The sequence below is a fragment of the Pseudophryne corroboree genome, chromosome 1 (genome assembly GCF_028390025.1).
Source record: "Pseudophryne corroboree isolate aPseCor3 chromosome 1, aPseCor3.hap2, whole genome shotgun sequence".
NCBI lineage: Eukaryota > Metazoa > Chordata > Amphibia > Anura > Myobatrachidae > Pseudophryne > Pseudophryne corroboree.
The window spans coordinates 634533121-634677299 of record NC_086444.1 but is presented as its reverse complement, the minus strand read 5'-3'; the positions used below and the strand labels follow the sequence as shown (position 1 = coordinate 634677299).

At 47.1% G+C, this 144179-nt stretch overlaps 1 protein-coding gene across 1 annotated transcript; it reads right to left on the bottom strand.

The window, feature by feature from the left end:
* Window positions 1-49930: 49930 nt before the first annotated feature.
* Window positions 49931-109586, bottom strand: NDUFA13 (NADH:ubiquinone oxidoreductase subunit A13). The gene is made up of 5 exons (XM_063925109.1): window positions 109452-109586; window positions 108330-108408; window positions 94673-94744; window positions 68074-68143; window positions 49931-50117 (listed from the first exon to the last, which is right to left on the bottom strand). The coding sequence occupies exons 1-5, from the start codon at window positions 109543-109545 to the stop codon at window positions 49998-50000; spliced, it is 435 nt and encodes a 144-aa protein (XP_063781179.1). The 5' UTR covers window positions 109546-109586; the 3' UTR covers window positions 49931-49997.
* Window positions 109587-144179: the final 34593 nt, after the last annotated feature.

Sequence of the window (144179 nt, the reverse complement as noted above, 5' to 3'; positions counted from 1 at the left end):
TTGTGGGATAAGGCCCCCAACTCAGACACCCGCCTAGCAGATGCCAAGGCCAACAGGATGACCACTTTTCAAGTGAGAAACAGCAACTTCACCTTCTGTAAAGGTTCAAACCCACGTGATTGAAGGAACTGCAACACCACATTAAGAAGCCAAGGTGCCATTGGAGGCACAAATGGAAGGTAGATGCGCAACACACCTTTCACGAAAGACTGAACTTCCGGAAAGGAAGCCAATAGTTTTTCGAAAGAAAATTGCCAATGCAGAAAACTGGACCTTAATGGAGTCCAATTACATGCTGCATTCCCTCCAGCCCGTAGGAAATGGAGAAAACACCCTAACTGAAAACTCTACCGTTGAAGCTTTCTTGAATTTACGCCAAGACACATATTTTCACCAAAGACGGTGGTAACGTCTAGACGTTACTCCTTTCCTGGCTTGAATAAGAGTGGGGATGACTCCCTTGGGAATACCCTTTCGGCTAGAATCCGGCGCTCAACAGTCATGCCGTCAAACGTAGCCGCAGTAAATCCAGGTACACGCACGGCACCTACTGTAGTAGGTCCTCGCGAAGAGGAAGAGGTCCAGGATCCTTTTCTTTTTTTTTTAAATAATCAGGGCACCAAGCCCTCCTTGGCCAGTCTAGGCCATGAAATTTTGCCCGAAACCTCGTTCTTCCTATGATCCCGAGAACTTTTGGGAAAAGTGGAAGTGGAGGGAATAGATACACTGACTGGAATAGCCACTGGGTCACCAGTGCATCTAACGCTATTGTCCGAGGGTCTTTTGACCAGGAACAATATTTCTGAAGCTTCTCGTTGAGACGAGATGACAACATGTCTATTTGAGAAACTCCGCAAAGACTTGTCACCTCTGCGAAGCCTTCTTGGTGGAAGTTCCACTCACCCGGCTGGAGATCGACTCCTGGAATGAAAATTACCGACAGAGCCCTAACATGTTTTCCTGCCCAGAGGAGAACCTTCGTCACCTCTGCTATTTCCGCTCTGCTTTCCATTCCGCCCTGCTGTTACATTATCCAACTGGATCTGCACGGGATGTACCGTTTGTTGAAGACCTTTGTAAACGGCTCTCAATACCAGCATGTTCATCTGAAGGCAGGCTTCCTGACTTTAGCATTTTCCATGGAAGTTTTTCCTTGAGTGACAGCTCCTCAGCCTAGGAGACTTGTATCCGTGGTTACCAGGACCCAGTCCTGAATTCCAAACTTGCGTCCCTCTAATAGGTGCGAGCTATGTAGCCACCACAGTAGTGAATTCCTGGCTTTCGACAACAGGACTATCTTCTGGTGCATGTGTAGGTGGGATCCACTTTACCAACAGGTCCCCCTGGAATACCTTGGCATGGAACCTGCCAACCTGTATGGCCTCATAGGTCGTCACCATATTTGCACTGATGGATCGACACTGTTGATGGTTTCAAAACTAGTATTACCATTTTCTGGATTTACAGAGCCTTTTCCACCGGAAGAAAAACTCTCTGAACTACCCTGTCCATAATCGTCCCGAAATACAAAATAATCTTTCCTGGAACATTTATAATCCAACCGTGTTGTTGGAGTATGGACAGGGAGAACGCAATGTTTTGTACCACGCGCTCACTGGATCTCGCCTTTATCAGGAGATCTTCTAGATACGGAATTATATTGACCCTTTCTTGAGGCGGGATAACCATCATCTCCACCAACACCTTGGTGAAAACCCTCGGCGCCGTGGAGAAACCGAAAGGTAACGTCTGGATTGGTAATGGCAATCCTGAACCGCGAAACTCAGCTAAGCCTGATAAGATAAATGGGAACATGCAGGTAAGCATCCTTTGCGTCAACTGACCCCCTGTAATCCCCCTCCTCTAGACTGGAAAACACTGCCCCCCGTGATTCCATCTTGAACTTGAAACGTTTCAAGTAGAGATTCAGAGTTTAGGTTCAGGATCGGTCAGACCGAGCCGTCCGGTTTCGGAACTACAAAGAGGCTTGAATAAACCCCTCCCTTTGTTGTGACCCAGGCACCAAGACTATGTCCTGGTAGTGACATAAAATGTGAATTACCGTTATAAATGCTTCTCTCTCTGAAAGAGACGTTGGCAAGGTCAATTTTAAAAATCGGCATGGGGAAACGTCTTGAAACCCCAGTTTGTATTCCTGGGACACTATTTGTAACACCCAGGGATCCAGGCCAGATTTACTCCAATCCTGACTGAGCAATTTTTAGACGTGCCCCCACCCAAGCTACCTCCTGCGAGGGATCCCCAGCATCATGCTGTAGACTTGGCAGAAGCAGGGGTAGACTTCTGTTCTTGGATTCAGAAGCCGTTGTAGACATCTTTTCGTCTCTTCCCCGTCCTGCGAATAAGGGGAAACGTCTCTCTGTACTTACTGGGCCGAAAAAGGACTGCATGTGAGGGTAATCTTTTTTGCCGGTGCAGGTGCAGAGGGCAAAAATGTCAACTTACCTTCGGTAGCCGCCGAGACTAATGCATCCAGTCCATCGCCAAATAAGGCGTCCCCTTATATGGGAGAGCCTCCATATTTCTCTTTGGAATCTGCATCCGCTTTCCACTGGCGAATCCCCAACGCCCGCCGAGCCGATACCGCTATGGTAGCGGCTTGTGAACTCAAGAGTCCAATATCTTTCATTGCTTCTAGCATTCTAGCATATAGGCGGCAGCGTCTTTGATATTCCCTAACTTAAGGAGCATCTCATCTTCATCAATCGTGTCAAATTCTGAGGACACACATTCTGACCATTTTTCAATAGCGCGACTCACCCACGCGCAGGCAATAGTGGGTCTGAGCAGTGTACCATTAGCAACATAAATGGATTTTAATGTAGTTTTCAATCTTACGGTCTGCCGGCTCGGGTGGTCTTCAGTATGCCGGCTGTCGGGATCCCGGCGCACATTATAGCGACACTTATTCTCCCTCGTGGGGGTCCACGACCCCCCTGGAGGAAGAATAAAATAGCGTGGCACCGTGCCCGCATAGCGCGCCACCGTGCCCGCAGCGTGGCGAGCGCAGCGAGCTTGCAAGGGGCTCATTTGCGCTTGCCACACTGTCGGAATGCAAGCGGTCGGGCACCCGGCGCCAGTATGCTGGTCGCCGGGAGCCCGACCGCCGGCATACCATACTACACCCGCCGGCTCTTTTAGTGAAGCCGTGCCAGGTGCAGGGAGAATTACCTTCTTTGTCAACCTGGACCGTGCACTGTCTAACACAGGGGATGACTGCCGGGAAAGAATATATTACGCACGTGGGAGGGAGTTGATCTATTTCCCTAGAGTCCCCATCGTCGACAGAGTCCTTGTCGGTAGCAGTAGCCATAACATTTAAATGGACTTCATGAGACCCAGAGAGGGTCGCCTGCAGATGGAAGAACAGAATGCTGACCAACATATCTTCTACATATTCAGCATAGGCTCTTGTTGTGCCGGTAGCGTCACCACCTTACAACTCTGTGTCCCCAAACGGTTTCCTCCGTGAAGGAAGGAACTCCCTGCCTCAGATATGTCACCCACGTGTATCACACACACCTACAGACACACTGGGACTGATAGGGGACAGACCTCTGTCAGAGGGACACAAAAAGGATTAGCCAGCTCACACCCCAGTGTAAACACACAAATCTGCGAAATATAATAAACAGACCTGCAGCGCTTTATAATATAACATATACCTCGCCCCCTCCCCCTTTTTATGTGTACCCTGATACAAATCAGTAGTGAAGGGAGGACCAGCGTTTCTCTTGAGGAAAAAATGGCGCTGAGAAGTGTGCTGGCTTAGTGAGGAAGAAGCCCTGCCCCCATAATGGCGCGCTTCTCCTGCTCTTAATTAAATAATTAATTTCACTGGCGGGGGTAGGACAGAGTGTGTTTATGCCCCTTTTGCCAAAAACGAGTGTATTAACTGCCCAGGGCGCCCCCCCTGCGCCCTGCCTATTTCTAGCAGTGTATTGTGTGGCTGTGAGGAGGAAGCTCCAGCCCCTCAATGGCGCACTTCATCCCGCTATTTTCCAACGAATATTTATACTGGCGGGGGTTAGGACAGTGCCTTGGCACTTATGTCCCCTCTTGCCAGTGCCTTTTTGAGGATTTATATGCTGCCCAGGGTGTCTCCTGCGGATCCCGTCTATACCCCATGGTTCTTGAAGTGTCCCCAGCATCCTCTAGGACGTATGAGAAATTTATATAGCACCATAGGCTCTAGAATGGGGGAAGCAAGGGGCGGCTTGCCCATTCCAAACATTTTGAGAATGGCCCCAGTCAATAAAAGGGGTTGCAAGGTACAGTGTGGCCGCCATAGGGGCAGTTTCAGGATGGACATAATCCCCTTGCGGCTGTTGCACCTCCTCCCACCCTACAGCCCTTCTTCGTCTTCCTCCAGGCGCTCTTGTCCCCTGCACCTAGCTCTGACAGGTGGGTGACAAGTTACTATGGGCTGGCCCCTCCTCACCTCCCACTTTTCTCCCCTCTTCTCCCTAGCCCTCTGTCCTACTCTCTGCGCCTTAGACATAAATTTCTTCCCTCACCACACCCCTCTTGGCCCCACCGAAGAGCCCATTGTGCTGTTGGCTGGGCACTGGGAGACTCAGAATGGCTTGCATTCTACAGTACCTACTAAAGCCAGCTCTCTGATCTCTACCGGTCACAGCATGCCTTTAACCCAGGGTGGGCTCAAGGGCCATTCCAGTGGAGCATCCACAAGTGAGCATACATAGGGGTGCTAGTACCACCCATTGCGAAGGGAGCTCAGGTAAAGCTTCAGTGCAGGGTTGGGGCAATAATTAATGTGTTTTATTTTTCTTCCTGTTGGGGCAATGTGTGTGTTTATTATTATTATTATGATAATAATAATGAAAATAATAATAATAATAATAACAACAACAAATATTTCTCTAACGTCCTAGTGGATGCTGGGGACTCCGAAAGGACCATGGGGAATAGCGGCTCCGCAGGAGACTGGGCACAAAAGTAAAAGCTTTAGGACTACCTGGTGTGCACTGGCTCCTCCCCCTATGACCCTCCTCCAAGCCTCAGTTAAGATTTTGTGCCCGAATGAGAAGGGTGCAATCTAGGTGGCTCTCCTGAGCTGCTTAGAGTAAAAGTTTAAATAGGTTTTTTTTTTTTTTTTCAGTGAGACCTGCTGGCAACAGGCTCACTGCATCGAGGGACTAAGGGGAGAAGAAGCGAACTCACCTGCGTGCAGAGTGGATTGGGCTTCTTAGGCTACTGGACATTAGCTCCAGAGGGACGATCACAGGCCCAGCCATGGATGGGTCCCGGAGCCGCGCCGCCGTCCCCCTTACAGAGCCAGAAGACTGAAGAGGTCCGGAAAATCGGCGGCAGAAGACGTCCTGTCTTCACTAAGGTAGCGCACAGCACCGCACCGCAGCTGTGCGCCATTGCTCTCAGCACACTTCACACTCCGGTCACTGAGGGTGCAGGGCGCTGGGGGGGGGCGCCCTGAGACGCAATAAAAACACCTTTTTTGGCAAAAAATACATCACATATAGCTCCTGGGCTATATGGATGTATTTAACCCCTGCCTATTTTTACATAAAAAAGCGGGAGAAAGGCCGCCGAAAAAGGGGCGGAGCCTATCTCCTCAGCACACTGGCGCCATTTTTTCCTCACAGCTCCGTTGGAGGAAGGCTCCCTGACTCTCCCCTGCAGTCCTGCACTACAGAAACAGGGTAAAACAAGAGAGGGGGGGCACTAAATTGGCATATTAATATATACTGCAGCTATATTAGGGAAAAACACTTATATAAGGTTATCCCTGTATATATATATAGCGCTCTGGTGTGTGCTGGCAAACTCTCCCTCTGTCTCCCCAAAGGGCTAGTGGGGTCCTGTCCTCTATCAGAGCATTCCCTGTGTGTGTGCTGTGTGTCGGTACGCTGTGTCGACATGTATGAGGAGGAAAATGGTGTGGAGGCGGAGCAATTGCCTGTGTTAGTGATGTCACCCCCTAGGGAGTCGACACCTGACTGGATGGTCTTATGGAAAGAATTACGTGATAGTGTCGGCACTTTACAAAAGACTGTTGACGACATGAGACAGCCGGCAAATCAGTTAATACCTGTACAGGCGTCTCAAACACCGTCAGGGGCTATAAAACGCCCATTACCTCAGGTCGATACAGACACTGACACGGACACTGACTCCAGTGTCGACGGTGAGGAAACAAACGTATTTTCCAGTAGGGCCACACGTTACATGATCACGGCAATGAAGGAGGTTTTGAACATTTCTGATACTACAAGTACCACAAAAAAGGGTATTATGTGGGGTGTGAAAAAACTACCCGTAGTTTTTCCTGAATCAGATGAATAAAATGAGGTGTGTGATGAAGCGTGGGTTTCCCCCGATAAAAAACTGCTAATTTCTAAAAAATTATTGGCATTATACCCTTTCCCGCCAGAGGTTAGGGCGCGTTGGGAAACACCCCCTAGAGTGGATAAGGCGCTCACACGCTTATCAAAACAAGTGGCGTTACCGTCTCCTGATACGGCCGCCCTCAAGGAACCAGCTGATAGGAAGCTGGAAAATATCCTAAAAAGTATATACACACATACTGGTATTATACTGCGACCAGCAATCGCCTCAGCCTGGATGTGCAGTGCTGGGGTGGCTTGGTCGGATTCCCTGACTGAAAATATTGATACCCTGGACAGGGACAATATATTATTGACTATAGAGCATTTAAAGGATGCATTTCTATATATGCGTGATGCACAGAGGGATATTTGCACTCTGGCATCAAGAGTAAGTGCGATGTCCATTTCTGCCAGAAGAGGGTTATGGACGCGACAGTGGTCAGGTGATGCGGATTCCAAACGGCATATGGAAGTATTGCCGTATAAAGGGGAGGAGTTATTTGGGGTCAGTCTATCGGACCTGGTGGCCACGGCAACGGCTGGGAAATCCACCTTTTTACCCCAAGTCACCTCACAGCAGAAAAAGATACCGTCTTTTCAGGCTCAGTCCTTTCGTCCCCATAAGGGCAAGCGGGCAAAAGGCCACTCATATCTGCCCCGGGGCAGAGGAAGGGGAAAAAGACTGCAGCAGACAGCCTCTTCCCACGAACAGAAGCCCTCCCCCGCTTCTGCCAAGTCCTCAGCATGACGCTGGGGCCTTACAAGCGGACTCAGGCAAGACGGTGGGGGCCCGTCTCAAGAATTTCAGCGCGCAGTGGGCTCACTCGCAAGTGGACCCCTGGATCCTGCAGGTAGTATCTCAGGGGTACAAATTGGAATTCGAGACGTCTCCCCCTCGCCGGTTCCTGAAGTCTGCTTTACCAACGTCTCCCCCCGACAGGGAGGCGGTATTGGAAGCCATTCACAAGCTGTATTCCCAGCAAGTGATAATCAAGGTACCCCTCCTACAACAGGGAAAGGGGTATTATTCCACGCTGTTTGTGGTACCGAAGCCGGACGGCTCGGTGAGACCCATTTTAAATCTGAAATCCTTGAACACTTACATAAAAAGGTTCAAGTTCAAGATGGAGTCACTCCGAGCAGTGATAGCGAACCTGGAAGAAAGGGACTATATGGTGTCTCTGGACATCAAGGACCTCCATGTCCCAATTTGCCCTTCTCACCAAGGGTACCTCAGGTTTGTGGTACAGAACTGTCACTATCAGTTTCAGACGCTGCCGTTTGGATTGTCCACGGCACCCCGGGTCTTTACCAAGGTAATGGCCGAAATGATGATTCTTCTTCGAAGAAAAGGCGTCTTAATTATCCCTTACTTGGACGATCTCCTGATAAGGGCAAGGTCCAGAGAACAGTTAGAGGTCGGAGTAGCACTATCTCAAGTAGTACTACGACAGCACGGATGGATTCTAAATATTCCAAAATCGCAGCTGATTCCGACGACACGTCTGCTGTTCCTAGGAATGATTCTGGACACAGTACAGAAAAAGGCGTTTCTCCCGGAAGAGAAAGCCAGGGAGTTATCCGACCTAGTCAGGAACCTCCTAAGACCAGGCCAAGTGTCAGTACATCAATGCACAAGGGTCCTGGGAAAGATGGTGGCTTCTTACGAAGCGATTCCATTCGGCAGATTCCACGCAAGAACTTTTCAGTGGGATCTGCTGGACAAATGGTCCGGATCGCATCTTCAAATGCATCAGCGGATAACCCTGTCTCCAAGAAACAAGGGTGTCTCTCCTGTGGTGGTTACAGAGTGCTCATCTCCTAGAGGGCCGCAGATTCGGCATTCAGGATTGGGTCCTAGTGACCACGGATGCCAGCCTGAGGGGCTGGGGAGCAGTCACACAGGGAAGAAATTTCCAGGGCTTGTGGTCAAGCATGGAAACGTCACTTCACATAAATATCCTGGAACTCAGGGCCATTTACAATGCCCTAAGTCAGGCAAGACCTCTGCTTCAGGGTCAGCCGGTGTTGATCCAGTCGGACAACATCACGGCAGTCGCCCACGTAAACAGACAGGGCGGCACAAGAAGCAGGAGGGCAATGACGGAAGTGGCAAGGATTCTTCGCTGGGCGGAAAATCATGTGATAGCACTGTCAGCAGTGTTCATTCCGGGAGTGGACAACTGGGAAGCAGACTTCCTCAGCAGACACGATCTTCACCCGGGGGAGTGGGGACTTCACCCAGAAGTCTTCCACATGATTGTGAACCGTTGGGAAAAACCAAAGGTGGACATGATGGCGTCCCGCCTCAACAAAAAACTGGACAGATATTGCGCCAGGTCAAGGGACCCTCAGGCAATAGCTGTGGACGCTCTGGTAACACTGTGGGTGTACCAGTCAGTGTATGTGTTCCCTCCTCTTCCTCTCATACCAAAAGTACTGAGAATCATAAGAAGGAGAGGAGTAAAGACTATACTCGTGGCTCCGGATTGGCCAAGAAGGACTTGGTACCCGGAAATTCAAGAGATGCTCACGGAAGACCCGTGGCCTCTACCTCTAAGAAAGGACCTGCTCCAGCAGGGACCATGTCTGTTTCAAGACTTACCGTGGCTGCGTTTGACGGCATGGCGGTTGAACGGCGGATCCTGAAGGAAAAAGGCATTCCGGATGAAGTCATCCCTACCCTGATCAAAGCCAGGAAGGATGTGACCGTACAACATTATCACCGTATTTGGCGAAAATATGTTGCGTGGTGCGAGGCCAGGAAGGCCCCTACAGAGGAATTTCAACTGGGTCGATTCCTGCATTTCCTGCAAACAGGACTGTCTATGGGCCTCAAATTAGGGTCCATTAAGGTTCAAATTTCGGCCCTGTCAATATTCTTCCAAAAAGAACTAGCTTCTGTTCCTGAAGTTCAGACGTTTGTCAAGGGAGTACTGCATATACAGCCTCCTTTTGTGCCTCCAGTGGCACCTTGGGATCTCAATGTAATTTTGGGGTTCCTAAAATCACATTGGTTTGAACCACTCACCACTGTGGACTTAAAATATCTCACATGGAAAGTGGTAATGCTGTTAGCCCTGGCTTCAGCCAGGCGTGTTTCAGAATTGGCGGCTTTATCCTATAAAAGCCTTTACCTAATTTTTCATACGGACAGGGCAGAATTGAGGACTCGTCCTCAATTTCTCCCTAAGGTGGTTTCAGCATTTCACTTAAACCAGCCTATTGTGGTGCCTGCGGCTACTAGGGACTTGGAGGATTCCAAGTTACTGGACGTAGTCAGGGCCCTGAAAATATATGTTTCCAGGACGGCTGGAGTCAGAAAATCTGACTCGCTGTTTATCCTGTATGCACCCAACAAGCTGGGTGCTCCTGCTTCTAAGCAGACTATTGCTCGTTGGATTTGTAGTACAATTCAGCTTGCACATTCGCCAAAATCTGTAAAAGCCCATTCCACAAGGAAAGTGGGCTCATCTTGGGCGGCTGCCCGAGGGGTCTCGGCTTTACAACTTTGCCGAGCAGCTACTTGGTCAGGGGCAAACACGTTTGCTAAATTCTACAAATTTGATACCCTGGCTGAGGAGGACCTGGAGTTCTCTCATTCGGTGCTGCAGAGTCATCCGCACTCTCCCGCCCGTTTGGGAGCTTTGGTATAATCCCCATGGTCCTTTCGGAGTCCCCAGCATCCACTAGGACGTTAGAGAAAATAAGAATTTACTTACCGATAATTCTATTTCTCATAGTCCGTAGTGGATGCTGGGCGCCCATCCCAAGTGCGGATTGTCTGCATTACTTGTACATAGTTATTGTTACAAAAATCGGGTTATTGTTGTTGTGAGCCATCTTTTCAGAGGCTCCTTCTGTTATCATGCTGTTAACTGGGTTCAGATCACAAGTTGTACGGTGTGATTGGTGTGGCTGGTAAGAGTCTTACCCGGGATTCAAAATCCTTCCTTATTGTGTACGCTCGTCCGGGCACAGTATCCTAACTGAGGCTTGGAGGAGGGTCATAGGGGGAGGAGCCAGTGCACACCAGGTAGTCCTAAAGCTTTTACTTTTGTGCCCAGTCTCCTGCGGAGCCGCTATTCCCCATGGTCCTTTCGGAGTCCCCAGCATCCACTACGGACTATGAGAAATAGAATTATCGGTAAGTAAATTCTTATTATTGTGGCACCCCTATATATAGTGCACACATTCTGTGGTGTGTTACAATAGTGCCCATTCACATCAGGCCCTGTTAGAGATGTTTGAGTTCCTTGCCAGGAATGTTCCATACACTGTCAGCCAGGAGATTTCCATTTGATGAGGTATCTGATGGAACTAAAGAGATAGGGGTCTATTTACTAAGCCTTGGAAAGTGATAAACTGGAGTGATAAAGTACCAGTCAACCAGCTCCTGTCAATTTTCAAACACAGCCTGTAACATGGTAGGAGCTGATTAGGCTTAGTAAATAGACCCCGTGGTATATATAGATGTAGCTGCGAGCAGGAGTGTCAGCACTCGATCTGAGAAGAGACAATGTAGGTAAAATAAGGGGAGAACAGATCCTTGTCTATCCACCAATTGGATACAGTTACAGTAGATTGAAAGTACCCAAGAATCTTATTAGATTTTTGTTGCTACAAATGAAGTGGAAGTTAGTGATACAAGGTGGCTCAGTCACACAAGAGGGTAGATATGCATGGAGAGTTTAAGCCCAAAGCACGTCACAGGTGATGGTGCAGGCCTGTAACCTGGCAGGCTAAATTTTAGTGCTAGGATTAAAGTTAAGCTCATTCACCCCAGTAAGTGATGGAAGGCATCTACAACATTTGCCAATTAGGCACAAAAAGTGACCAATTTTAATATCTAATTTTATTAATATTCTATTTATGAGTACATTTTGTTCATTCATTTCTCATAATTGTTCATTACAAGAATCTACCCATAATTATTTACTTGTTCAGTACTCTGTCTTTAAACCATATATTTTGTTCTCTCTCACTACATGCACCCTTTTCCTAGTCACCAACTTTATTATACAGTACATGCCACACAGTGGCAACTTCCAAACAAAGTATAGAAAATGACATTTCACTATTACTTTTCATTTCCTAATAATTACAATATCACACATTATTCTGACATTTTTAATCTTCAACTCTAGTATATTTCAACACTCTTGACTGCACCCTCTTCTCTCAATCCTACCCATATTATAAACTAGGCCAGGCATGTCTAAACTGTGGCCCTCCAGCTGTTGAGAAACTACATATCCCAGCATGCCCTGACACAGTTTTGCTGTCAGAGAATGCTAAAGCTGGCTCAGGGCATGCTGGGATGTGTAGTTTCTCAACAGCTGGAGGGCCGCAGTTTGGACATGCCTGAACTAGGCTGACCATATTATCCCTTTAACCTGGGTCACTCATGAATTACACAGGTTCTGTGGCTGCTTAAAACCAGGTGAAATGCAGGCTTGTAGTCAGCCAGCCAGCCACAGAACCTGTGTAATTCATGTGTCCCAGGTTAAAGGGATAATCTGGTCAGCCTACATAAATCATCTTCTCCCACCTTATTGTGTATTTCCAATCCTTATATACCATTTACCTTGTACCTATTTTTTAAACTCAAAAACTGTTTGAGCTGAGCCAGTCCATAACCATCCAGGACATCCAAGTCAATTTAATCACCCAGAGGCTCCCAACAAATCCCAATATAGTTTGCTTGATCCCCATTTATATATCACGTTCCACTATATTTAAACTATATACACTGCTCAAAAAATAATAATTTTTAAACCTACCGGTAAATCTTTTTCTCCTAGTCCGTAGAGGATGCTGGAGACTCCGTAAGGACCATGGGGCATCGACGGCTCCGCAGGAGACATGGGCACCATAAAGCTCTAGAATGGGTGTGCACTGGCTCCTCCCTCTATGCCCCCCCCCCCAGACCCCAGCCAGGACTGTGCCCAGAGGAGACTGACAGTACGAGGAAAAGGATTTTGTTATCTAAGGGCGAGATACACACCAGCCCACACCATACACACCGTACAACGTGGTATACAATAACCAGTTAACAGTATGAATAAAAACAGCATCAGCCATAGGCCGATCTCAACTGTAACTTAACCCTTAAGTATGCAATAACTATATACAAGTCTTGCAGAATGTTTCCGCACTGGGACGGGCGCCCAGCATCCTCTACGGACTAGGAGAAAAAGATTTACCAGTAGGTTTAAAATCTTATTTTCTCTTACGTCCTAGAGGATGCTGGGGACTCCGTAAGGACCATGGGGTTTATACCAAAGCTCCAGAACGGGCGGGAGAGTGCGGATGACTCTGCAGCACCGACTGAGCAAACACGAGGTCCTCATCAGCCAGGGTATCAAACTTATAGAATTTTTCAAAAGTGTTTGAACCCGACCAAGTAGCTGCTCGGCAAAATTGTAATGCCGAGACGCCTCGGGCATCCGCCCAAGAAGAGCCCACCTTCCTAGTGGAATGGGCCTTTACTGAATTTGGTACCGGCAAATCAGCCGTAAAATTAACCTGCTGAATCGTGTTACCGATCTAGCTAGCAATAGTCTGCTTAGAAGCAGGAGCGCCAACCTTGTTGGCTGCCTACTGGACAAACAGTGCATCTGTTTTCCTAACCATAGCCGTTCTGGCTAAATAAAACTGTAAGGCCCTGACTACAACCAGGTGCCTGGAATTCTCCTAGTCACCCGTAGCCACAGGCACTACAATAGGTTGGTTTACATGCAATAACGCAACCAATTTAGGCCGACTTTGAGGACGAATCCTCAACTCTGCTCGAGACAAGGCCGCCAATTCGTACACCCGCCTCGCAGATGCCAAGGCCAATAACATGATCACTTTCCAAGTGAGAAAATTCAATTTAACTGTTTGAAGCAGTTCAAACCATTGTGACTTAAAGAAACTTAACACCACGTTAAGGATCACATGGTGCCACTGGGGGCACAAAAAGAGGTTGGATGTGTAACGCTCTTTTTACCAAAGTCTGGACTTCTGTGAGAGAAGCCAATTCCTTCTGAAAGAATATGGATAAGGCAGAAATCTGCACCATAATTGAGCCTAACTTTAGGCCCATATCCACTCCTGTCTGTAGAAAATGGAGAATACTTCCTAGTTGGAAATCCTCAGTAGGAACATCCTTGGCTTCACACCAAGACACACATTTTCTCCAGATACGGTGATGGTGCTTCGCCGTAACATCTTTTCTAGCTTTAATAAGAGTAGGAACGACCTTCTCTGGAATACCCTTTTCAGCTAGGATTTGGTGTTCAACCGCCATGCCGTCAAACGTAACCGCGGTAAGTCTTGGAACACGTACAGCCCCTGTAGTAGCAGGTTCTCCCTGTGAGGAAGGGGCCACGGATCTTCTGAGATCAGTCCCTGAAGATCTGCATACCAGGCCCTTCAAGGCCAATCTGGAACAATGAGTATTGTCTGCACTCTTGTTTGTAATATGATTCTCAATATTTTTGAGATGAGAATACGTGGATGGAGCACATAGACCAACTGAAACACCCACTGTGTCACCAGGGCATCCACCGCCGCTGCCTGAGGGTCCCTCGACCTGGAACAATACGTCCGAATCTTCCTGTTGAGGCGTGATGCCCTCATGTCTATATGAGGAAGTCCTCAACGACTTGTCACCACGGTAAAGACTTCCTGATGAAGTCCCCACTCTCCTGGATGGATATTGTGTCCTCTGTAATGAAGACCTCTGACGGAGCGCTTACACGCTTTTTCGCCCCGCGCCCTGCTCTGCTTTTTGTCCCGCCCTGGCGGTTCACCTGCGTCACTGCCGCGACGTTGTCTGACTGGATCAGAACAGGCAGGATTGTGAAGAAAATTCTCCGCTTGTTTGAGGCTGTTGCAAATGGCCTTCAATTTCAGCACATTGATGTGTAGGTAAGCCTCTTGGCCTGACCATATTTTCTGAACATTGTTTCCCTGTGTGACTGCTCCCCATCCTCGGAGGCTCGCGTCCGTAGTCACAAGAACCCAATCTTGAATGCCGAACCTGCGACCCTCTAGAAGGTGAGCACTCTGGAACCACCACAGGGGGGGGAGAGAGAGAGAGAGAGAGAGAGAGAGAGAGAGAGAGACCCTGGCCCGGGGGGACCAGGCTCCGATGTATGTGACGGTGGGACTCTGACCACTTGTCCAGAAGATCCCACGAAAGGTCCGTGTGGAATGGCCTCGTAGGCCCCACCATCCTTCCTAATAAATGAGTGCATTTAGTCTCTGACCATGTTCTGGAGTACTTGGGCTTTTTCCTCTGGGAGAAAGACCTTTTGTTTTTCTGTGTCCAGAATCATGTCCAAAAACGGCAGTCGAGTTGTTGGAAACAACTGTGACGTTGGTAGGTTTAGGATCCCGCCGTGTTGTTGTAGTATTCTCAGGGAGAGAGATACGCTTTGTAATAATTTCCCCCCTTGAACTCGCCTTTACCAGGAGATCGTCCAAGTATGGGATAAATGTGACGCCTTGCTCACGCAGGAGCACCATCATGTCCGCCATGAACGTGTCGGACGTGGGAATAACAATCCTGTACAGCGAATCTTAGGTACGCCTGATAAGGAGGATAAATGGGGACATGAAGGTATGCATCCTTTATGTCAAGTGACACCATAAAAACCTCCCCTTCCAGGTTGGAGATCACTGCCCGGAGAGATTCCATCTCAAATTTGAACCTTTTCAGATATAGGTTCAGGGATTTTAGATTCAGAATGGGCCTGACCGAGCCATCCGGTTTCGGGACCACAAAAAAGGCTTGAATAAAAACCCCTTCCCCTGTAGAAGGGGATCCTTGATAATCACATAATGATGATACAGTTTCTGTATGGTAGTTGCCACTGTTTCCCTCTCTGAGGAGGAAACTGGCAAGACCGATTTGAAAAATCGGTGAGGAGTCACATCTTCGAATTCTAATTTGCATGCCTGGGATACAATTTTTACCGCCCAAGGATCCAAGTCCGACTGAACCTAGACGTGTCGGAACAGTCGAAGATGTGCCCCCACCGGCGCGGACTCCCTCAGCGGAGCTCCCGCGTCATGTAGTGGATTTTGTAGAGGACGGGGTGGACTTTTGTCCCTGGGAAATAGCCGTAGCTGGTGTTCTTTTCCCTCTACCTCCAACTCTGGCGAGGAAGGAAGCGCCCTGACCCTTTCTGAACTTATGCGACCGAAGGGGCTGCATTTGATATTGCCGTGTTTTCTTTTCCTGTGGGGGAACATAAGGCAAAAGAGTAGATTTACTCGCGGTCGCTGTGGTTACCAGATCCGCGAGGCCCTCCCCAAATAAAACTTCCCCTTTGAAAGGCAAAGTCCTTTTTTTTTTTTTTTTAAACAACATACCTGTCCCTTGGCAGGTCCACAGGGACCGTCTAACAGAGATCTCCATGGCATTGGCTCTTGAACCCAACAGCCCAATATCACTCGCAGCTTCTCTCATATATTATGCTGCATGTTTAATGTGACCCAAGGTCACCAAAATGGCATCTTTTTCTAGGGTGTCAATGTCAGATGACAAGTTATCTGCCCACGCTGTAAGCCACCCACACCGACGCTACTGCCGGCCTTAGTAGGGCACCCGTATGTATAAATTGATTTTAAGGTAGTTTTCTGTCTGCAATCAGCAGGACTCTTAAAGGCTGCCACATCAGGGGAAGGTAGCGCCCCTCTTTTTCGACAAGCGCGTAAATGCCTTGTCCACCGTGGGTGAGTATTCCCACCGTAACCTGTCCTGGGAGTGAAAAGGTTACGCCATAATATTTTCTTGGGAATCTGCAGTTTCTTATCTGGAGTTTCCCAAGCTTTAGCAAACAGGGCGATCAGCACGCGAGATGGGGGAAAAGTTACCTCAGGATTCTTTCCCTTAAACATGCCGACCTTTATGTCAGAGACAGAAAGGTCCTCAGTGATATGTAAAACATCTTTAATTGCTACAATCATATATTGAATACACTTGTCCACCCTTGGGTGCAACTTAGCATCATCACCGTCGACACTGGAGTCAGAATCCCTGTCGGTATTGGTGTCTACTACCTGTGAAAAGGGACGGTTCTGCGACCCCTAAGACACAGTAAAAGCTGTGGATTGACTCCCTGCTTTAATCCTTGGACTCAGCTTTGTCCAAACTTTGTAATAAAGTCACATTAGTCATTCAATCAGGTGTCGGCGGCGCCGACGGAGACACCACAATCATCTGCTCTGCCTCCTCCCTATATGAGCCTTCCACCTCAGACATGTCGACACAGACGTACTGACATCCACACACACACACACAGGGATACCTAATATAATGGGGACTGACCCACCATAAGACCCTTAGGAGAGACAGAGAGAGAGTATGCCAGCACACACCCAGCGCCATTGTATACTGAGACAAAAAAAACCAGTCTGTCAGCGCTTTTTATTACAAGTGTAAAACACCACATATTTTGCGCCAATAAACGTGCCCCCACCCCCCTCGTTTTGACCCTCTGTATTAACTAACAGCAGGGGAGAGTCCGGGGCCGCTTCTCTGTATGCTGAGGAGAAAAAATGGCGCTGGTTAGTGCTGGAGGAAACAAGCTCCTCCCCCCGAAGGCGGGCTTCGTTCCCGCTCTAAGTCTTTATACTGGCGGGGGATTCTGAAAATAAGAATTTACTCACCGGTAATTCTATTTCTCGTAGTCCGTAGTGGATGCTGGGAACTCCGTAAGGACCATGGGGAATAGACGGGCTCCGCAGGAGACTGGGCACTCTAAAAGAAAGATTAGGTACTATCTGGTGTGCACTGACTCCTCCCTCTATGCCCCTCCTCCAGACCTCAGTTAGGGAAACTGTGCCCGGAAGAGCTGACATTACAAGGAAAGGAAATTTTGAATCCAGGGTAAGACCCATACCAGCCACACCAATCACACCGTACAACTTGTGATAACCTTACCCAGTTAACAGTATGAACAACAACTGAGCCTCACCCAACGGATGGCTCATAACAATAACCCATATTTAAGCAATAACTATATACACGTATTGCAGAGAGTCCGCACTTGGGACGGGCGCCCAGCATCCACTACGGACTGCGAGAAATAGAATTACCGGTGAGTAAATTCTTATTTTCTCTGACGTCCTAGTGGATGCTGGGAACTCCGTAAGGATCATGGGGATTATACCAAAGCTCCCAAACGGGCGGGAGAGTGCGGATGACTCTGCAGCACCGAATGAGCAAACACAAGGTCCTCCTCAGCCAGTGTATCAAACCTGTAGAACTTTGCAAATGTGTTTGAACCCGACCAAGTAGCAGCTCGGCAAAGCTGTAATGCCGAGACCCCTCGGGCAGCCGCCCAAGAAGAGCCCACCTTCCTTGTGGAATGGGCTTTTACCGATTTTGGATGCGGCAATCCAGCCGCAGAATGAGCCTGCTGAATCGTGCTACAGATCCAGCGAGCAATAGTTTGCTTTGAAGCAGGAGCACCCAGCTTGTTGGGTGCATGCAAGATAAACAGCGAGTCAGTCTTCCTGACTCCAGCCGTTCTGGAAACATATATTTTCAAAGCCCTGACTACGTCCAGCAACTTGGAGTCCTCCAAGTCCCGAGTAGCCGCAGGCACCACAATAGGTTGGTTCAAATGAAACGATGACACCACCTTTGGGAGAAATTGGGGACGAGTCCTCAATTCTGCCCTGTCCATATGGAAGATCAGATAAGGGCTTTTACATGACAAAGCCGCCAATTCCGACACACGTCTAGCCGATGCTAAGGCCAACAGCATGACCACTTTCCACGTGAGATACTTTAGTTCCACGGTCTTAAGTGGCTCAAACCAGTGGGATTTCAGGAAATCCAACACAACGTTAAGATCCCAGGGTGCCACTGGTGGCACAAAAGGGGGCTGAATATGCAGCACTCCCTTAACAAAGGTCTGAACCTCAGGCAGTGAAGCCAGTTCTTTTTGAAAGAAAATGGATAGGGCCGAAATCTGGACCTTTATGGACCCCAATTTTAGGCCCATAGTCACCCCTGACTGTAGAAAGTGCAGGAATCGACCCAGCTGGAATTCCTCTGTAGGGGCCTTCCTGGCCTCACACCAAGCAACATACTTCCGCCATATACGGTGATAATGTTTTGCTGTCACGTCTTTCCTAGCTTTTATCAGCGTAGGAATAACTTCATCCGGAATGCCTTTTTCCGCTAGGATCCGGCGTTCAACCGCCATGCCGTCAAACGCAGCCGCGGTAAGTCTTGGAACAGACAGGGCCCTTGTTGCAGCAAGTCCTGTCTGAGAGGCAGAGGCCATGGGTCCTCTGTGTGCATTTCTTGCAGTTCCGGGTACCAAGTCCTTCTTGGCCAGTCCGGAACAATGACTATTGTTCTTATTCCTCTCTTTCTTACTATTCTCAGTACTTTTGGTATGAGAGGAAGAGGAGGAAACACATATACCGACTGGTACACCCAAGGTGTCACTAGGGCGTCCACAGCTATCGCCTGAGGGTCCCTTGACCTGGCGCAATATCTTTTTAGCTATTTGTTGAGGCGGGACGCCATCATGTCCACCTGTGGCAGTTCCCATCGGTTTGCAATCAGTTGGAAGACTTCCTGATGAAGTCCCCACTCTCCCGGGTGGAGGTCGTGTCTGCTGAGGAAGTCTGCTTCCCAGTTGTCCACTCCCGGAATGAACACTGCCGACAGTGCTTGCACGTGATTCTCCGCCTATCGAAGAATCTTTGTGGCTTCCGCCATTGCCATCCTGCTTCTTGTGCCGCCCTGGCGGTTTACATGGGCGACCGCCGTGATGTTATCTGACTGAATCAGCACTGGCCGGTTTCGAAGCAGGGGCTCTGCTTGACTCAGGGCGTTGTAAATGGCCCTTAATTCCAGTATATTTATGTGTAGAGAAGTCTCCAGACTTGACCACAGCCCTTGGAAGTTTCTTCCCTGAGTGACTGCCCCCCAACCTCGGAGGCTTGCATCCATGGTCACCAGGACCCAGTCCTGTATGCCGAACCTGCGGCCCTCGAGAAGGTGAGCACTCTGCAGCCACCACAGAAGAGACACCCTGGCCCTGGGGGACAGGGTGATCAGCCGATGCATCTGAAGATGCGATCCGGACCACTTGTCCAACAGATCCCACTGAAAGATCCTTGCATGGAACCTGCCGAAGGGAATGGCTTCGTATGAAGCCACCATCTTTCCCAGGACTCGCGTGCAGTGATGCACCGATACCTGTTTTGGTTTCAGGAGGTCCCTGACCAGAGATGCTAATTCCTGGGCTTTCTCCACTGGGAGAAACACCTTCTTCTGTTCTGTGTCCAGAATCATGCCCAGGAAAAGCAGACGCGTCGTAGGAATCAGCTGCGACTTTGGAACATTCAGAATCCAGCCGTGCTGTAGTAACACTTCCTGAGAGAGTGTTATGCTGATCAACAACTGCTCCCTGGACCTCGCCTTTATGAGGAGATCGTCCAAGTACGGGATAATTATAACTCCCTTCTGCCGAAGGAGTATCATCATTTCGGCCATTACCTTGGTAAATATTCTCAGTGCCGTGGACAGGCCAAACGGCAATGTCTGGAACTGGTAATGACAGTCCTGTACCACAAATCTGAGGTACTCCTGGTGAGGTGGGTAAATGGGGACATGCAAGTAAGCATCTTTGATGTCCAGCGACACCATAAAATCCCCCTCTTCCAGGCTTGCAATAACCGCTCTGAGCGATTCCATTTTGAACTTGAATTTCTTTATATAAGTGTTCAAGGACTTTAGATTCAGAATGGGTCTCACCGAACCGTCCGGTTTTGGTACCAGAAACATTGTGGAATAGTAACCCCTTCCCTGTTGAAGGAGGGGGACCCTGACAATCACTTGCTGGAGGTACAGCTTGTGAATTGCCGCCAGCACTACCTCCCTTTCCATGGGGGAAGCTGGCAAGGCTGATTTGAGGTAACGGCGGGGGGGGGGGGGGAGTCGCTTCGAATTCCAGCTTGTATCCCTGAGATACAATTTGTATAGCCCAGAGATCCACCTGTGAACTGATAAAGCTAAATATTTATCTTACTTAAAACCCTTTAAGAGGTCAAAGAACACAGTACGCTATTGGCGTATGGAATACTGTAAGGGTACGCACGTTGCGTAACAATCGCTTAGCCGTAGTCGAGACGCTCAAGCGTCACGTTCGCTCACGGCCAAGAGATCACAGGCAGGCACGCTATTGGCTGCCGACTAACGTAATGATACACTATTAGCGTAGCGGACGCTCGGGACCACGAGGAGATCACAAGCGGCGCTGACGCTCACAGTATAAAACCTTTATAACTATACCATAAAACAATGTATTATGCAGTAAACCTTGGTGTAGTGATAGGGTGTAAATGTAACACAGTGTAACCTTATTAACTTAAAGCTGTACGAGCGTCTCCGACGCTCAGAGAATACTTAGAAATATAAGAAATACACAAATACCGATCTTAGGTTCTAACACCTTATATGAACGTTCTATTTGCAAAAGAATAATACAATACAAGTCATACACTACCAATATAACATAGACTAACTAACCAGATAACTACACTTAAAATACAATAACAGTACAATAACAATTTAAGAGGAAAAGATAGAGAAAAGGGGAGAAGAGAGAGAGAGAGAGAGAGATATGGCTCACAATAACAATAAAGACAATATGATTGCGGAGAAACTTACGCACAATGGTCCCTACAATCTCATTGTTCATTGGACACAGGAATTCGTCTTCGCATTATAACAAAAGGTCATAGGTTGATTCATACAGGTGGGCTGTGACTATTTCCAACTGCTCAGGTGGGTGGGAAACTAGGTTTCCCGCCGCATGGATAATAAAGTGCAAATAATAGCAAATGTCTGTAAACTTCTTATGTCCATAACTATTCGCACGAGCGATTAATCTGCTTCAAACCAACACCGGAATATTGCTAATTAAATACTCTTCCGATGGATACTAAACTCCACTGTATAATCCTTGTCTGACCCTTCGTATCAAACAAAGAGGGATCTCTTTGTTCATGAACATGCTACATTAACTAAACTTTCAGATTCTATCAAAGGGACCATAATCTACAAAATACCTTATATGGTTAAAATATGTAACGATCGAGTCGCCCGCTAGACGCACACAAACTCTACCGTAAATGCGCATACCGTGCACCTGCGGGTGCACGCACCAGCGGGTATGCGTACGCACGGGAGAGCGTGGGCACGCGCTGCGGGGACACGCATGAGGTGCAAATATGGTGGTGTGCCTCATGATATTTTTCTGACTTTGACAGTCCACCCTTTGGCAGTCACCAATAACTGCCACTTCCTAAAACATTTCAAAAAGAGAAAAAATATATGTCATGTGTCAATATTTCTATGGTTGGGTAGGGGAGGAGAGGAGAAGGTGAGAAAAGGGTATGACCTAGTGAGATAGCAGAAGCATGTGTGTATGAATCCATGTTTGGGGGGTCATGTATCATCGTGCCGTACATGTCTTAAATCAAGCTTCGAGGTATTGCGAAGTATACATTTGAATTCCTTCTTATCCCGTGGTACGGGTCTGTGGATGGGCTGTCAAACTTTACCGAGCTCTTTTCAGCTTTTGGTTGCAACAAAATGGGGGAGCACATTTTAGTTGATGATACATGAATGGGGGAATATGTGAATGCTGATATCTGTGCCTGTATTCCCTATCGACTATGTGTGTTGTTACCTGAAGGTTGTAGAAATGAAGATAAAGAACACTTATGGTAAATGCAGTGGTATTCTATGTGAGGTTAATATACATTTGCCGATTGAAGTCTTGTCTGAAGTCTCCTTTGGGCTTTTGCTATTAACGGTATGCAAAAAGCCTTGTCAATGTCCATAGACTTACAAAAAAAGTTGGGCTAGCGTAAATTTAAAATTTCTAGGGAAACTGGGGGTCTATGGCATAGTCCATCTGTTGTTTGTGTACAAGGTTGTCAAACTTCTTCTTTAATCCATCTGTTGTCTGTATATAAGGTCATCAAATTCCTCTTCCAAGCGGGTCTTTTTATCTTGGAGAAAAAGGAGAAACAGGTGAAAGAAACGGACCGTAGAATCACATTTTCATCACATCATTGTCTCTATCGTTGGGTCATAGATCAAATCCATTGGGATTACAATTTCCTCACTCCTTAGACTCATTACCCTGGTACTCCGTTTGCACTTCGTTAAAGCCTGACCGCATCTAAATATCAAGCCAATCGATATGACAACACCTAAGATACATAGAAGAAATTTCCCTACATCCATTATGACTCCTTGAGCCCATTCTCCTAAACCAGAGAACCAATTTCGCGGGTTCAACCATGACACCCAACCAGTCAGCTCATTACCCACAGCAGCAAGGGTGAGATTGTGTCTCCTGCGAAATTCCCACTTTAATTGGAGAATATCGTCCATCTTTTGGTCTATGACCTCGACCGGGTCCTCTGTGCTATTCGTAATATAAGTGCAGCATTTCACGCCGTACTGCGTTGCCAGTGTGACACAATATCCACCTGTCACTGCCGTGAGATAATTAAGAACCATCCTATGCTGAACCAGTTCTGTTTTATAAGCTTGGAGCTCTCTTCCGGTATATCTAAAAGTGTCGTCATACATTTCTGTGATATTGTCTAATAAATTTGCAAGCGCAGATATATATCTATAGTTCAGCACTCCTCTAGCGGTGCGAGTGAAATCTAACGCAAGTAGAACCTGAATCCCGGTGGATTCATGGATCAGATCAGAGGCCGGGTGCTCTGTCCTTTCTGTCAGTTGCCTTTTAACGACGTGCTCGTAATGAGTGTGAGTATAAGGAGCTTGGGCACCACGGTGTATATCTTTCATTTTGGTATGTGATACAGTCATTACCTCAGGCAGTACTTTTCCAATATAACACAATCCTTCAGAGTTTGGGGCAAGCCACTTATACGCCTTCCTCCTGCATATGAAATATGCATCATCGGGGAGAACATATGGGACGGAGTAGGACATAACCATATTACACATCTTCCATGTGAAATCTCCTAACCCTAATTCTCCCATCTGTCTAGTACACGTATCTGTTTGTATGATATGTGCACAGTATCCTGGTGATACCTCTCCAACTCTCATGATCCTATTTCCTAGGGTATACCTATATCGGAAAGATTTTTCCCTACCGGCTATGTGGCGTATAAGCTCTGTATCTGTAGGCATTCTATCTGCTCTATATGAAAAGGTCATGGTTTGGTTACTCCATGACACTTCCCAATTTCCCGGCTTTTGGGGATTGGAAATGTTAAAACATACTAGGGATCTATCCACATGATATTGGTGGAGCTTCAAACTAGGAGGGTTGGAGATATTAAACCTCCTGTCCACCGGTCTCCCACCCTTTAGCTCAAGTACCTCCCCTATCGTTAAAGGAAATGGTACTAGCCCTGATTTGCTATGGCCTTGAGGTACTTGAGAGCATATCCAACAATCTGTCTGATTTAACACATTACCCACTAAGGAGTGATAGTCACTCAATGGATGCCGGTCCATGTGGATATTAAAACTGGACTGACATTTCTTGATGCACCCATCCTCAACTACATTGTCACAGAGCCTACAGATACAGTTTTCTTCAGCTAACAATCCTTCACAATTCCTTCTATTGTCAATGCTATCGGATCGTTTTCTGATACTCGCCTTTACTTGTTGGTTAAGTTACTCTTGGAAAACTACGCCTCCGTCTTTGTCATCAGAACCCATTCCAGAACCTCTCTCGACCTCCATGGTACTCTCGCCGGAACAGACTGCTCTGGTCAACATCATGGTCAACAGGAAAATCCGGATCACAGTCTCTTGGGGCAAGTCCATCTTATAGGAGGAAACGGAAAAGAGTAAGAAGGGGGAAAAAATAATTGAGGGAGATGGGATGGGAAGTGGAGAAAACAATAAAAGGGAACAGGGGATCGACAACTGCTTCCGATCTTATGATTTTCAAAGCTCAGGTGCCGCCTCAGTCCTCCTGAAACAGACACTCCAGTGATACAACTTCCTCTACCGTCTGTTCTTTATCACGGGACCTCTCTGGATCAGCAACCTTCTTACAATGGGACGAATGAACCCAAGTCTCTCTCTCGGCAACCTTCAATGCTGTAGTGCTAGTCAATAAGACTTGGTATGGTCCTTCCCATCTGTCAATAAGGCAACCTGAACGTAGAAAATTCCGTATCATTACATAATCCCCAGGTTCAATGTCATGACAATTACTATCTGGCAAATCAGGAATCACTAACTTCAAATTATCATTTTGATTCCTTAGCTGTTTACTCATGTTAACCAGGTATTTTACAGTCACTTCATTGTTACACTTCAAATCATCCTGAGGGTTAATCATAACATGCGGTTGTCGACCAAACAAGATTTCAAAGGAAGACAGATTAAGAGGAGACCTGGGAGTGGTTCTGATACTGTATAGTACAATGGGTAAAGCTTCTGGCCATGTCAATCCTGTTTCTGCCATAACTTTACTCAGTTTATTTTTAATAGTGCTGTTCACTCTTTCCACCTTCGCACTCGCCTGGGGGCGGTATGGAGTGTGCAGCTTACTATCAATTCCCATCAACTTACACATTCCTTGAAAGACATCACCTGTAAAATGGGTACCCCTATCACTTTCAATTATTCTAGGGATACCGTATCTACATACAAATTCCTGCACAATTTTCTTAGCAGTAAACATAGCGGTATTTGTGGCCGCAGGAAATGCTTCGACCCAATTTGAGAATACATCTATACAAACAAGTACATATTTCAAATTTCGACAAGGGGGTAATTGTATAAAGTCAATCTGTATTACCTGAAAAGGGCCGCCTGTAGGTGGGATATGAGATGGTTCTGTTGGTATTGCCTTTCCGATATTCTTCCTCAAACAGGTAAGGCATGACATTGCTCTCTTACCTGCATGGGATGAAAATCCTGGGGCGCACCAATATGCTCTTACCAACTTGCACATTCCCTCCTTGCCCAGATGAGTCAGCCCGTGTGCTGCTTCAGCTAAACATGGAAGATATGCTCTGGGGGCCACTGGTTTACCTTGTCCATCCGTCCAGAGTCCTGAGGACTCCTGGCCATATCCTTTTGCCTTCCAGACTGCCTTTTCCTGTGTGGAACACAAATTTTGCATTTCACACAACTTCTGTGTGTTGATGGTATTAAATACCATCAGTTGTGTGGTGTCTGTCTGTCTGGGGGTACCGGCTGCTAACTTAGCAGCTTCGTCTGCTCGGCTGTTACCAAGTGATACTGGGTCCTGGCTATATGTGTGTGCTTTACACTTGATAACAGCCACTCTGTCGGGTTCCTGTATCGCTGTTAGAAGCCTTTTGATGTGAGCTGCATGCGCTACCGGTGTACCAGCTGCCGTCATGAAATTTCTGAGGCGCCATAGGGCTCCGAAATCATGGACTACCCCGAAGGCGTATCTAGAATCGGTGTAGATATTGGCTGACTTGCCCTTAGCCAATTCACATGCTCTGGTTAGGGCAACCAGTTCAGCAACCTGGGCTGAGTGAGGTGGGCCTAGCAGTTCTGCTTCTATGGTGCCTTGGTCATCTACGACTGCGTATCCAGTACACAAGTCTCCCGAGTCCGACTGTCTGTGACAACTACCGTCAGTGTAGAAAGTAAGATCTACATCTTCCAGTGGGTTGTCACTGATGTCAGGTCTTGCCGTGAAATTTTGGGTCAAATATTCCATACAATCATGTGTGCCATCCCTTGTATTAAATCCTCCTTCCCCATCACTCTCGTCCTCCACCCTTTGTGCCTGTCCAGGCACACCTGGGAGATATGTTGCAGGATTTAATGCACTGCATCTCCTTATGGTGATGTTTACGGGGGCCATTAGTGCCAATTCCCATCTTGTAAACCGCGCTGATGAGACGTGCCTGGTTTGGGCAGAATTTAGCAAGGCTGACACTGCATGTGGTGTATGAATTGTGAGGTTGTGTCCTAGCACTACATCTTCGCTTTTTGTGACTAGCAATGCTATCGCAGCAACGCTTCGCAAGCATGTGGGGAGGGATCGCGCTACCGTATCTAGCTGAGCGCTGTAGTATGCTACCGGCCTGCTGGCATCACCGTGCTTTTGGGTTAGGACGCCTGCCGCGCAACCAGCACTTTCTGTTCCGTACAGCTCAAAGGGTCTGGCATACCTAATGCTGGTGCCTGCGTTAGGCACTGTTTGAGTTTCTCAAATGCCATCTCGGATTCGTCTGTATGCGAAATCCGATCAGGTTTGTTTGATGAAACCATCTCCTGCAAAGGTAATGCTAGAATGGAAAACCCTGGGATCCAGTTACGGCAATACCCACACATTCCTAAAAATGTTCTGATTTGTTGCTGGGTTTGTGGCAGAGTCATGTCTCTAATTGCTTGAATTCTATCAGCGGTCAGGTGTCTCAGTCCTTGTGTTAGACAGTGTCCCAGATATTTTACTTTAGTTTGGCATAATTGCAACTTGTCTTTGGAAACCTTGTGTCCTGTGTCTGAAAGATGAAACAGGAGCTGTTTCGTATCCTTCAGGGACGCTTCCAATGAATCTGAACACAGTAGTAAATCATCCACATACTGTATCAATATTGATCCACTCTCTGGTTGGAAAGACTGTAAACAATCATGCAAAGCCTGGGAAAATATGCTTGGACTGTCTATGAAACCTTGTGGTAATCGAGTCCATGTGTATTGGACTCCTCTGTATGTAAATGCAAACAAATATTGGCTGTCAGGGTGCAGAGGTACCGAGAAGAAAGCGGAGCAGAGGTCAATAACAGTGAAAAATTTCGCAGTGGGAGGGATCTGCATAAGGATGACAGCTGGATTTGGCACTACGGGGAACTGACTCTCAACTATTTTGTTAATCCCCCTTAGATCCTGCACTAGCCTGTAACCCCTCCCCCCACTCTTTTTCACAGGGAAGATGGGACTATTGGCAGTGCTGGATGTTCTTACCAGAATGCCCTGTTGTAGCAAGTGCTCTATTACGGGATATACTCCTAACTCCACCTCTGGCTTCAGAGGGTATTGTGGGATTTTTGGAGCTATCCTACCATCTTTTACTTGCACAACTACTGGAGCTACGTTTGCCATTAATCCAGTGTCTTGTCCATCTTTAGTCCAAAGTGACTCTGGTATTTGGGATGTCATTTCTTCTACTTGGGATGGAGTCCTATTTGTCATAACGGTATGTGTCATTAATTTTGATGGGGAGTCTAACATGTCTCGTACTTCCTGAGCGTTATTCTCAGGTATGTCTAAGAATACACCCTCAGGAGTACAATAAATGACGCACCCCATTTTACACAATAAATCTCTTCCCAGGAGATTAGTCGGTGCCGATGCAGCCAGCAAAAAGGAATGCTTGGTATGTAAAGGCCCTATTGTAATCTCGGCTGGTTTGCTAACAGGGTAGTGCTGGACTACTCCCGTTACTCCCATGGCTGGAATTGTCTTACCAGTGGTTCTCATGCCCACTGTCGAATTTATCACTGATTTGGCCGCCCCCGTATCTACAAGAAAGTTTAATGATTTACCAGCTACATTAATTGCAATTTCGGGTTCACTTCCAAGACTTGCAATCAATTTTACTGGCTGCAGATTACAGGTGTGGCCACACCCCTATTGGGTATGGTGACCTCCCTGAATCCCGCTGGCAGCAACTACTTGAGAAGGGGTTAAATGGGAACTGCCAGAAGCTTGCCAGTCTCCTTTTGGGGGATATCTTTTTGTTTCCCCTGTATGTGGCTCATAACTCCGTCTCTGCGGACCCTGATCCCAATTTCGTGTGTCATGTCGTAGTCTAGGGGGTTGGTATGATTTTTGTGAATTTTTCGCTCTACAGTCTCGTGCCATGTGTCCCTGTCTATGACAAAAATAACAAGTTACCACATTTGACTTACCCACAGGGGTCGGAGGTTTATACGAAGGTTGCCTTGTGGTCAAAGCCTGTATACTTACGGCCATTAACTTATCACCTTGTGACTCCCTGTGTCTGGTGATATTTCGATCGTGATCAATAGCAGCCTCTCTCAAAGTAGCCACCGACAGACCTCGCCAACATGGTTGCGTGGTCTGTACCCTTGCTTTCAATACCTCTTTTAAACCATCCATTAACACAGATACTGCTACTTCTCTATGATTTGCATTGGTCTTAATGTCTTCTATGCCTGTGTATTTTGCCATTTCTAGTAGTGCCCGATGAAAATAATCAGCAGCTGTTTCTGTCTCTTTTTGTTTAATGGTGAAAATTCTATTCCATTTGACTACAGCTGGAAAATACTCCTTCAACTGTAAATTTATCCTCTTTACATTGTCTGAGTTGTACACATCCGTAAGGGGTACCTCTCCATCTAATTTACAGTCAGCTAAAAACCTTTCTGGGTCGACATTGGAGGGTAAACATGCCCTCAGCAATATCTGCCAGTCTTTGTTATTGGGCTCTACAGTGTTCCCTAGGTCTCTGATGTATTTCTGGCTAGCAACTAGATCTTTCCTAGGATCAGGGAATTCAGACACTATTGCTCTTAATTCCATTCGGGTAAACGGGCAGTGCATGGCAATGTTTCTGACAGGAGTGACTCCTGTAGTGTCCGTTTTCCCATTTGGCACTGCTATTACCCTAACGGGATTAAGTTTAATAATATCATTCTGAGTAGATTCTACAGCCTGTGGTGAAATGGTTTCAGCATAGTGTATGGTGCCGTACTTACCCGTTGATACGACCTCACCTGTCCCTCCGCTAGGGGCCTTTGATACTAATCTTACGGGTTGGGCCGTGCCTACTGTTGTTTCTGATATGGTGGCTGCTAGAGAGAGCGCCGATATTGTTGTCGATTCGTCCTCTTGATCACACTCCTGGGGAAAGTTTAAAACAGGGTACAACTTGCATGGGTTAATACTTGTATTAGTTAACTTATTAACATTATCCTTAACATTTATGCAGTTGCTAAGTGCCTGTTTATTGCACCCTAGTGCGTCATTCTCCGCAACCAATTTCTCTCCCGTTATGTAAGGTGGCGGTGGTGCCGTAGCTATCAGTTTCCTGATAGGGTTAGATCCCGCCGCCTGAGCCAATCCTCTCTGTATTTCACCCTCCTGTTGCCATAACTGTAAATAATCATAATGTTTGATCCGTCTCTTTGTTGATTTAATGAGACATATCCTCCTCCTTAGATTTAGTAACACATCTGGGCTAAAGCTGCCTACTCTTGGGAACTTCTCCCCGTCATGTACAGTCATTCTTTCCCATTCATCACATAAAACCTCTGTGTGTGAACCGTATTTTTCACACATTACATACCTTGCCGACCCGATTGGTCGGTTTACTAAATCAACCCGAACCGAGGTTGATCGCCCCCTACCTGAACAACTGGCCCCCATAGCTTGCAGGTGTTGCTTGCACTACCTCTGACCTTTATATCAGGGTCTTCAGCGAACCCTTACAAAAACCAAGATGTTCAAGATAGGCTGACGGTGGCGGTTTACCGAGTACCCCACTCACTCGCCCACGCCGACCAATACGCCTACACACTGTTTTAGCGCTGGCGTACTCGACCCAGGGCCCCTATGAACCTTTGTTTACTGGAACATGCGAGTGTGATCCGAAGAGCATTAACCCTTTCCAGTAACTGTTGGTTGTTGGATAATTCCTGAGTGACCAGCGAAACTTCCCTTAAAAAATAAAAAATTACACAAATCACGTTAGAATATACAAATAGCGTTTATGACCAATTCCGTACGCAAATGGTACTGGGTCAAATTACTAACTAATGCACACAATTACGTGCGGTACAATCGTTCAGCACATAAGCAACTAATCTTATGTGCGGAGCGACCAGTGGAATCGAAATTTAGCAGCTGCGAATTCCTTCAGCCTGAGCTTTATGGCCTATATGGGTTCCGCACCAACCCTTCCTGGTGTTGTGCTACTTGTCTCTATAGCGGACTTCTTTGTCTGTTGTACCTAGACCTCCTGGTCTGGTCCGGACCTCCTGGTCTGCTACAGTATGACCTCCTGGTCTACTACACTCTAATGCTCTTTATATGTTTAACAAGGGATGCCTCCCTAGCCACCATGTATGTCACTTACACGTATGTACTTCACGAGAACTCGATGATTTCCTGTGGTTCAATCCCAAAAATTGTAGAAACTTATATATGCAAACACTCACTACATGTACACTTTTACTTTTGTTTCTATTTCTTTCTATTTCTGCGCAGAAATTTCTTCCCTTTAGACCAGATGAGTCGTAAATTGGAGAAGGATCTATTAGCTTAAATTTCGGACACTAAAATCGATTTGCGCTATTTATCGCGTTGCCACCTTTTCGCCTGTTTAAAATAACACTATCGTGTGATTTGTTACGTGGGCGTACCCAGACGCTCCGTTGCGTAATATACGCTGCGTGCGTCGGCCTTTGGGTTTCGCACGCGGGTCTCAGCCTTTTGTTAGAGACACGTGTACGCAAGGCAGATATCCACCGTAACACAATTAACACGTTTATCAATGTAGGTGATCCTCGATCATCTACCGAGCACCACACCGGTCTCTCCTTGTATCCTTAGGCAGAGCTGTGTGCGTGCTTTACAATTTACCCCTTAATGTATTACTTTTACTTTTTAACTATTAAATAGCGACAAATCTCTCTTAGCACGTTTATCAATTATAAAATGGCATACAGGAGAGTGATATGAAAATACACGAATAAAAAGAAATGCAGATATATGCGTGCGTGCGTACGCAAGACAGAAATAAACAGTTTTAAAAGACACTATTGTGTTGTTCTTACCTCCGGTTCCGGATTCCTTCAGCACCCTTTACTAAGCGAAGCAGACGCTTATCCAGTCAGCACTGCGAGGAATATGATCTCCCGCCCTTTGCTGATGGATAATGTCTGCTGAAATTACCTAGCACAGATATGTGAAGGACGGACGAGCCGCCAATTGATAAAGCTAAATATTTATCTTACTTAAAACCCTTTAAGAGGTCAAAGAACACAGTACGCTATTGGCGTATGGAATACCGTAAGGGTACGCACGTTGCGTAAATCGCTTAGCCGTAGTCGAGACGCTCAAGCGTCACGTTCGCTCACGGCCAAGAGATCACAGGCAGGCACGCTATTGGCTGCCGACTAACGTAATGATACGCTATTAGCGTAGCGGACGCTCGGGACCACGAGGAGATCACAAGCGGCGCTGACGCTCACAGTATAAAACCTTTATAACTATACCATAAAACAATGTATTATGCAGTAAACCTTGGTGTAGTGATAGGGTGTAAATGTAACACAGTGTAACCTTATTAACTTAAAGCTGTACGAGCGTCTCCGACGCTCAGAGAATACTTAGAAATATAAGAAATACACAAATACCGATCTTAGGTTCTAACACCTTATATGAACGTTCTATTTGCAAAAGAATAATACAAGTCATACACTACCAATATAACATAGACTAACTAACCAGATAACTACACTTAAAATACAATAACAGTACAATAACAATTTAAGAGGAAAAGAGAGAGAAAAGGGGAGAAGAGAGAGAGAGATATGGCTCACAATAACAATAAAGACAATATGATTGCGGAGAAACTTACGCACAAGGGGAACAATCGCATGCGCCTTTCTGAATATCCAGCTCCCGATTATCAGTGATGAGAACCGTTGAAGAGAGTAGAGTGGAGCTGGATCAGATCGGCTCGTCTATATATACACCACACACAATACAATACAATGGTCCCTACAATCTCATTGTTCATTGGACACAGGAATTCGTCTTCGCATTATAACAAAAGGTCATAGGTTGATTCATACAGGTGGGCTGTGACTATTTCCAACTGCTCAGGTGGGTGGGAAACTAGGTTTCCCGCCGCATGGATAATAAAGTGCAAATAATAGCAAATGTCCATAAACTTCTTATGTCCATAACTATTCGCACGAGCGATTAATCTGCTTCAAACCAACACCGGAATATTGCTAATTAAATACTCTTCCGATGGATACTAAACTCCACTGTATAATCCTTGTCTGACCCTTCGTATCAAACAAAGAGGGATCTCTTTGTTCATGAACATGCTACATTAACTAAACTTTCAGATTCTATCAAAGGGACCATAATCTACAAAATACCTTATATGGTTAAAATATGTAACGATCGAGTCGCCCGCTAGACGCACACAAACTCTACCGTAAATGCGCATACCGTGCGCCTGCGGGTGCACGCACCAGCGGGTATGCGTACGCACGGGAGAGCGTGGGCACGCGCTGCGGGGACACGCATGAGGTGCAAATATGGTAGTGTGCATCATGATATTTTTCTGACTTTGACAGAACGAATCCACTGGCTGCTGAAGTTTCGGAGACGCGCCCCCACCGCACCTGGCTCCGCCTGTGGAGCCCCAACGTCATGCGGTGGACTTAGTGGAAGCAGGGGAGGACTTTTGTTCCTGGGAACTTGCTGCATGGTGCAGCTTCTTACCTCTACCCCTGCCTCTGGCAAGAAAGGATGCACCCCTGACCCTCTTGCCTTTTTGGGAATGAAAGAACTGCATTTGATAATACGGTGCTTTCTTAGGCTGTGAGGAAACCTGAGGCAAGAAAGTGGACTTTCCAGCTGTCGCTGTAGACACGAGGTCCGACAGACCGTCCCCAAACAACTCCTCACCCTTATAAGGCAAAACTTCCATGTGTTTTTTAGAATCAGCATCTCCTGTCCATTGCCGAGTCCATAAGACCCTCCTGGCAGAAATGGACATAGCATTAATTCTAGAGCCCAGCAGGCAAATGTCCCTCTGAGCATCTCGCATATATAAGACGACGTCTTTGATATGGCCCAGGGTTAGCAAAACAGTATCTCTGTCGAGGGAATCTATGTCGTCTAACAGAGTATCTGTCCACGCTGCTACAGCACTACACATCCAGGCTGAAGCAATAGCAGGTCTCAGTAGAGTACCAGAGTGTGTATACACTGACTTCAGGATAGCTTCCTGCTTTCTATCCGCAGGCTCCTTTAAGGCGGCCGTATCCTGAGACGGCAGGGCCACCTTTTTAGATAAGCGTGTCAGCGCCTTGTCCACCCTAGGGGATGTTTCCCAACGTAACCTGTCCGTTGGCAGGAAAGGGTACGCCATCAGTAACCTCTTAGAAATCACTAATTTCTTATCAGGGGAACTCCACGCTTCTTCACACAATTCATTTAATTCATCAGATGGGGGAAAAGTCACTGGCTGCTTTTTCTCCCCAAACATATAAACCCTCTTGGTATTAACCGGGTTACTCTCAGAAATGTGTAATACATCTTTCATTGCAATAATCATGTATCGGATGGCCTTGGTCATTTTAGACTGTAAATGTGCCTCATCATCGTCGACACTGGAGTCGGACTCCGTGTCGGCATCTGTCAACCATCTGAGATAGAGGGCGTTTATGAGCCCCTGACGGCTTCTGAGACGCCTGGGCAGGCGCGGGCTGAGACCCCGGCTGTCCCAAGGCTGCAGCGTCATCAAACCTTTTATGTAAGGAGTTTACATTGTCATTTAAGACCTTCCACATATCCATCCAATCAGGTGTCGGCCCCGACGGGGGCGATACCACACTTATCTGCCCTTGCTCCGCCTCCAAGTAACCTTCCTCATCAAACATGTCGACACAGCCGTACCGACACACACAGGGAATGCTCAGACTGAGGACAGGACCCCACAAAGTCCTTTGGGGAGACAGAGAGAGAGTATGCCAGTACACACCACAGCGCTATATAACACAGGGATTTTCACTGCTAATAAGTGATTTTCCCAATAGCTGCTTTTTTGTATTGATTTGCGCCTAAATTTATGTGCCCCCCCTCTTTTTAACCCGTCTTGTACCTGGATACTGCAGGGGAGAGCCTGGGGAGCTGCTTCCAGCGGAGCTGTGAAGGGAAAATGGCGCTGGTGTGCTGAGGAAGAAGGCCCCGCCCCCTCAGTGACGGGCTTCTGTCCCGCATTTCATGTAAAAAATGGCGGGGTTTTTTACATATATACAGTGCTAGACTGTATATATGTATGTTTTTGTGCCAAAGGTACCTCAACTGCAGCCCAGGGCGCCCCCCCCCCAGCGCCCTGCACCCTACAGTGACCGGAGTGTGTAAGCGTGCTGGGAGCAATGGCGCACAGCTGCGGTGCTGTGCGCTACCTTAATGAAGACAGGAGTCTTCAGCCGCCGATTTCGTCGTCTTCCAGCTTCTGTTCTTTTGGCTCTGCAAGGGGGACGGCGGCGCGGCTCCGGGAATGGACGATCGAGGACAGGTGCCTGTGTTCGAACCCTCTGGAGCTAATGGTGTCCAGTAGCTTAAGAAGCACAAGCTAGCTGCAAGCAGGTAGGTTTGATTCTCTCCCCTTAGTCCCACGTAGCAGTGAGTCTGTTGCCAGCAGAAGCTCACTGAAAATAAAAAACCTAATAAATACTTTCTTTTCTAGTAAGCTCAGGAGAGCCCACTAGGAGCACCCAGCTCTGGCCGGGCACAGATTCTAACTGAGGTCTGGAGGAGGGGCATAGAGGGAGGAGCCAGTGCACACCACATAGTACCTAATCTTTTTTTAGAGTGCCCAGTCTCCTGCGGAGCCCGTCTATTCCCCATGGTCCTTACGGAGTTCCCAGCATCCACTAGGACGTCAGAGAAATATATATCCTTTTTAGAGTATATAAGTACTTTGCCAGTGTTATGCGAGGTATATTAATGCTGCCCAGGGCGCCACCCCTGCGCCCTGCACCCTTACTGTGGTGCCTGTGTGTGTGAGCTGGGAGCAATGGCGCGAAGCGTTACCACTGCGCGTTACCTCATGAAGATCTGAAGTCTTCTGCTGCCTTTGAAGTCTTCTTTCTTCATATACTCACCCGGCTTCTATCTTCCGGCTCTGTGAGGAGGACGGCGGCGCGGCTCTGGGACTAACTACAGGGTGAGACCTGTGTTCCGACTCCCTCTGGAGCTAATGGTGTCCAGAAGCCTAAGAAGCAGAGTCTATCATTTAAGTAGGTCTGCTTCTCTCCCCTCAATCCCACGAAGCAGGGAGCCTGTTGCCAGCAGGTCTCCCTGAAAATAAAAAACCTAACAAAAGCTTTTTCAGAGAAACTCAGGAGAGCTCCTCTGCAGTGCATCCAGTCTCCACTGGGCACAGGAAATAACTGTCTGGGGTCGGGTGGGGGGGGGGGGGGGGGGCATAGAGGGAGGAGCCAGTGCACACCCATTCTAGAGCTTTGCGGTGCCCATGTCTCCTGCGGAGCCGTCGATGCTCCATGGTCCTTACGGAGTCCCCAGCATCCTCTAGGACGTAAGAGAAAATAAGAATTTACTCACCGGTAATTCTATTTCTCGTAGTCCGTAGTGGATGCTGGGAACTCCGTAAGGACCATGGGGAATAGACGGGCTCCGCAGGAGACTGGGCACTCTAAAAGAAAGATTAGGTACTATCTGGTGTGCACTGGCTCCTCCCTCTATGCCCCTCCTCCAGACCTCAGTTAGGGAAACTGTGCCCGGAAGAGCTGACACAACAAGGAAAGGATTTGGAATCCAGGGTAAGACTCATACCAGCCACACCAATCACACTGTACAACTTGTGATAACCATACCCAGTTAACAGTATGAACAACAACTGAGCCTCCTTTTACGGATGGCTCATAACAATAACCCTTTAGTGAAGCAATAACTATATACATGTATTGCAGAGAGTCCGCACTTGGGACGGGCGCCCAGCATCCACTACGGACTACGAGAAATAGAATTACCGGTGAGTAAATTCTTATTTTCTCTGACGTCCTAGTGGATGCTGGGAACTCCGTAAGGACCATGGGGATTATACCAAAGCTCCCAAACGGGCGGGAGAGTGCGGATGACTCTGCAGCACCGAATGAGCAAACACAAGGTCCTCCTCAGCCAGGGTATCAAACCTGTAGAACTTTGCAAATGTGTTTGAACCCGACCAAGTAGCAGCTCGGCAAAGCTGTAATGCAGAGACCCCTCGGGCAGCCGCCCAAGAAGAGCCCACCTTCCTTGTGGAATGGGCTTTTACTGATTTAGGATGCGGCAGTCCAGCCGCAGAATGTGCCAGCTGAATCGTGCAACAGATCCAGCGAGCAATAGTTTGCTTTGAAGCAGGAGCACCCAGCTTGTTGGGTACATGCAGGATAAATAGCGAGTCAGTTTTTCTGACTCCAGCCGTCCTGGAAACATAAATTTTCAAAGCCCGGACTACATCCAGCAACTTGGAATCCTCCAAGTCCCGAGTAGCCGCAGGCACCACAATAGGTTGGTTCAGATGAAACGCTGATACCACCTTTGGGAGAAATTGGGGACGAGTCCTCAATTCCGCCCTGTCCATATGGAAGATCAGATATGGGCTTTTACATGACAAAGCCGCCAATTCTGACACACGCCTAGCCGAAGCTAAGGCCAACAGCATGACCACCTTCCACGTGAGATACTTTAGTTCCACGGTCTTAAGTGGCTCAAACCAGTGTGATTTCAGGAAATCCAACACAACATTAAGATCCCAAGGTGCCACTGGAGGCACAAAAGGGGGCTGAATATGCAGCACTCCCTTAACAAACGTCTGAACTTCAGGCAGTGAAGCCAGTTCTTTTTGAAAGAAATAGATAATGCTTTACTGTCACATCCTTCCTAGCTTTTATCAGCGTAGGAATCACTTCATCTGGAATGCCCTTTTCCGTTAGGATCCGGCGTTCAACCGCCATGCCGTCAAACGCAGCTGCGGTAAGTCTTGGAACAGACAGGGCCCCTGTTGTAACAGGTCCTGTCTGAGAGGCAGAGGCCATGGGTCCTCTGAGATCATTTCTTGTAGTTCTGGGTACCAAGTTCTTCTTGGCCAATCCGGAACGATGAGTATAGTTCTTACTCCTCTCTTTCTTACTATCCTCAGTACCTTGGGTATGAGAGGAAGAGGAGGGAACACATAAACCGACTGGTACACCCAAGGTGTCACTAGTGCGTCCACAGCTATCGCCTGAGGGTGCCTTGACCTGGCGCAATATTTTTTTAGCTTTTTGTTGAGGCGGGACGCCATCATGTCCACCCGTGGCAGTTCCCAGCGATTTACAATCTGTGTGAAGACTTCTTGATGAAGTCCCCACTCTCCCGGGTGGAGGTCGTGCCTGCTGAGGAAGTCTGCTTCCCAGTTGTCCACTCCCGGAATGAACACTGCTGACAGTGCTAGCACGTGATTCTCCGCCCATCGAATAATCCTTGTGGCTTCTGCCATTGCCATCCTGCTTTTCGTGCCGCCCTGGCGGTTTACATGGGCGACCGCCGTGATGTTGTCTGACTGAATCAGAGCTGGGTGGTTTTGAAGCAGGGACTCTGCTTGACTCAGGGCGTTGTAAATGGCCCTTAGTTCCAGTATATTTATGTGTAGTGAAGTCTCCAGACTTGACCACTGTCCTTGGTAGTTTCTTCCCTGAGTGACTGCCCCCCATCCTCGGAGGCTTGCATCCGTGGTCACCAGGACCCAGTCCTGTATGCCGAACCTGCGGCCCTCGAGGAGATGAGCACTCTGCAGCCACCACAACAGAGACACCCTGGCCCTTAGGGACAGGGTGATCAACCGATGCATCTGAAGATGCGATCCGGACCATTTGTCCAACAGATCCCACTGAAAGATCCTTGCATGGAACCTGCCGAAGGGAATTGCTTTGTAAGAAGCCACCATCTTTCCCAGGACTCGCGTGCAGTGATGCACCGACACCTGTTTTGGTTTCAGGAGGTCCCTGACCAGAGATGACAATTCCTGGGCCTTCTCCACCGGGAGAAACACCTTCTTCTGTTCTGTGTCCAGAATCATGCCCAGGAAAAGCAGACGCGTCGCAGGAATCAGCTGCGACTTTGGTATATTCAGAATCCAGCCGTGCTGTTGCAACACTTCCCGAGAGAGTGCTACGCTGACCAACAACTGCTCTCTGTACCTCGCCTTTATGAGGAGATCGTCCAAGTACGGGATAATTATAACTCCCTTCTTTCGAAGGAGTATCATCATTTTGGCCATTACCTTGGTAAATATTCTCGGTGCCGTGGAGAGACCAAACGGCAACGTCTGGAATTGGTAATGACAGTCTTGTACCACAAACCTGAGGTATTCCTGGTGAGGTGGGTAAATGGGAACATGCAAGTAAGCATCCTTGATATCCAGCGACACCATAAAATCCCCCTCTTCCAGGCTTGCAATAACCGCCCTGAGCGATTCCATTTTGAACTTGAACTTCTTTATATAAGTGTTCAAGGATTTTAAATTCAGGATGGGTCTCACCGAACCGTCCGGTTTCGGTACCACAAACATTGTGGAATAGTAACCCCTGCCCTGTTGGAGGGGGACCTTGGTTATCACCTGCTGGAGGTACAGCTTGTGAATTGCCGCCAGTACTACCTCCCTTTCCCTGGGAGCAGCTGGCAAGGCTGATTTGAGGTAACGGCGAGGGGGAGTCACCTCGAACTCCAGCTTGTATCCCTGAGATACAATTTGTACAGCCCAGAGATCCACCTGTGAGCGAACCCACTGGTTGCTGAAGTTTCGGAGACGCGCCCCCACCGCACCTGGCTCCGCCTGTGGAGCCCCAACGTCATGCGGTGGACTTAGTGGAAGCAGGGGAGGATTTTTGTTCCTGAGAACTGGCTGCCTGGTGCAGCTTCTTTCCTCTACCCTTGCCTCTGGCCAGAAAAGATGCTCCTCTGACCCGCTTGCCTTTCTGAGGCCGAAAGGACTGCATTTGATAATACGGTGCTTTCTTAGGCTGTGAGGGAACCTGAGGTAAAAAAGTCGACTTCCCAGCAGTTGCTGTGGATACGAGGTCCGAGAGACCGTCCCCAAATAATTCCTCCCCCTTATAAGGCAAAACCTCCATGTGTTTTTTTAGAATCAGCATCACCTGTCCACTGCCGAGTCCATAATACCCTCCTGGCAGAAATGGACATTGCATTAATTCTAGATGCCAGCAGGCAAATGTCCCTCTGTGCATCCCGCATATATAAGACGACGTCTTTTATATGTTCGGTGGTTAGCAAAATAGTATCCCTGTCGAGGGAATCAATGTTGTCTGACAGGGTATCAGTCCATGCTGCTGCAGCACTACACATCCAGGCTGAAGCAATAGCAGGTCTCAGTAGAGTACCAGAGTGTGTATACACAGACTTCAGGATAGCTTCCTGCTTTCTATCCGCAGGATCCTTTAGGGCGGCCGTATCCTGAGACGGCAGTGCCACCCTTTTAGATAAGCGTGTTAGCGCCTTGTCCACCCTAGGGGATGTTTCCCAACGTAACCTATCCGTTGGCGGGAAAGGGTACGCCAACAATAACCTCTTAGAAATCACTAGTTTCTTATCAGGGGAACTCCACGCTTCTTCACACAAATCATTTAATTCATCAGATGGGGGAAAAGTCACTGGCTGCTTTTTCTCCCCAAACATAATACCCCTTTTGGTGGTAACCGGGTTAATATCAGAAATGTGCAATACATCTTTCATTGCAGTAATCATGCATCGGATGGCTTTTGTAGACTGTACATTTGTCTCATCCTCATCTACACTGGAGTCAGACTCCGTGTCGACATCTGTGTCTACCATCAGAGCTAGCGGGCGTTTATGAGCCCCTGACGGCTTCTGAGACGCCTGGGCAGGCGCGAGCTGAGACCCCGGCTGTCCCAAGGCTGCTGCGTCATCGAACCTTTTATGTAAGGAGTTGACACTGTCGGTTAAGACCTTCCACATATCCATCCAATCAGGTGTCGGCCCCGTCGGGGGCGACACCACATGCATCTGCCCCTGCTCCGCCTCCACGTAACCGTCATCAAACATGTCGACACAGCCGTACCGACACACCGCACACACACAGGGAATGCTCAGACTGAGGACAGGACCCCACAAAGTCCTTTGGGGAGATAGAGAGAGAGTATGCCAGCACACACCACAGCGCTATATAACACAGGGATTTACACTGCTAATAATAAGAATTTACTCACCGGTAATTCTATTTCTCATAGTCCGTAGTGGATGCTGGGGACTCCGTAAGGACCATGGGGATTAGCGGCTCTGCAGGAGACTGGGCACAACTATAAAGAAAGCTTTTAGACTACTGGTGTGCACTGGCTCCTCCCACTAAGACCCTCCTCCAGACCTCAGTTAGGATACTGTGCCCGGAAGAGCTGACACAAATAGGAAGGATTTTGAATCCCGGGTAAGACCCATACCAGCCACACCAATCACACCGTATAACTCGTGATACAATACCCAGTTAACAGCATGATAACAACTGAGCCTCTCAACAGATAGCTCAACAATAACCCTTTAGTTAAGCAATAACTATATACAAGTATTGCAGACAATCCGCACTTGGGATGGGCGCCCAGCATCCACTACGGACTATGAGAAATAGAATTACCGGTGAGTAAATTCTTATTTTCTCTAACGTCCTAAGTGGATGCTGGGAACTCCGTAAGGACCATGGGGATTATACCAAAGCTCCCAAACGGGCGGGAGAGTGCGGATGACCCTGCAGCACCGAATGAGAGAACTCAAGGTCCTCCTCAGCCAGGGTATCAAATTTGTAGAATTTAGCAAACGTGTTTGCCCCTGACCAAGTAGCAGCTTGGCAAAGTTGAAGAGCCGAGACCCCTCGGGCAGCCGCCCAAGAAGAGCCCACTTTCCTCGTGGAATGGGCTTTCACTGATTTAGGATGCGGCAGTCCAGCCGCAGAATGTGCAAGCTGAATCGTACTACAGATCCAGCGAGCAATAGTCTGCTTAGAAGCAGGTGCACCCAACTTGTTGGGCGCATACAGGATAAAGAGCGAGTCAGTCTTCCTGACTCCAGCTGTCCTGGAAACATAAATCTTTAGGGCCCTGACTAGGGCCCTGACTACATCCAACAACTTGGAAGCCTCCAAGTCATTTGTAGCCGCAGGCACCACGATAGGTTGCTGATACCATTTGGCGAGAAACTGGGGACGAGTCCTCAATTCTGCCCTACCCATATGGAAAATCAGATAAGGGCTTTTACATGACAAAGCCGCCAATTCTGAAACACGCCTGGCCGAAGCCAAGGCCAACAACATGACCACTTTCTACGTGAGATATTTCAAATCCACGGTTTTCAGTGGCTCAAACCAATGTGACTTTAGGAAATTCAACACCACGTTGAGATCCCAAGGTGCCACTGGAGGCACAAAAGGGGGCTGAATATGCAGCACTCCCTTAACAAAAGTCTGAACTTCAGGTAGTGAAGCCAATTCTTTCTGGAAGAAAATCGATAGAGCCGAAATCTGGATCTTAATGGAACCCAATTTAAGGCCCATAGTCACCCCTGACTGTAGGAAGTGCAGGAACCGGCCCAGCTGAAATTCTTCCGTTGGGGCCTTCCTGGCCTCACACCACGCAACATATTTTCGCCATATGCGGTGATAATGGTTCGCGGTTACTTCTTTCCTAGCTTTTATCAGCGTAGGAATGACTTCCTCCGGAATGCCCTTTTCCTTCAGGATCCGGTGTTCAACCGCCATGCCGTCAAACGCAGCCGCGGTAAGTCTTGGAACAGACAGGGCCCCTGCTGCAGCAGGTCCTGTCTGAGCGGTAGAGGCCATGGGTCCTCTGACATCATTTCTTGAAGTTCCGGATACCACGCTCTTCTTGGCCAATCCAGAACAATGAGTATAGTTCTTACTCCTCTTCTCCTTATTATCCTCAGTACCTTTGGTATGAGAGGAAGAGGAGGGAACACATAAACCGATCGGTACATCCACTCCCGGAATGAACACTGCTGACAGTGCTAACACGTGATTTTCCGCCCATCGGAGAATCCTTGTGGCTTCTGCCATCGCCGTCCTGCTTCTCGTGCCGCCCTGTCGATTTACATGGGCGACCGCTGTGATGTTGTCTGACTGGATCAGTACCGGCTGGTTTTGAAGCAGGGGTTTTGCCTGACTTAGGGCCTTGTAAATGGCCCTTAGTTCCAGAATATTTATGTGCAGGGAAGTCTCCTGACTTGACCATAGTCCTTGGAAGTTTCTTCCCTGTGTGACTGCTCCCCAGCCTCGAAGGCTGGCATCCGTGGTCACCAGGACCCAGTCCTGTATGCCGAATCTGCGGCCCTCTTGAAGATGAGCACTCTGCAGCCACCACAGCAGAGACACCCTTGTCCTTGGAGACAGGGTTATCAGACGATGCATCTGAAGATGCGATCCGGACCACTTGTCCAACAGGTCCCACTGAAAGGTTCTTGCATGAAACCTGCCGAATAGAATCGCTTCGTAGGAAGCTACCATTTTTCCCAGGATCCGCGTGCAGTGATGCACCGACACCTGTTTTGGTTTTAGGAGGCCTCTGACTAGAGATGACAGCTCCTTGGCCTTCTCCTCCGGGAGAAACACTTTTCTCTGTTCTGTGTCCAGAACCATCCCTAGGAACAGCAGGCGTGTCGTAGGGACCAGCTGTGACTTTGGAATGTTTAGAATCCAGCCGTGCTGTTGTAGCACTTCCCGAGATAGTGCTACCCCTACCAACAACTGCTCTCTTGACCTCGCCTTTATCAGGAGATCGTCCAAAGTTCGGGATAATTAAAACTCCCTTCCTTCGAAGGAGTATCATCATTTCCGCCATTACCTTGGTAAAGACCCTCGGAGCCGTGGAGAGACCGAACGGCAACGTCTGGAATTGGTAACGACAATCTTGTACCACAAACCTGAGGTACTCCTGGTGAGGATGGTAAATGGGGACATGTAGGTAAGCATCCTTGATGTCCAGCGATACCATGTAATCTCCCTCGTCCAGGCTTGCAATAACCGCCCTGAGCGATTCCATCTTGAACTTGAATTTTTTGATATATGTGTTCAAGGATTTCAAATTTAAAATGGGTCTCACCGAACCGTCCGGTTTCGGTACCACAAACATTGTGGAATAGTAACCCCTTCCTTGTTGAAGTAGGGGCACCTTTATTATCACTTGTTGTGAATACAGCTTTTGAATTGCCTGTAACACTGCCTCCCTGCCTGAGGGAGTGGTTGGCAAGGCAGATTTGAGGAAACGGCGGGGGGGAGACGTCTCGAATTCCAGTTTGTACCCCTGAGATACTATTTGAAGGATCCAGGGATCCACCCGTGAGCGAGCCCACTGATTGCTGAAATGCTTGAGACGGGCCCCCACCGTACCTGGCTCTGCCTGTGGAGCCCCAGCGTCATGCTGTGGACTTAGAGGAAGCGGGGGAGGACTTTTGCTCCTGGGAACTGGCTGTATGCTGCAGCTTTTTCCCTCTACCTCTGGGCAGAAAGGACGCGCCTTTAACCCGCTTGCCCCTATTGGGCCGAAAGGACTGTACCTGATAATACGGTGCTTTCTTTGGTTGTGAGGGAACATGGGGCAAAAATGTAGACTTCCCAGCTGTTGCTGTGGAAACGAGGTCCGAGAGACCATCCCCGAACAATTCCTCACCCTTATAAGGCAGAACTTCCATGTGTCGTTTGGAATCTGCATCACCTGTCCACTGCCGAGTCCATAACCCTCTCCTGGCAGAAATGGACATTGCACTAATTTTGGATGCCAGCCGGCAAATATCCCTCTGTGCATCCCTCATGTATAAAAGTGCATCTTTTATATGCTCTACGTTTAGCAAAATAGTGTCCCTGTCTAGGGTATCTATATTTTCTGACAGGGAATCTGACCACGCAGCAGCAGCGCTGCACATCCAGGCTGAAGCTATAGCCGGTCTCAGTATCACACCTGTGTGTGTATATATAGATTTCAGGATAGCCTCCTGCTTTCTATCAGCAGATTCCTTCAGGGCGGCCGTATCCGGAGACGGTAGTGCCACCTTCTTTGACAAGCGTGTGAGCGCTTTATCCACCCTAGGGGATGTTTCCCAGCGTGACCTATCCTCTGGCGGGAAAGGGTACGCCATTAGTAACCTCTTAGCCATCTTTTTATCAGGGGAAGCCCACGCTTCTTCACACACTTCATTTAACTCTTCAGATGGAGGAAAAGCTACTGGTAGTTTTTTCTCTCCAAACATTATACCCTTTTTTGTGGTACCGGGGGTAACATCAGAAATGTGCAACACATTTTTCATTGCCTCAATCATGTAACGTGTGGCCCTACTGGAAGTTACATTAGTCTCTTCGTCGTCGACACTGGAGTCAGTATCCGTGTCGACATCTGTGTCAACCATCTGAGTTTTAGAGCCCCTGATGGTTTTTGAGACGCCTGGGCAGGCACAGGCTGAGAAGCCGGCTGTCCCACATTAGGTATGTCGTCAAACCTTTTATGTAAGGAGTCGACACTATCACGTAATTCCTTCCACAGCACCATCCACTCAGGTGTCGACCCCGCAGGGGGTGACATCACATTTACAGGCATCTGCTCCGCCTCCACATAAGCCTCCTCATCAAACATGTCGACACAGCCGTACCGACACACCGCAAACACACAGGGAATGCTCTGACAGAGGACAGGACCCCACAAAGCCCTTTGGGGAGACAGAGAGAGAGTATGCCAGCACACACCAGAGCGCTATATAACACTGGGATCCCACTATCAATGAGTGTTTTCCCTATAGCTGCTTTTTATATATATATATATATATATATATATATATATATATATATATATATATATTACATATATATATCTATACTGCGCCTAAATTTAGTGCCCCCCCCTCTCTTTTTTACCCTTCTGTAGTATTCTCAGACTGCAGGGGAGAGCCAGGGAGCTTCCTTCCAGCGGAACTGTGAGGGAAAAATGGCGCCAGTGTGCTGAGGGAGAAGCCCCGCACCCTTTTCGGCGGACTTTCTCCCGCTTTTTCTGTGATACTGGCAGGGGTAATTTTACATCTATATAGCCTCTGGGACTATATATGATGTATATTTTGCCAGCCAAGGTGTTATTTATTGCCCTCAGGGCGCCCCCCCCCCAGCGCCCTGCACCCATCAGTGACCGAAGTATGAGGTGTACATGAGGAGCAATGGCGCACAGCTGCCGTGCGCTACCTTGGTGAAGACTGAAGTCTTCTGCCGCCGATTTTCCGGACCTTCTTCGTGCTTCTGGCTCTGTAAGGGAGACGGCGGTGCGGCTCCGGGAACGAACACCAAGGTCGGGTCCTGCGGTCGATCCCTCTGGAGCTAATGGTGTCCAGTAGCCTAAGAAGCCCAAACTACCACATGTTAGGTAGGTTCGCTTCTTCTCCCCTTAGTCCCTCGCTGCAGTGAGTCTGTTGCCAGCAGATCTCACTGAAAATAAAAAACCTAAATATATCTTTCTAGGTGCTCAGGAGAGCCCCTAGTGTGCATCCAGCTCGGCCGGGCACAAGAATCTAACTGAGGTCTGGAGGAGGGTCTTAGTGGGAGGAGCCAGTGCACACCAGTAGTCTAAAAGCTTTCTTTATAGTTGTGCCCAGTCTCCTGCGGAGCCGCTAATCCCCATGGTCCTTACGGAGTCCCCACCATCCACTTAGGACGTTAGAGAAAAGTGATTTTCCCAATAGCTGCTTGTTTGTATCGACTTGCGCCTAAATTTATGTGCCCCCCCTCTCTTTTTAACCCGTCTTGTACCTGGATACTGCAGGGGAGAGCCTGGGGAGCGTGCTTCCAGCGGAGCTGTGAAGGGAAAATGGCGCTGGTGTGCTGAGGAAGAAGGCCCCGCCCCCTCAGCGGCGGGCTTCTGTCCCGCGTTTTCTGTAACTTAATGGCGCGGTTTTTTACACATATACAGTTAACTGACTGTATTATGTGTATTTTATGCCAAAAGGTAATATTATTGCTACCCAGGGCGTCCCCCCCAGCGCCCTGCACTCTACAGTGACCGGAGTGTGTGGTGTGCTGTGGGAGCAATGGCGCACAGCTGCAGTGCTGTGCGCTACCTTAATGAAGACAGGAGTCTTCTGCCGCCGATTTCATCGTTCTTCTTCTGTCTTCTGGCTCTGCAAGGGGGACGGCGGCGCGGCTCCGGGAACGGACGATCGAGGTCAGGCCCTGTGTTCGAACCCTCTGGAGCTAATGGTGTCCAGTAGCCTAAGAAGCACAAGCTAGCTGCAAGCAGGTAGGTTTGCTTCTCGCCCCTCAGTCCCACGTAGCAGTGAGTCTGTTGCCAGCAGATCTCACTGAAAATAAAAAACCTAACAAATACTTTCTTTTCTAGCAAGCTCAAGAGAGCCCACTAGGAGCACCCAGCTCTGGCCGGGCACAGATTCTAACTGGGGTCTGGAGGAGGGGCATAGAGGGAGGAGCCAGTGCACACCAGATAGTACCTAATCTTTCTTTTAGAGTGCCCAGTCTCCTGCAGGGCCCGTCTATTTCCCATGGTCCTTACGGAGTTCCCAGCATCCACTAGGACGTCAGAGAAATAAAAGGAAAACTAAAATAACACATCCTAGATCTGAATGAATGAACTATTCTTATTAAATACTTTGTTCTTTACATAGTTGAACGTGCTGACAACAAAATCCCACAAAAATTATCAATGGAAATCAAATGTATTAACCCATGGAGGTCTGGATTTGGAGTCACACTCAAAATTAAAGTGGAAAAACACACTACAGGCTGATCCAACTTTGATGTAATGTCCTTAAAACAAGTCAAAATGAGGCTCAGTAGTGTGTGTGGCTTGCACGTGCCTGTATGACCTCCCTACAACGCCTGGGCATGCTCCTGATTAGGTGGCGGATGGTCTCCTGAGGGATCTCCTCCCAGACCTGGACTAAAGCATCCGCCAACTCCTGGACAGTCTGTGGTGCAACGTGGCGTTGGTGGATGGAGCGAGACATGATGTCCCAGATGTGCTCAATTGGATTTAGGTCTGGGGTACGGGCGGGCCAGTCCATAGCATCAATGCCTTCGTCTTGCAGGAACTGCTGACACACTCCAGCCACATGAGGTCTAGCATTGTCTTGCATTAGGAGGAATCCAGGGCCAACCGCATCAGGATATGGTCTCACAAGGGGTCTGAGGATCTCATCTCGGTACCTAATGGCAGTCAGGCTACCTCTGGCGATCACATGGAGGGCTGTGCGGCCCCCAAAGAAATGCCACCCCACACCATTACTGACCCACTGCCAAACCGGTCATTCTGGAGGTTGTTGCAGGCAGCAGAACGTTCTCCTTGGCGTCTCCAGACTCTGTCACGTCTGTCACATATGCTCAGTGAGAACCTGCTTTCATCTGTGAAGAGCACAGGGTGCCAGTGGCGAATTTGCCAGTCTTGGTGTTCTCTGGCAAATGTCAAACGTCCTGCACGGTGTTGGCCTGTAAGCACAACCCACACCTGTGGACGTCGGGCCCTCATACCACCCTCATGGAGTCTGTTTCTGATCGTTTGAGTAGACACATGCACATTTGTGGCTTGCTGGAGGTCATTTTGCAGGGCTCTGGCAGTGCTCCTCCTGTTCCTCCTTGCACAAAGGCGGAGGTAGCGGTCCTGCTGCTAGGTTGTTGCCCTCCTACGGCCTCCTCCACGTCTCCTGATGTACTGGCCTGTCTCCTGGTAGCGCCTCCATGCTCTGGACACTACGCTGACAGACACAGCAAACCTTCTTGCCACAGCTCGCATTGATGTGCCATCCTGGATGAGCTGCACTACCTGAGCCACTTGTGTGGGTTGTAGACTCCGTCTCATGCTACCACTAGAGTGAAAGCACCGCCAGCTTTCAAAAGTGACCAAAACATCAGCCAGAAAGCATAGGAGCTGAGAAGTGGTCTGTGGTCACCACCTGCAGAACAACTCCTTTATTGGGGGTGTCTTGCTAATTGCCTATAATTCCCACCTGTTGTCTATTCCATTTGCACAACAGCATGTGAAATTGATTGTCAATCAGTGTTGCTTCCTAAGTGGACAGTTTGATTTCACAGAAGTGTGATTGACTTGGAGTTACATTGTGTTGTTTAAGTGTTCCCTTTATTTTTTTGAGCAGTGTACTAACATTAGGAGGAGACATTTCTGAACAACTTCCTACAAGCATAAAAGGTGAAATAGTCCATAACATGAATTTAGATTGTATTTTTTTCTAGTAAAATTGTGAAAATGACACCACAGTCAGCCGACTTCCAACAGAGGAGCTAGGGCCATGCTCCAGGCCCATAGGTGAATAGCAGAAAACGGCAGGGATCCAGTTGGACAGACCTCTGCAATGGAACTGGTTAGAAAGGAGGAGTTTGTTTCCCAGTTAAATAGGCCAGCTACACCTGCACGAATATTGTCACAGACATGCGTTGGCTGTACTGTATAAACAGAAAAACACAATGCTGCCCTGAATGTGTGAAAGTGCTGTCTACTTTTAGTAAGATTACCCCTTACGTTTTCGGTAGAATACAAAATATCAACTTTACATTTGCAGCAACTGGGAAACTTCATGTTTGATACTATCACAATACATTAAAACAGACACAATGATAGTCCGTTTTTCGTTTTCTATTGGCTGTATGTATATTTACTGTATCCATTTTAAAAATACACAGCCTGACAAAAGTAAATAAGAAATCAAAACTGCATGTGTAACATTGGTAAAACAGTGGTTATTGTTATACCCCTTTCAGACTACTAATGGTGGGTTGCACCTGGGATTTGTACACTGGCACATAGCGGGTGCGACCCAGCTGAGACCTCTTTCAGACTGCGTCCCTTACCCGGCTTATTGCCAGGCCAATGACATCACCGCGTCATGTGCGAGGCAGCACTTGGAGATGACCATCTCCAAGTGCCGGCTCTTCCTATTCAGTGAGCTTACCCGTTCACAATGCACCATGACCCGGGTCGAAGCTGTTTTCAAGCCTGGTCGCTCTCAGACTTTAAATGCCAGGTCGCTGGACCCGGGTTATTTCAACAAGGTGCTTTCACACTGCACAGTATCCTGGGTTGCTAGGCATTCATGTGTAATAACTCGGGATATTGGTGGCGGTCTGAAAGGGGTATTATTTATCTAATACAGTCTAGGAAAGAAAACATCTGATTGTGTGTGGATTACTTCTTGCGTATCCTTTTTATATATTTGGAATATTACATCACCTAGAAACGATAATTTACATGAAATAACACACCGAAAATATTTACATATGTATAAACATTATATTGTAGTGATAAAGACAGCTCAGTATGAAGAACCTTTTTCAACTTAAGGAAAAGTTTGTGTTCTAGACCATTACACATTCCTGCAAATTCTGTGATAAAATGTACATACAGTATACTGAAATCTTTCCAGCATGCTGGTTTAGCAGTTTCCTCTGAAACCAGATAATTTGAGCTTTCTAACTTGCCTGTTTCAGTCAAATTTATTGCTCAGATGTTTTAGAAGCTTTTAGTAATTGAAAAAAAAAAAAAAAAAAAAACCAACAAGAAAAAGAGAAAGAAAACTGGTAGTACTTTGGATTGAGGGGTTTCACAAGTTTCCCATGACAGACTCACTCAGGCGGTTTAAATTTAAAAAAACTATGACCAGTTAAGTTGCAAAATAAACACTGCACGATATACATAAAAATTGTCACACAAGTTAAGTCTCGAAGTTCAGAGAGGGTTTTATTTTTTTTATTTATAACATTGTACAGACAAACAGTATGTGGTGGCTCAAACGTACCACTTAAAATCATATGCTTCCTTATTATAATCCTTCTTAGGACGAAGGTTGTAAAGCTCATTTAGAGTGGGAGTGACCCAGCGGTCCGTGTGAAAGACAGATTCTCCAACCTGCCAGAGAATAATTACACATAAGAATACAGTCCTTAGGAGGATGGCAAAAGTTCTAAGACACACTACAGACAACTTATTTGCATAGTAGCTAACAAAAGAGATCAGAAACAAAATTTCACTGTGTAGCAGTGACGTGCGGTAATGCCCAGATGTACCCTTTGGCTCATATATTGCATGTAAATCTGGCTCTGGGGTTAGCCAGTGCCTCCTGAGCCATTTAGCTCACCACACGTCCCTGCTGTGTAGTAGAATGGTATACGGATTGAAGATAGACAGTAAATAGACATTCAATAGGTTGACACCAGACGGTCGACAGGGTCAAAAGGTTGGCACATGCCAGAGGGGAAGTTAGGATTAGGCACCAGGGAGGAGGGTTAGGTTCAGAATAAGGGCTAGAATTAGGGTTAAAATAACAAAATAAAAAAATAAATTGAAAATAAAAAAGTGCTGACCATTTGACCTAGTCAACCCAAGTACGTGTCCACCATTTTCCCGATGATCTTTTGAACCTGTCAACCATCTGGTGTCCACCTATTACATTTCTAGACACTGTCAAATCTTTTAAACCACATCCTAGCAGAATATCATAAATTTTTCTTTAAGGATTGTAATGTAATAGGAATATCTCAGAGTTCTCCACATAACAGCAAGCATAGTGCTTTTATATACTTCATAGGACTCTAAGGGGAGATGTAATATACTAGGGTTACGGTAAGTGGTGCATTATTTCTTATAATATTGAAATTCTAATTTAAATGAGCAAAATTGCTCCTTCGAGCTGATCTTTACATCCAGGTACAGCACTGTAAGGAAACAATTTAGTGAGTTCCCAGATTATTGTGGTGTGCAGCTTTTATAATAAGATTTTAAACCTACCGGTAAATCTTTTTCACCTAGTACGTAGAGGATGCTGGGGACTCCGTAAGGACCATGGGGTATAGACGGGCTCCGCAGGAGACATGGGCACTATAAAGAACTTTTAGTATGGGTGTGCACTGGCTCCTCCCTCTATGCCCCTCCTCCAGACCTCAGTTAGAGAAACTGTGCCCAGAGGAGATGGACAATACGAGGAAAGGATTTTGTAAATCTAAGGGCAAGATTCATACCAGCCCACACCAAACATACCATATAACCTGGAAAATATGCAACCAGTTAACAGTATGAACAAAACAGTATCAGTCAAAGACCGATCTCAACTGTAACATAATCCTTATGTAAGCAACAACTATATACAAGTCTTGCAGAATAAGTCTGCACTGGGACGGGCGCCCAGCATCCTCTACGGACTAGGTGAAAAAGATTTACCGGTAGGTTTAAAATCTTATTTTCACTTACGTCCTGGAGGATGCTGGGGACTCCGTAAGGACCATGGGGTTTATACGAAAGCTCCCAACCGGGCCGGAGAGTGCGGATGACTCTGCAGCACCGACTGAGCAAACTCAAGGTCCTCATCAGCCAGGGTATCAAACTTGTAGAACTTTGCAAAAGTGTTTGAACCCGACCAAGTAGCTGCCCGGCAAAGCTGTAATGCCGAGACGCTTTGGGCAGCCGCCCAAGAAGAGCCCACCTTCCTAGTGGAATGGGCCTTTACTGATTTTGGTAACGGCAATCCAGCCGTAGAATGAGCCCGCTGAATCGTGTTACAGATCCAGCGAGCAATAGTCTGCTTAGAAGCAGGAGCGCCAATCTTGTTGGCTGCATACAGGACAAAACAGAGCCTCTGTTTTCCTAATCTTAGCCGTCCTGGCCACATAAATTTTTAAGGCCCTGACTACATCCAGGGACTTGGAGCCCTCCAAGTCCCCCGAAGCCACAGGCACCACAATAGGTTGGTTCATATGAAACGAAGAAACCACCTTAGGTAAAAATTGAGGACGAGTCCTCAACTCCGCTCTATCCACATGGAAAATCAAATAGGGACTCTTGTGAGACAAGGCCGCCAATTCGGACACCCGCCTTGCAGATGCCAAGGCCAATAACATGACCACCTTCCACGTGAGAAATTTGAGTTCAACCTTTTGAAGAGGCTCGAACCAGTGAGATTTTAGGAAACTTAACACCACGTTAAGGTCCCACGGTGCCACTGGGGGCACAAAAGGAGGCTGGATGTGCAGCACTCCCTTCACAAACGTTTGGACTTCTGGGAGAGAAGCCAATTCCTTCTGAAAGAATATAGAGAGGGACGAAATCTGTACCTTAATGGAGCCTAACTTCAGGCCCATATCCACTCCTTTCTGTAGAAAGTGGAGAAATCGGCCCAGATGGAAATCTTCCGTAGGAGCATTCTTGGCTTCACACCAAGATACATACTTCCTCCAGATACGGTGATAATGCTTCGCCGTCACCTCCTTCCTAGCCTTTATCAGAGTAGGGATGACTTCCTCTGGAATACCTTTCCCAGCTAGGATTCGGTGTTCAACCGCCATGCCGTCAAACGCAACCGCGGTAAGTCATGGAACACGCAAGGCCCCTGTTGTAGCAGGTCCTCTCTGAGAGGAAGAGGTCACGGTTCTTCTGTGATCAGATTCTGAAGATCTGAGTACCAGGCCCTTCGAGGCCAATCTGGAACAATGAGTATAGTCTGTACTCTTGTTTGTCTTACGATTCTCAATATTTTTGAGATGAGAGGAAGAGGAGGGAACACATAGACCGACCGAAACACCCAAGGTGTCACCAGGGCGTCTATCGCTACTGCCTGAGGGTCCCGAGACCTGGCACAATACCTCCTAAGCTTCTTGTTGAGGCGTGACGCCATCATGTCTATTTGAGGAATTCTCCAAAGGTTTGTTATCTCTGCAAAAACTTCTCGATGAAGTCCCCACTCTCCTGGATGGAGATCGTGTCTGCTGAGGAAGTCCGCTTCCCAGTTGTCTCCTACCGGAATGAAGACAGCTGACAGAGCGCTTACATGATTTTCCGCCCAGCGAAGAAACCTGGTGGCTTCCGCCATCGCCACTCTGCTTCTTGTCCCGCCTTGGCGGTTTACATGAGACACGGCTGTGACGTTGTCTGATTGAATCAGAACCGGTAGGTCGCGAAGAAGATTCTCCGCTTGTCGTAGGCCGTTGTATATGGCCCTCAATTCCAGTATGTTTATGTGTAGACAAGCCTCCTGGCTTGACCATAGTCCCTGTAAATTTCTTCCTTGTGTGACTGCTCCCCACCCCCGGAGGCTCGCGTCCGTGGTCACCAGAACCCAGTCCTGAATGCCGAACCTGCGACCCTCTAGAAGGTGAGCACTCTGCAGCCACCACAGGAGAGACACCCTGGCCCTGGGGGACAGCGTTATTTTCTGATGTATTGGTAGATGGGATCCGGACCACTTGTCCAGAAGATCCCACTGAAAAGTCCTCGCATGAAACCTGCCGAAGGGGATGGCCTCGTATGCCGCCACCATTTTTCCCAGAAATCGAGTGCATTGATGAACAGATACTCTTCTTGGTTTTAGCAGGTCTCTGACCATGTTTTGGAGATCCTGGGCTTTTTCCAACGGAAGAAAAACCCTCTTTTGTTCCGTGTCCAGAATCATGCCTAGGAATGACAGCCGATTCATTGGAACCAATTGTGACTTTGGCAGATTGAGAATCCAACTGTGCTGTTGCAGCACCCTCAGGGAGAGCGACACGCTCTTCAGCAATTGATCTCTCGAACTTGCCTTTATCAGGAGATCGTCCAAGTATGGGATAATTGTGACTCCCTGCTTGCGCAGGACCACCATCATTTCCGCCATGACCTTGGTGAAAATCCTCGGGGCCGTGGAAAGCACAAACGGCAACGTCTGAAACTGGTAATGACAGTCCTGTACAGCGAATCTCAGGTACTCCTGATGAGGGGGATATATGGGGACATGAAGGTATGCATCTTTTATGTCTAGTGACACCATAAAATCCCTCCCTTCCAGGCTGGATATCACAGCTCTGAGCGATTCCATCTTGAATTTGAACTTTTTCAAGTACAGGTTTAGGGATTTGAGATTTAAAATGGGTCTGACCGAACCATCCGGCTTCGGGACCACGAACAGGGTTGAATAGTACCCTTTTCCCTGTTGGACCAGGGGAACCTTGACAACCACTTTCTGTTGACACAGCTTTTGAAGTGCAGCTAACACCACTTCCCTCTCTGGGGGTGAAGCTGGCAAAGCCGACTTGAAAAATCGGCGAGGGGGCACTTCTTCGAATTTCAGCTTGTAGCCTTGGGAAACAATTTCTATCGCCCAAAGATCCACGTTTGAAAGAACCCAGTTCTGGCTGAAAAGTCGAAGGCGTGCCCCCACTGGCGCGGACTCCCGTAGGGGAGCCCCAGCGTCATGTGGTGGATTTTGTAGAAGCCGGGGAGGACTTCTGCTCCTGGTAACTAGCCGAAGCAGGCGTTCTCTTTCCTCTACCCTTACCTCTGGCAAGCAAGGAGGAGCCCCGACCTCTTCCTGACTTATGCGACCGAAAGGACTGCATCCGAAACTGTGGAATTTTCTTTTGCGGTTGGGGAACAAAAGGTAAAAAGGTAGACTTACCTGCGGTAGCTGTGGAAACCAGGTCCGCGAGCCCTTCCCCAAACAACACTTCACCCATGTAAGGTAAAACCTCCATATGCTTCTTCGAGTCTGCATCACCCGTCCATTGGCGGGTCCATAGAGCTCGTCTCGCAGAAATAGCCATGGCATTGGCCCTGGAACCCAGCAGCCCAACGTCTCTTTGAGCGTCCCTCATATATAAGACTGCGTCTTTAATGTGGGCTAAGGTCAATAAAATGGCATCCCTGTCTAGGGTATCAAGGTCAGCTGACAAGGTATCTGTCCACGCTGCAACTGCACTACACACCCATGCCGATGATATTGCCGGTCTGAGCAAAGCACCTGTATGCGCATAAATAGACTTTAAAGTAGTTTCCTGTCTGCGATCAGCAGGATCCTTGAGGGCTGCCGTGTCCGGAGATGGTAGCGCCACCTTTTTGGACAGGCGTGTTAAAGCTTTATCCACCCTGGGAGAGGATTCCCAACGAACCCTGTCCTGTGCAGGGAAAGGATACGCCATAAGAACCCTTTTGGGAATCTGCAGTTTTTTATCTGGAGTTTCCCAAGCTTTTTCAAATAACTCGTTAAGCTCATGGGATGGGGGAAAGGTTACCTCAGGCTTCTTTTCCTTATACATGCGCACCCTCATGTCAGGGACAGAGGGGTCATCAGTGATATGTAAAACCTCTTTTATTACAATAATCATACACTGAATACTTTTTGCCACCCTTGGGTGCAATTTTGCATCATCGTAGTCGACACTGGAGTCAGAATCCGTACCTGTGTCAACCACTTGTAGGGGACGTTTTTGAGACCCTGCAGGGCCCTGTGACCCAGTCTCCCTGGACTCTGCTCAGTCTTTTATGTAAAGAGGCCACACTTGCATTTAACATATGCCACATGTCCATCCAATCATGTGTCGGCGTTGCCGACAGAGACACACCACACATATGCTCCACCTCCTCCTTAGACGAGCCTTCCGCTTCAGACATGCAGACACGCACGTACCGACACCCCACACACACAGGGATATATCTATAAGGGGACAATTTCCCAATAAGGCCCTCTGGAGAGACAGAGAGAGAGTATGCCAGCACACACCCAGCGCCAACTGATACTGGAATAAATCCCAGACAGCGCTTTTATATATATATTCAATGTTATACACTCACTGCGCCAATAAATGTGCCCCCCCCCCCACCCTCTTTCCAGCCCTCTGTCACCGAGTTCAGCAGGGGAGAGTCCGGGGAGCCAGCTTCTCTGCAGAGTTCTGAGGAGAAAATGGCGCTGGTTAGTGCTGAGGGATCAAGCTCCACCCCCTCCAGCGGCGGGCTTCGGTCCCGCTTCAATATTCAAAAAATGGCGGGGGATCTCTACATTTACTGCCTCCGCAGCTTAATGCCCCTTATTAAAGCCAGGTCAGAGGTTTATTGCTGCCCAGGGCGCCCCCCCTGCGCCCTGCACCCACCAGTGCCCTCAGTGTGTGTAACGTGTGGGAGCAATGGCGCGCAGCGTTACCGCTGCGCGCTTACCTCAGTGAAGATCTGCTGTCTTCTGCCGCCTTGAAGTCTTCTTTTCTTCTCATACTCACCCTGCTTCTATCTTCCGGCTCTGCGAGGAAGACGGCGGCGCGGCTCTGGGACGAACGGCAGGGGGGACCCGCGTTCTGACTCCCTCTGGGGCTAATGGTGTCCAGTAGCCTAAGAAGCAGAGGCTATCACTGAAGTAGGTCTGCTTCTCTCTTCTCAGTCCCACGATGCAGGAAGCCTGTTGCCAGCAGTGCTCCCTGAAAATAAAAAACCTAACAAAATTCTTTTCAGAGAAACTCAGGAGAGCTCCCTGTAATGCACCCTATCTCCTCTGGGCACAAAATCTAACTGAGGTCTGGAGGAGGGGCATAGAGGGAGGAGCCAGGGCACACCCATACTAAAAGTTCTTTATAGTGCCCATGTCTCCTGCGGAGCCCGTCTATACCCCATGGTCCTTACGGAGTCCCCAGCATCCTCTAGGACGTAAGTGAAATTTTGTTTTAACAAATCTTTAATACAACCATGCTTCCACCCACCAACCCTCCTTTCCATACACAGCACAGTCCATTACAAGGTTGGATTCTCATGTTTGATGGCGACGGATGGCAGGACACATTAAGGGTATGTTGCTGAAATCGCTAAATTAAGAGATTTACATTAGGTTTGTAAACAGTCTGTTATTGAAGGGTATAATTGTTCATTAAGACTTATCTTGAACTAGCTTTTTAGTTGCCCTGCATGTACATCTATGAGATTACTGGGAACAGTGGTTTCCCTATGCTTTTTCCATGAGATAGAAATAACGAGTTTTATGGTAAGAACTTACTTTTGTTAAAACTTTCTGCGAGGTACACTGCGCTCCAGAAGTCTGGACAATGGGGTGTAGAGTAGGATCTTGATCCGAGGCACCAACAGACTCAAAGCTTTGACTGTTCCCAGAATGCACAGCGCCGCCTCCTACATCACCCCGCCTCCCAGTACAGGAGCTCAGTTTTAGTTAACCAGCCCAATGCAGTAGCAGGAAAAGAGATGACAACGGTTAGTAGCCACATACACCACACTCTCACGACAAGATAAGTGAAAGCGGCCAATGCCATATCAACCGAAAGAAGCTAAGTGCGTCAGGGTGGGCGCCTTGTGGAGCCCAGTGTACCTCGCAGAAAGAGTTTTAACAAAGGTAAGTTAATACCATAAAACTCGTTTTCTGCTGCGGGGTACACTAGGCTCCAGAAGTCTGGACAATGGGGATGTCCTAAAGCAGTTCCTTAAGGGAGGGGACGCACTGTAGCGGGCACAAGAACCCTGCGCCCAAAGGAAGCATCCTGGGAAGCGGCAGTATCGAAGGCATAGAACCTTATGAACGTGTTCCCTGAAGACCACGTAGCCGCCTTGCACAATTGATCACGGTGGGCCGTAATGTGAGCAGGAGCTGACAGACCAGCCTTCACATAAGCATGTGAAATCACCATTCTAATCCATCTGGCAAAGGTCTGCTTGTGAGCAGGCCAGCCACGTTTGTGAAATCCAAACAAAACAAAGAGAGAATCAGATTTTCGAATAGAAGCAGTTCTCTTCACATAGATACGGAGAGCACGTACCACATCCAAAGACCGCTCTTTGGGAGACAAATCAGGAGAGACAAAGGCTGGAACCACAATCTCCTGATTAAGGTGGAACGAAGAAACCACCTAAGGTAAATATCCGAGACGAGTCCTAAGAACCGCCCAGTCACGGTGAAAAATCAGATATGGGGAACTACAAGACAAGGCACCCAGATCCGACACTCTTCTAGCAGAGGCAATAGCCAGCAAGAACACCACCTAAAGGGAAAGCCACTTAAGGTTAGCTGAACCAAGAGGTTCGAATGGAGGCTCCTGCAACGCCTCCAAAACCACCGACAAGTCCCAAGGAGCCACAGGCGGGACATAGGGAGGTTGGATACGCAACACACCCTGAGTGAAAGTATGAACATCAGGTAAAGTCGCAATTTTTCTCTGAAACCACACCGACAAGGCAGAAATATGAACCTTGACGGAGGCCTAAATCTAGGCCCTGCTGCAGAAAAGCCAAAAGTTTGGCTGTACTACACTTGGAAGCGTCATAATTGTTAGATGCGCACCAAACAAAGTATGAATGCCAGACCCTATGGTAAATCCGAGCAGAAGCCGGTTTCCGGGCCCGCAACATAGTTTTAATTAGTGATGTGCACTGGACATTTTTCTGGTTTTGTTTTTTGGTTTTGGATTCGGTTCCGCGGCCGGGTTTTGGATTCGGACGCGTTTTGGCAAAACCTCCCTGAAAATTTTTTGTCGGATTCGGGTGTGTTTTGGATTCGGGTGTTTTTTTACAAAAAACCCTCAAAAACAGCTTAAATCATAGAATTTGGGGGTCATTTTGATCCTATAGTATTATTAACCTCAATAACCATAATTTCCACTCATTTTCAGTCTATTCTGAACACCTCACACCTCACAATATTATTTTTAGTCCTAAAATTTGCATCAAGGTCGCTGGATGACTATGCTAAGCGACCCAAGTGGCCGACACAAACACCTGGCCCATCTAGGAGTGGCACTGCAGTGTCAGACAGGATGGCACTTCAAAAAAATAGTCCCCAAACAGCACATGATGCAAAGAAAAAAAGAGGCGCAATGAGGTAGCTGTGTGACTAAGCTAAGCGACCCAAGTGGCCGACACAAACACCTGGCCCATCTAGGAGTGGCACTGCAGTGTCAGACAGGATGGCACTTCAAAAAAATAGTCCCCAAACAGCACATGATGCAAAGAAAAAAAGAGGTGCACCAAGGTCGCTGGATGGCTAAGCTAAGCGACACAAGTGGCCGACACAAACACCTGGCCCATCTAGGAGTGGCACTGCAGTGTCAGGCAGGATGGCACTTCAAAAAAATAGTCCCCAAACAGCACATGATGCAAAGAAAAATGAAAGAAAAAAGAGGTGCAAGATGGAATTGTCCTTGGGCCCTCCCACCCACCCTTATGTTGTATAAACAGGACATGCACACTTTAACAAACCCATCATTTCAGCGACAGGGTCTGCCACACAACTGTGACTGAAATGACTGGTTGGTTTGGGTCCCCACCAAAAATAGAAGCAATCAATCTCTCCTTGCACAAACTGGCTCTACAGAGGCAAGATGTCCACCTCCTCCTCATCGTCCGATTCCTCACCCCTTTCACTGTGTACATCCCCCTCCACACAGAGTATTAATTCGTCCCCACTGGAATCCACCATCTCAGGTCCCTGTGTAATTTCTGGAGGCAATTGCTGGTGAATGTCTCCACGGAGGAATTGATTATAATTCATTTTGATGAACATCATCTTCTCCATATTTTCTGGAAGTAACCTTGTACGCCGATTGCTGACAAGGTGAGCGGCTGCACTAAACACTCTTTCGGAGTACACACTGGAGGGTGGGCAACTTAGGTAAAATAAAGCCAGTTTCTGCAAGGGCCTCCAAATTGCCTCTTTTTCCTGCCAGTATACGTACGGACTGTCTGACGTGCCTACTTGGATGCGGTCACTCATATAATCCTCCACCATTCTTTCAATGGTGAGAGAATCATATGCAGTGACCGTAGACGACATGTCAGTAATCGTTGGCAGGTCCTTCAGTCCGGACCAGATGTCAGCACTCGCTCCAGACTGCCCTGCATCACCGCCAGCGGGTGGGCTCGGAATTCTTAGCCTTTTCCTCGCACCCCCAGTTGCGGGAGAATGTGAAGGAGGAGCTGTTGACGGGTCACGTTCCGCTTGACTTGACAATTTTCTCACCAGCAGGTCTTTGAACCTCTGCAGACTTGTGTCTGCCGGAAAGAGAGATCCAACGTAGGTTTTAAATCTAGGATCGAGCACGGTGGCCAAAATGTAGTGCTCTGATTTCAACAGATTGACCACCCGTGAATCCTGGTTAAGCGAATTAAGGGCTCCATCCACAAGTCCCACATGCCTAGCGGAATCGCTCTATTTTAGCTCCTCCTTCAATGTCTCCAGCTTCTTCTGCAAAAGCCTGATGAGGGGAATGACCTGACTCAGGCTAGCAGTGTCTGAACTGACTTCACGTGTGGCAAGTTCAAAGGGTTGCAGAACCATGCACAACGTTGAAATCATTCTCCACTGCGCTTGAGTCAGGTGCATTCCCCCTCCTTTGCCTATATCGTAGGCAGATGTATAGGCTTGAATGGCCTTTTGCTGCTCCTCCATCCTCTGAAGCATATAGAGGGTTGAATTCCACCTCGTTACCACCTCTTGCTTCAGATGATGGCAGGGCAGGTTCAGGAGTGTTTGCTGGTGCTCCAGTCTTCGGCACGCGGTGGCTGAATGCCGAAAGTGGCCAGCAATTCTTCGGCCACCGACAGCATCTCTTGCACGCCCCTGTCGTGTTTTAAATAATTCTGCACCACCAAATTCAATGTATGTGCAAAACATGGGACGTGCTGGAATTTTCCCAGATGTAATGCACGCACAATATTGCTGGCATAGTCCGATGTCACAAATCCCCAGGAGAGTCCATTTGGGGTAAGCCATTCTGCGATGATGTTCCTCAGTTTCCGTAAGAGGTTGTCAGCTGTGTGCCTCTTCTGGAAAGCGGTGATACAAAGCGTAGCCTGCCTAGGAACGAGTTGGCGTTTGCGAGATGCTGCTACTGGTGCCGCCGCTGCTGTTCTTGCTGCGAGAGGCAATACATCTACCCAGTGGGCTGTCACAGTCATATAGTCCTGAGTCTGCCCTGCTCCACTTGTCCACATGTCCGTGGTTAAGTGGACATTGGGTACAACTGCATTTTTTAGGACACTGGTGACTCTTTTTCTGAGGTCTGTGTACATTTTCGGTATCGCCTGCCTAGAGAAATGGAACCTAGATGGTATTTGGTACCGGGGACACAGTACCTCAATCAAGTCTGTAGTTGCCTGTGAATTAACGGTGGATAACGGAAACACGTTTCTCACCGCCCAGGCTGCCAAGGCCTGAGTTATCCGCTTTGCAGCAGGATGACTGCTGTGATATTTCATCTTCCTCGCAAAGGACTGTTGGACAGTCAATTGCTTACTGGAAGTAGTACAAGTGGTCTTCCGACTTCCCCTCTGGGATGACGATCGACTCCCAGCAGCAACAGCAGCAGCGCCAGCAGCAGTAGGCGTTACACTCAAGGATGCATCGGAGGAATCCCAGGCAGGAGAGGACTCGTCAGACTTGACAGTGACATGGCCTGCAGGACTATTGGCTTTCCTGTGTAAGGAGGAAATTGACACTGAGGGAGTTGGTGGTGTGGTTTGCAGGAGCTTGGTTACAAGAGGAAGGGATTTAGTGGTCAGTGGACTGCTTCCGCTGTCATCCAAAGTTTTTGAACTTGTCACTGACTTATGATGAATGCGCTGCAGGTGACGTATAAGGGAGGATGTTCCAAGGTGGTTAACGTCCTTACCCCTACTTATTACAGCTTGACAAAGGCAACACACGGCTTGACACCTGTTGTCCGCATTTCTGTTAAAATAATTCCACACCGAAGAGGTGAATTTTTTCGTAATTTGACCAGGCATGTCAATGGCCATATTCGTCCCACGGACAACAGGTGTCTCCCCGGGTGCCTGACTTAAACAAACCACCTCACCATCAGAATCCTCGTTGTCAATTTCCTCCTCAGCGCCAGCAACACCAATATCCTCATCCTGGTGTACTTCAACAGTGACATCTTCAATTTGACTATCAGGAACTGGATTGCGGGTGCTCCTTCCAGCACTAGCAGGGGGTGTGCAAATGGTGAAGGCGCCACCTCTTCCCGTCCAGTGTTGGGAAGGTCAGGCATCGCAGCCGACACAATTGGACTCTCCTTGGGGATTTGTGATTTAGAAGAACGCACAGTTCTTTGCTGTGCTTTTGCCAGCTTAAGTCTTTTCATTTTTCTAGCGAGAGGATGAGTGCTTCCATCCTCATGTGAAGCTGAACCACTAGCCATGAACATAGGCCAGGGCCTCAACCGTTCCTTGCCACTTCGTGTCGTAAATGGCATATTGGCAAGTTTACGCTTCTCCTCAGACGCTTTTAATTTTGATTTTTGGGTCATTTTACTGAACTTTTGTGTTTTGGATTTTACATGCTCTCTACTATGACATTGGGCATCGGCCTTGGCAGACGACGTTGATGGTATTTCATCGTCTCGGCCATGACTAGTGGCAGCAGCTTCAGCACAAGGTTAAAGTGGATCTTGATCTTTCCCTATTTTACCCTCCACATTTTTGTTCTCCATTTTTTAATGTGTGGAATTATATGCCAGTATCAATAGCAATGGCCTACTACTATATATACTGCGCACAACTGAAATGCACCACAGGTATGGATGGATAGTATACTTGACGACACAGAGGTAGGTAGAGCAGTGGCCTACTGTACCGTACTGCTATATATTATATACTGGTGGTCAGCAAAATTATGCACTGTACTCCTACTATATACTACAATGCAGCACAGATATGGAGCGTTTTTCAGGCAGAGAACGTATAATACTGGTGGTCACTGGTCAGCAAAACTCTGCACTGTACTCCTCCTATATAATACTGCTGGTCCCCAGTCCCCACAATAAAGCAGTGTGAGCACAGATATATGCAGCACACTGAGCACAGATATGGAGCGTTTTTCAGGCAGAGAACGTATAATACTGGTGGTCACTGGTCAGCAAAACTCTGCACTGTACTCCTCCTATATAATACTGCTGGTCCCCAGTCCCCACAATAAAGCAGTGTGAGCACAGATATATGCAGCACACTGAGCACAGATATGGAGCGTTTTTCAGGCAGAGAACGTATAATACTGGTGGTCACTGGTCAGCAAAACTCTGCACTGTACTCCTCCTATAATACTGCTGGTCCCCAGAATAAAGATATTTGCAGCCTCCTGAAAGTTCTGAAACAAAGTGAGAGGATGCCAGCCACGTCCTCTCACTATCATTTCCAATGGACAAGTGAAAAATGGCGGCGACGCACGGCTCCTTATATAGAATCCGAATCTCGCGAGAATCCGACAGCGGGATGATGACGTTCGGGCGCGCTTGGGTTAACCGAGCAATACTGGAGTATCCTCGGACCCGTGTATGCCTCGGACCCGTGTAAAATGGGTGAAGTTCGGGGGGGGTTCGGAAACCGAGGAACCGAACCCGCTCATCACTAGTTTTAATGACCTCTCCAGAAAAACCCTTAGCCCTCAAGACGGAAGCTTCAAGAGCCACGCCGTCAAAGATAGCCGTGCTAGGTCCTGGTAGACACATGGGCCCTGAACAAGGAGGTCTGGGCGTTGTGGAAGTAGAAGTGGACGCTCTGACGATAGGCCTTGCAGGTCTGAGGACCAGTGCCGTCTGGGCCACGCCGGAGCTATGAGAAGCAGATTTCTTTTTTCTTGCTTGAACTTCCGAACTACCCTGGGCAGGAGTGACACCGGAGGGAACACGTACGGCAGCCGAAACCTCCACGGCACCGCCAGCGCATCCACGAATGCTGCTTGAGGATCCCTTGTCCTTGCTCCGAAGACCGGAACCTTGTGATTCTGTCGAGACGCCATCAGATCCACATCTGGAAGACCCCACTTTTCCACGAGGAGTTGAAACACATCTGGATGGAGGCCCCACTCGCCGGCATGCACATCCTGACGACTGAGAAAGTCTGCTTCCCAATTCAGGACTCCCGGAATGAATATTGCCGGTAGATGGCGTTCTGCCCACTGTAGAATCCGTGAGTCTTCCTCCATTGCCAAACAGCTTCGAGTGCCGCCATGATGATTTATGTAAGCGACTGTGGTGGCGTTGTCCGACTGTACTTGAACAGGACGGTTCTGAATTAAATGCTGGGCCAGGTTCAACGCATTGAAGACCGCCCGCAACTCCAGAATGTTGATCGAGAGGAGAGATTCCTCCATGGTCCACCGACCCTGTAAGGTGTGCTGCTCCATCACCGCGCCCCAACCTCTTAAACTGGCATCTGTCGTCAACAGGACCCAGTTGGATATCCAGAAGGGATGGCCCCTGCACTATTGTAGGTCCTGGAGCCACCAGAGCAGCGACAGACGGATCTCCGGAGTCAATGAGATTATTTGAGACCTGATCCGGTGAGGCAGGCCATCCCACTTGGCTAGAATCAGCTTCTGGAGGGGGCGAGAATGGAATTAAGCATACTCCACCATGTCGAATGCTGACACCATGAGGTCCAGCACCTGCATTGCCGAATGTATCGACACTTGCGGACGAGAAAGGAAGCCACGAATCCTGTCCTGAAGCTTCAGGACTTTCTCCTGATACAAGAACAACCTCTGGTTGTGAGTGTCCAACAGCGCTCCCAGGTGCACCATGCTCTGAGCAGGGACCAGGGAGGATTTCTTCCAGTTGATGAGCCACCCTTAGGCTTGTAGAAACGGACCGTCATATCCAGATGACACAGGAGAAGATCTGGGGAATTTACCAGGATTAACAAGTCGTCCAGATACGGCAGTATCCTGACCCCTTGACGGCGGAGTATCACCATCAGCACCGCCATAACTTCGGTAAAAACTCGCGGAGCCGTTGTTAAACCAAAAGGTAACGCCCGAAACTGGTAATGGATGTTGCCAATAGCAAACCTCCGGTATTGTTTATGTGACACTGCTATAGGAATATGCAGGTAAGCATCCTGTATGTCCAGGGAGACCATGTAGTCCCCAGGTTCCAAGGCCAGAACTATAGAGCGAAGGGTTTCCATACGGAACTTGGAAATCTTCACAAACCTGTTCAATGCCTTGAGTTTGAGAATGGACCGGGAGGACCCATTCGGTTTCGGGACTAGAAACAGCGGAGAATAGTACCCCTGGCCCCTCTGAGCAAGAGGCACCTGTACTACGACTCCTGTATCCAGGAGGGTCTGTACCACCGAGTGTAGAGTTTTTGCCTTTGTCCGGTCCAAAGGGACGTCTGTCTGGCAAAATCGATGAGGGGGTCAGTTTTTGAAGGCAATGGCGTAACCTCGAGTGACGACTTCCCGTACCCAAGCATCTGAAGTGGTCTTCAACCATTCCTGGGTATACCCTAGAAGCCGGCCCCCCACCCTGGGATCCCCCAGGGGGAGGCCACCCCGTTATGCGGCAGGCTTATTGGTCTTGGCAGCTGGCTGACGGGCAGCCCAGGCTCTTTTGTGCTTCGGCTTACCAGGTTTGGAAGTGCGGGCCTGCTTAAGGTACGCCTGACCTTTTGCTTTACCTGAAGGACGAAAGGGGCAAAAGGACGTACCTTTAGCCTTCGACACAGAAGGAGCGGTATTAGGTAGACAGGCAGTTTTGGCAGTAGCCAAGTCAGCCACTATCTTATTTAAGTCCTCCCCAAACAGAATATCTCCCTTAAAAGGGAGTACCTCCAGGGTTTTTCTAGAGTCCAGATCCACAGACCAGGATCTCAGCCACAATATCCGGTGAGCCAGGACTGACGTAGTAGAGGCCTTGGCTGCCAGGATACCGGCATCAGAAGCCGCCTCTTTAATATATCGAGAAGCTGTGACAGTATATGACAAGCATTGTCTAGCATGGTCAGAGGAGATTTCAGCTTCTAACTCCAAGGACCATGCTTCAATAGCCTCAGCAGCCCATGAAGCTGCAATAGTAGGCCTTTGTGCAGCACCCGTGAGGGTGTAAATCGCTTTTAGACAACCCTCCATACATTTATCCGTAGGCTCTTTCAGAGACGTGACTGTAGTGACAAGTAGAGCTGAGGAAACCACCATCCTAGCCACATGTGAGTCCACTGGAGGAGGTGTTTCCCAATTCTTAGACAGCTCTGGCGCGAGGGGATAGCGAGCCAGCATCTTCTTTTGAGGCACAAACTTCGTACCCGGGTTTTCCCAGGGTTCCTGACGTATATCCACTAGGTGATCAGAGTGAGGTAAAACCTGTTTAACCACCTTCTGATGCTTGAACCTATCTGGTTTCTTAGGAGGCACGGATGGCTCGGGATCATCCGTAATCTGCAGAATTAACTTAATAGCCTCCACAAGGTCAGGAACATCCACATGTGAACTACCCTCCCCATCAGCCGTATCTGAGTCAGAACCTGTGGGGTCAGTGTAAGTGAGATCCTCATCAGACGAGGTGTCAGTGACAGCAGTGGATTGTGAGGAGACGAGCGCTCGCTTAGAGGACCTCTTGGACTTAGGCGAGCGTTGGTCAGACTTTTTAGTAGTCAAGGACTGGTTCAACTTCTTTAATTGAGCAGATAAATCGTCCGCCCACGGCGGGTTAGCTGCAGGGACCACATACGGTTGTACCGGCATTGGGGGTCCCATAGGGGTGTTAGTTTATGAACTAGCGTATGCAGAAGCGTGGAAAAAGCGGCCCACGGTGGGTCAGTATGTGCCCCCGTTGTCACAGTCCCACTGGGGGGCAAGGAGCCCCCAGAACCAGAGCCCACAGCTGCTATAATCTCCTCATATGTGCCTGTGGCTTCAGCAACACCAGCAGTGTGTTCCGCCCCAGAACCGTTACCCTCAGAAGCAGACATGTGCAGTATGAGGTAACACAGTACAATTAACAGCAGCACAATATCCCAAACCCAAACCCCTGCGTAGTGTAGTCAGCACTAGCAGAGATAAAGGAGAGATATGGTGACCAAATCACAGAGAAAAATACGTAATACAGTATATCTTTGTGAAAATCCTATATTAGATAACACCTGACGCACCAAGCCCCCTCAGGTTATAGAATATAGGGATAGCAAGTTGAGTGAGAGACACGAGATGGACAACACTCAGCTATCAAATGCACACACAGGTCACAGTTTGTACAATGCAGAGGTTATTTTACTAACAATAATACTGCACTGGACTAGCTTACACAGCTATATAACAATAGATATAACAGTACACAGTAAGAACTGGATGTATATCACAGGGTAATTGTACTATAAAACCCTGACTAAATGCACTCTTTCTTAACTATCACTGACTAAAAAGGCAGGTAGAATACTTAAGTGTCATGTAAAGGCACAGTGCTGACAACCAGGCGGCTTTACATAGGAGGATTTGCCCAAGCAGTCCCAGAAACAGTGAGCTGAGGGATAATGGCGCCGCAGACACTGACTGGGAGTGAGGAAAAGACAGTGATGCAGCTCCAGAGTGGGAATATTTGCGGGAAATGGCACCCTGGGGCTGGGGGAGGGGCTTCAGGTCTAAGCCTTATCCCCCTTGCTGGCAAAACCACCGGGTACTGTGGGCGATATAAGAAGTGGTTTAGAGAGAAAACCCGACCTGCGCCCATGCCCTGGTGATCTAGTGGGATCGCCTGTACTGCCACAGTGTCCACCGCCAGCGCGCGCTGCCCGCCTCCCACTGACCGCACCGGATCGCGATAAAGACCGGGCCCCGCGAGCGGGACCCACTTACCACCTCCCGAAGTGCGGCCACGCGATCCTGGAGAGCCCCAGCCGTGTGTGTCTAACATGAAGAAAACCGAAGCCTCCGCTGTAGGTACCCGGCAACCAGGGCTCGGGAGTGTACAGCGCTGCTGGGAAGAGCTGGAGCTGCAGCAGTGAATGTCACAAGACATTTACCACCGCTGCTGCCCTTGAAGTCTTCACTTTTTACCTCATAAAAAGCTTTTCTCAGGGCTGCTCCACCCTCTGTTAAGTGCCTGCTTACTGCAGCACCAACTTACAAACTGAGCTCCTGTGCTGGGAGGCGGGGTGATGTAGGAGGCAGCGCTGTGCGTTCTGGGAACAGAACGCACTCAAAGCTTTGAGTCTGTTGGTGCCTCGGATCAAGATCCTACTCTACACCCCATTGTCCAGACTTCTGGAGCCCAGTGTACTCCGCAGCAGAAATAATGATTTTATTCTAAAACAGAACAATACATTTTATATTCATTTAATAAGACATCCAATTTTCAGATTCTCACCTTCCAGCCTGGTACATCTTTCATTATAATTGCCTCTTGCTCTAAGTTTTCACGCAAAACACGCAATATCCTTTTAAAAGAAAAGAGTTAATTTAGTCTAACAAGTAGACCGCCTTTCACATTGCATTCAATTTTAACTATGACAGCCAGAAATATAAGTGTATAAGCTACCATTATCACTTTACAGTGTAATATGTAAAATATTTACGCCTTATGTCTTACGTAGAACATGTAAATACCATTTTGCAGCAGTTTTTCAGTCTCTCTGGTAGATGAATCAAGCAGGGAAATGAGTGGAGAAGTTGCCCATGGCAACCAATCAGCGTTGAGGTAACATTTACCAAGTACATTCTATAAAATGATATGTAGCAGCAGACTGATTGCCGTGGACAACTTGTTCACTCTTTTCACTGCTTCATACATCTCCCCTTCTGAGTGATCCCAACTGCATATTTTTCCTGTTATGACTAGGCTTTCCTTCATCTGCACTGGCTTACAATCCAGTAATAAACTGATGGATTGAAGTCAGACTAAAATAGACTCTAATAGTGCAGTATCAGCAGATACATTTTTATATTTTGCACAAGGTTTGCTTCAATCCAGTCCACAGTTTATACAAGTGGAGATATTGTCCATAGCAACCAGATTCTACTTATCTAGCACCTTCTAGGATACAGCTTCGCAAACTCCGTCCCCAGGACCCCACACAGTGCATGTTTTCCAGGTCTCCCCACAGAATCACAAGTGAAATATTTAGCTCCACCTATGGATCTTTTCAAATGTGTCAGCTAGTAATGAGTACACCTGTGCACCTGCTAGGTGACCTGGAAAACGTGAACTGTTTGGGAACCACTGTTCTAGAAGATAATAGCTAGAATCTTGATTGGTTGCTATATGCAACATCTGCACTCCATCTCCCGCGCTTTATTCAATATACCGCAGGGGCAATTTCAGTACACCGGCGAACCCACGAGGAGACTCCTTGCCGGGATCCCTGTGGACGGGATGCTGCTGTTGGTATACTGACAGCCGGCATCCCGCCAACTGGTAAATCATACCGGACCCAGTTGTCTAAAAATTCTGGATGGATATATGGAAGATTACTCACTAGACTGGAGTTAGTTGTCCCTTTCCCTTTGCCCGAAGGTCTATCTATTTGAAATTTCAGTTGAGGTTTTCTGCAAATAGCAATCTTAATGGATTGGTTACTGTTCTAGTTCCGTGCAGTAGTCTGTAAAATCCTACATTATCAGGTTCTTACATTTCAAGTTCTACCAGTCTATAAATTAAAATCACTTGGAATTTCTTTAGTTTCCATGCGTTACCATAGTGAGGTTAAGCATGGATATTTTGGCTCAAATTTTTTACTGGTGTAGAACCCAATGACTACTTATAAGAGTTGTTTGCAATTGTTCAAAAAAGAATGTTATAAAAATGACCACATTTAAAAATAAAATTATTTCACCCTATTGTACACATTTGGGAGTATTTGTTAGTAAGTTCGACTGGGGCAGTGAATGATGTAAAAACTCATTTTAAAGGGCTGCGTAATATGGAGTAATAATTATAAAGAATAGTAATATACAAAACTACAACAACTACAGTGCTAAGTGTGGTTATGTTTGGACTAAAACAAGAAATAAAAGATTGTTGTTTCTTATATTTCTCTGAATTTTTGAGGTTGAATAATAAATATAGGTTGATGACTTATATTGATAAGACATGCTCGTCATTTGAATGCTTAGCACAATTCTTCCTCCTTAAAATAGCTGAATTTGTGATTTGAGATTTACAATCTATAGGCCATATCAAATTAGCTGTGTTTATTTACCACAGCTAAGTGACTCGTCTGAGGTTATCCTATTAGCCCCGATGCTGGCCCTCACCAGGGATTTTGTTTCCCAAACCCCGATAAGTAACTTTTTTCCATGGTTTTTCATGGATCCTGTGTGTTTACACTCAAAATCAGGAATTTTTTTGCATGGAAAAAAATAAGAATTTACTTACCGATAATTCTATTTCTCATAGTCCGTAGTGGATGCTGGGGACTCCGAAAGGACCATGGGGAATAGCGGCTCCGCAGGAGACTGGGCACAAAAGTAAAAGCTTTAAGACTACCTGGTGTGCACTGGCTCCTCCCCCTATGACCCTCCTCCAAGCCTCAGTTAGGATACTGTGCCCGGACGAGCGTACACAATAAGGAAGGATTTTGAATCCCGGGTAAGACTCATACCAGCCACACCAATCACACCGTACAACTTGTGATCTGAACCCAGTTAACAGCATGATAACAGAGGAGCCTCTGAAAAGATGGCTCACAACAATAATAACCCGATTTTTTGTAACAATAACTATGTACAAGTATTGCAGACAATCCGCACTTGGGATGGGCGCCCAGCATCCACCACGGACTATGAGAAATAGAATTATCGGTAAGTAAATTCTTATTTTCTCTGACGTCCTAGTGGATGCTGGGGACTCCGAAAGGACCATGGGGATTATACCAAAGCTCCCAAACGGGCGGGAGAGTGCGGATGACTCTGCAGCACCGAATGAGAGAACTCCAGGTCCTCCTCAGCCAGGGTATCAAATTTGTAGAATTTAGCAAACGTGTTTGCCCCTGACCAAGTAGCTGCTCGGCAAAGTTGTAAAGCCGAGACCCCTCGGGCAGCCGCCCAAGATGAGCCCACTTTCCGTGTGGAATGGGCTTTTACAGATTTTGGCTGTGGCAGGCCTGCCACAGAATGTGCAAGCTGAATTGTACTACAAATCCAACGAGCAATAGTCTGCTTAGAAGCAGGAGCACCCAGCTTGTTGGGTGCATACAGGATAAACAGCGAGTCAGATTTTCTGACTCCAGCCGTCCTGGAAACATATATTTTCAGGGCCCTGACTACGTCCAGCAACTTGGAATCCTCCAAGTCCCTAGTAGCCGCAGGCACCACAATAGGCTGGTTTAAGTGAAATGCTGAAACCACCTTAGGGAGAAATTGAGGACGAGTCCTCAATTCTGCCCTGTCCGTATGAAAAATTAGGTAAGGGCTTTTATAGGATAAAGCCGCCAATTCTGAGACACGCCTGGCTGAGGCCAGGGCTAACAGCATTACCACTTTCCATGTGAGATATTTTAAGTCCACAGTGGTGAGTGGTTCAAACCAATGTGATTTTAGGAACCCCAAAACTACATTGAGATCCCAAGGTGCCACTGGAGGCACAAAAGGAGGCTGTATATGCAGTACCCCCTTGACAAACGTCTGAACTTCAGGAACTGAAGCTAGTTCTTTTTGGAAGAATATTGACAGGGCCGAAATTTGAACCTTAATGGACCCTAATTTTAGGCCCATAGACAGTCCTGTTTGCAGGAAATGCAGGAAACGACCCAGTTGAAATTCCTCTGTAGGGGCCTTCCTGGCCTCACACCACGCAACATATTTACGCCAAATACGGTGATAATGTTGCACAGTTACATCCTTCCTGGCTTTGATCAGGGTAGGGATGACTTCATCCGGAATGCCTTTTTCCTTCAGGATCCGGCGTTCAACCGCCATGCCGTCAAACGCAGCCGCGGTAAGTCTTGGAACAGACATGGTCCCTGCTGGAGCAGGTCCTTTCTTAGAGGTAGAGGCCACGGGTCTTCCGTGAGCATCTCTTGAAGTTCCGGGTACCAAGTCCTTCTTGGCCAATCAGGAGCCACGAGTATAGTCCTTACTCCTCTCCTTCTTATGATTCTCAGTACCTTGGGTATGAGAGGCAGAGGAGGGAACACATACACTGACTGGTACACCCACGGTGTTACCAGAGCGTCCACAGCTATTGCCTGAGGGTCCCTTGACCTGGCGCAATATCTGTCCAGTTTTTTGTTGAGGCGGGACGCCATCATGTCCACCTTTGGTTTTTCCCAACGATTCACAATCATGTGGAAGACTTCTGGGTGAAGTCCCCACTCCCCCGGGTGGAGATCGTGTCTGCTGAGGAAGTCTGCTTCCCAGTTGTCCACTCCCGGAATGAACACTGCTGACAGTGCTATCACATGATTTTCCGCCCAGCGAAGAATCCTTGCAACTTCCGTCATTGCCCTCCTGCTTCTTGTGCCGCCCTGTCTGTTTACGTGGGCAACTGCCGTGATGTTGTCCGACTGGATCAATACCGGTTGACCCTGAAGCAGAGGCCTTGCCTGACTTAGGGCATTGTAAATGGCCCTTAGTTCCAGGATATTTATGTGAAGTGACGTTTCCATGCTTGACCACAAGCCCTGGAAATTTCTTCCCTGTGTGACTGCTCCCCAGCCTCTCAGGCTGGCATCCGTGGTCACCAGGACCCAGTCCTGAATGCCGAATCTGCGGCCCTCTAGAAGATGAGCACTCTGCAACCACCACAGGAGAGACACCCTTGTCCTTGGAGACAGGGTTATCCGCTGATGCATTTGAAGATGCGATCCGGACCATTTGTCCAGCAGATCCCACTGAAAAGTTCTTGCGTGGAATCTGCCGAATGGAATCGCTTCGTAAGAAGCCACCATTTTTCCCAGGACCCTTGTGCATTGATGCACTGACACTTGGCCTGGTTTTAGGAGGTTCCTGACTAGGTCGGATAACTCCCTGGCTTTCTCCTCCGGGAGAAACACCTTTTTCTGTACTGTGTCCAGAATCATCCCTAGGAACAGCAGACGTGTCGTCGGAATCAGCTGCGATTTTGGAATATTTAGAATCCATCCGTGCTGTCGTAGTACTACTTGAGATAGTGCTACTCCGACCTCTAACTGTTCTCTGGACCTTGCCCTTATCAGGAGATCGTCCAAGTAAGGGATAATTAAGACGCCTTTTCTTCGAAGAAGAATCATCATTTCGGCCATTACCTTGGTAAAGACCCGGGGTGCCGTGGACAATCCAAACGGCAGCGTCTGAAACTGATAGTGACAGTTCTGTACCACAAACCTGAGGTACCCTTGGTGAGAAGGGCAAATTGGGACATGGAGGTAAGCATCCTTGATGTCCAGAGACACCATATAGTCCCCTTCTTCCAGGTTCGCTATCACTGCTCTGAGTGATTCCATCTTGAATTTGAACCTTTGTATGTAAGTGTTCAAGGATTTCAGATTTAAAATAGGTCTCACCGAGCCGTCCGGCTTCGGTACCACAAACAGCGTGGAATAATACCCCTTTCCCTGTTGTAGGAGGGGTACCTTGATTATCACCTGCTGGGAATACAGCTTGTGAATGGCTTCCAATACCGCCTCCCTGTCGGGGGGAGACGTTGGTAAAGCAGACTTCAGGAACCGGCGAGGGGGAGACGTCTCGAATTCCAATTTGTACCCCTGTGATACTACCTGCAGGATCCAGGGGTCCACTTGCGAGTGAGCCCACTGCGCGCTGAAATTCTTGAGACGGCCCCCCACCGTGCCCGAGTCTGCTTGCAGAGCCCCAGCGTCATGCTGAGGACTTGGCAGAAGCGGGGGAGGGCTTCTGCTCCTGGGAAGAGGCTGCATGGTGCAGTCTTTTTCCCCTTCCTCTGCCCCGGGGCAGGAACGAGCGGCCTTTTTCCCTCTTGCCCTTATAGGGACGAAAGGACTGGGTTTGAAAAGACGGTGTCTTTTTCTGCTGAGAGGTGACCTGGGGTAAAAAGGTGGATTTTCCAGCCGTTGCTGTGGCCACCAGGTCCGATAGACCGACCCCAAATAACTCCTCCCCTTTATACGGCAATACTTCCATATGTCGTTTGGAATCTGCATCACCTGACCACTGTCGCGTCCATAACGTTCTTCTGGCAGAAATGGACATCGCACTTACTCTAGATGCCAGGGTGCAAATATCCCTCTGTGCATCTCGCATATATAGTAATGCATCTTTTAAATGCTCTATAGTTAACAATATACTGTCCCTATCCAGGGTATCAATATTTTCAGTCAGGGAATCCGACCAAGCCACTCCAGCGCTGCACATCCAGGCTGAGGCGATCGCTGGTCGCAGTATAACACCGGTATGTGTGTATATACCTTTTAAGATATTTTCCAGCCTTCTATCAGCTGGTTCCTTGAGAGCGGCCGTATCAGGAGACGGTAACGCCACTTGTTTTGATAAGCGTGTGAGCGCCTTATCTACCCTAGTGGGTGTTTCCCAACGTGCCCTAACCTCTGGCGGGAAAGGGTATAGTGCCAATAATTTATTAGAAATCAGCAGTTTTTTATCGGGGGAAACCCACGCTTTATCACACACCTCATTTAATTCATCTGACTCAGGAAAAACCACTGGTAGTTTTTTCACACCCCACATAATACCCTTTTTTGTGGTACTTGTAGTGTCAGAAATGTGCAATGCCTCCTTCATTGCCGTGATCATGTAACGTGTGGCCCTACTGGACATTACGTTTGTCTCGTCACCGTCGACACTGGATTCAGTATCCGTGTCAGGGTCTGTGTCGACCATCTGAGGTAACGGGCGTTTTAGCGCCCCTGACGGTGTCTGAGACGCCTGAACAGGCACTAATTGATTTGTCGGCTGTCTCATGTCGTCAACAGTTTTTTGCAAAGTGCTGACATTGTCACGTAATTCTTTAATTACTACCATCCAGTCAGGTGTCGACTCCCTAGGGGGTGACATCACTAACACAGGCAATTGCTCTGCTTCCACATAATTTTCCTCCTCATACATGTCGACACAATCGTACCGACACCCAGCACACACACAGGGAATGCTCTGATAGAGGACAGGACCCCACTAGCCCTTTGGGGAGACAGAGGGAGAGTTTGCCAGCACACACCAGAGCGCTATATATATACACAGGGATAACCTTATATAAGTGTTACTCCCTGTTATAGCTGCTGTATTTATATATTAGCTGCCAATAGTGCCCCCCTCTCTGTTTTACCCTGTTTCTGTAGTGCAGGACTGCAGGGGAGAGTCAGGGAGCCGTCCTTCCAGCGGAGCTGTGAAAGAAAATGGCGCTTGTGTGCTGAGGAGAAAGGCTCCGCCCCCTTCACGGCGGCCTTTTCTCCCGCTTTTTTCAGGAAACTGGCAGGGGATAAATGCATCCATATAGCCCAGGAGCTATATGTGATGCATTTTATTTAGCCATATAAGGTTTTTATATAATTTTTATTGCGTCTCAGGGCGCTCCCCCCCAGCGCCCTGCACCCTCAGTGACCGGAGTGTGAAGTGTGCTGAGAGCAATGGCGCACAGCTGCAGTGCTGTGCGCTACCTTATTTGAAGACAGGAACGTCTTCTGCCGCCGCTTTCTCCGGACCTCTTCGCTCTTCTGGCTCTGTAAGGGGGCCGGCGGCGCGGCTCCGGGACCCATCCAGGCTGAACCTGTGATCGTCCCTCTGGAGCTAATGTCCAGTAGCCAAGAAGCCCAATCCACTCTGCAGTCAGGTGAGTTCGCTTCTTCTCCCCTTAGTCCCACGATGCAGTGAGCCTGTTGCCAGCAGGACTCACTGAAAATAAAAAACCTATTTAAACTTTTACTTCTAAGCAGCTCAGGAGAGCCACCTAGCTTGCACCCTTCTCGTTCGGGCACAAAAATCTAACTGAGGCTTGGAGGAGGGTCATAGGGGGAGGAGCCAGTGCACACCAGCTAGTCTAAAGCTTTTACTTTTTTGTGCCCAGTCTCCTGCGGAGCCGCTATTCCCCATGGTCCTTACGGAGTTCCCAGCATCCACTAGGACGTCAGAGAAAAGGTGGATTTCCCAGCCGTTGCCGTGGCCACCAGGTCCGATAGACCGACCCCAAATAACTCCTCCCCTTTATACGGCAATACTTCCATATGCCGTTTGGAATCCGCATCACCTGACCACTGTCGCGTCCATAACCCTCTTCTGGCAGAAATGGACAGCGCACTTACTCTTGATGCCAGAGTGCAAATATCCCTCTGTGCATCTCTCATATATAGAAATGCATCCTTTAAATGCTCTATAGTCAATAATATATTGTCCCTGTCCAGGGTATCAATATTTTCAGTCAGGGAATCCGACCAAGCCACCCCAGCACTGCACATCCAGGCTGAGGCGATTGCTGGTCGCAGTATAATACCAGTATGTGTGTATATACTTTTTAGGATATTTTCCAGCTTCCTATCAGCTGGTTCCTTGAGGGCGGCCGTATCAGGAGACGGTAACGCCACTTGTTTTGATAAGCGTGTGAGCGCCTTATCTACCCTAGGGGGTGTTTCCCAACACGCCCTAACCTCTGGCGGGAAAGGGTATAATGCCAATAATTTTTTAGAAATTAGCAGTTTTTTATCGGGGGAAACCCACGCTTCATCACACACCTCATTTAATTCATCTGATTCAGGAAAAACTACGGGTAGTTTTCACACCCCACATAATACCCTTTTTTGTGGTACTTGTAGTATCAGAAATGTTCAAAACCTCCTTCATTGCCGTGATCATGTAACGTGTGGCCCTACTGGAAAATACGTTTGTTTCCTCACCGTCGACACTGGAGTCAGTGTCCGTGTCTGGGTCTGTGTCGACCACCTGAGGTAACGGGCGCTTTAGAGCCCCTGACGGTGTTTGAGACGCCTGTACAGGTATTAACTGATTTGCCGGCTGTCTCATGTCGTCAACAGTCTTTTGTAAAGTGCTGACACTATCACGTAATTCCTTCCATAAGACCATCCAGTCAGGTGTCGACTCCCTAGGGGGTGACATCACTAATACAGGCAATTGCTCCGCCTCCATACCATTTTCCTCCTCATACATGTCGACACAACGTACCGACACACAGCACACACACAGGGAATGCTCTGATAGAGGACAGGACCCCACTAGCCCTTTGGGGAGACAGAGGGAGAGTTTGCCAGCACACACCAGAGCGCTATATATATATACAGGGATAACCTTATATAAGTGTTTTTCCCTTATATAGCTGCTGTATAGATTCATCTGCCAAATTAGTGCCCCCCCTCTCTTGTTTTACCCTGTTTCTGTAGTGCAGGACTGCAGGGGAGAGTCAGGGAGCTTCCCTCCAACGGAGCTGTGAGGAAAAATGGCGCCAGTGTGCTGAGGAGATAGGCTCCGCCCCCTTCTCGGCGGCCGTTCTCCCGCTTTTTTATGGAAAAAATAAGAATTTACTTACCGATAATTCTATTTCTCGTAGTCCGTAGTGGATGCTGGGGACTCCGTCAGGACCATGGGGATAGCGGGCTCCGCAGGAGACAGGGCACATCTAAAAAAGCTTTTAGGTCACATGGTGTGTACTGGCTCCTCCCCCTATGACCCTCCTCCAAGCCTCAGTTAGGTACTGTGCCCGGACGAGCGTACACAATAAGGAAGGATCTTGAATCCCGGGTAAGACTCATACCAGCCACACCAATCACACCGTACAACTTGTGATCTGAACCCAGTTAACAGTATGATAACAAAATGAAGTAGCCTCTGAAAAGATGGCTCACAACAATAGTAATAACCCGATTTTTGTAACAATAACTATGTACAAGCATTGCAGACAATCCGCACTTGGGATGGGCGCCCAGCATCCACTACGGACTACGAGAAATAGAATTATCGGTAAGTAAATTCTTATTTTCTCTAACGTCCTAGTGGATGCTGGGGACTCCGTCAGGACCATGGGGATTATACCAAAGCTCCCAAACGGGCGGGAGAGTGCGGATGACTCTGCAGCACCGAATGAGAGAACTCCAGGTCCTCCTTAGCCAGAGTATCAAATTTGTAAAATTTTACAAACGTGTTCTCCCCTGACCACGTAGCTGCTCGGCAAAGTTGTAATGCCGAGACTCCTCGGGCAGCCGCCCAGGATGAGCCCCCTTCCTTGTGGAATGGGCATCTACATATTTCGGCTGTGGCAGGCCTGCCACAGAATGTGCAAGCTGAATTGTACTACAAATCCAGCGTGCAATAGACTGCTTAGAAGCAGGAGCACCCAGCTTGTTGGGTGCATACAATATAAACAGCAAGTCAGACTTTCTGACTCCAGCCGTCCTAACTATATATATATATATATATATATATATATATATATATATATATATATATATATATATATTTTTTTTTTTTTTTAGGGCCCTGACAACGTCTAGTAACTTGGAGTCCTCCAAGTCCCTAGTAGCCGCAGGCACCACAACAGGTTGTTTTAGGTGAAAACGCTGACACCCCTTTAGGAAGAAACTGGAGACGAGTCCCAGTTCTGCCCTGTTCAAATGGAAAATTTTAATATGGGCTTTTGTAAGACAAAGCCGCCCATTCTGACAATCGCCTGGCCGAGGCCAGGGCTAACACATGGTCACTTCCCATGTGAGATATTGGTCAACAGCATGGTCACTTTCCATGTGAGATATTTCAAATCCACAGATTTGAGCTGTTCAAACCAATATGATTTTAAGAAATCCCAACACTATGTTGAAACCTCACGGTGCCCCTAGAGGCACAAAAAAGCTGTATATGCAAAACACCCTTTACAATCTGGACTTCAGGAACTGAAGTCAATTCTTTCTGGAAGAAAATCTACAGGGCCGAAATTTAAATGTCAATGAACCCCAATTTGAGGCCCAAAACACTCCTGTTTTCAGGAAGTGTAGAAATCGACCTAGTTGAATTTCCGTCGTGGAGCCTTCCTGGCCTCACCCACGCAACATATTTTTCACCACATGTGGTGATGACGTTGTGCGGTCACCTCCTTCCTGGCCTTGACCAGGGTAGGTATGACCTCTTATGGAATGCCTTTTCCCTTCAGGATCCGGCATTCAACCGCCATGCCGTCAAACGCAGCCGCGGTAAGTCTTGGAATAGACATGGTACTTGCTGAAGCAAGTCCCTTCTTAGCTCCCCAGGCCCTTAGTCCTCTGTGAGCATTTCTTGAAGTTCCGGGTACCAAGTCCCTCTTGGCCAATCCGGAGCCACTAGTATAGTTCATACTCCTCTATGTCTTATAATTCTCAATACCTTGGTTATGAGAAACAGAGGAGGGAACACATACACTGACTGGTACACCCACGGTGTTACCAGAACATCCACAGCTATCGCCTGAAGGTCTCATGACCTGGCGGAATACCTGTCCCGTTTTTTGTTCGGGCGGGACGCCATCATGTCCACCTTTGGTCTTTGCCAACGGTCCACAATCATGTTGAAAAACTTCCCTATGAAGTTTCCACTCTCCCGGGTGGAGGTCATGCCTGCTGAGGAAGTCTGCTTCCCAGTCGTCCACTCCCGGAAAGAACACTGCTGACAGTGCTATCACATGATTTTCCGCCTAGCGAAAAATCCTTGCAGTTTTGTCACTGCCCTCCTGCTTCTTGTGCCGCCCTTTCTGTTTACGTGGGCGACTGCCGTGATGTTATCCCACTGGATCAATACCGGCTGACCTTGAAGCAGAGGTCTAGCTAAGTTTAGAACATTATAAATTTGCTCTAAGCTTATTTATGCGGAGAGAATTCTCCAGACTTAATCACACTTCCCTGGAAATTTTTTCCCTGTGTGACTGTTCCCCAGCCTCTCAGGCTGGCCTCCGTGGTCACCGGCATCCAATCCTGAATGCCGAATTTGCGGCCCTCTAGAAGATGAGCACTCTGTAATCACCACAGGAGAGACACCCTTGTCCTTGGATATAGGGTTATCCGCTGATGCATCTGAGGATGCGATCCGGACCATTTGTCCAGCAGATCCCACTGAAGAGTTCTTGCGGGAAATCTGCCGAATGGAATTGCTTCGTAATAAGCCACCATTTTTACCAGGACTCTTGTGCAATGATGCACTGACACTTTTCCTGGTTTTAGGAGGATCCCGATTAGCTCGGATAACTCCCTGGCTTTCTCCACTGGGAGAAACACGTTTTTCTGGACTGTGTCCAGAATCATCCCTAGGAACAGTAGACGTGTCGTCGGAAAAAGCTGCGATTTTGGAATATTTAGAATCCCCTCGTGCTGTCGTAGAACTACTTAAGATAGTGCTACTCCGACCTCCAACTGTTCTCTGGACCTTGCCCTTATCAGGAAAGCGTCCATGTTTCTTTTAAGAAAAATCATCATTCCGGTCATTACCTTGGTAAAGACCCGGGGCGCCGTGGACAATCCAAACGGCCGCGTCTGAACTGATAGTGACAGTTCTGTACCAGGAACCTGAAGTACCCTTGGTGAGAAGGGCAAATTTGGACCTGTAGGTAAGCGTCCCTGATATCCAGTGACACCATATCGTCCCCTACTTCCTGGTTCGCTATCACTGCTCCGAGTGACTCCATCTTGATTTGAACGCTTGTATGTAAGTGTTCAAATATTTCAGATCTCACCGAGCCGGTTGGCTTCAGTACCACAATATAGCGTGGAATACTACCCCCTTCCTTGTTGTAAGAAGGGTACTTTGATTATCACCTGCTGGGAATACAGCCTGTGAATTGTGTGAGGGGGAGACGACTCGAATTTCCAATGTACACCTGGGATATTACATGTAGGATCCCGGAGTTCCCTTGCGAGTGTTGCTGAAACTCTTGAGATGACCCCCTACCGCACCTGAGTCCGCTTGTACGGCCCCAGCGTTATGCTGCGGACTTGGCAGAAGCCGTGAGGAGCTTCTGTTCCTGGGAATGAGCTGCTTGCTGCAGTCTTCTTCCCTTTCCTCTACCCCTGGGCAGATATGACTGGCCTTTGCCCGCCTGCCCGTATGAGGACGAAAGGACTGAGACTGAAAGACTGTGTCCTTTTCTGCCAATATGTGACTCGGGGTAACAAAAGGTGGATTTTTCAGCTGTTGCCATGGCCACCAGATCCAATGGACCGCCCCTTTATACGGCAATACTTCCATATGCCGTCTGGAATCTGCCTCACCTGACCACTGTCGTGTCTTCGTCTGGCAGATATGTACATCACATTTACTCTTGATGCCAGAATGCAAATATGCCTCTGCGCATCACGCATATATAGAAATGCATCCTTAAAATGCTCTATAGACAATAAAATCCTGTCCCTGTCAAGGGTATCAAAATTTTCAGTCAGGAAATCCGACCAAGCCCCCTCAGCGCTGCACATCCAGGCTGAGGCGATTGCTGGTCGTAGTATAACACCAGTATGTGTGTATATACTGTTATGATATTTTCCAGCTTCCTATCAGCTGGCTCCTTGAGGGTGGCCGTATCTGGAAACGGTAACGCCATGTTTTTTATAAGCGTGTGAGCGCCTTATCCACCCTAAGGTGTGTTTTCCAACTCGCCCTTACTTCTGGCGGGAAAAGGGTATACCGCCCATAACTTTCTATCGGAGGAACCCCACGTATCATCACACACTTCATTTAATTTATCTGATTCAGGCAAAACTACAAGTAGTTTATTCCCACCCTACAAAATACCCTTATTTGTGGTACTTGTGGTATCAGAAATATGTAACACCTCCTTCATTGCCCTTAACATGTAACTTGTGGCCCTAAAGGAAAAATACGTTTGTTTCTTCACCGTCGACACTGGGGTCAGTGTCCGTGTCAGTGTCTGTCGACCGACTGAGGTAAATGGGCGTTTTTACAAGCCCCTGACGGTGTCTGAGACGCCTGGACCGATACTAATTTGTCCGCCGGCTGTTTCATGTCGTCAACCGGCTTGCAGCGTGTTGACATTATCACGTAATTCCCTAAATAAGCCATCCATTCCGATGTCGACTCCCTAGAGAGTGACATCACCATTACAGGCAATTTTCTCCGTCTCCTCACCAACATTTTCCTCATACATGTCGACACACACGTACCGACCTACTGCACACACACAGGGAATGCTCTGATAGAGGACAGGACCCACTAGCCCTTTGGGGAGACAGAGGGAGAGTTTGCCAGCACACACCAAAAGCGCCATAATGTATATAACAACCCTAGAAGGTGTTGTTTCTATATATATATGCGCTCTTAATATATAATTATATCGCCAATTTATGCCCCCCTTCTCTTTAACCCTGTTTCTGTAGTGCAGGGGAGAGTGGGAGCCTTCCTCACCAGCGGAGCTGGTCAGGAAAATGGCGCTGAGTGCTGAGGAGAATAAGCTCCGCCCCTTTCTCGGCGGGTTTTTCTCCCAGTTATTAGGAAAACTGGCCTGGGTTAAATACATACATATAGCCTTAATGGCTATATGTGATGTATTTATTTGCCTCTAAGGTAATCTATATTGCTGCCCAGGGCGCCCCCAGCAGCGCCCTGCACCCTCCGTGACCGAGATCAGTGAGCCGTGTAGCAACAATGGCGCACAGCTGCAGTGCTGTGCGCTACCTTCATGAAGACTGAGGAGTCTTCTGCCGCCTGTTTCCGGACCTCCGTTCTGCCGTTCTTCAGCGTCTGTAAGGGGGATCGGCGGCGCGGCTCCGGGACGAACCCCAGGCTGACCTGTGTTCCGACTCCCTCTGGAGCTCAGTGTCCAGTAGCCTAAGACTTCAATCCTCCTGCACGCAGGTGAGTTGCAAGTCTCTCCCCTAAGTCCCTCATTGCAGTGATCCTGTCGCCAGCAGGAATCACTGATTAGAAACCTAAAAAAAAACTTTTCTAAACAGCTCTTTAAGAGAGCCACCTAGATTGCACCCTCTCGGACGGGCACAAAAACCTAACTTAGGCTTGGAGGAGGGTCATAGGGGGAGGAGCCAGTACACACCATGTGACCTAAAAGCTTTTTTAGATGTGCCCTGTCTCCTGCGGAGCCCGCTATCCCCATGGTCCTGACGGAGTCCCCAGCATCCACTAGGACGTTAGAGAAACAGGCATGAGTTAAATGCATCCATATAGCCCAGGAGCTATATGTGATGCATTTTTTGCCCCCTATTGTGTTTATATTGCGTCTCAGGGCGCCCCCACCCAGCGCCCTGCACCCTCAGTGACCGGAGTGTGAAGTGTGCTGAGAGCAATGGCGCACAGCTGCGGTGCTGTGCGCTACCTTATTGAAGACAGGACGTCTTCTGCCGCCGATTTTTCCGGACCTCTTCTGCTCTTCTGGCTCTGTAAGGGGGACGGCGGCGCGGCTCTGGGACCCATCCATGGCTGGGCCTGTGATCGTCCCTCTGGAGCTAATGTCCAGTAGCCTAAGAAGCCCAATCCACTCTGCACGCAGGTGAGTTCGCTTCTTCTCCCCTTAGTCCCTCGATGCAGTGAGCCTGTTGCCAGCAGGTCTCACTGAAAATAAAAAACCTAAAACTAAACTTTTTTCTAAGCAGCTCAGGAGAGCCACCTAGACTGCACCCTTCTCGTTCGGGCACAAAAATCTAACTGAGGCTTGGAGGAGGGTCATAGGGGGAGGAGCCAGTGCACACCAGGTAGTCTTAAAGCTTTTACTTTTGTGCCCAGTCTCCTGCGGAGCCGCTATTCCCCATGGTCCTTTCGGAGTCCCCAGCATCCACTAGGACGTCAGAGAAACAGGCTATAATTGGATAGCCTAATAATGACCATCAGGCAAAAACTGCAATAAAAGCCTGTTTTTCCCATGCGAAAAATTACCATAGCTAATAGGATACCCCCTATATTTTCAACTAGTCTCTCTTTAGTTTAATGGCTATAAATGCAATTTGATCTCAGCTGATTGTCAATGAATTAGTTCGGACAACTAATGAGTGCGTTAATGATACATGCATAACATCACAGCGCTGTGATTTAGTAGGTTCCCACTAAATGTATAAATTATTTAAAAAAAGTGGCCATTATAAAACTATGTACGTATCAATTATTCCATAGGACATACACATAATGTAACTAAAATAGAAAACTTACAGAGAGTAATAGCATAGATGAAGCTGTTTAGAAATAGATGAATAGTTATACATTCCATATGTAATAGGGTCCGAGTTTGTTGGTGGTGCGGGATGCCGGCTGATCTTGGACATTTTTTTATTTTTAAAAGCGGTAATTATTTACAAGGCAAGATTTTGCCTTGTAAATGATTGCCGCTTTAAAAAAAGTCCAAGATCGGTCAGCATCCCGCACCTCAGACAAACTTGGACCCTATTTATTACATATGCCCCAGAGAGTCTGTCAAAATTGTCCTTAAGTACGGAATGGGTTAATAGGCAGAATGAATATCCAGTGGTTTGGATCAATTCTCCTCTAAAGAAATCGATTTAATAAAAGAAACACATTACTTTTTATTTGGACTTTATTGAACTTGCACCATCCACGGAAATCATCCATAATACGTGGCAACTAAAGGCTACAGGAACAAGTGGGGTTATCGAGGGTAATCCGCTTGTAATTCTAAACCATTTACCACCAGCACACAGAGGTTACTCTGTGTTGCAGTATCCTTGCAGCGGACACTCTCCTGCACACATAGAAGAGCGGATCAAACTGACTCCCTAGTCGTCTGTGGCATTCAGAGCTCAGCACAAAGTCTCAGATCACACTGGACTTGTGCTCACATGGTGAGCGCTGTTTGAATCTATTACTATTTGTGGACTGGTACCAAAAATGCTGCAAAGTAAGAATGCTTTCAAAATAGAAGTGTTAATAGTTTATTTTGATCAATTAAATAGCAAAGTTAATGAACAGAAGAGAAATCTAAATCAAATCAGTATTTGGTGTGACCACCCTGTGTCTTCAAAACAGCATCAATTCTTCTACGTACACTTGCAGTTTTTGAAGTAACACAACAGTGAGGTTGTTCCAAACATCTTTGACAACTAAACACAGATTTTCTGTGGATGTAGGCTTTCTCAAATCCTTTTGTCTCTTCATGTAATCCAAGACAGACTCGATGATGTTGACATTAGGGTTCTGTACGGGTCATATCATCACTTCCAGCACTCCTTGTTCTTCTTAACGCTGAAGAAAGTTCTTCATGACATTGGCTGTGTTTGGGGTCATTGCCCTTCCTTAATATAAATATGGAGCCAATCAGACGTCTCCCTGATAGTACTGCATGATGGATAAGTACCTGTCTGTATTTCTAGCATTGAAGCACAAAGAAACGGATATCGTTGAGGACCGTAGATGCTATGGTCGGCCAAGGAAACTCAGTGCATCAGATGAAAGACACATCATGCTTACTCCCATTTGAAATCGGAAGATGTCCAGCACTGCCATCAGCTCATCAGCTCAGAAATGGCAGAAACCAGAGTGACCCAGGTACACATATCTACTGTTCGGAGAAGTCTGGCCACAAGTGGTCTTCATGGAAGAATTGTGGTAAAAAGCCATACCTTTGACATGAAAGCAAGGTCAAGTGACTGAACTATGTACGAAAACATAGGAACTGAGGTGCTAAAAAATATGTCAGCAGGTTCTTTGGAATGATAAGTAAAAATATAAAAAATTTGGCTATAACAGAAGGCAGTTTGTTCATCGAAGGGCTGGAGAGCGGTACAATAATGAGTGTCTGCAGGCAACAGTGAAGCATGGTGGAGGTTCCTTGCAAGTCTGGGGCTGCATTTCAGCAAAGGGAGTTGGCGAATTTGGTTAGGATTAATTGTGTCCTCAATGCTGAGATATACAGATAGGTATTTATCCATCCTGCCATACCACCAGGGAACTGTCTGATTGGCTCCATATTTATTCTGCAGCAGGACAAAGACCCCAAACATACATTGACATGAAGTTCTTAATACAATGTCATTAAGAACTATCTTCAGCATAAGAAAAACAAGGAGTCCTGGAAGTGATGATATGGCCCCATAGAGCCCTAATCTCACTATCATCGAGGCTGCCTGAGATGACATGATGAGACAGAAGGATTTGAGCAAGCCTACATCCACGGAAGATCTGTGGTTAGTTCTCCAAGATGTTTGGAACAATCTACCTGCCGAGTTCCTTCAAAAATGGTGCAAGTCTACCTAGAAGGATTAATGCCGTTTTAAAAGGCAAAGGTTGGTCACAATAAATATTGATTTGATTTAGATTTCTCTTCTGTTAATTCACTTTGCATTTTGCTAATTGATCAAAATAAACTATTAACATTTTATTTTTGAAAGCATTCTTACTTTACAGCAATTTTTTTCCACACCTGCCTAAACATTTTGCCCAGTACTGTATACACAGGGATGGTATCGGGATCCCGTGGGTCGGGATGCCAGCAGTCAGAACATAGACAGCGGCATCCCGACACCTACAAAGTAACTATGCTACCCGTAATCCCTAACCTTTCTTACCTGCAGCAGCCTGACCCCAACCCTCCCCAGTGGTGCCCACGCTAACCCCTCCCCCCCCCCCCCCCCCCACACACACACACACACACACACACACACACACACATATTGCAGATACATTATGTGTATGTTTTATGGAATAAATTGATGCATTTATATGTTTAGAATCACAGCTTTTTTATTTTATTTATTTTTTTACTTTTCATGTAGACCTACTATTTTGTAGCAATGTGATGTTGTACATTTATCTTTCATTTGTTGTTTGCTACTTTTTTTACAGCTGCTTGGGTGTACAGTATTTTATTCCACACAGGTCAATTTGATTTACTTTATTATTCAGATTCTGTCAGCCAGGTGTTTGCTGACTTTTTTCTGCCTATACCAGTGGTTCCCAAATGCAGTCCTCAATGCACCCCAGCAGTCCAGGTTTTAGGGATATTCCCCAAAGACTTGTCACTTCTGTGAAGATCTCTTGATGAAGACCCCACACTCCTGGATGGAGATTGTGTCTGCTGAGGAAGTCTGCTTCCCAGTTGTCCACTCCTGGAATGAAGATTGCCGACAGAGTGCTCGTATGCCTTTTCGCCCAGCGGAGAACTTTTGTGGCCTCTGCCATTGCCGCCCTGCTCTTTGTTCCGCCCTGGCGGTTTATGTACGCTACTGCTGTTACGTTGTCCGACTGTATTAGGACGGGCAGGTTGTGAAGAAGACGTTCTGCTTGAAGAAGACCGTTGTAAATGGCCCTTAACTCTAGAACATTTATGTGTTAATGCCATGCCGCTGCGTATGGGAGCATCGCGATCGCTGTACGGTACCTCAGAAGCCGTCACTGAAGTCTTCTATCTTCTTCTGTCTTCTGGCTCTGCAAGGGGGGTGACAGCGTGCTCTGTGAGTGAACCCCTAGGCGTACCTAGTGTTCCAAACCCTCAGGAGCTAATGGTGTCCTGTAGCCAAGAAGCAGAGCCTTTAAACTCCCTAGAAGTAGGTCTGACTTCTCTCCCCTAAGTCCCACGATGCAGGGAGACTGTTGCCAGCAGCCTTCCTGAAAATAAAAAACCTAACAAAGTCTTTTCCGAGAAACTCAGTAGAGCTCCTCAGTTGTGCATCCAGTCTGCCTGGGCACAGACTCTAAACTGGAGTCTGGAGGAGGGGCATAGAGGGAGGAGCCAGTTCACACCCCTTTCAAAGTTTTAAAGTGCCCATGTCTCCTGCAGATCCCGTCTATACCCCATGGTTCTTGAAGCGTCCCCAGCATCCTCTAGGACGTATGAGAAATCCGGGCTTTCGGAGATAAGGTCACTTCCTGATGCATATGAAGGTGAGACCCCGACCATTTGTTCAGTAGATCCAGCTGAAATGGACGGGCATGGAATCTGTCGTATTGGATTGCCTCGTAAGCAGCCACCATCTTGTCCAGTATTCGAATGCAAAGATGTATGGATACCTTGCGAGGACTGAGCACCGAGCGAACCATAGCCTGGATAGTCAAGGCCTTGTCAATCGGGAGAAATACCTTTTGAGACACTGTATCCAGAATCATTCCCAGGAACTGAAGACGTTGGGTCGGTTCCAGGTGAGATTTTTGAAAATTTAGGATCCACTCATGATCCGTAAGTAGGCGAGTCGTCAGATCGATGATGTGCAGCAGACGCTCCTTGGACACAGCCTTTATGAGGAGATCGTCCAAGTAGGGGACTATGTTTACTCCCATTCTGCGCAGTTGCAGCATCATCTCCGCCATGACTTTGGTGAAGACCCTCAGAGCTGTGGATAATCCAAAGGGTAAGGCCTGAAACTGGAAATGGTCGTCCAATATGGCGAACCTGAGGTAAGCCTGATGAGGGGGCCACATGGGAATATGTAGGTAAGCATCCTTGACATCCAGAGACACCAGGAATTCCCCCTCCTCCAGAGCGGACACCACCGCTCGCAGGGATTCCATCTTGAATTTGAACACTCGCAGATACGGGTTTAGAGACTTCAGGTTCAAGATGGGATGCACTGAACTGTCTGGTTTGGTAACAACAACAAAAATAAGATTTTACACCTACCGGTAAATCTGTTTCTCGTAGTCCGTAGAGGATGCTGGGACTCCGTAAGGACCATGGGGATAGACGGCTCCGCAGGAGACATGGGCACTTTAAGAAAGACTTTGGATCTGGGTGTGCACTGGCTCCTCCCTCTATGCCCCTCCTCCAGACCTCAGTTAGAGAAACTGTGCCCAGAGGAGACGGACAGTACGAGGAAAGGATTTTTGTTAATCCAAGGGCAAGATTCATACCAATCACACCGTATAACTTGTGATATACTAACCAGTTAACAGTATCTAAACAACATAGCATCAGTCCAAGACCGATGAAAACTATAACATAACCCTTATGTAAGCAAAACTATATACAAGTCTTGCAGAAGAAGTCCGCTCTTGGGACGGGCGCCCAGCATCCTCTACGGACTACGAGAAAAAGATTTACCGGTAGATTTAAAATCTTATTTTCTCTAACGTCCTAGAGGATGCTGGGACTCCGTAAGGACCATGGGGATTATACCAAAGCTCCCAAACGGGCGGGAGAGTGCGGATGACTCTGCAGCACCGATTGAGCAAACAGGAGGTCCCTCCTCAGCCAGGGTATCAAACTTACAGAACCTTGCAAAGGTGTTTGACCCCGACCAAGTAGCAGCTCGGCACAGCTGTAGTGCCGAGACCCCTCGGGCAGCCGACCAAGACGAGCCCACCTTCATAGTGGAATGGGCCTTAACCGATTTTGGTAACGGCAATCCTGCCGTAGAATGCGCCTGCTGAATCGTGTTACAGATCCAGCGAGCAATAGTCTGCTTTGAAGTAGGGCCGCCAACCTTGTTGGCTGCATACAGGACAAACAGTGCTTCTGTTTTTCTGATCCTAGCCGTTCTGGCCACGTAGATTTTCAAAGCCCTGACCACATCAAGGGACTCGGAATCCTCCAAGTCACGTGTAGCCACAGGCACGACAATAGGTTGGTTCATATGAAAGGATGAGACCACTTTAGGTAGGAATTGAGGACGGGTCCGCAATTCCGCTCTATCCATATGGAAAACCAGTTAGGGGCTTTTATGTGATAAAGCCGCTAATTCCGAAACTCGCCTAGCCGAAGCCAAGGCTAACAACATGACCACCTTCCAAGTGAGATATTTCAACTCCACTGTTCTAAGTGGTTCAAACCAATGTGACTTAAGGAAACTTAACACCACGTTAAGGTCCCAAGGCGCCACCGGAGGTACAAAGGGAGGCTGAATATGCAGTACTCCCTTCACAAAAGTCTGTACTTCAGGTAGAGAGGCCAATTCCTTTTGAAAGAAAATGGATAAGGCCGAAATCTGAACTTTAATGGAGCCTAATTTTAGGCCCAAATTCACTCCAGTTTGTAAGAAGTGAAGAAAACGGCCTAGATGGAATTCTTCCGTAGGAGCATTCCTGGCCTCACACCAAGAAACATATTTTCGCCATATTCGGTGATAATGTTTAGATGTCACGTCCTTCCTAGCCTTTATTAGCGTAGGAATGACCTCATCTGGAATACCTTTTTCCGCTAGGATCCGGCGTTCAACCGCCATGCCGTCAAACGCAGCCGCGGTAAATCTTGGAACAGACAGGGACCCTGTTGCAACAGGTCCTGTCTTAGGGGAAGAGGCCACTGATCTTCTGTGAGCATTTCCTGCAGATCCGGATACCAGGTCCTTCGTGGCCAATCCGGAACAATGAGTATTGTTCTCACTCCTCTTTTTCTAATTATTCTCAACACCTTGGGTATGAGAGGAAGAGGAGGAAACACATAGACCGACTGGAACACCCACGGTGTCACTAGGGCATCCACAGCTACCACCTGAGGATCTCTTGACCTGGCGCAATACCTTTGCAGCTTTTTGTTACGACGGGACACCATCATGTCTATTTGGGGCAGTCCCCACCGACTTGCAATCTGTGCGAAGACTTCCTGATGAAGTCTCCACTCTCCCTGATGCAGGTCGTGTCTGCCGACAGAGCTTTTGCATGTCTTTCTGCCCAGAGGAGTATCTTTGTCACCTCTGCCATTGTTGCTCTGCTCTTTGTTCCGCCTCGACGGTTTATGTAAGCTACTGCCGTTACATTGTCTGACTGGATCTGTATGGGACTACCTTGAAGAAGGTGTGCCGCCTGATGAAGACTGTTGTACACAGCTCACAACTCCAGAATGTTTATGTGAAGGCAAGTTTCTTAACTTCACCATCTTTCTTGGAAGCTTTCGCCTTGCGTGACTGCTCCCCATCCTCGGAGACTTGCATCCGTGGTCACCAGGATCCAGGCCTGAATCCCAAACCTGCGTCCCTCCAGGAGGTGAGAAATTTCTTAGCCACCACAAGAGCAAAATTCTGACTTCCGCTGAAAAGGTTATCCTTTGATGCATGTGGAGATGCGACCCGGATCACTTGTCCAGTAGGTCCCACTGGAAGACCCTGGCATGGAATCGGCCATATTGTAGCGCCTCGTAAGCCGCTACCATTTTCCCCAACAGGCGAATGCACTGTTGAATAGATACTGTTCTTGGTCTCAAACATTGTTTGACCATGATCTGGATCTCCTGAGCCTTTTCCACCGGTAGAAATACTCTCTGTATCTCGGTGTCCAGTATCATTCCCAAAAATGATAATCTCATTGTCGGTTCCAACTGCGATTTTGGAAAGTTGATGATCCAACCGTGCTGTTGAAGCACCTTCGGGGACAATGCTATGTTCTGGAGTAGCTTGTCCCTGGATCTCGCTTTTATGAGGAAATCGTCCAAGTATGGAATTATGTTGACTCCTTGTTTGCGAAGGAGAACCATCATCTCCGCCATCACCTTGGTGAATATTCTCGGAGCTGTGGAGAGCCCGAACGGTAATGTCTGGAATTGGTAGTGGCAATCCTGAACCGCAAACTTCAGGTATGCTTGATGTGGCGGGTAAATGGGGACATGCAAGTAAGCATCCTTGATGTCCACCGACACCAGAAATTCCTTTTCTTCCAAGCTGGAAATCACCGCTCTCAAGGATTCCATCTTGAATTTGAACCTTTTCAAATAAAGATTCAGAGATTTTAGGTTTAAAATCGGTATGACTGAGCCATCCGGCTTCGGCACCACAAACAGGCTTGAATAAAAAAACCTTGGTTTCTTTGTTCGGCAGGAACCAAGGCAATTATTTTGTCTTGACATAATTTGTGTATTGCGTTTAGGACATTTGTGCTGTCCTGAGCAGAAACTGGCAAGGCTGATTTGCAAAATCGGCATGGGGAAGGTCTTGAAATTCCAACCTGTAACCTTGGGATACTATCTGTAATATCCAAGGATCCAGGTATGAGTGAAGCCAGACCTGGCTGAAATATAATAGACGTGCCCCCACCTGATCGCACTCCCGCAGAGGAGCCCCAGCGTCATGCTGTGGCTTTTGCAGAAGTAGTTGCTGACTTCTGCTCCCGGGAGCTTGACGGTGTTGTAGATTTTCTACCTTTTCCTCTCCCTTTTCCTGTGACAAAAGGGGTACTCTTAGCCTTTTTGTACTTGTTGGGCCGAAAGGACTGCATAGTATGAGAATTATATTCTTTTTTTTTTAGCCGATGCAGCTGCCGACGGCAGAAATGCTGACTTGCCAGATGTAGTAGTTGATATCATGGCATCTAGTTTCCAAAGAGGGCCTCACCATTGTAGGGGAATGCCCAATATTTCTTGCGTCAGCATTCCATTGGCGGATCCAGAGCGCCCTGCGGCTGAAATCGCCATAGTAGAGGCCCTTGAGCCCAGTAAGCCTATGTTCTTCATAGCCTCAACCAAGTAACCTGTAAAATCTTTGATATGACCTAGAATTTGCTGCATATCATCTTTATCGACCGTGTCAATATTAACAATTAAATTGTCTGCCCACTTTTCCACTGCGTTACCTACCCACGCAGAAGCAATCGTGGGCCTGAGTAATGTACCCGTAGCAACATATGCGGTCAGTAGGGTCTTTTAATGAAGCTGACCCTGGGGCAGGTAAAATGATTTTCTTTGGCAACCTAGAGACTGAGGTGTCTATCATTTGGGGTGACTCCCACTTAAGCCTATCCTCTTCAGGGAAAGGGTACGCTATCCTTAGACGGAGGAAAAGTCACCACCTGTTTTTTATTTAATTTAAAATAATCTTTTTCCTCAGGTGGAGGTGTTGTGTCAGGAAATGCCAACACCTCTTTTATAGTGACTATCATACATTGAATGCTCTTAGCCAGTTTGGGATCTACCCCCCTCAAATCTCCAGTGTAGACTTCAGTGTCGGAATCTGTGTCAGTGTCCCTTTGCATAATTTGGGACAGTGACCTTTCTGGGAACATTATACTAACTGAGAAGTTGGTTCCTACTTCCCCCCCTAAGTCCCACGAAGCAGGGAAACTGTTGCCAGCAGCTTCCCTGTAAAATAAAAAACCTAACAACGTTTTTTTCAGCAAAACTCAGTAGAGCTTCACTGATGTGCAGCCAGTCTCTCGGGCACATTTTCTAAACTGAGGTCTGGAGGAGGGGAGGAGCCAGTTCACACTGTAGAAAAGTCTTAAAGTGTCAAAGGCTCCTGCGGAACCGTCTATACCCCATAGTACTAAAATGGACCCCAGCATCCTCTAGGACGTAAGAGAAAACATCATAATATGCATACAGTACACACAAAGCCTTTTTGTGACAGTGAGCACTGAGGGGCATCAGCCCTTAGCCAGTTTGTCCGCGGCAAGCACCGCAAGCTCTGGGCCCGTCACCTGCCGTCAAAACTGCACCGGGGACCTGCTAACCGGGACCGTGGTATAACACTCTCCGCACCTTGTACTTCGGCAACTGTTAGAGGGTGGCGGCTAGCTGCTGGTGTGGGCTACCAGGGCTACCTGAAAATAATAAAATAAAATAAAATAAAAAAACAAAGGAAACATATTTGGAGCTCCAGAGAAATCCACCCGGCTCCTTGAACACATTTTTCTAAACTGAGTCTGGTAGAAGGGGCATAGAGGGGAGGAGCCAGCACACACATACACACACTAAAGGTTTGTAAAGTGCCAGGCTCCAGTGGACCCAATCTATACCCCATGGTACTAAAGTACAAGACCCCAGTATCCACTACGGACTAGGAGAAAAGGAATTACCGGTAGGACGTAAGAGAAATATTTCTTATAAAAAGTTTTTGTGGACAATACTAGAACCAGACGAATATGTAATTATGCTACGCTGGATACTATGTTTAAAACTAAGCATTCAATATATACAACAGTATAGTTTTCACACTCAGCATACCGATTGGCCCAATCTACAATACACTTTATTACATTTTATATTCTTAATTTGAATTCTTGGTTAGAAGGTTTTAACGATGGTTCTTATTTTTACTTTTTTTTATTAGCCCATATACACAACAATATTGTTATCATTATTTTAGTGTTGTTATATAGTAAGAGCAACATTTTAGATACAACACTTCTGGGTTGGTTTGAAACACAATGTTTTTTTTCTTTTTTAATAAATATAGCCTTGTGACATTTATTTGATCAATATCAGTACTTGACATTAACCTACAGAACACACAGAAAAAAGTAGTAGTATTTGGTGCACAAGTCGATAATCTGTGAACAGACCATAAAATATAACTTTTATTAACATTAGTTAAAATAACATTATTCCCCCACTTAAGGTATTAAAAAGCAAAATATTAAAACATATATAGAATAGAAAGAAAGTAAGAATATTAAAAAATAGGGACAGGGACCCTAATAGTACACTAGTCAAATTTTGGGGATTTCACTAAACTGAACAGAATATTAGTTTTTTTATCTAATTAAAAGTAACACATTTGACAATTAGGAACAGCAGATTGATATAGTATACAGTTCAGTTTAATGAAATTAAACTATTTTTTAAGATTCTTGGGGGCAGATGTATTAAGCCAGGTGAAGTGATAAATTGGACGGTGATCCAGTCATCTCCTAACTGTCATTTTTCAAACCCAGCCTGTAACATGTAAGTTAGGAGCTGACTGGCTGGTGCGTTATCACCTTCCACTTTATCACTTCACCAGGCTTAATACATCTGCCCCTTACTATTCTATATATGTTTTAATATTTAGCTTTTTAATACCTTAAGTGGGGAAATAATGTTATTTTACTAATGTTAATAAAAGTTATATTTTATGGTCTGTTCACAGATTATCAACTTTTGCACCGAATAACTACTACTTTTTTCTGTGTGTTCTGTAGTGCAATTTTGAGAAGTTGGTAGCACACCCCCTTCTTTTGTGAAATACTATTGTGTTAGTAATTACAATGGGGGTTTGGTCGATCTGAACCTTTGCGGTAAGTTCATCGCTCTCTTCTTTTTATTAACCTACACCAATTTTCAAACTACACTGGTCCCTTTATTGGGCTTATAAGAATTTAGCCAAAATACTCTGTGCAGAACAAATAACTATAAATTTCATGCACAATTTAAATGTAAATACTGTAACTGCACAAACATTGATCTGCTGATTTTTGGACACATGTTGGCAAGTTGTAGTTAATTTTCTTACCTTCTATCAGATTCTGCCTGGAAGAGGGGAAGCAGTGCCACACGGGTCTCTAGATCTTCAATGTACAGTCGTCTGAAAACCAAAATCAGATTTATTTGATAAAAAGAAGGCAAAATAGAATTTTGTACATTTTAATTATGAAATTATTAGGACTCGTTTAAATACCACAATACAAAATAACAAAAATCAGTCATAACTAAATAACTCTCTCCTGTGTTCCCATCATTATGTTGCCTGCAACACTTGCTAATGCTTGAATCCTGTTATCTAAACACATGCAGGGAAAGTAATAATATATTGTGTGAGTGGGAGGGTACAGGAGATATATTGCAACTTAGAGAGAAATAAAGTTGAAAGAAAAAGAGAAACTACTAACAAATCACTTCCTATCATTTTTCAAACACTCTGTAAATTGGCAGTAAGAAGCCGATTGGTTGGCACGTTTTGATACATCCCACTCAAAGTGACAAAGGTGCATAGTAGTGTCTTCTGCTTGTGGCAAAGGGGCAGATTTGTTTAGATGCAAGGTTCCAACACTTTATAAAATGGGGCGGTGCACATAAGATATCATTACGCTGAGAAAACCCTGATCAGCCAGCATCCTGCACATCCGGCGATCTCGGACCCCATTACATCCCACCGATGGTGGGAAGAGTAGAGGGCAACAGAGATGGGTAATTTCTGGGTGCTAGAGGCACATGCTGCCAAATATGTCAGATATTTCTAACACATACTAAGCACTGTTGGGTAAAAGTATTAGGCAATGTTGCTATACTCTGGTTATCACTGTGTTAATGTGTCAAATGCAGTGGAATGTTGATATATGTTTGAAACATATGTTGGGTGCTGCAGATTACTGTTGGTATATGTTGAGAAACCCCACAGTTTGTTTTGGATTTCACATATTGCGTGTCACTAGTTTTGATAGCACAGCTTCCTTTTGCATCACTTGTGCAGGATACAAATCCATCCTGTAAACCAGGGTTATGGAGTCGGGGGGAAAAATGTAGACTCCAGCTCATACTTGCCTACCTGACCCTCTCCATGAGGGAGAAAATGCTCCGTTCCTGGACTTTCCTGGTAATGTATGATTGCCATCACCTGTGGTGAGCTAGTTAATGGATAAGAAAGGTGTTTCACCACAGGTGATGGCAATCATACATTACCAGGAAAGTCCAGGAACAGAGCATTTTCTCCCTCATGGAGAGGGTCAGGTAGGCAAGTATGCTCCAGCTACAGTTAAAAACGCATACATTTTAAATATAGGTGATTGCATTAACGCATGTACAGCCATCTACATATAATTATAGCAAGGCATTCCTCCAGCTCAGCCTCATGCACCTGTAAAAATATGAGCCTGATAATCTTGCAGAAAAGAAATGCTAAATGTCAGAAAGAGAATGCCAATAAAGTGTTATTGAAACAAAGAAAGAAAAAACACATACCAGCAATGCAGTGCTTGTTCACTGGAATAATAAAGTTTTCATGAAAACAAGAAAACTGTAACTACTTGGTGAAGTACTGTTGCAGTGTTCAGAGACTGCCATGTGGTGTAAGCAGGAGCGGTGAAAGGGGGAGGTGGTTGTTACTAGTTTCCTTGGTCAGCTGCTGAGGTGGGGGCAGATACAGGGGAATGGGAGGAAGTCAATCAATGCAGTTGCCCACACCTGTAACATTTCTCCTCTGCCCACTACTACTGGCCGCTGTATAGCAATAAAGCAGCACCAGCATGTTGGGCAGGGAGAGCGGAGGCTGCAGCTCAGCGACCACAGCCAACATCCCCAGCCCAGCACACGCTGCTGTATTGCGGATAGTGCAGGGTGGCTGCATCTGTGCTTTGTAGCACAAGACACCACACATAGTATTTTTTTTTTCCTTTGAATGGCCATGCACCTGCCGCCCCGCATTTGGCCACACACCCCAGTGCCCAGGTCCGTCTCAGCTCTTCACGACATAATATGATACTAATTATGTTGGTAGTGGTACAGACAAAAAGCCATGCTGTGGAGTACTGATAATGCTGTAACATTACTACATATTTGCCAGTTATGGAGGAGGCAGAGTGCAGTAATAATAGGATTTTGATAACTTACCGGTAAATCCTTTTCTCCTAGTCCGTAGAGGATGCTGGGGATGACATCAAGACCATGGGGCATAGACGGGATCCGCAGGAGACATGGGCACTCTAAAGACTTTTCATTGGGCGTGAACTGGCTCCTCCCTCTATGCCCCTCCTCCAGACCTCAGTTGTAGGAACTGTGCCCAGGGAGACTGACATTTTGAGGAAAGGAATTACTTAACTAGTGGTGAGATATCTACCAGCTCACACCCTCAACCATGCCGCACACATGGCATTCAACATAACACACGCCAACAAGCATGAACTAATTGCAGCAACATGCTGAAACCAAGATAACACAACTTGTGTAACTGTAATAACTAAACTGCAGGTAAAGCACGCACTGGGACGGGCGCCCAGCATCCTCTACGGACTAGGAGAAAAGGATTTACCAATAGGTTATCAAAATCCTATTTTCTTATACGTCCTAGAGGATGCTGGGGACGACATCAAGACCATGGGGTCTATACCAAAGCTCCAGTATGGGCGGGAGAGTGCGGATGACCCTGCAGCACCGATTGACCAAACTTTAGGTCCTCATCGGCCAAGGTGTCAAACTTGTAGAATTTTGCAAATGTGTTTGACCCTGACCAAGTAGCTGCTCGGCAAAGTTGTAATGCCGAGACCCCCCGGGCAGTCGCCCAGGAGGAGCCCACCTTCCTAGTAGAATGGGCCTTCACCGACATCGGTAACGGCAATCCAGAAGTAGAATGAGCTTGCTGAATCGTACCTCTGATCCAGCGCGCAATAGTCTGCTTGGAAGCAGGACACCCAATCTTGTTGGGAGCATACAGGACAAACAAAACCTCTGTTTTCCGTATTCGAGCTGTTCTAGTGACATAAATCTTCAAAGCTCAAACCACATCTAGAGACTTTGACTCAGCGAATGGGTCAGTAGCAACTGGCACAACAATAGGATGGTTTATGTGGAAAGAGGAAACCACCTTTGGAAGAAAATGTTGACGAGTTCTCAACTCTGCCCTATCTTCATGGAAGATCAGGTAAGGGCTCTTGTGGGACAAGGCCCCCAATTCAGACACCCGCCTTAGCGGATGCCAACGCCAAAAGCATCACCACTTTCCAAGTGAGAAACTTCAACTCTAGTTCTTGTAGAGGCTCAAACCAACCCGATTGAAGGAACTGCAACACCACATTAAGGTGCCATGGTGCCACTGGAGGCACAAATGGAGGCTGGATGTGCAGAACCCCTTTCACGAACGTCTGAACTTCTGGAAAGGAGGCCAATTGTTTTTGAAAGAAAACTTATAAGGCCGAAATCTGGACCTTGACTGACCCCAATCTAAGGCCCGCATCCACACCAGCCTGCAGAAAATGGAGAAAACGTCTCAACTCAAACTCTTCCGTAGGAGCCTTCTTGGATTCACACCAAGACAAATATTTTCTCCAAATACGGTGGTAATGTTTAGACGTTACTCCTTTCCTGGCCTGAATAAGAGTGGTGATGACTTCCTTGGGAATACCCTTTCGGGCTAGGATCCGACGCTCAACAGCCATGCCGTCAAACTTAGCCGCGGTAAGTCTTGATACACACACGGCCCCTGCTGTAGTAGGTCCTCTCGAGGAGGAAGAGGCAGAGGATCTTCTATGAGCAACTCCTGAAGATCTGGATACCAAGCCCTACTTGGCAATGAAGATTGCTCAAACTCTTGTTCTTATTATTATTTTGAGAACTTTTGGAATCAGTGGAAGTGGAGGGAAAACATATACCGACCGAAACACCCACTGGGTCACCAGTGTATTCACTGCCATTGCTTGAGGGTCTCTCGACCTGGAACAATATCTCTGAAGCTTCTTGTTTAGACGAGATGCCATCATGTCTACTTGAGGAACTCCCCAAAGACTCGTCACCTCTGCGAAGACTTCTTGGTGGAGGCCCCACTCTCCTGGATGGAGATCGTCTCTGCTGAGGAAGTCTTCTTCCCAGTTGTCCACTCCCGGAATGAAAATTGCTGACAGAGCTCTAACATGTCTTTCTGCCCAGAGGAGAATCCTTGTCACCTCTGCCATTGCCGTTCTGCTTTTCGTTCCGCCTTGCCTGTTTATGTACGCGACTGCTGTTACATTGTCCAACTGGATCTGCACGGGATCTTGAAGAAGATGTACCGCTTGTAGAAGGCCGTTGTAAATGGCTCTCAATTCCAGAACGTTTATGTGAAGGCAGGCTTCCTGACTTGACCATTTTCCTTGGAAGCTTTCCCCCTGTGTGACAGCTCTCCAGCCTCGGAGACTTGCATCCGTGGTTATTAGGACCCAGTCGTGAATCCCAAACCTGCATCCCTCTAGTAGGTGAGAACTGTGTAGCCACCACAGGAGTGAAATCCTGGCTTTGGGGGACAGGATTGTTTTCCGGTGTATGTGTAGGCGGCATCCGGACCACTTGTCCAACAGGTCCCACTGGAATACTCTGGCATGAAATCGGCCAAACTGTATGGCCTCGTAGGCCGCTACCATTTTCCCCAACAACCGAATTCATTGATGGATCAACACGCTTGTTTCAATAATTGTTTGACCATTTTCTGGATTTCCAGAGCCTTTTCCACTGGAAGAAATACTCTCCGTACTTCTGTGTCCAGAAAAAGACAATCTTGTTGTCGGTTCCAACTGCGACTTTGGAAAATTCATGATCCAACCGTGTTGTTGGAGTATTGACAAGGAGAGTGCGATGTTCTGCACCAACTGTTCCCTGGATCTCGCTTTTATCAGGAGATCGTCCAGATAAGGAATTATATTGACTCCTTTTTAACGACGGAGGACCATCATCTCCGCCATCACCTTGGTGAATACCCTAGGTGCCGTGGAGAGTCCGAACGGCAACGTCTGAAACTGGTAATGGCAATCCTGTACTGCGAATCTCAGATAAGCTTGGTGAGGAGGATAAATGGGAACATGCAAGTAAGCATCTTTTATGTCTACTGATACCATGAAGTCCCCCTCTTCCAGACTGGAAATCACTACCCTCAGGGATTCCATCTTGAACTTGAACCTTTTCAGGTAGAGATTCAGATTTTCAGGTTTAAAATCGGTCTGACCAAGCCGTCCGGCTTCGGAACTACGTAGAGGCTTGAATAAAAAAACCTTCTCCTTACTGTGCCAAGGGTACCAGGACAATGACCTGATCCTGACATAATTTTTGAATTGCCGTTGTTACTGCCTCTCTTCCCGGAAGAGAAGCTGGCAAGGTTGATTTGAAAAATCGGCATGGGGGGACGTCTTGAAACTCTAGTTTGTACCCATGGGACACTATTTGTAAGACCCATTGGTCCAGGCCAGATTGAATCCAGATTTGGCTGAAAAGTTTCAGACGTGCTCCCACCCGAGCAGACTCCCGCAAGGGAGCCCCAGCGTTATGCTGCAGATTTGGCAGAAGCCAGGGTGAACTTCTGCTCTTACGATCCCGGAGGCGCTGCAGATTTCTTTCCTTTTTCCCTTCCCCTACCTGCAAAAAAAAAGGGGAGACTTTTGGCCTTTTTGTATTTGTTGGGCCGAAAGGACTGTATGTGAGAGTGATGTGTCTTTTTCGCCGGTGTAGGAGCATAAGGCAAGAATGTCGACTTACCTGCGGTAGCCGCCGAAACGAACGCATCCAGCCCATCACCAAACAAGGCCTCACCTTTATACGGGAGAGCCTCCATATTTTATTTTGGAATCTACCTCAGAATTCCACTGGCGAATCCACAACGCCCTCCGAGCCGATACTGCCATGGTAGCGGTTCTTGATCCCAAGAAACCAATATATTTCATGTATTCTAGTACGTACGCAGCAGCGTCTTTGATATGACCTAACGTTAGGAGTATCTCGTCTCCATCTAGTGTCAATGTCTAATGACAAGTTTTCTGACCACTTTTCAATAGCACTACTCACCCACTCACAGACAATGGTATGCCCGAGTAGTGTCCCATTGGCCATATCAATAAATCACCTCACTCACTTGCGGTCTGTCGGTTCCTTAAGTGAAGCCATTCCAGGCGCAGGGAGAAACACCTTTTCTCTTTTATGACAGGGCCCTGTCTAAAATGCGGGGTGACTCCCACCTTTTTTGGAAAAAGGTAAGCTGCCTGAATTCCTTTTGGGAATCTGAAATTTCTTTTCAGGTTAAATCAGACCTGAGTTGGAGGGAAAATTACATAACTTCTTTACTAAAGTAAACCCTCTCCTTGTGGTAAAAGAGGGGGCTTCGTGAACTTCTAACACCTCCTTTATAGCTAAAACATGTTTTGAATGCTTTTTTGCTAACTTAGGACCTATTCCCCTGGAATCACTAGTGTCGACAAAAGGATTCAGAGTCCGTGTCGGTATCAGTTTGTACTACTTGTGCAAATTTGTATGTGACCCAGAAAGGTCCCTGTGGATGAAAGGCAGAACTATTAAAAATCACATCTTCAACAGATTATTTTCATTTTCTGTATGAGATTCAGTCCAACCTCTTACTGATATGATTCACACCATCATGTAACCTTTCACCCAGTCAGGCTCTTGGTGTCATATTACACCTCTGTGTCCCTAACATGTCTCCACAGAGTTCCCTGCCACAAACATGTCACACACGTGCAGAACCACACCACAGACACTCCGGGATTTATAGGGGACAGACCCACAGTAAAATCTGTCAGAGGGACACAGATGGGATTTGAAAGTTCACAACCCAGCGCCAGTAACACAATGTCTGTGAACACAAAATGCCCACTGACATTCAGCGCTTTTATAATGTTAATCACACAATTATATAGCACCAAATTCACTGTGGCCCCCCCTGTTTTGCACCCTGATACTTGTTCAGTAGTGGAGGAGGACCAGTGTTGTCTCTGCAGCCCGAGGAGAGAGAGAAAATGGCACTGAGCAGTGTGCTGGCTGACTGAGGAGGAAGCTCCATTCTTCAATGGTGTGTTTCTCCTCAGCTTTTATGAAGTAATTTTTTATACTGGTGGGGGTAGGACTGTGCCTCAGAAACTTATGCCCCTTATTTATGCCAGTTTCCATAGGTTTAATGCTGCCCAGGGCGCCGCCGCGCCCCCCCCCCCCCCCGCCCTGCAGTGCCTGTGTATGTGTGGGCAACATGGCGCGCTGCGCTCCCGCCAGCCACGCGGTACCTTTAGCCGTCACTTTCTTGATTGAAGATCTGTCTTCTAACACTCACCTGTCTTCTGGCTCTGTGAGAGGGGTGACGGCGTGCTGTGGGAGTGAGCATCTAGGCACAGCTAGCGTTCAGTTCCCTTCAGGAGCTTATGGTGTCCTGCCAGCCAGAAGCAGAGCCATGAAACTCTTTAGGAAGTTAATCCTACTTCTGCCCCCTCAGTCCCACGAAGCAGGGAGTCTGATGCTAGCAGATCTCCCCGAAAATAAAAAACCTAACATAAGTCTTTTCAGAGAAACTCAGTAAAGCTCCTCAGAGTGCATCCAGTCGACCTGGGCACATTTCTAAAACTGAGGTCTGGAAGAGGGGCATAGAGGGAGGAGCCAGTTCACACCCAATGAAAAGTCTTTAGAGTGCCCATGTCTCCTGCGGATCCCATCTATACCCCATGGTCCTGATGTCGTCCCCAGCATCCTCTAGGATGTATGAGAAAATAAGAATTTACTTACCGATAATTCTATTTCTCATAGTCCGTAGTGGATGCTGGGGACTCCGAAAGGATCATGGGGGGGGAGACTGGGCACAAAGTAAAAGCTTTAGGACTAGCTGGTGTGCACTGGCTCCTCCCCCTATGACCCTCCTCCAAGCCTCAGTTAGGATACTGTGCCCGGACGAGCGTACACAATAAGGAAGGATTTTGAATCCCGGGTAAGACTCATACCAGCCACACCAATCACACCGTACAACTTGTGATCTGAACCCAGTTAACAGCATGATAACAGAAGGAGCCTCTGAAAAGATGGCTCACAACAACAATAACCCGATTTTTGTAACAATAACTATGTACAAGTAATGCAGACAATCCGCACTTGGGATGGGCGCCCAGCATCCACTACGGACTATTAGAAATAGAATTATCGGTAAGTAAATTCTTATTTTCTCTAACGTCCTAGTGGATGCTGGGGACTCCGAAAGGACCATGGGGATTATACCAAAGCTCCCAAACGGGCGGGAGAGTGCGGATGACTCTGCAGCACCGAATGAGAGAACTCCAGGTCCTCCTCAGCCAGGGTATCAAATTTGTAGAATTTAGCAAACGTGTTTGCCCCTGACCAAGTAGCTGCTCGGCAAAGTTGTAAAGCCGAGACCCCTCGGGCAGCCGCCCAAGATGAGCCCACTTTCCGTGTGGAATGGGCTTTTACAGATTTTGGCTGTGGCAGGCCTGCCACAGAATGTGCAAGCTGAATTGTACTACAAATCCAACGAGCAATCATCTGCTTAGAAGCAGGAGCACCCAGCTTGTTGGGTGCATACAGGATAAACAGCGAGTCAGATTTTCTGACTCCAGCCGTCCTGGAAACATATATTTTCAGGGCCCTGACTACGTCCAGCAACTTGGAATCCTCCAAGTCCCTAGTAGCCGCAGGCACCACAATAGGTTGGTTTAAGTGAAATGCTGAAACCACCTTAGGGAGAAATTGAGGACGAGTCCTCAATTCTGCCCTGTCCGTATGAAAAATTAGGTAAGGGCTTTTATAGGATAAAGCCGCCAATTCTGATACACGCCTGGCTGAAGCCAGGGCTAACAGCATTACCACTTTCCATGTGAGATATTTCAAGTCCACAGTGGTGAGTGGTTCAAACCAATGTGATTTTAGGAATCCCAACACTACATTGAGATCCCAAGGTGCCACTGGAGGCACAAAAGGAGGCTGTATATGCAGTACTCCCTTGACAAACGTCTGAACTTCAGGAACAGAAGCTAGTTCTTTTTGGAAGAATATCGACAGGGCCGAAATTTGAACCTTAATGGACCCTAATTTGAGGCCCATAGACAGTCCTGTTTGCAGGAAATGCAGGAATCGACCCAGTTGAAATTCCTCCGTAGGGGCCTTCCTGGCCTCGCACCACGCAACATATTTACGCCAAATACGGTGATAATGTTGTACGGTTACATCCTTCCTGGCTTTGATCAGGGTAGGGATGACTTCATCCGGAATGCCTTTTTCCTTCAGGATCCGGCGTTCAACCGCCATGCCGTCAAACGCAGCCGCGGTAAGTCTTGGAACAGACATGGTCCCTGCTGGAGCAGGTCCTTTCTTAGAGGTAGAGGCCACGGGTCTTCCGTGAGCATCTCTTGAATTTCCGGGTACCAAGTCCTTCTTGGCCAATCCGGAGCCACGAGTATAGTCTTTACTCCTCTCCTTCTTATGATTCTCAGTACTTTTGGTATGAGAGGAAGAGGAGGGAACACATACACTGACCGGTACACCCACGGTGTTACCAGAGCGTCCACAGCTATTGCCTGAGGGTCCCTTGACCTGGAGCAATATCTGTCCAGTTTTTTGTTGAGGCGAGACGCCATCATGTCCACCTTTGGTTTTTCCCAACGGTTTACAATCATGTGGAAGACTTCTGGGTGAAGTCCCCACTCCCCCGGGTGAAGATCGTGTCTGCTGAGGAAGTCTGCTTCCCAGTTGTCCACTCCCGGAATGAACACTGCTGACAGTGCCATCACATGATTTTCCGCCCAGCGAAGAATCCTTGCCACTTCCGTCATTGCCCTCCTGCTTCTTGTGCCGCCCTGTCTGTTTACGTGGGCGACTGCCGTGATGTTGTCCGACTGGATCAATACTGGCTGACCCTGAAGCAGAGGCCTTGCCTGACTTAGGGCATTGTAAATGGCCCTTAGTTCCAGGATATTTATGTGAAGTGACGTTTCCATGCTTGACCACAAGCCCTGGAAATTTTTTCCCTGTGTGACTGCTCCCCAGCCTCTCAGGCTGGCATCCGTGGTCACCAGGACCCAATCCTGAATGCCGAATCTGCGGCCCTCTAGGAGATGAGCACTCTGTAACCACCACAGGAGAGACACCCTTGTCCTTGGAGACAGGGTTATCCGCTGATGCATTTGAAGATGCGATCCGGACCATTTGTCTAGCAGATCCAACTGAAAAGTTCTTGCGTGGAATCTGCCGAATGGAATCGCTTCGTAAGAAGCCACCATCTTTCCCAGGACCCTTGTGCACTGATGCACTGACACTTGGCCTGGTCTTAGGAGTTTCCTGACTAGGTCGGATAACTCCCTGGCTTTCTCTTCCGGGAGAAACACCTTTTTCTGTACTGTGTCCAGAATCATCCCTAGGAACAGCAGACGTGTCGTCGGAATCAGCTGCGATTTTGGAATATTTAGAATCCATCCGTGCTGTCGTAGTACTATTTGAGATAGTGCTACTCCGACCTCTAACTGTTCTCTGGACCGTGCCCTTATCAGGAGATCGTCCAAGTAAGGGATAATTAAGACGCCTTTTCTTCGAAGAAGAATCATCATTTCGGCCATTACCTTGGTAAAGACCCGGGGTGCCGTGGACAATCCAAACGGCAGCGTCTGAAACTGATAGTGACAGTTCTGTACCACAAACCTGAGGTACCCTTGGTGAGAAGGGCAAATTGGGACATGGAGGTAAGCATCCTTGATGTCCAGAGACACCATGTAGTCCCCTTCTTCCAGGTTCGCTATCACTGCTCTGAGTGACTCCATCTTGAACTTGAACCTTTTTATGTAAGTGTTCAAGGATTTCAGATTTAAAATGGGTCTCACCGAGCCGTCCGGCTTCGGTACCACAAACAGCGTGGAGTAATACCCCTTTCCCTGTTGGAGGAGGGGTACCTTGATTATCACTTGCTGGGAATACAGCTTGTGAATGGCTTCCAATACCGCCTCCCTGTCGGGGGTAGACGTTGGTAAAGCAGACTTCAGGAACCGGCGAGGGGGAGACGTCTCGAATTCCAATTTGTACCCCTGAGATACTACCTGCAGGATCCAGGGGTCCACTTGCGAGTGAGCCCACTGCGCGCTGAAATTCTTGAGACGGGCCCCCACCGTGCCTGAGTCCGCTTGTAAGGCCCCAGCGTCATGCTGAGGACTTGGCAGAAGCGGGGGAGGGCTTCTGTTCGTGGGAAGAAGCTGTCTGTTGCAGTCTTTTTCCCCTTCCTCTGCCCCGGGGCAGATATGAGTGGCCTTTTGCCCGCTTGCCCTTATGGGGACGAAAGGACTGAGCCTGAAAAGACGGTATCTTTTTCTGCTGCGAGGTGACTTGGGGTAAAAAGGTGGATTTCCCAGCCGTTGCCGTGGCCACCAGGTCCGATAGACCGCCCCCAAATAACTCCTCCCCTTTATACGGCAATACTTCCATATGCCGTTTGGAATCCGCATCCCCTGACCACTGTCGCGTCCATAATCCTCTTCTGGCAGAAATGGACATCGCACTTACTCTTGATGCCAGAGTGCAAATGTCTCTCTGTGCATCTCGCATATATAGGAATGCATCCTTTAAATGCTCTATAGTCAATAATATATTGTCCCTGTCCAGGGTATCAATATTTTCAGTCAGGGAATCCGACCAAGCCACCCCAGCACTGCACATCCAGGCTGAGGCGATTGCTGGTCGCAGTATAACACCAGTATGAGTGTATATACTTTTAAGGATATTTTCCAGCCTCCTATCTGCTGGCTCCTTAAGGGCGGCCGTTTCTGGAGACGGTAACGCCACTTGTTTTGATAAGCGTGTGAGCGCCTTATCCACCCTAGGGGGTGTTTCCCAACGAGCCCTAACCTCTGGTGGGAAGGGATATAGTGCCAATAATTTTTTAGAAATTAGCAGTTTTTTGTCGGGGGTAACCCACGCTTCATCACACACTTCATTCAATTCATCTGATTCAGGAAAAACTACGGGTAGTTTTTTCACACCCCACATAATACCCCTTTTTGTGGTACTTGCAGTATCAGAGATGTGCAAAACCTCCTTCATTGCCGTGATCATGTAACGTGTGGCCCTACTGGAAAATACGTTTGTTTCTTCACCGTCGACACTGGAGTCAGTGTCTGTGTCCGTGTCGACCCACTGAGGTAACGGGCGTTTAATAGCCCCTGACGGTGTTTGAGACGCCTGGACAGGCACTAACTGAGCTGCCGGCTGTCTCATGTCGTCAACAGTTTTCTGTAACGTGCCGACACTGTCACGTAATTCCTTAATTACGGCCATCCATTCAGGTGTCAACTCCCTAGGGGGTGACATCACCATTATAGGCAATTGCTCCGCCTCCACATCATTTTCCTCCTCATACATGTCGACACACACGTACCGACACCCAGCACACACACAGGGAATGCTCTGATAGAGGACAGGACCCACTTAGCCCCTTGGGGAGACAGAGGGAGAGTTTGCCAGCACACACCAGAGCGCTATATATGTATAGGGACAACCTTACAATAAGTGTCTATCCCTTATAGCTGCTTATATCTGTTATTTTGCCAAATAAGTGCCCCCCTCTCTTTTTTACCCTGTTTCTGTAGTTGCAGGATGCAGGGGAGATTCTGGGAGCCTTCCTACCAGCGGAGCTGAGTGGGAAAAATGGCGCTGTGTGCTGAGGAGATAGGCCCCGCCCCCTTCACGGCGGGCTCTTCTCCCGCTTTTTTCTGGAAAACTGGCAGGGGTTAAATACATCCATATAGCCCAGGAGCTATTTGTGATGTATTTTTTTGGCAAATAAGGTAAATTCATTGCTTCCCAGGGCGCCCAGCGCCCTGCACCCTCAGTGACCGAAGTGTGAAGTGTGCTGAGAGCAATGGCGCACAGCTGCAGTGCTGTGCGCTACCTTATGAAGACAGGAAACTCTTCTGCCGCCGATTTATGGACCTCTTCTTGCTTCAGCATCTGTAAGGGGGCCGGCGGCGCGGCTCCGGGACCCATCCATGGCTGGGCCTGTGATCGTCCCTCTGGAGCTAATGTCTAGTAGCCTAAGAAGCCCAATCCACTCTGCACGCAGGTGAGTTCGCTTCTTCTCCCCTTAGTCCCTCGATGCAGTGAGCCTGTTGCCAGCAGGTCTCACTGAAAATAAAAAACCTATTTAAACTTTTACTCTAAGCAGCTCAGGAGAGCCACCTAGATTGCACCCTTCTCGTTCGGGCACAAAATCTTAACTGAGGCTTGGAGGAGGGTCATAGGGGGAGGAGCCAGTGCACACCAGCTAGTCCTAAAGCTTTTACTTTGTGCCCAGTCTCCTGCGGAGCCGCTATCCCCCCCATGGTCCTTTCGGAGTCCCCAGCATCCACTAGGACGTTAGAGAAATAGAGGAACTGGAGCCGAAAGTTTGGCATACAGATTCCCTAGCCCTGTTATAAACCAATTTAACAGACATAGGGGCAGATGTATTAACCTGGAGAAGGCAAAAGGAAGTGATAAACCAGTGATAAATGCAAGGTGATAAACGCACCAGCCAATCAGCTCCTAACTGTTTACATATTGGAGCTGATTGGCTGGTGCGTTTATCACCTTGCATTCATCACTTCCTTTGCTTCTCCAGGTTAATACATCTGCCCCAATGTCACTTTCTAGACTCTCTTTCACATTTTAAAGCTCAATCACAATAATTTGTCACAAACCGTCTCTCTCTGTTCCACCGACCAAGTCTCCAATAGCCAAATATTGTCACGCCTATACCTATAGCAAACATAGTGTACCCTGTAACACAAAGGAGAAACATCATTAGTGTAAGACCAGAATCATCCTCCAGGGGCACTGTACTATTGATTGTTAAAGGGAAAAAGATATATATATTTTTTTTTTATTAATATACAGTATTAACCATTGCTGTGTTAATACCTCCCATGTATGCCAGCATCAGCAAAAATCTAGTAAAATGCCTGATGAATCTCAAACTCAGAAAGAAAGAATAATGTCTATCTCTGCACATAAAAGCAGATTATATTTTATTACCTGACGAGATAGGACTGTGAATTGGGTGGGAGAGAAATGGAACTATGTAGTTGTTGATGCATAAAGAACAATTAAATGTGCTCCTTCCAAAAAAATGATTGAATCATTGTCTTTATCATTCCAGCTGTACTCTACATACAATGGGGTAGATGTATTAACCTGGAGAAGGCATAAGGAAGTGATAAACCAGTGTTAAGTGCAAGGTGATGATGCACCAGCCAATCAGCTCCTACCTGTTAATTTACATATGGGAGCTGGTTGGCTGGTGTGTTTATCACCTTGCATTTATCACTGGTTTATCACTTCTTTATGCCCTCTCTGGGTTAATACAATTCTGCCCCACAGTATGATGTCAAGTGGATGTGAAACTACTTGTGAACATCAGCAGTAATAGAAGTGGCACTGTGCAGTCACATATACACAGATAAAACAGAACAGCTAATATTCATTTATATTCTAAATATGTTAACACTAAACAATAACCAGCAACATTTTAAAGCCACTATTTTAATTGCAAATATGCATCACCACATTTGGGTTGTATGTGCATTCTGGGGGCTCGTGTTTTTCTTTTTTTTTTTTAACAGGACTATAGAAGGGCAGGGACTGCGATGTGTGGGTGTCATGTCACACCAGCCAAAAGCTGCTATGCGGCCGTCCTGCCAGGCTACTAGCCCTTATACCGGCTGTGCCTGCCCTATTTCTCTCACCCTATCGCCGTATACAGGTAACATTAACAATCAATACACCAACTTTATTCTTTTTAGACGTCATTAGCAGTTACCCACCGCTGTAGCCCCGGCGGGGGAGGTTCCTTTTATAATCCACCGGACCATATCCTCCAGGAGGGGGCATGTCCTGCTTCACCTTGGACGCCGCCATCTTTCTCCCCCCCAACGACACCACAGTAACGCTGTCAAAAATCGCTTACGCTAAGTATTACGTCAACGAGAGATGCTGCCGTCGTCCGGGCGCTGCCGCCATCTTATGTGTGGCATGTAATGTATTCAGTCACGATTCCTCCGCCGCTTCACTTCATGTTGTGTTGCGCTGGACTCGAGTACAAGGTACACTTGTTAGCGCTGCTCCTCAGCTCAGATGCTAAGATGTGTTACCTCAGGATCATTTGGCCACCTCAAATTTTGCAAGAGATATATAATTCTCTTACGTCCTAGAGGATGCTGGGGTCCACATTAGTATCATGGGGTATAGACGTGTCCACCAGGAGCCATTGGCACTTTAAGAGTTTAAGAGTGTGGGCTGGCTCCTTCCCCTATGCCCCTCCTACCAGACTCTGTTTAGAAAATGTGCCCGGAGGAGCCGGTCACAGCTAGGGGAGCTCTCCTTGATCTTTCCTAAAGAAGTTTAAGAGTTTTTTATTTTACAGGGAGGCTGCTGGCGACAGCCTCCCTGCAGCGTGGGACTAAGCGGGGGAGCAGTGTCCGCCCTGCGGTGTCTGAGCCACTGACTCCGCTGACTGGACACTTAGCTCCAGAGGGGCTGATCGGTCTCCGCCGCAGGGGAACCGCTCACCCCAGCAGCATGCCGCCGACCCCTTACAGAGCTGAATCATGTGGTGAGTTAGTCACCAACCCCCCTAGCAAGCGGGGGGGCGGTGTGAAGATGGTGGCAACAGGGGATGGAGCACTGTATTAACCGCGCTCATGGACGGTACCAGAGGCACATGGTGCGGCGCTGTGGGGGGCGCCCTGGGCCAGCGCCTACCCCTCACACTGGTAGGCAAGCCTGTCGGGGTCAAGGGATTCCAGCCAGCACAATCCTCAGGCCAGTTTAAACTTCTGAAGAGCGGGAAGACCGCGCCATGAAGGGGGCGGAGCTTCTCCTCAGAGCGGACCCTGCAGCCTTCCAGCGCCATTTTCCTGCATGCTGTAGCTGAAGGAAGATTCTGGTCCCTCCACAGCAGCTCCAGTTTACTGTATTACGGTACCAGGGGGTTGTAGAAGGGAGGTGAGGCTGATATATTGACTGTGTGTCCTATTAAGGAGCACAAGTCAGCGCAGATAAGAGGTTTCTCCTTGTACAGAAAGCGCTGGCATGGGTTGGTTCCAATCTCTGTTTCTCTCTTTCCATTCTTGGGGGGGAAGCTCTGTCGTACCCCAACCTGTGTGTGTTTGGTGGTCACCTGTAGCAATGTCCATGGATACAGTGTCATATGCTGCAGAGGAATTATCCTCCCAGGATGATCCCATTCCATGTAATCAGTATAGCACTGGTTTAGCACAGATTCCAGCAAGGAAACCAGAGTGGTTTTCCTCTATCAAGACTTGGATTTCTCAGATTTCTGACAGGGTTGCCAGCAATGAAGCTACAACCCAGGTATTGCAGTCCTCTATGGCTGTATGGCCCTTGTCAGGTACCTCGGGTCACCCCACTATATACCCCTACAAACATGCGCTTGTGCAGGTAACACAAGACGACACGGATACCGATTCTGACACTACAGATGGTGATAGGGATATATTGCGGGGGTCCGCATCTCTTGCAAGGGGGGGTGCAGTTGTTGATAGAGGCAATCAGGGATGTGTTAAATGTTAATAATACCACACCTGAGCAGGTTGAGGAGGCTTTCTTCACTGAAAACAAGAAAGCCTCGCTAACCTGCCCTGTGTCAAAGGAGCTGAATGCTATATTTGAAAAGGCCTGGGTGAATCCTGAAAATAAATTTCAGATCCCTAAGAGGATTCTGGTAGCTTTTCCTTTCACTGAGGAGGATAGGAAAAAGAGGGAAAACCCACCGATTGTTGACGCATCTGTATCCAGACTCTCAAAGAAGGTGGTTTTACCGATACCGGGATCTACCGCCTTAAAGGAGCCGGCAGATAGGAAAATTGATAGTACTCTGAAATCAGTGTACACTGCTTCAGGGGCTATATTGCGTCCCACTATTGCTAGTGCATGGATTGCAAAGGTAATAGTGAAGTGGTCAGTTTCCTTAATGGAGGATTTGGATACGATGGATAGGGATGACGTTGCACTGTATTTGCGCAACATTCATGATTCTGCAGGTTTTATGGTAGAATCCATGAAAGACTTGGGTTCCATGGCTGCTGGAATTTCTTCCATGTCTGTTTCAGCTCGTCGGGGACTGTGGCTCCGCCAGTGGTCGGCCGACGTGGAATCCAGAAAAAGCGTGGAGTTGCTGCCCTATACAGGACAGGCTCTCTTTGGGGAAGCCCTAGACGCGTGGATATTTACCGCTACTGCGGGTAAGTCTCTGTATCTTCCCTCAGCAGCACCTGCTCCGAAGAGATCCTTCTCCTCAGCTACGCAGCAGTCCTTTCGGCCCAACAAGTCCAGAAAGGCCAAATCATCCAGTAACTTCTTCAGGGGAGGTAAGGTTAAATCCAAAAAGCCTGCCGCCGCAGGTTTCCAAGAACAAAAGACTGCTTCAGGTACCCCAAAGTCCTCCGCATGACGGTGGACGGGAAGGCCCGGAGGTGGGGTCTGTGGGAGTGAGACTCAGACAGTGAAGTCATGTCTGGGTATCGTCCGGCCTGGATCCCTGGGTGGTAGATATTGTATCTCAGGGATACAGGCTGGAATTTCAAAGTTTCCCTCCTCATCGTTTTTTCAAGTCAGGCTTACCGCCTCTGTTGGAGGACAGCACAGTGCTTCAAGATGCTGTCCAAAAGCTGGTGGAGGCACAAGTCATTGTGCCGGTACCACCGACCATGCTGACAAAGGGTTATTATTCAAACCTCTTCGTGGTACCAAAACCGGATGGTTCGGTCAGGCCCATTCTGAACCTAAAATCATTGAACCCCTTTCTAAAGGAGTTCAAGTTCAAGATGGAGTCTCTCAGGGCGGTGATATCAGGTCTGGAAGAGGGGGGCGATCTGGCTGCCACATCAGGCTTATCTCCGCTTCGCATTGCTGGAATGTCATTTACAGTTCCAGGCCCTGCCATTCGACCTCAACAGCACCGAGGGTGTTTACCAAGGTGATGGCGGAAATGATGATGCTACTCCGCAAGCAGGGTGTGAACATCATTCCTTATCTGGACGATCTCCTGATAAAGGCATCGTCCAGGGAGAAGCTGCTGCAGTCCATTGTTCTCACAACACGGCTGCTTCATAGTCACGGGTGGATTCTGAATTTTCCAAAGTCACATTTGGAACCAACCCGGAGATTGTCATTTCCGGGAATGATCCTGGATACGGAAGTACAGCGAGTGTTTCTTCCGCAGGGCAAGGCGTTGGTGATCCAATCCATGGTCCGGGATGTCTTGTAAGTCAGTCCGGGTATTAGTACATCAATGCATTCGCCTATTGGGAAAGAAGGTGGCCTCTTATGAGGCTCTCCAATACAGGAGGTTTCATGCTCGGACCTTCCAACTGGACCTCCTGGACAAGTGGTCGGGATCTCACCTCCACATGCATCAGAGAATTTGTCTGTCACCAGGGGCAAGGATTTCACTCCTTTGGTGGCTCCAATTGCCTCACCTCCTGGAAGGCCGCAGGTTCGAGATTCAGGACTGGGTCCTGCTAACAACGGATGCGAGCCTCCGGGGCTGGGGAACAGTCATTCAAGGGGTGACCTTCCAAGGACGGTGGTCAAGCCTGGAAGCCGGCCTGCCCATCAACATTCTGTAACTAAGAGCCGTCTACAACAGTCTTCTTCAGGCGGCCCCTCTTCTAAAAACCGGGCCATTCAAGTGCAGTCGGACAACGTAACAACTGTGGCTTACATAAACCGACAGGGCGGAACGAAGAGCAGAGCGGCAATGTTAGAGGTCACAAGAATACTCCTCTGGACGGAAAAGCACGCGCTGGCACTGTCAGCCATCTTTATTCCGGGAGTAGACAACTGGGAAGCAGACTTCCTCAGCAGACACGATCTCCATCCGGGAGAGTGGGGTCTCCATCCGGAGGTGTTCAAGGAGGTAACAGATCTTTGGGGCCTACCCCAAATAGACATGATGGCCTCTCGTCTCAACAAGAAGCTTCGGCGTTATTGTTCCAGGTCGAGGGACCCACAGGCAGTGGCAGTGGACGCCCTGGTGTCTCCGTGGGTGTTCCAGTCAGTGTACGTGTTTCCACCTCTCCCACTGATCCCAAGAATCCTAAAGCTCATAAGGAAAACAAGGGTTCACGCGATTCTCATTGCCCCAGACTGGCCAAGAAGGGCTTGGTACGCGGACCTTCTGAATCTACTGCAAGAAGAGCAGAGGCCTCTTCCTCTTCAAGAGGACCTGTTGCAGCAGGGGCCGTTTGCCTATCAAGACTTACCGCGGCCACATTTGACGGCATGGAAGTTGAGTGCCTGAATCTTGCTCGGAAGAGTATTCAGAAAGAAGTAATTCCTACCCTCATACAGGCTAGGAAAGTGGTAACGTCTAAACATTACCATCGTATTTGGAAGAAATATGTCTGGTGTGAGTCCAAGAAGTTTCCTGTGGTGGAATTTCAACTGGGACGTTTCCTCCTCTTGCTGCAGGCAGGAGTGGATATGGGGCTGAGATTGGGATCTGTAAAGGTCCAGATTTCAGCCCTGTCTATTTTCTTTCAGAAGCAATTGGCTGCCCTCCCTGAGGTTCAGTCCTTTTTAAAGGGAGTTTTGCATATCCAACCTCCCTTTGTGCCGCCTATGGCGCCATGGAACCTTAAGGTTGTGTTGCAGTTTCTTCAGTCGGATTGGTTTGAGCCTCTACAGGAGGTGGAGCTCAAATTTCTTACATGGAAGGCGGTCACTTTGTTGGCCTTAGCTTCTGCTAAGCGTGTCTCTGAGCTGGGGGCTTTGTCATGCCAAAGCCCTTACTTGATTTTCCATGAGGATAGAGCGGAGATCCGGACTCGTGATGAGTTCCTTCCGAAGGTTGTGTTGGCATTTCATATCAACCAACCTATTGTGGTGCCAGTGGCTACTGACTCCTCAATTACTTCAAAGTCCTTGTATGTCGTGAGGGCTCTGAAAATTTATGTGAAGAGGACCTCTCGTCACAGGTTGTCAGACTCTGTTTGTCCTATTTGATCCTAAGAAAATTGGGTATCCTGCTACTAAGCAGTCAATTTCTCGCTGGATTAGGTTCACTATCCGACATGCCTATTCTACAGCAGGACTGCCGTGTCCAAAATCTGTTAAGGCCCACTCTACTCGTAAGGTGGGGTCTTCCTGGGCGGCTGCCTGGGGTGTCTCGGCTGTACAGCTTTGCCGAGCGGCAACTTGGTCGGGGTCGAACTCGTTTGCAAAGTTCTATAGGTTCTATACTTTGGCCTCTGATGATCTGAAGTTCGGTCAATCAGTTCTGCAGGAGCCTTCGCGCTCTCCCTCCCATTCTGGGAGCTTTGGTACATCCCCATGGTACTAATGTGGACCCCAGCATCCCCTAGGACGTAAGAGAAAATAGGATTTTGGTACCTACCGGTAAATCCTTTTCTCGTAGTCCATAAAGGATGCTGGGCACCCGCCCAGCACTTCGTTTTCCTGTTGTTGTTATTTGGTTCATTACCACTTCGTTTAGTTGAGTACTGCATTGTTACTTGGTTAGTAATGTTTCAGCCGTTGCTGTTTAGTTCAAGCTAGTTGTCTTGACATGCCTGGTATGTGTGAGCTGGTATGAATCTCACCACTATCTGTGTTAAGTCCTTCTCTCGAAGTATGTCGTCTCCTCGGGCACAATTTCTAGACTGAGTCTGGTAGGAGGGGCATAGAGGGAGGAGCCAGCCCACACTCTTAAACTCTTAAAGTGCCAATGGCTCCTGGTGGACCCGTCTATACCCCATGGTACTACTGTGGACCCCAGCATCCTCTACGGACTACGAGAAAAGGATTTACCGGTAGGTACCAAAATCCTAATATATATATATATATATATTTATTTTGCAGGAAATATGTGGATGAATAATACACTTAAATCCTCATTTTGTGCATTATACCCTGGAGCATAGTGACTCAGTGACCGTGAGATCGGTGTTGTCTAACCACTCAGCGGGAGGTTGATTCTGTAAATAAGCATAGCTGTGAAGGGAATCCTGAGGCATTGTTGAAGGATTTGTTTGCTTGTCCTTGAATTATTCTATTCATCACTTTCACTTATTATTGTGAAGTGACCTATTGATACATTCCGAAGGAATTGTTCACAGCACCACATTTTATACTTTTCATTGATATTTGTTGGCGATGATAAACTGATAGTTTGTTTAAGTTCAACGGCATAATCTGGATTTGATATTTGAAATTCACAAATATTGATATCTGATTATAACCCCTGATGAAGTCCTAATGGACGAAACGCGTTGGGTTTCTTCAAACGTGAATCAGATCATACATCTGGAAAATTTTATTGAGGATTAGACATTTTATGCAATAGTTGACATCATCAGAATATAATTCTCCAATTCATTGTCAAACAATATGTTCTTGTTCTTATGATGTATTTGATCTTAAAGGAATTTTATTGATGATACAAACATTTACAATAGTATTTAAGATCTATTGTCAATTTTATGAATAAATAATTTTTTATATAAATGGTCCGATTTTCTGAGGTGGTTTAGCTCCCATGAGAATTCTGTTTTTTTCTTTTTATATATATATATATATATATATATATATATATATATATATATATATATATATATATAATTTTGCAGGAAATATGTGGATGAATAATACACTTAAATCCTCATTTTGTGCATTACACCCTGAAGCATAGTGACTCAGTGACCGTGAGACCGGTGTTGTCTAACCACTCAGCGGGAGGTTGATTCTGTAAATAAGCATAAAAGTGACATTTACCCTCCTCACAGTCAATTATCAATCAAGTTTTTACAGACCAGAACAGTCATAGGAGGAAGTTCGCTTCTTGTTCGGCCAGCTTCTTATTCACTTCTTGTTCGAACTACAGCTTCTTATTCAGAAAATTGAGTTTTGCAAGGGTTAACTAGTCTTGGGCCACAAATTTAACACCTGAAATCAACAGAGGGTGGTCACTTACACATGACCCTCTTGTATTTTCCCAACAGCAGTGTAGGCCCCTCGGCAAAGCAATGCACTGGGGGTCCTACCCTTCCTCAAGCGGTAGGGGTGGGAGGTGCTATCAGTGACAGCTTTGATGTCCCACGGGCAGTAGGGGGTGTTCTTTCTTCCACTCAGCCTGTAGGACCTGAAGCAGTCATTTCTGTTAATTACTTCTTTACTGCACAGATGGTGGGAGATGGGATGGAAGGGAGAACACTAAACTGTAGAAGGGGCATTAGGCTGAATCAAGGGGCAACGGTACATGACTCACAGGGTGGTAGAGCAGGGTTTAATATACAGGGGGAGGGGTGGATAGTGGAGTGGGCTTAATATGCATCCTTTTCTGTTGGGAGGGCAGCTTGCTTGGCTGCAGATATCTCCAGTTCCTGGAAATAGATTTCTTAACTTTCAATGGGGTAAAACACTAGATAGGCCCATCTTTCAGGAGATACTAGGGCAGGCCTGGCCAACCTGTGGCTCTCCAGATGTTGTGAAACTACACATTCCAGCATGCCCTACCACAGTTTTAGCATTCCCTAATAGCAAAACTGTGGCAAGGCATGATGGGACTTGTAGTATTACAACAGCTGGAGAGCCACAGGTTGGCCAGGCCTGTACTAGGGACTTAGGGGTTCAGAGTTCAGGAGCCAGAGCAATCCACCAACGAACATATAAAACTGCATACCAGGCGTGTGGAACTGGAACAGGGGCCAGCTGCTGAAAGGCTGAAATCGCTAGTTCTGGGCATAGTAGAGACAAGTTGCCAGTATCAACCGAAAGGGGAGAGTCCCGGCTTTTGTAATATATACTCGGAAAAACTCTAAGTCAGAAAGAACCCAAGATATCTGACTAGGAAGAGCAATTAACAGTCTCGGATGGGGACCACTGCTTAGAAGTCTGATATCTCAGGTTCCCTATGGACGATTTTTGAAAGTCTGGTACCCCTGGAAAGAGGGGACCCTCAGATATCAGCCTAGGGCCCTTAGACTCCTGGGGCCCTTGGGTAAGAGCACATTGAGCCCATACGAAAAGACAGCCCTGCACACACCATATTTTACCATTTTTAATAAGTACCTGTAGTTTTGCAAGGGTTAACTAGACTTGGGCCACAAATTTGACACCTGAAATCAGCAAAGCATGGTCACTAACATATGACCCACTTGTATTTTGCTTGGCCCAATGCTGTTTTGGGCATGAAATACACTGGCAAAGTGGGCACAAACACCATTTTAGAAAATGACATTTTGAATATGTAGCTGTAGTTTTGCAAGGGTTAACTAGTCTTTGGCCACAAATTTGACACCTGAAATCAACAGAGCTTTGTCACTTGCATATGACTCGCTAGTATTTTGCCTGGCCCAACTCTGTTTTGGGCATAAAAGATGCTGGCAAAGTGGGCACACACACACATCATATTTTATAATTCGACATTTTGAATAAGTAGCTGTAGTTTTGCAAGGGTTAACTAGTCTTGGGCCACAAATTTGACACCTGAAACTAAAAGAGAGTGGTCACACATGACCCACTTGTATTTTGCTTGGCCCAATGCTGTTTTGGACATGAAATACACTGGCAAAGTGGGCACAAACACCATTTTAGAAATTGCCATTTTGAATAAGTAGCTGTAGTCCCGAATGTCTCTATCCAATTTATTTTATTTTCTTACAATAAGGCTTTTTTCAAAGTCCTCTGTTTTCTTATTGACCTTATTATCCCTCTCTTTATATTCACTGGTCCCCTCAAATCTTTTTAGTTGAGTGTGTATATTCACTATCTCTTCCTGTGTGTCCTTAACTGCAGTCTCCCTAACTTTAATTAACAATTTCATAAGGTTTTTTAGCATGACTCCAGTGTCTCATTCCAGTCTTTTGTAAAATCTATGTTATTTTCAAATGTGGATGATTTTAAAATCCTTAGCCCTCTAGGAATAGTGTTTCCATCCAGATATTTTTGCAAGGTAATCTGGTCCCACCAGTGTTTAGTCTCTGCTATGCATAAGTCCTCCAATATATTGAAGAGCCCATGCATATCAGGCTGGTCCCTATTCTCAGTATGCATTTGTAGAGGTTCTGTCCCTTTAAGGTACGTATTTCTTCTCTCCACTCTTTCAGAGATACATCTCAGTGACGACATGTTACCTATTAGATATTGATTAGCAGCCTGGTTACGAGCAACAAAATACCAAGAAAAAACACACCAAGAGGGTGTGACCACACGCTTATCAATGTAATTCCTGTGCTGCTAGTAATATAGGGGTTGCTCAACCCTGAGAAAAGTACTAAAACCCACAAATTTTGCATTAAAAGCAATTAAATCTAGAAAAGAAAGTGGGGATCCTATAATTCTAGATAGGGACTAAATGGAGGCTTTACGAAATTTAGAGGAACTAGAGCATGAGTCAGGAAGGGTTAATATAGAACAAGTACAATCCACTAAAATCTATGATGTAAAACGGGATGGGATATTTAAAAACAAATCAGAATTTTACACCCTGCAATATAAGGGACCATACATAGAATGCTTCTACAAGAGTACATTACAACAATTTCATGCTATGTGTGAACATTCCGAAAAGAAATCAATGAAAGACAATATAAGTGCTGGTGAACATTAGGCAATAAAACATCTTTGCGATGATAGATCTATAACTATCAAACCAGCAGATAAGGAGGGTGGGGGGGGATTGTGATACTTGATACGACTGATTATTTATCTGAATCCAAACAACAGCTAGAAAATTACAAATACTATAAGAAATTGGAGAAAGACCCTACTAACCTTTATCAAAAAGAATTGAGAGTCTTATTGAACTGGGCCATTGCCGAGGGTGTGATATCCAGAGAAACCTCTTTATTTTTATTTAATAAATGTCCGATTATTCCCACTTTTTATTATTTATCAAAAATTCATAAAACACTGCATCAACCACCAGGGCGTCCTATAATTTCGGGTGTGGGTTCTCTCACTAATAATTTATCTGCTTTTGTGGATTATCACTTGCAAAGTCACGTAGGGAAGCTAAAATTCTATATTAAGGACACTAAACATTTTTTGAATAAGATCAATACGATTAAGTAGAATGAAAATTATTATTTATTAACATTGGACGTTGAATCACTCTACTCCAACATACCACATGATCTTGGTATACAGGCAATAGAGAACTGCCTGCCCAGAGACAGTGGTGTTTCTGACTCCCTACGTGATTTTGTAAGTCGATAAATTAAATTTATTTTAGAGCAAAATTATTTTATGTTTGATTTCACCTTTTTTCTACAGACACGGGGGATTGCGATGGGGACCAGATTCACCCCAGGCTATGCAAACCTATACATGGGCGCATTTGAGGACGAACATGTGTGGCGGGAGTGTCTCGAGGCGAATCTGGTCCTGTACGTCAGATTTATTGATGATTTGTTTATTATCTGGAATGGGGATGTGGAAGATTTGTTTATTATCTGGAATGGGGATGTGGATTCTATTAGTTCATTTATTTTAAGTCTTAATTCCAACACATTTGGTTTAAAATTCACAGCCACATATAGTTTATCACAGATCAACTATCTGGATATCACACTCTCGTGAAGGACAACAAGCTTGTTACAGAAACGTACAGGAAACCAGTAGATAGGAACAGATATCTAAGCTATCAGAGTTCACATCTTAGTACATGGAAAAATAACATACCTAAAGGCCAACTGATCCGTATGAAACGGAACTGTACCTTAGGGGCTACATATCAAAAGCAGGCAGTTGGCCTGATGCAGCTATTTACAGAGCAGGGATACCTGGAAGGTGTGATTAAGAAAGCCTTTGACGAAGTGAACCAAATAGAAAGACACTCACTCCTGCAGGCACCAAAGTAAAAACGAAGGTAGGGATCCGAATACGGTCAGTTTTGTAACACAGTTTAATGGTTATGCTAAAGAAATAAAGATCATCATCAGGAGAAATACATCTATGTTATTACAAGATGATCTCCTAAAAACTGAAATACATCCACGCGGTGAGGTTATTTTCAGAAGGTCTGAAAATCTGAAATCTAAATTTGTCCAGAGCCATTTTAGAAGGCCCAAAGAGTTTGCCAATGAGGGTACTAGTACCAATTCTAATTGGTTACCAAGACGACCGGTAGGATACCACAGGTGTGGGAATATAAAATGCTGTATGTGTAGTATATCATCAAGGAAAACTACAGAATTTGCCTCTTCAAGTACAGGAGAGAGATTTCAGATCAAAGACTTTCTGAATTGCCAATCCTCTTTTGTGATATATCTGTTAACCTGTAAGTGTGGGCAACAATATATAGGCCGTACAACTCGTACATTCCACCTCAGATGTAGGGAACACAGAAGGAACATACTTAGTGGAAATAGAACCCATCCCCTTTCGAATCATGTCACAATTTGCCAAAATCGGGACACGAATAATATTACAGCGATAGCCATTGAACAAGTAAAAGCCACCGTGAGAGGTGGCAATAGATTTGGAAGACTCTGTAGACGAGACTCATTCTGGATATATAAGATGCGTTCATTGTCACCGAATGGACTAAACGATGTAATTGAGTTGAATAATATATAATATTTATATGATAGCCTTGTCTTTGTGAACTCGCCTTATGACCAGTGAGTTGCATGTGGACACCACCCTAATGGGCAACAATACCAGGGGACCCTCTGGATTGTTTACACATGGGGATTAGGTGTACACATAGCAACTTCAATAAATTTGTAGAAAAGAGAACATCAAGGATGAATAATACAAATTAATAATAAAAATTAACAAAAAGTACCACAAATGACATCAAAAATAAATATTTTCATTCAGGCTCTGGTTCTTAATTTGAATGGAAGTTAGCATGCTGGGTATCCCAAAGAATAAGGGTGATATGTGTGTGTACATCTATGTATACTCCCTATATTTGTATATCTTTATATCTTTTTTTAAATCCTCATTTGTTATGAGGAATCAGTAGCCATGTCAATATATTTTGGAATACATAGAGATTGGGACTGAATATTTTTATATTTTAAAAATTTTATATTGATATGGGAGCTACACCATATCCTCTCATTGAAATCCCATTAATAAAGCTATGTGCTGATTCCCCGTATAGATCTCTCTTCTATATTCTTCTGGATCTAATTAAGATTAAAAACATACTTTTCTGTATATCTTTTATGTTTTTACATGTTTTATATTATTCTTTAGTGCGTGTGCTACATATATATGTGTATGCACATGTAAAAAATGTATCCGTATATCTATGTGTCTCTGTTATTCATATATGTCTCCCATAGATTATAATGCACATATTGCATATTATGTTTAGCATATAAGAGTCCAAATATGGATAGGGAAAGTTGAGATGCATATAAAGGTTTTTTAAGAACAAACGATATGTTACCTATAGTAATGATGAATACCCTCAGTGATGACATTTTACTATAATTTTATGGAATTTCGTTTTGTGGAATTTAATTACCTGCTCCATTGTTTTATGGTTAGTAACCTAGAATAAATTTATAGATATGTAGTTCTTATTACAGAACGCTAATTGAGACTGCTGCCAATATACATTTATAGTACATTGATTACCCCACTAAAAGATGAAGAATTATGCAGCCCGGGAGCACAGCTAAAAGACATACAGGAAATAAGAGAGCTGTGATACGCTCCAAATCATATCGAGGTATGGAATATAAGCAGTGCGCATGTGCGGCAATACCAGCCACGGAGAAAGACAGTGGGATGCGCTCCAGGACCATAACGAGGTCTGGAACGCAGGAAACGCACAGGCACGGCACTGACTACCGCCGACTTTAAAAGGAGGATGTAGAGGGGTAACAGTATACTTCTGACGAAGCCGCTGATACCACGAGGAGGCGGAGGAACGCGTAAAGATAACACTTATTTCAAAGCATCATCCGTGCCGGAGTGCTCATCTACAAGTGGTCTGCAGTATCATCCACTGTTCTCTCAGAGATGTCTGCGCATAAAGGTTAACAGTACCAGCAGCCGGGGAGACTGAGGATCGTTGAGACCAAAGCTAATTATTGTCTGGCCAGACTTATGAACTCTCTTTCTCATACATCCTAGAGGATGCTGGGGACTCCGTAAGGACCATGGGGTATAGACGGGATCCGCAGGAGACATGGGCACACTATAAGACTTTGAATGGGTGTGAACTGGCTCCTCCCTCTATGCCCCTCCTCCAGACCTCAGTTAGACTCTGTGCCCAGGAGTGACTGGACACACACTAGGGGAGCTCTACAGAGTTTCTCTAAAGACTTTATTCTTAGGTTTTTTGTTTTCAGGGAGACCTGCTGGCTACAGGCTCCCTGCATCGTGGGACTGAGGGGAGAGAAGTCAGACCTACTTCTTCCTAGTTCAAGGGCTCTGCTTCTTAGGCTACTGGACACCATTAGCTCCAGAGGGTTCGATCACTTGGTGCGCCTAGCTGCTTGTTCCCGGAGCCGCGCTGTCACCCCCCTCACAGAAGCCAGAAGAAAGAAGCCGGGTGAGTATGAGAAGAACAGAAGGCGTCAGACGGCAGAAGACTTCAGTAACGGAGGTAAGTGCAGCGGTAGCGCTGCGCTCCATGCTCCCACACACCAACGGCACTCACAGGGTGCAGGGCGCTGGGGGGGAGCGCCCTGGGCAGCAGTTACTGAGGATCTTGTTTAGACTGGCATGAAAGCATATCCGGGCTCCATGTACAATACCCCCGCCAGTATAAAGCAGCGGTCGCGCTGCGCGCCATTGCTCCCACACACCAACGGTTTTACATGGGTGCAGGGCGCAAGGGGGGGGGGGCACCCTGGACAGCAATATATATATATATATATATATATTATTTCAGTGGGTATATAGTGCGTAGACACTATATACAGTCCCCTGCCTGCATAAAAAACTTTATTATAACGGGGCTGAACCGCGCCGAAAAGGGGTGGGGCTTAGCCCTCACAACAGTGTTCAGCGCCATTTTCTCTCTGTCCCCGCCAAAAAATGTGTACAGTGCAAACGAGGGGGGGGCACAGTCTTTTAGTGTTATATTGAGGGAAATATGGCACTATTGTTTAGAAATGGGCATGTAATCATTGTTGTGCATATTTCTCTGTGTGTTCCCTGTCAGATATACCCACTATAGTCCACATGTGTCGACATGCGTCAGTGTTCTGTCACAAACCGCTATGGGGATCGCTGTCGGCATCGCCGACGCCTGTTGGTACTTGATTCAGTAGATGCAGTATCAGCAGGTCGGTAGTTGTATGCTTGTCAAAGTAGACACTGTAGTATGTCGGTGACCTGGTCGACACCAGCTGTTATTACTGGGTGTAAATTAACGTGTTGTAACTACCTTATACCTGTATATATATTTATATGTATATGTATGGTACAGTTCCATGGGCTTGTAGCTCGAGCACAGACATGGTAGTATATGTGGGAGAGTGTTATTAAACTTATTCATGTATACGTCCCTCGGACCCCTCGGGGTTGCAAGAATGTTATTTTGCCTGGTTACTACTCCCTGCTGTCGACGAATACTAGGTTTTCTGTCGACCATAATGTTTCCTGGTAGATCCACAACTGGGGCATTCAGTACATGGTCATACACATTCAGAACACATTACTGTCACTAGGGACCCGAAGGTTCCGGACAATCCGCTTATATGTATGTTTTATATATATATATATATATATATATATATATATATATACACTGCTCAAAAAAATAAAGGGAACACTAAAATAACACATCCTAGATCTGAATGAATGAAATATTCTTATTAAATACTTTGTTCTTTACATAGTTGAATGTGCTGACAACAAAATCACACAAAAATTATCAATGGAAATCAAATTTATTAACCCATGGAGGTCTGGATTTGGAGTCACCCTCAAAATTAAAGTGGAAAAACACACTACAGGCTGATCCAACTTTGATGTAATATCCTTAAAACAAGTAAAAATGAGGCTCAGTAGTGTGTGTGGCCTCCACGTGCCTGTATGACCTCCCTACAATGCCTGGGCATGCTCCTGATGAGGTGGCGGATGGTCTCCTGAGGGATCTCCTCCCAGACCTGGACTAAAGCATCCGCCAACTCCTGGACAGTCTGTGGTGCAACGTGGCGTTGGTGTATGGAGCGAGACATGATGTCCCAGATGTGATCAATTGGATTCAGGTCTGGGGAACGGGCAGGCCAGTCCATAGCATCAATGCCTTCGTCTTGCAGGAACTGCTGACACACTCCAGCCACATGAGGTCTAGCATTGTCTTGCATTAGGAGGAACCCAGGGCCACCGCACCAGCATATGGTCTCACAAGGGGTCTGAGGATCTCATCTCGGTACCTAATGGCAGTCAGGCTACCTCTGGTGAGCACATGGAGGGCTGTGCGGCTCCCCAAAGAAATGCCACCCCACACCATTACTGACCCACTGCCAAACCGGTCATGCTGGAGGATGTTGCAGGCAGCAGAACATTCTCCTTGGCGTCTCCAGACTCTGTCACGTCTGTCACATGTGCTCAGTGAGAACCTGCTTTCATCTGTGAAGAGCACAGGGCGTCAGTGGCGAATTTGCCAATCTTGGTGTTCTCTGTCAAATGCCAAACGTCCTGCACGGTGTTGGGCTATAAGCACAACCCCCACCTGTGGACGTCGGGCCCTCATACCACCCTCATGGAGTCTGTTTCTGATCGTTTGAGTAGACACATGCACATTTGTGGCTTGCTGGAGGTCATTATGCAGGGCTCTGGCAGTTCTCCTGTTCCTCCTTGCACAAAGGCGGAGGTAGCGGTCCTGCTGCTGGGTGTCACGATCAATGCAGTTTCTCCTCCATGCCTAGGGTGGCGCTCTCTGCTCTGGTGCTCAGCACTCTGCTCTGTATCTGCAGCTTGATGATTAGCTGTTACCACAGCTGTGAGCAGCACCTGAACTCACTACTTAGGCCAGCCACACAGGCTCCCTGTTGCCAGTTCATCGTGTCAAGGTTGTCTCGGTTTCTGGTCCTGGTTATGCTGGTCTCTGCTGCTGAAATCACCCATAGTACTGCCAGGCTCCAACAGCTATCCCGTGTAGCTACTCTGCTACAGTGCAATCCTGTGATCCTGCTACAGTGCTATCCTGTGATCCTGGTATGTTGCATACTCTACCACAGTGCTATCCTGTGATCCTGCTACAGTGCAATCCTGTTATCCTGCTATGTTGCATACTCTACCACAGTGCTATCCTGTGATCCTGCCACAGTGCAATCCTGTTATCCTGCTACATTGCATACTCTACCACAGTGCTATCCTGTGATTCTGCTACAGTGCAATCCTGTTATCCTGCTACGTTGCATACTCTACCACAGTGCTATCCTGTGATCCTGCTACAGTGCAATCCTGTTATCCTGCTACGTTGCATACTCTACCACAGTGCTATCCTGTGATCCTGCTACAGTGCAATCCTGCTACGTTGCATACTCTACCACAGTGCTATCCTGTGATCCTGCTACAGTGGAATCCTGTTATCCTGCTACGTTGCATACTCTACCACAGTGCTATCCTGTGATCCTGCTACAGTGCAATCCTGTTATCCTGCTACGTTGCATACTCTACCACAGTGCTATCCTGTGATCCTGCTACAGTGCAATCCTGTTATCCTGCTATGTTGCATACTCTACCACAGTGCTATCCTGTGATCCTGTTACAGTGCAATCCTGTTATCCTGCTACGTTGCATACTCTACCACAGTGCTATCCTGTGATCCTGCTACAGTGCAATCCTGTTATCCTGCTACGTTGCATGCTCTACCACAGTGCTATCCTGTGATCCTGCTACAGTGCAATCCTGTTATCCTGCTACGTTGCATACTCTACCACAGTGCTATCCTGTGATCCTGCTTCAGTGCAATCCTGTTATCCTGCTACGTTGCATGCTCTACCACAGTGCTATCCTGTGATCCTGCTACAGTGCAATACTGTTATCCTGCTACGTTGCATACTCTACCACAGTGCTATCCTGTGATCCTGCTACAGTGCCTTCACAGTCCACAGTGCCTCAAGTGTTTCCACAGTCTACACCGTTTTCATGTACTCACAGTCTCCTGGCATCTCGTGTATTCACAGTCTCCTGGCATACCATGTCCCCTCAGTTCTCCCTTTCATTTTGTGTTCTCTAATTATTCCTGGTTTATTCTTATTGTTTACAGTTGTACACTGCTTTAATAAACTTGCTATTGTACCGTGAACATCAGTCCCTGCGAATATGTTCTCACAAAGGGAAATCCAAACGGATTCTGACACTGGGTTGTTGCCCTCCTACGGCCTCCTCCACGTCTCCTGATGTACTGGCCTGTCTCCTGGTAGCGCCTCCAGGCTCTGGACACTACGCTGACAGACACAGCAAACCTTTTTGCCACAGCTCGCATTGATGTGCCATCCTGAATGAGCTGCACTACCTGAGCCACTTGTGTGGGTTGTAGGGAGGTCATACAGGCACGTGGAGGCCACACACACTACTGAGCCTCATTTTGATTTGTTTTAAGGACATTACATCAAAGTTGGATCAGCCTGTAGTGTGTTTTTCCACTTTAATTTTGAGTGTGACTCCAAATCCAGACCTCTATGGGTTAATAAATTTGATTTCCATTGATAATTTTTGTGTGATTTTGTTGTCAGCACATTCAACTATGTAAAGAACAAAGTATTTAATAAGAATATTTCATTCATTCAGATCTAGGATGTGTTATTTTAGTGTTCCCTTTATTTTTTTGAGCAGTGTATATATATTTAGGATATGTGGGTAATTGTGTATTACATTATGTAAATTCATATTTTGAATGCTGAAGTAATAGTATTCCTTCTCATGTACTGGTCGCTCTGTTGATAAAGCTCTAGGTCGGCCGTGACGAGTTGGTCTCAGATCCTCTCAAGGAGTCCGAATGTTTTTTCTTTTCCTGCCAAGAATTGAATACTGCGAAAGTCAACTCCTGGTCGACCACCTGGTCCGGGCCCTGTCACAAAGTATCATATACAGGAAGCTAAGTGATATTTTATTTCTATGCTTTGGGCTTATTTGCCTTACATGCACATGAGGGAATGTTTATATTCGGAAAGGCATCCGATAGAATTACCCTAAAGAGAGAAGGGATGTTTCTTATGTTAGTTCTTCTCTATAACATTGCGGCTGGCGGCCGTGTGTATATAGGAGGTGTGGCCGCGGAAATTATGAGGCTGACTCCGAGAGATACTGGAGTTTTTTCCCTGTGACGGTGTACCGCTGTTTGGAGATGCCTCAGTTAAGTCACTCTCGGCGGATACCACTGGTAAGTCTACCTTCGTGAGTTAGATTCCCTCACAACGGTTGGTGACGCATTCTTTTGTGGGATGCAGTCATTTTTACCGGTTCGATACCGTTCTTTTTTCCTTTCTGGGTAGATAGTGGAAGGTGAAAAGGTAAGAGCTCTGCAGCCTTGTTAGGTTCGCAGAAGCGGATAGTGTCTTCTGCTTTTACCACATCCACCGCATGTCGCTGGGTCTATCTGGCTGAAGCCCACACCAGTGGGAACTCGTCTAAGGCTCTTCCATGAGTCCGGGAATGGACCTGGGAGTTAATAATAGAATCCAAAGGAGGGTCATACTGGAGTTACAGATGATTCCCCTCACTGATTTTTTAAATAGATCTTACCGATTCCTCTCTGGAAGGGGAGGTAGTACGCAACGCCATACCAGAGTTGCGTCAGGTTCAGGACTTTGTCCTGCTGTCCCTGTAAAAGAAAGGAAGAAAGAAGGAAACGTTTCTACTTACGAAGTTGAACTACGGGATGGAATCTCTCAGGCCAGGGAGCCCAAGCACGTAAAGGTAGAAAAGTGGTTTAAATGCGTTTTTCTCAGCATTCAGCCTGCCTGGGTTGATATCCAGGATTGTCTTTGCCATTTCACCGGAGTGTTGGCAGTATGCTGGTTTTCTTTCAATAGTTAGAGCCATTGTTATTTTGTACTGAGACGCTCTCCTGATTACGGCGAGGTCAAGACACAAGTGGTTCAAATCGTTGTTTCTCTCTGACTGTTCAACACAGGGAATGGCTGTTGTTCCCAACGACGCGGATGTCGGAGGTGGGTATCAGAGTAGATACTGAATGGTTGAGGTTCTGTGTTTTCCTGTGGAAAGAGGTCTGAGGATCCAGAGTCGGATCAGATTTGCAGTGACAATCCATCAATATGTTCCGCTGATGATGAAGAAGAGGAGTGTGGCCTAAGAGGCCTGTTCGGTGAGCAGGTCAAATGCCAGAGTGGTTTTCACGGGACCAGTTGGATATGTGGTCCGGGTCTCACCTGCACCGGAATATAATCCTAATAGCCAGGATATCACTCCGGTGGTGTCTGCACAGTCTAACTTCCTAGAATGACGAAGGTTCGGGATCCAAGATTAGATCCTGGTGTCCATGCATGCAGATCTCCGTGGCTGGGGAGCAGTCTTTCCAAGGAAAGTATTTCCAGAGGAAAAGGTCAAGCTGGGAAGCTGGTCTGCAATAAGCTTTCTTGAATTAGGAGCTATTTTCAACGAACACATTCTTCGTGATCTGCCCGTGTTAATTCTGTCGGATGACTTGACAGCAGTGGCGTAAGTAAGCCGCTAGGGCGGAACCAGGAGCAAAGCGCCAATGGCAGAAGCCGAAAACGTTTTCCGCTGGGCGGAAAGACAGGTAAACGCTATAGTAGCAGTCTTCGTCCCGGTTGTAAACGACGGAGAAATAGATTCCTCTGCAGACGCGATCTCCATCCGGGAGAATTACAGTTGTCATCAAGAAGTTTTCACTGAAGGGACAAGTCTTTGAGGAGTGCCTCAAGTGGACATGTTGGCGTCTCGCCTCAACGAGAGACCTCAGGGATATTGTTCCAGATCAGGGGACACTCAAGTTATGGCAGTGGACGCCCTTGTGACACCTTCAGTGTTTTCAGTCGGTCTATGTGTCCCCTCCGCTTTCACTCTTTCTGAAGGTGATAAACGTAAGAAGAACAAAGGTTCAGGCGATCCTCATTGTTCCAGTCTAATCAAGGAGGGCTCGGTATCCAGTTCTTCAGGCTTTACTCAGAGAAGATCCATGGCCTCTTCCTCTACGCGAGGAACTGTTACAGCAAGATCCGGGTGTGTATCAAGACTTACCGCGGCTGCGTTTGACAGTGTGGCGGTTGAACGCCATATCCTAGCCAGAAAGGGTATTCCCAGTGAAGTAATTTCCACACTTCTTCAGGCTAGAAAGGAAGTAACGGCAAAGCCTTGCCACCGTGTTTGGAGAAAATATGTGTCTTGGTGTGAATCCAAGGCGGCTACTACGGAAGACTTTCAGCTGGGTCGTTCTTCTCCATTCTTTGCAAGCAGGTGTGGGTGCAGGCCTAAGGTTTGGCTCCATTTAAGTGCGGTTTTGGCCTTATAAATTTTCTTTTAAGAAAGAATTGGCAACCTTTCCGGAAGTTCGTACCTTCGTGAAAGGAGTACTGCACATCCAACCTCCATTTGTGCCTCCGTTGGCACCGTGGGACCTTGACGTGGTGTTGCGTTTTCTTGTGTCACACTGATTGGAACCTTTGTGAAAGGTTGTGTTAAAATTTCTCTCTTGGAAAGTGGTCATGCTATTTGCTTTGGCGTCCGCAAGGCGGGTGTCGGAAGTAGTGGCTTTGTCTCACAAGAGCCCTGTTTGCTCTTCCATGTGGATAGAGAGGAATTGAGAACTCGGATAATAGTTCTGCCAAAAGTGGTTTCTGGGTTTCGCAGAAATCAGCCTATTTTGATGCCGGTGGTTACTTAAGCATTAGCTGATTCAAAGTCTCTCGATGTAGTCAGGGCTTTGAATATTTAGGTCGCCAATTGGCTCAGATTGGGGAAACAGAGGCTCTGTTTGTCCGGTATGCTCCCAGCATGATATGCAGTCTGTTATACGCTGAATCGGTGATACGATTCGGCGTGCTCGTTCTACGGCTGGATTGCCGTTACCGAAGTCGGTGGAGACCTATTCTACTAGGAAGATGGGCTCTTCTTGGGCGTATGCCCGAGGAGTCTCGGCGGTGCAACTTTGCCGAGCGCCTACTTGGTTGGGTTCAAACACTTTTGCTATGCTCTACAAGTTTGATACCCTGGCTGATGGGGACCTTTTGTTGCTCAATCGGTGCTGCAGAGTCATCCGCACTCTCCCGCCCGGTCTGGAGCTTTGGTATAAACCCCATGGTCCTTACGGAGTCCCCAGCATCCTCTAGGACGTATGAGAAAATAGGATTTTAATACCTACCAGTAAATCCTTTTCTCTTAGTCCGTAGAGGATGCTGGGCGCCCGTCCCAGTGCGTACTGTGTCTGAAGTTATTGGTTATGGTTACACTCTTGTGGTGTTTCTTTTCTGTCAGGCTGTTGCTGACGTTGTTCATGCCATGGCATGCGGTGTCTTATTATTGGTTGTGTTGACACACAGGTTGTGTTACATATTCTCTCAGCATGTGGTTGTGTATTAGTTGTCTGGTATTCTATTGAATGCCACGTTCTACGCTATGTTCGTGGTGTGAGCTGGTACGACACTCACTGTGTTTACACAATAAATTCTTTCCTCGAAATGTCCGTCTCCCTGGGCACAGTTTTCTAACTGAGGTCTGGAGGAGGGGCATAGAGGGAGGAGCCAGTTCACACCCATTCAAAGTCTTATAGTGTGCCCATGTCTCCTGCGGATCCCGTCTATACCCCATGGTCCTTACGGAGTCCCCAGCATCCTCTACGGACTAAGAGAAAAGGATTTACCGGTAGGTATTAAAATCCTCTTATTTAAATCCTGCTAGCAGACCCGTGTGGTGGACATTGATTACAGAGGAGTCTGTGTACCAATCTGATTCTGCTACAGCAGTGACTGTAATCATTTATAAACAGCTGAGTTTAGATAATTTGCAACAAAGTTTCCGTCCTATGGGGGTCATTCTGAGTTGTTCGCTCGCAAGCTGCTTTTAGCAGCTTTGCACACGCTAAGCCGCCGCCTACTGGGAGTGAATCTTAGCATATTAAAATTGCGAACGAAAGATTAGCAGAATTGCGAAGACACTTCTTAGCAGTTTCTGAGTAGCTCCAGACTTACTCGGCATCTGCGATCAGTTCAGTGCTTGTCATTCCTGGTTTGACGTCACAAACACACCCAGCGTTCGCCAAGACACTCCCCCGTTTCTCCAGCCACTCCCGCGTTTTTCCCAGAAACGGTAGCGTTTTTTCACACACTCCCATAAAACGGCCTGTTTCCGCCCAGAAACACCCACTTCCTGTCAATCACAGTACGATCACCAGAACGAAGAAAAAAACTTGTAATGCCGTGAGTAAAATTCCTAACTGCATAGCAAATTTACTTGGCGCAGTCGCACTGCGGACATTGCGCATGCGCATTAGCGACTATTCGCTCCGTTGCGACAAAAAAATAACGAGCGAACAACTCGGAATGACCCCCTATATGCTACAGTGTATTAACACTGAGTGGTAAACTACCAGCTATGAAGCGGAAACACTTCTGTTACAATCAATGTGAAACTGACATTTACTTACTTTTATTTTTATATTTATATGTGTGCTGCATTTTAAACTATGATAATTGTGGAGCATGTATAATTTAAAAACCGGCCGGTGGATGTAACTTTTATGTATTCTAGGGAGATAGTATTTTAATAAATTGGTTATTAATTCCTGAGCGCTGTAATAACTTCTCTTTTTTGGGGTTTTAGTACTTAGTGACAGTCCTGCAGTGCAAACCGTAGATAACAGTTCCAGGCCCTACCCTTTGGTCTCTCCACGGCACTGAGGGTGTTCACCAAGGTGATGGCAGAGATGATGTTTCTCCTTCGCAGGCAGGGAGTGAACATAATTCCGTACTTGGATGATCTTTTGATAAAGGCTCCGTCCAGGGAGAGGTTGTCAAACAGCATTGGCCTCACAACCAAACTACTCCTGGATCACAGCTGGATTCTAAATCTTCTGAAATCTCACTTAGAGCCAACTCGGAGGCTCCCATTTCTGGGAATGATACTAGACACACAGTCGCAGAAAGTTTTTCTTCCATTGGAAAAGGCATTGGTAATCCAGTCGATGGTTCGGGATGTCCTGAAGCCAACCCAGATATCGGTGCACCTATGCATTTGCCTTCTGGCAAAAATGGTGGCCTCTTACGAGGCTCTTCAATACAGAAGGTTTCATGCACGACCCTTCCAGCTCAATCTGTTGGACAAATGGTCCGGATCGCATCTTCACATGCAACAGAGGATTCATCTGTTGCCAAAGGCCAGGATCTCCCTTCTGTGGTGGCTACAGACTTCTCACCTGCTTGAGGGCCGACGGTTCAGGATTCAAAATTGGATTCTGGTAACCACGGACGCAAGCCTCAGAGGTTGGGGAGCAGTCACCCAGGGGGTGCAGTTTCAAGGAAGATGGTCAAATCAGGAAGTCGTCCTTCCAATCAACATTCTGGAACTCAGGGCTATATACAACGCCCTTCTCAGGCCTATATACAACGCCCTTCTGCAGGCCTCATATCTTCTTCACGATCGGGCCAGTGACGTACATAAACCGACAGGGCGGAACGAAAAGCAGAGCAGCAGTGTCAGAGGTGTCAAGAATTCTCATCTGGGCAGATAAACATGCTGCGGCGTTGTCGGCGGTCTTCATTCTGGGAGTAGACAACTGGGAAGCAGACTTCCTCAGCAGACACGACCTGCACCCGTGGGAGTGAGGCCTTCACCCGGAGGTGTTCAGGTGCTTGACAAGTTGATGGGGATGTCCACAAATAGACATGATAGCCTCTCGTCTCAACAAGAAGCTCAAGTGGTATTGTTCCAGGTCGAGAGGCCGACAGGCAGTGGAAGCTCTGACGACTCCATGGGTCTATCAGATGGTGTACGTGTTTCCTCCACTTCCTCTGATCCCAAGAATTCTGAAAAGAATAAAAAGGGAAAAGATTCAAGCAATTCTCAGTGCTCCGGACTGGCCAAGAAGGGCCTGGTACGCGGACCTCCTGGAGGTGCTCCTCGAATATCCGTGGCCTCTACCTCTTCACGAGGATCTTCTGCAACAGGGCCCGTTCATCTATCAAGACTTACCACAGCTACGTTTGACGGCATGGAAGTTGAACGGCAAATTCTTGCCAGGAGAGGCATCCCAGACAAAGTCCTCCTGACTATGATCCAACCCAGGAAGGGGGTAATGTCTAAACATTTCCACCGTATTTGGAAGAAATACATCTCTTGGTGTGAGAGCAAAAAATATTCTGCGGTGGAATTTCATCTGGGATGTTTCCTGCTTTTTATGCAGTCGGGTGTGGATGTGGGCCTACGTCTGGGCTCCATAAAAGTCCAGATTTCGGCATCGCCCATCTTTAAGAGTGGTAAATATTGTGGAACATATCATCCCATTCAAAAGGCTATAACATCTTCTTATAATATTATATAGTCCTATATGTCCTAATCTACCAGAGACTGGTTATTATGCACTTTTATGAATAGCTCCATTTTTAATATTTTATTTTATTTTTTGGTTTATTGAACAATATATGTTTAAATAAATTTTAATGGTATATATCATCTACACCTGTCTGCTTATACCTTTTATAGCGCTGTATACTTTGTGTGTATATATATGAACTCAGAACTTGTCAGCAATTCCTTCCCAAGGTGGTGTCCGCATTTCACATCAACCAACCGATTGTGGTTCCAGCTGTTACGGACACTTCTGCTACTTCAAAGTCTTTGGATGTTGTGAGAGCTTTGAAGGTGTATGTAAAGAGAACTGCTCGTCACAGAAATCTGACTCGCTGTTCGTTCTTTATGATCCCAATAAGATTAGGTGTCCTGCTTCTAAGCAGTCCATTGCGCGCTGGATCAGGCTCAGGCTGGATCAGGATGCTTATTCCACGGCTGGCTTGCCAGTTCCGAAATCTGTTCAGGCCCACTCGACTAGGTCGGTGGGTTCTTCTTGGGCGGCTCCCCGGGGTGTCTCGGCTCTACAGCATTGCCGAGCAGCTACTTGGTCAGGTTTGAAAAAGTTTGCTAAGTTTTACAAATTCGATACTTTGGCCTCTGACGACCTTCAGTTTGGTCAATCAGTTCTGCAGGAACATCAGCACTCTCCCACCCGGTTTGGGAGCTTTGCTACTTCCCCATGGTACTAAATGGAACCCCAGTATCCTCTAGGACGTAAGAAAAATAGGATTTTAATTACCTACCGGTAAATCCTTTTCTCATAGTCCGTAGAGGATACTGGGCACCCGCCGGTGCTTCGTTCTTCCTGCACTGTTACTTGGGTAAGTATTATTGTTTGGTTCAGCTGTTGCTGTTCCTGTTTCAAGTTTGGTTAGCATAGCTTTCCTCTTGTTTGTGTGTGATGGTTCGGAATCTCACCACTATCCTGTTATATTCTATACTTCTCTCAAAGTATGTCCATCTCCTCGGGCACAGTTTCCTAGAGTCTGGTAGGAGGGGCATAGAGGGAGAAGCCAACCCACAATATCAAATTCTTAAATGCCCATGGCTCCTAGTGGACCCGTCTATTCCATGGTACTAAATGGAACACCAGTATCCTCTACGGACTACGAGAAAAGGATTTACCGGTTGGTAATTAAAATCCTATTTTACGATTGGCAGCTACTAGTACTGGCTTTACCTATCACTTTGACCAGAAATAATTTGATTTGGTGCTGGACCACCAACTCGAGGCACCCCTGCAAGAGCCTTGCAGCACCCTATGGTGCTTAAGCACACAGGCCCAATTGTATTAAGCTTTAAAAAGTGATAAAGTGGAAATGGATAAAGGGGGGAATCTAATAGACAGGAGAAAACAGACACCCAACCGACTTTTCAAACATTTGAATTCCCCCCAAAGAGTTATAAATGACCAGCCAAGCAGCTTCCTAACTGCCATGTAACAGGCTGTGTTTGAAAAATGACAGGAGCTGGTTGGATAGTCATTTATCACTCTTTATCGAATTATGTAAAGAAAGACTAATCATGATAACCTACTTAAAAATGGCTACTCTAAAAACCAGTAAATTACACCTTATGAAATGTGGAAAATCCAGTATGAGCATCTGTGTCACGCTCGCATCGAATCTCACCTGTTTACTGGTCGGCCTGGCACCTGGCTCCTAGAGGTGTCTGCTACGGATGCTCTCCAGACCCTCACTGTGTAACTACATATTCCCCGTAATCCTGCCCAGCTTCACCATTCCCTGGGTGGTAACAGGGAGAGAAAGAGGGAGTGGGGTGGAAGAGAGAGGGAGGGGGAGCGAGAGAGGGTAACAGGTAGGGAGACAGAGAGGGGGGGGGGGCAAGACAGAGAGAGGGAGAAAGTATGTTGGAGAGAAAGAGGGAGATGAGAGAGGTACAGATAGAGGGGTGCAAGAGGAAGAGAGAGGGGGAGGGGAGTGAGCAGGAGAGGTGAGAGATAGCATCAAAGATAAAGATAGTGAGAGTACGTCAAGGAGAGAGAGTGTACATCAGGGACAGAAAGGGTGAGACAAAGAAAGGGAGAGGAGTAGTGCAAGAGGGAGAGACAGGGGAAGGATGGAAGGGACTGGGAGAGACACTACCCGCCTAGGCTTCTCGGAAGGGGGCGGGCACTTTGCGGTATTAGGCCCCACCCCCTTTCCGCCCGAGAATCACGGCAAAGCCGGCAGTGCAGTGTAGTACTTCTCTGGGTAGGGGTACAATGGGTCGACAAGGCCATGGAAATGTTTGACACAGTGGGGGCCCCCCCGGACGACCTTCAGTCCCACCCACTGTGCGGAGTGCTCACAAATCAGCCGCCAGCGTCCATGTCCATGGTGGGGTGTTCGTGACCGCGGTCAGAAGAAACGTCCCTGCCAATGATAGCCTTGGGTCTCCTCACAAGCGCAGGCTGTCCTATCGCGCTGCAGGAAAAGCAGGTCACAGCACCATGGGAGAGGGTGGAGGCGGGCAGAGGGCATACAGCGGGGAAGCGCAGCACTGCATACACCTTGCACACAGTGCTGTTGGTGGCCATACGTGGTCAGTCGGCTGGCATCAGGGGGGTGCCGGACATTACAGTGTGCAAGTGCAGTGCACAAAAGGCAAACCTGTGCACACTATGGGTACAGTGGAGGAGCCAGGTGCCCCCTTCAGGGCTGGAGCCCGGCGGCAACAGACTCCGTTGCCTCCGGGAGTTCCGCCCCTGCTGGGTGCTACCATCTTGCCTCTTATAAGCTGACCAATATCCCACCAACCAAAGACTCGGCTCCTGTCAGCTGACGCCCATAGCCAATCACAGGTGAGCAAGGAGGATAAAAGGAGAAGCCTTTCTTCCAGCAAATTGCTAAGTACATCACTTCCTTGTGTAACGGTGCCTAGCTCCAGGCTGTCTTATGTTTCCAGTAACTGTCCTATCTAGTCAGCAGTGCACTATTTGGTCACAAGGCTGGATATCCTGCTCTCTGGGTTTTACCCAGCAACTCTGCAGTTCCCATGTATCCTGCTCTTTGGGTTTAGCCCAGTAACTCTGCAGTTCCCTTGCATCCTGCTCTTTGGCTTTAGAACAGCAACTCTGCATTTCCCATGTATCCTGCTCCCCATAGGCGTGCGCAGCACATTTTATTAGTGGGTGCACCGTTGGAGGGGTGTGTCTAGCACCGCCTTTTGGGCGTGTCTAGAACCATCTATTGATGGTCAACGCAATATAAAATATCCACCCTTGTAGCAATCCTAATAAAGCAGATACATTGTCAGATGTTGTGGTGTGCACCAAACAAACACCCCTGATGGCACTCACTGCAATTACACTGCTCCTCCTCAGCCTGGTGTGGCTGCCCCTCTCTTTCCCCTGCAAGCTGCAGCAGCTTACTTACAAGTCAGTCACTCACTGACACTGACAGTCGCAGACTAGTACTGCTGCTGCTGGAAAAACGAGTGACGTGTCAATGCTGCTGCCGACCGCCTGCCAGTATTGAATTTGTCTTCCTAATAGGAACGCTGGCTGCATGCTGCTCCTCATCAGTGGCTGGCAGTGGCATAGCATTGAAGGAGAGAGGTGGGCGGGTGTGACGGGTGGGCGTGCGAGCCGCATTACGTAATAACGTCACACCACGCTGTTTTTGTACATGGAGGTGGAGCCAGGAGTTTGAAAGCCGGTGGCAGTGGCACCCTTGATTAACCCAGGCGTCCAGTCAGTAATGCAGTCCTGACAGGGTGCAGTGCAGAGGGGACAGTAATCAGCCTGCTCGGCGATCGCTGCATCAGGCATGTGAGATCGGGGTGCTGGATATTAGGGGGTGCCTGTGCGCACCAGGCACCCCCCCTGCGCACACCTATGCTGCTCCCTGAGTTTAACCCAGATACTCAGTATTCATTGTTCATAGCTCTCTGAGTTACCCCAGCATTACAGCTATTCACGAGTGGTCCACTATTGGCCAAGTCTGGCATTACAGATATCACTTTTTATGTATTTGTTTCACTGCCACGTACTGTCCAGATTCTAGAATTTTATGTGCAAGCCATAATACAACTCTCTACCTTCCTGCATACAGCACCACCTGTCTGACAGTCACTTTAGTCCAGCCCAGGTCTGCAATTATTCCATTTTGTGACAATCTGAGAATATTCAGCTGCAAGACTTATTGCACATGTAGGGGCGTATTCCGAGTTGCATGCAAAGTTGATGTAGCTGCTGGCTGCTATGGTAACCTGATGTACTACCTTATGATAATCCAAGTATCTAATAAAATAATGTGGGGGGTTTGTGCGCGTGAAAGCTGAAACCCATGCTGCCCATTGATTTTGAGCCAGCCACTGCACTCATCATCATTTATATCTGCACTTGCACCATCCCCATGCAAGATACGTCAGAAACAGGATTCCCTTCCATACACACGACTGCTCAGAGCTTTTGACACACACCCGTGACACTCCCTCAAGTCAAGGTGGTTACGTGTGATCACATTGGCACTGCTCAGTTAACTCCCTGAAACAGAATAGAACAGATATATGCAAAGATTCATAAATTCATATCTGCACATATGTCGTGTGCAAAAAGCCACTTTTTGCATCTGTGAGCAGAGATCTGTGCGACTCAGAATCAGCCCCTAAAAGTGCTCCAAGCTAGGAGACAGAGAAACAGCAGGTGGTGGAACAGAAACTATAATCCTAAAAGCAGCCAAGTGATTGTAATCTGCAGTGCATATTCAGATGGCTCCAGTAACCTCTGGTACCTTCATTTTTATATAGTGAGACAGGGTAACTGGTCTATAGATCTACAGTGTCTATATAATCAATAGGTCAACATGCATTAGGTCGACTGTGCTCATGGTCAACATGTACAAAAGGTCAACATGAGTTTTTTTTAAAAGGTTTTTTCTGCTGCGGGGTACACTGGGCTCCACAAGGATAGACATAGGGGTGTAGAGTAGGATCTTGATCCGAGGCACCAACAGGCTCAAAGCTTTGACTGTTCCCAGAATGTACAGCGCCGCCTCCTCTATAACCCCGCCTCCCTGCACAGGAGCTCAGTTTTGTAGTTGGTGCTGCAGTAAGCAGGCACATAACAGAGGGGCTGCTCCAGGCAGCCCTAAGGAGAGCTTTTTTTGAAGAAAAAAGTGAAGACTACAAGGGCAGCAGCGGTGGTAAATGTCTTGTGACATTCACTGCTGCAGCTCCAGCTCTCCCCAGCGGCGCTGTACACTCCCGAGCCCTGGTTGCCGTGTAACTACAGCAGGAGGCTCCGGTTTTCTTCCTGTTAGACACACACGACGGGGGCTCTCCGGGATCGTGTGGCCGCGCTTCGGGAGGTGGTGAATGGGTCCCGCTTGCGGGACCTGGTCTTTATCGCGATCCGGCGTGGTCAGTGGGAGCCGGGCCGCGCGCGCTGGCGGTAGACACTGTGGCAGTACAGGCGATCCCACTAGATCACCAGGGCATGGGTGCAGGTCAGGTTTTCTCTCTAAACCATTTTCAGTAGCCCACAGTACCCGGTGGTTTTGCCAGCAGGGGGATAAGGCTTAGACCTGAAGCCCCTCCCCCAGCCCCAGGGAGCCATTTCCCGCAAATGTTCCCGCCCTGGAGCTGCATATCTGTCTCTCCCTCACTCCCTGTCAGTGTCTGGGCGCCATTTCTCTCAGCTTCACTGTTCCTGGGACTGCTTGGGAAAATCCTCCTGTGTAAAGCCGCCTGGTTGTCAGTGCTGTGACTTTACATGACACTTAAGTATTCTACCTGCCTTTTTAGACAGTGCTAGTTAAGAAAAAGTGCATTTATTCAGGGTCTTCTAGTACAATTACCCTGTGATATACATCCAGTTCTTACTGTGTAGTGTTAGATCTATTGACTATATATATATATATATATATATATATATGTAAATAACAAGAAAAAATAGCGCCACTTGTGGTAGGTTTGACCTCACTGCAAACGTAAGGTATATGTCCAAATTTACACTCCCTTGGTACAAAGGGTGTCAGCTGGACCCAAAAATAAAAACAGCAGTGGTAAATTGCTGTAAAAAATGTTATAGAAAGCCAAGGAATTGGGTGCAAGCGACCAATGGTGTCTATATTAAAGGAACTTAAAATGGATTATATATAAAAAAGGAGGACTTTATATATATAAAAAAAAACGTATTTATTTTTGGACAATAAAAAAGGGGGGGATAGTAATACACTGTGGTTTATAAATATTCATAAAACACAACAGTTGGTATAAAATGGAGTAAAAAGTCAAAGGAATAAAAAGGTACAAGGTGCATATCAATTGGTAGTAAATATATAAAAAAATGCTTATCTTAGGTACAGGAGGTAGGTCTGGGAAAGATCATAGAGTGCCCAACGCGTTTCGTCCTTCAGGACTTCATCAAGGGTGGTGTGGTACTGAGACAGAGCTCCTATTTATACCACTATCAATTTAGACTATGTGTGACATCACTTCCTCCCACAGTGATATTAAGGGAAACCACATATTTTGTGTGTGTTTAAATTTAGACCAATTATATATAGGCAATAAATATCTTAGGAACAAAGCTAGTTGTAAACATCAATTTAAAAAATTGGTTCAAATGAAGTCCATTACAAAACTCTGGTAATTCATATATATATATTCTTTATTTCTTCCATATGTTTTCTGGAAGCTTCATACTTATATGCAGTATAAATGAAGAAGCCACAGACTGTACTTCAAAGAAGCAATAATCCGCCGCTGGAACCCATTACAAATGGTGTCAGAGACAATGTTTGCGTTCCACGTGCGTTCCAATACAAGCCTCCGGAGCTCACCCACTGAATTATGCTCCCACAGGAAGTGACGCACAAAGACTTCCTATTCCAGATTGCGGTTCACGATACACCACGCTTCCGGGTTCCTGTATACAACGCGATGTCCGGTGGAGTGTGCGGCGGCTTCCGGGACGTGACGTTTCGCGGGGGTCGGCGCAGGCGCAGAAGGGCCACTGAAGAGACATCCGTCACCCGAACGTGTACTCGGGAGTTGACGCATGCGCAATAGTACCCGTCTCACTACAGGAAGTGGGGCGGAAGTCCGGGATGCCAGTACTTATATGAACAAACTAATAGATTACACTCACCAAACTGCTCGTTTTTTTAAATTGATGTTTACAACTAGCTTTGTTCCTAAGATATTTATTGCCTATATATAATTGGTCTAAATGTGGTTTCCCTTAACATCACTGTGGGAGGAAGTGATGTCACACATAGTCTAAATTGATAGTGGTATAAATAGGAGCTCTGTCTCAGTACCACACCACCCTTGATGAAGTCCTGAAGGACGAAACGCGTTGGGCACTCTATGATCTTTCCCAGACCTACCTCCTGTACCTAAGATAAGCATTTTTTTATATATTTACTACCAATTGATATGCACCTTGTACCTTTTTATTCCTTTGACTTTTTACTCCATTTTATACCAACTGTTGTGTTTTATGAATATTTATAAACCACAGTGTATTACTATCCCCCCCTTTTTTATTGTCCAAAAATAAATACGTTTTTTTTTATATATATAAAGTCCTCCTTTTTTATATATAATCCATTTTAAGTTCCTTTAATATAGACACCATTGGTCGCTTGCACCCAATTCCTTGGCTTTCTATATATATATATATATATAGATATAAGCTAGTCCAGTGCAGTATTATTGTTAGTAATAACCTCTGCATTGTACAAACTGTGACTATCTGTGTGTGCATTAGCTTGCTGAGTGGTTTCCATTTCGTGTCTTTCACTCAACTTGCTATCCCTATATTCTATAACCTGAGGGGGCTTGGTGCGTCAGGTTTTATATTGATATAGGATTTTCACAAAGATATACTTTTTTTTTTTTTAATAAAGTAATTTTTATTCAATAGAATGGAGATTAAGTTACAGAAATTGCACATCAACGGCATATCACATATATCAAACAAATCAGATCCTCATTTATGAGATAAGTTTACAGCAGTGGAGTAACAGGCTGTGTCCATGAGGAAATTAGCAAAGACATACAATTGTTCGGACCATTTGGACCTGCAAGATCCGCAACTAATATATAAATCCCCATTAACCTTTTTGATTTTCGCCTTTAAACTAACCAAGAAAGAAAACAAAAAATAAAAAAAGACAAAAAAATAAAAAACACATAGAAAGAAGCATAGTGAGGAGGAATCATCTGATTCAGGACCTCATCAGTCATGCATATAATTAGGCGAACACGCAGAGCTCAACCGCCAACCATCTTAAACGAACATCATTAAACATTAAGTCATTGACACAATAGCACTTCAGTGCTCACTATGAGTGAGGGACCAGGTGGGAATGGGGAGAGTCCAGCCATGGAGACCAGACTCTTTCAAATTTGGCTGATGCGTTTTGTTTCATATATATATATATATATCTTTCCTTGAATATTGTATCGTTAACTAGGGTCTTGAGCGCAGAAACTAAAGGGCCACTAGGGGCCATCCAGAGCCTTGCAATGCAAACCTTAGCCAAGGCACATACATTGCGAGCATATAGACCCACCGGAACAGACAGAGAAGTAGAGCATCCCATCCCCAAAATACAGAATTGTGGGGTAAGCAGTCCGCCAGTCACTCCCGTACTCTCCAGAATCGACCTGACCCCCGACCAGAACACCCGCAGCCTCGGGCAGTCCCACACTAGATGCCAAAATGTTCCCACCTCCACCTCGCACTTAGGGCAGAGGCTAGATCCGCCAAGTCCCAAAAGTGGCCAAGAGTCATATATGTTCTATGTAGAATGAAGAATTGAATTTGTTGATACCTGAGAGACTTGGTAACTGTAGCAGGATTTTCCAGAGCAAGGGCCCAGTCCTCCTCAGTTATTAGACCTATATCCTCCTCCCATTTTCCACGGAGACGTGTCAGAGGGTCCGTATGGAGTTTGGTAAGAAGATATCCATACGCAAGGGAGACCATCTTAGCTCGACCCAATGTAGCCACAAAGGTCTTGATGGGAAATGGGAGGATTCGTGGGGGGGACTCAGCAAATTGGGACTGGAGGGCATGATGAAGTTGAAGGTATCTGAAAAAGTAGGAGTTGGGTAAATCAAACTCATCTTTCAGTTGCTGAAAGGATTTGAGTACACTATCTAGGTAAAGTTGGGAAATAGAAACCACAGATCTAGGGGCCCATACCTCCCGTCCCTCAAGCGCATGCAATTCAGGAAGCCAGTCAGAGTACCAAAGGGGGGTATCTGGGTCCAGGTCGTCGTACCCCAAGAGGTCTCTCAGGGCCCGCCATATCTTTAAGGCCTGGAAAATAATAGGGGGAAGAAACCGAGCTATGCTCCCACTCAGCAGCACCTGCATAGGAGAGAGGTGAGGAAAATAGCAGCGAATAAATTCACAATGTAAAAAATCAGCGCCAGAATCCTGCGCCCATACACTAATATGAGTCAGCTGAGCAGCGTAGTAATATATCTGAAAATTAGGCATAGCCAGGCCGCCATCAGAGCGCTGCCTGGTGAGGGTATTTAACTGTATCCTAGGTCATTTGTTAGTCTATATCAGTGAGGATAAAACGCTATTCAATTTCCTAAAGAATAATGGATAGATATATACAGGGGACTGGAGAATAATATATAAAAGTTTGGGCAGTATGATCATTTTAATGAGATTAACCCTGCCAGACACCATCAGTGGAAGCTTACACCAAGTTTTAGATTTGCACATGACCCGCTGCATGGTCGGTTCCAGGTTCAGAGGGATAAAATCAGAAGGGTCGTTAGTTATTTGGATTCCGAGGTATTTAAATTGTATTGTCCAACATAATGGCAGGGAGATTTTGGGAACAGTAGGAGGGGGGCCTATGACTGGCATAATGTATGATTTAGACCAGTTGATTCGAAGACCCGAATGAGCACCAAAGCTCTCAATCACACGCAGCAGAATGGGCATTGACTTGGTGTAATCTTGCAAAAACAACAACATGTCGTCGGCGTAGAGAGCTATTCTATCCTCATGTGAGCCCGTACAGATTCCCACAATATCTGGGTGCGATCTTACCAAACAGGCCAAGGGCTCGATGGCC

What these genes read in the sequence shown, in the direction of transcription:
- NDUFA13 (XM_063925109.1), bottom strand. Translation starts at nt 109,545, where the DNA reads ATGGCGGCGTCCAAGGTGAAGCAGGACATGCCCCCTCCTGGAGGATAT. An exon ending in CGGTGGAACAGAGAGAGACG is followed by an intron (nt 94,745 to 108,329) that starts GTTTGTGACAAA and finishes TTTGGTTTTCAG; the next exon opens with ACGACTGTACATTGAAGATC. An exon ending in CAGGCAGAATCTGATAGAAG is followed by an intron (nt 68,144 to 94,672) that starts GTAAGAAAATTA and finishes TTCTTTTAAAAG; the next exon opens with GATATTGCGTGTTTTGCGTG.